This window comes from Musca vetustissima, unplaced genomic scaffold (assembly GCF_032173495.1).
Source record: "Musca vetustissima isolate MV318-11 ecotype Yass unplaced genomic scaffold, APGP_CSIRO_Mvet_v1 utg8224, whole genome shotgun sequence".
NCBI lineage: Eukaryota > Metazoa > Arthropoda > Insecta > Diptera > Muscidae > Musca > Musca vetustissima.
Genome location: NW_026880297.1, coordinates 136,350 through 280,528, shown reverse-complemented (window position 1 = coordinate 280,528; position 144,179 = coordinate 136,350). Strand labels below are relative to the sequence as shown.

The 144,179-nt window shown below is 33.7% G+C and overlaps 2 protein-coding genes across 2 annotated transcripts; one reads left to right on the top strand and one right to left on the bottom strand.

The window, feature by feature from the left end:
- Positions 1 to 37,309: 37,309 nt before the first annotated feature.
- LOC133325832 (putative odorant-binding protein A10) lies at positions 37,310 to 38,251 on the bottom strand. Its single transcript, XM_061534552.1, has 2 exons — positions 38,026 to 38,251; positions 37,310 to 37,539 (listed from the first exon to the last, which is right to left on the bottom strand). The coding sequence occupies exons 1-2, from the start codon at positions 38,249 to 38,251 to the stop codon at positions 37,310 to 37,312; spliced, it is 456 nt and encodes a 151-aa protein (XP_061390536.1).
- A 7,030-nt stretch (positions 38,252 to 45,281) lies between these two features.
- Positions 45,282 to 125,090, top strand: LOC133325833 (rhophilin-2-A-like). The gene is made up of 12 exons (XM_061534553.1): positions 45,282 to 45,353; positions 93,986 to 94,102; positions 94,195 to 94,322; positions 112,596 to 112,749; positions 114,249 to 114,390; positions 114,461 to 114,777; positions 118,378 to 118,522; positions 119,369 to 119,640; positions 123,458 to 123,581; positions 123,651 to 123,967; positions 124,032 to 124,184; positions 124,890 to 125,090. Exons 1-12 carry the CDS (start codon positions 45,285 to 45,287, stop codon positions 125,088 to 125,090), a joined length of 2,139 nt encoding a protein of 712 aa, XP_061390537.1. The 5' UTR covers positions 45,282 to 45,284.
- The last annotated feature ends 19,089 nt before the right edge of the window (positions 125,091 to 144,179 follow it).

Below are 144,179 nucleotides of genomic sequence, written 5' to 3'. Positions count from 1 at the left end.
TTTATGTAAATGGTGCACCAAAGTCCCTATATATCTTTCGATTTGCACGAAATTTGGCACAGCATTATGAAAAAGGTATAGAATGATGTGTGTTAAGTTTCCCGAAAATCGGTTCAGATTTAGATATAGCTCCCATATATATTATATGTTTCGATTTGCTCGAAATTTGGCAGAGCGTAATGAATTAGGTATATGATGATGTGTGTTAAGTTTCGTGAAAACCGGTTCAGATTTAGATATAGCTCCCATATATATCATATAGTCGGCCCCGTCCGACTTTACTACTTTCCTTACTGGTTTTTTAAATAATTTTTCAAGACACTATGAGAACCACATTCGTGGATTTTTAATGGGGCTATTAGAGCCACCTTGTTGGACTTTTTAAACAATTTTATCAATGAAGTGTCATTAGAGCCACAAGCGTGTATTTTGTTTCAAAGGACCATCAGAAGCGCTACCCAATATTTTTTAAGTATTTTTTTAAAATGACTGTTAGAAGATTGGAATTTTAAAAGATTTTTTGAAAGGATTCATTATGAGAATCACAGTCGTGGATTTTTTAAGAGTTTTTCTTTGAGGGCCCAATTTTGCTTCGGTGAGGGCCATTTTTTTCGATGAAAAAAATTTCAAAACCAAATTCTATTAAAACCCCGTTTAGGATCTTCCTTTCATTCAGCATAGACAAATTCTCAAGGACTTCAGTTCTCACTGGGTGTCCATTTTTGTGAACAGTAATTAAAAAGCAGTGAGGACCTCCATTGTATATCAAAAATTACATTTAAAAAATAAAATCTATAAATATTATAATTAACATATAATAATTAATATTGTTTCTTATTTGTTCTCTTATTTTTCAGGTAAGTTGGAAAACCTCATTGAATACACTATTGCCAAACAAATTTCAGGATTCGTAAGTAAAGGTCTTTTTTTTATTAATAAACAGAAATTTCGGACATTCTTCCTAAGCATTTAAAACTTTCCTTGCAATTAACAAAATATTAAATCAAAAAAAAAAAAAAAACAATGGAATTCCATTGCAAAGATTAATGGATTTTCTAATCTCATTTGGTGGCTGCAATGCTGTTATAATTTGATGGCATGTACACCGATTTTTTTTCTTACAGTTCAGCAAAGTAACTCAGCCATAAAAATGGCTAACAAAAACCAAAAGCAGCAACAACAAATAATTACGTGTGAAAAATGAAAACAAAGTATTCACGATTTTGAAAAACAAAAAATCTTCAGTAGCAAAAAACTTCAAATGATATCGAAAAAACGTCTACAACAAATTTGAAAAAATATATTTACCTCCACCTATCTACCATCCTCCGAAGGTCGAATTACTCATGGCTCTGGTCATTTGTTGTGAGGTTTTGTTGTTAGGTTCCATATCTGAGTTTTTTGTTCGGATTTATTCGTGTTTTTTTTTGTGGTATTAGTATTGCGTTGGTCATGGTAAAATTTCACCAAAAAAGGGAAATGTTTACTTTTTTGTTGTAGTTTTTTTTTTGGGAAACTAATAAGATAAGAAATTATTAAATTGCAACAAATTATGACAGGATGAGATTAATTAGCAAATGAAAACCTAAATTAGGTTAGGTGAAATTAAAAATAATAATAATAACAAATTGATCAATGTGGATATTTTACAAATATTTTTGAAACAGTTGCAGTTCTAAAGAATTTTTTTTAAAGGGCCATCAGAGCCAACAACCCTGTTTTTTTTCAAATGAATTTCAGAGCCACAATAATGAAATTTTCAAAAATTTCTTCAAAGGACTTTCATAGCTACAAGGGAGGATTTTTTGAAAGGGCTACGATGGACAGAAGCTTGACTTTTTTAAGGAATTTCTTAGTCAGGCAGGTGGATTTTTTTCAAAGAATTAGCAGAGCTACAGATGTTTATTTTTATTTTTCAAATGACTATCGGAGCCATACGAGATTTTTCTGGACGGTTAGATCGTGGATTTTCTTAAAAATGTATTTGTAAAAGGGCCACGAGACCCACAGGCATTAATATTTTAGGTAATTGTTTCAAAGGACTACTAGAGACACAAACTTCGATTTTTAAGGATTTTTTTCAAAGGACTATTGAAGCGCTAAGCATGGAATTACAACAAATCAGAGGACTATCTAAGCCACAAGGATTATTTTTTTAAGAATTTTTCAAAGGTTATTCTGAGTCACAAACGAAACAAGATAGACCCATGGTTCCTTTTGAGAATATGCATAGAATCACTTTCGGAGTCGATTTACGCATGTCCGTCCGTCCATGTATTTTTGTGAAAAATCGGTTCAGATTTAGATATAGCTCCCATATATATTTTCGTCCGCTTTAAGGTAATTGGTGTACCAAAGTCCCTTAATATCTTTCGATTTGCACGAAATTTGGCATAGCGTACTGAAATAAGCCTCGAATGATGTGTGCTAAGTTTCGTGAAAATCGGTTCAGATTTAGATATAGCTCCCATATATATTTTCGTCCGATTTAAGGTAAATGGTGCACCAAAGTCCCTAAATATCTTTGAACTTGCACGAAATTTGGCACAGCGTACTGAATTAAGCCTCGAATGATGTGTGTTAAGTTTCGTGAAAATCGGTTCAGATTTAGATATAGCTCCCATATATATTTTCGTCCGATTTTATGTAAATGGTGCACCAAAGTCCCTATATAGCCTTCGATTTGCACGAAAATTGGCACAGCATAATGAATTAGGTCTAGAATGATGTGTGTTAAGTTTCCAGAAAATCGGTCAAGATTTAGATATAGCTCCCATATATATTTACGTCCGATTTAATGTAAATGGTGCACCAAAGTCCCTTAATATCTTTCGACAAAATTGGGCACAGCGGAACGAATACGGTATAGAATGATGTGTGTTAAGTTTCGTGAAAATCGGTTCCGATTTAGATATAGCTCCCATATATATTTTCCTCAGATTTATGGTAAATGGTCCACCAAAGTCCCTATATATCTTTCGATTTGCACGAAATTTGGCACAGCGTAATGAATTAGGTCTAGAATGATGTGTGTTAAGTTTCATGAAAATCGGTTCCGATTTAGATATAGCTCCAATATATATTTTCGTCCGATTTAAGGTAATTGGTGTACCAAGGTCTTCTAATATTTTTCGATTTGCACGTAATTTGGCACAGCCTACTGAATTAAGCCTAGAATGATGTGTGTTAAGTTTCATGAAAATCGGTTCCGATTTAGGTATATCTCCCATATATATTTTCGTCAGATTTATGGTAAATTGTGCACCAAAGTCCCTATATATTTTTCGATTTGCACGAAATTTGGCACAACGTAATGAAGTAGGTCTAGAATGATGTGTTTTAAGTTTCCATGAAAATTGGTTCAGATTTAAATATCTAACCAAATGAAAAATTTAGTATCGGGTTTAGAATGACATGTTTATAGATCCAATTTCATTTGACTGGTCCTTTCAAAAAGGCGACGTCTGTTAGGATTCATCTGTGGAATATACCCAAAGTGGTGAAGGGTATCATATAGTCGCCCCCTTCCGATTGTACTACTATCCTTACTGGTTTGTTAAATTAATATTTTCGAGGACCACTGGGACATGGATTTGTTTAAATATATTTTTTAAAATGTTTGAGAATATATATGTTTCAATCTCGGTAAAATCGTGGATGTTTTAATAACCAAAAATGTTTTTTGTTTTTTTTTTTTTGTTTTTGCAAAATAGTCAGGCTGGATCTTAGTTTGTTGTTTTTATAAAAAACAACTATTTATTAGTGGGGAATTGTTTGTAAATGCCTTGTTAACCTCGAAGTGAGGCTCCAGCGAAATTCTCATGCAGTTTATGTCGTTGGTCAGCTAAGTAATTCGCTTTGTTACAAGAGACATTTGGGTATGAAAGGTTTTTTTGTAAAGAAGCAATAGCTTCTGGGGAGAATATCCCAACCAAAAAAAAAAAAAAAAAAAAGGAACTGATGAGGATCAGTGGCGTGATCCGAAACTATAGTCTTCCCTGCCTTGCCCCTCGGCAAACAATGCCATACATTCCCCACTAATAAATAGTTGTTTTTTATAAAAACAACAAACTATGATTCAGCCTGACTATTTTGCAAAAACAAAATACAAATGGTATCCCAAATAAACCGCCAACACTACTAAAATTAATTTTTTTTATAATTTTCTTTTGATATGTCCTCCATAAACAGGCATTGGCCTGTGTGATCCAAAAAATACATATTTACCAGCTACGAATTAAATAAAAGCGATAAAGCATTGTATGGCCTGTGGGCAACATTGGTCCGCACAGGGTTAAAACTGAGATCATATCAGTATGTGTGTACAAGCTGCCATATCGATGTATATACCCAAAAATTTGAACATCGGAACTGTGGTGATATTACAATGGAAATATCAGGTCTTTGAAACTGATAAAATCGCTTTGAAAAATTTGGCCCAACTATTTTTTTAAACAATATGCAATCAAATGAAATTATTAATTTTTTGTATTCATCATAAGCCAAAAAAACATCAATGTTTACAAATTATTTATGCATGCAAAATAAAACAACAAATTGGGGGCGATATCTTTTTAATAACAAAGCAAAAAAAAATCTCCCCGTCAATAACACCACACCACAACAAAGGCGAAAAAAGCATGTCAAACATTTTAATAAAATAAAATTAAAATCTATTAAAAGGTATCTTTTTTTGACAATTAATGGAAACACCCCTGACAACCTCTCCCTACCTCCCTCTCGACATGTCGTCACACAAAAGACCCCCAAAAATGTTGAAAACAAAACAAACGCATTGCTGCATAGACAGACATCGAAACAACAACCTTGAGAATATTAAAAGCAAGACCTAGAAATTCAAATAAAAAAACAACAAATTTTATAGATAATAAAATAAGACAAGATTGTTGCTGTTTTTTTATAAAAAAAATCTTTAAAATAAATAAAATCTTTTGGCAAATAATTAAAATCACACACACACACTCACATTAGTTTACCATTAACTTAAATTATGTTCAAAATAAAGGTTACCTTCTGATTGACAATCTACTCTTCCTCCTCTAAAGAAAAAAATCTCAAATCTCAACAGCCAATTAACGAAAAAATATTTAATTTACAACAAGTAATGCTGGCTGGCTATCAGCTATCTTTCTGCTTTGGGCCAGTGTCAGTCAGATTGCCCAAAATACCTTTTTGACGAATCAACACACACACACATCCGCACATTTACGCAGCCGCAACAGATCCAAAGTTTAAATGTCAATAAAACACATAACACACAAAAATTGTCTTGTCAAAACGTCACAAATGTTTGTTGTTGTTGTTTTTGCTGTTTGTTTGCCTTATAAATGATAAGAAAAACAACAACAATATACACAACAACACCAATAAAAATTATGGCAAGTGTATGCCGGTTTTTTGTAATAATTTTATATGTTGTTGTTTATTTTTTGGATTTATTGTAATTTTTTTTTATTTTACCGGTTATGTAATCCGCATTTAAGTCTGTTTGCCCTGATGTGTTTTTTGTAGAAGTGACTTCTTTAATGCGATTAACATATCAACAACCCGAGTCACAAGCCATTAGCATTAAGCCATGAAAACCAACAGCAGCACTTCCAGTGCGAACATGTATGTTGTGGTGATAACACAAACACACACATATACACAAACATTTAACTACAACTCCAACCGCAATTTCAATTCTAAGCTATGAAATTATAAGACAGACGACCTCACTTTTAATTATTTTAAAATTGATAGTTTTCTAAAATGCCAGAGATTTGTTACAAATGATCAGTTATGGAATCTGCAATTTAATCGGAAGGATAAGGCCGTAAAAGAAAAAAAATTCTTTAGAAAAATTTGTATGAATCTGATAACGGAGTGAGGGCAAAAAGTGAGAATTGAAGGCCTCTCTGATTTTTATAGAAATAAAAAAACCAGCAATTACAACAAATCAAAATTTAACTTCCGTTTAAAAACTGAGTTCCTTAATCATTTTTTTTTTCTATTAAAAAATTGTACCTCAGTAAGGGGTCTCCAATCGGATTTTTTTCTAAAGCAACGCATTTATCCTCATTTAGAACTGAATTTTTCTTACATTGAAATAAGTTAAACAAGGCCTAGAGGGTATACAAAATAGACCTCAGTAATAAGAGAGGTCCTTAACCAGATTTTTTACAGGAAAATTGGCCATCCGCTTAGGAACTGAACTCTTTCTAAACAAATTGGACTTCAGTAAACACGGAGGTTCCAGTTAATTAAGGAATAGACCAATGGGTCTCATCTTCTCCGACATGATCTAGCTTTGGCTGTTTGGCAGTTCATATCGGACACTTCTTAATTATTTACTTAAATGGTTTGTGACAGAACGTTTGTTCCACAACACATTAAGCACGTCTTATGGAACAAACGTTTCAAACAATTTCCATTACGTCGATCTTGTGCACCGCTCATTCAATTTGAGAGACCATGTTCCGAGATGTTGTCTTTCACTTGATATTTCCATCGGATTCGTGGGTTTCCCTTCTGTGTGTTTTTATATGCCTGGATGCCCCTCATCCATTCTCACAACATGATCTGTCAGTCGCACTTTGGTAGACTCCTTTTCAATTCGTTTAAAGGTGACTCTTACCTCTCACAATGTTCGACCTGTTATGTCGATTTTATACAATGTGCCATTTTTGTTCACATTTGCATCTCGTATGATCTTTTCCAGCAGGATATTAAACAGGTCACACGACAATCTTTCACCTTGTCTGAATCCTCGTTCGGTATTGAAGGGCTCTGAAAGGTACTTTCCGACTTGAACTGCTAACCTTGTATCAGTTAAAGTTCTCCTGCAATCCCATTATGCAGGAATGCGAAACGCATAACGGATTGGGCTATCGAATGCGGCTTTGTAGTAGATGAATATGTGGAATTTGTCGACATATTTTTCGTGAGTCTTTTCTAGGATTGGGCGCAGTGTGAAAATCTGGTCTAGGGTGGATTTACCAGGTCTGAAATTGCATTGGTATGGTACAAAATTTTCATTGTCGTTTACACAGCACACTGTATAGCACTTTATAGGCGGTAGTTGGCACATATCGTCTTGTCTCCTTTTTGTGCACGCGACACAGGATGTTGAGGTCCCAATCATTTCTCATGTATTCTTGTAGCCAAACTGTATTAATTAGTTGGTGCATGCTCCTGATCAGCGTCTGACCACCGGCCTTGAACAACCTTGGACACCCCACTCGCTTAATATTAGCATTACAAGATTTAAAAATTTTAACAAATTATGTGGGAGGGTGGACGAACGGGACTCATGTTCTGACCTTATGTAGGCTTGGTAAAAAATATTACAATATGCAATTAGATACTCCGTTTGCTGTATATGGGAATTCAATGTTGACCCTTTGTAGGAGAGGTACCAGAAAGAGTGGTCCAACAACTTTCCTCTATCGAGAGCTAAGCAGACAGTCGGAAGGACGGATATTTATAAATAGACTCCAAATTGTCGGAAACGCACTTGAATCCAAAAAAACTTGGGGTTTAAAAACAATATTTCGCTGAGCTACTTTTCTGTCGAAGCGAAATGTATGTACTCCCATTGGCCATAAGTCTGAGAAAGGTGTGGGGGCCTCACGGATATTTTTAACGAAAAAAAAATCCGAAAATTTTTTTCTACAGAAAAGATTGACCATTAATTAGCTCTCACTGAGGTCCTTAAGGGAGTTTTTATTATAGACAATAATTTGCCTTGAAAACCAAAATGTGTACCGATATCCGCAATCGAATATATTCTCAAAAGAAAAAAGTTTTGAATATGGAGAACTTATGTCCTCATGAGTGGTTTCTATAGAAATATATTTGCCTTCAAGGAGAACTAAGGTCCCTAATCAATTTTTTTCTAGCGAAAATTGTTTTATAAAAAATTGGTTCATAGTAAAGTGACCTCTACGATATCTTTCTATAGAAAAAATATCACCAGGTGATAAATTTGTCGTGAAATCAACTGAGGTCCTCATCCTTTTCTTCTGTAAAAAAACAATTGACCCTTAATAAGGAGATCCTTGGTCTTCGGGCAATTTTTTCCATAAAAAAAGAATTCCGTGAGAACTGAAATTCTCAACCGATTTTTTTAATAAAAAAAATATATATATATATGAAATATATATGAAAATGGATATTCCGATTGTTGGTCTGAAAGTTCTTTGAAAAATATATTTAAAAAATCTAAAAGTCCTTTGAAAAATATATGAAAATGGATATTCCGATTGTTGGTCTGAAAGTCCTTTGAAACATATATTTAAAAAATCCACGGAGATTCAAACTCGTTGAATAGAAACTAAATGGTGTGCAGTGCAGATATTTGAGGTTCTCATGCCAATATTTTTCGGTAGCAAGGAAGGCCGTCCATAGAGAACTGAGGTCATCACTCTAATTTTTTTCTATAGAAGAATTGATTTTTTTAGAAGTGATCTGAAGTCTTAACACGATTTTTATATAGAAAAGTGACCCTCCCTGAGATCTTCATTCGGATTTCTTTGTACAGAACAAAAAATTGACTTTCAGTAAGAACTTGATTCTCAAAGAATGTATTTCTAATGAAATTAGTAGAAACGTCGTTAAGTTCGCCGAGGCTGAAGTAAACATTAAATAGTACCTAAAATCGATCAGGACTTCATATGGGGTGACATGAGAAAACGAAATGCCAAACGACAAATACTTAGGTTGGAAATTTAAACTAGGACCATGAATATACCAAAAAATGACACCTGAACCTTTGTATGGGGCTATGTACAAAAACGTGGACTTATATTGAAAATTATTTGGAAAGAAGTTCTGTACTTCCAATATCCCGGAATGTTAAATTAAAACCACTTGGTAATGCCAGGAATATAGTCACTTCAAATACCTGGACCTTCATATAGGTAGGAAAATATCAATAGGAAGATTTGTTTGCCACACCATGAGAACACAATATACTTCAAACTTCAAGCCCCTTAATTATGGAGCATATCGTTATATGTAATCTAAGCAAGAATTTACTTTATGGGGCCTCCAATGCGATGTTGCAAACGTAATGACAAATTTCAAACCAGTGATCCCCGCTAGTTGTCCTATGTTTGTCCTATATTAAGGAATTGTAATCTAAGCAAGAATTTACTTTATGGGGCCTCCAACGCGATGTTGCAAACGGAATGACAAATTTCAAACCAGTGATCCCCGCTAGTTGTCCTATGTTCTGGTAATTTGCAAGTTTCTGATTATTCATAAACAATCTACGTCTTGTGTTCGGCTAGAGGTTTCTTGAAGAATTCCTAAATCAAATCAAATGCAGGTCTAAAGATCTACAAGTTTTCCCTGGAAAATCTATTAATAATTGTTTAAAAAACATAAAAAATCGGCGCATAATCAACTAATTCCTGAAAAAGTATTACTAAGTCCATGCATAGTGATTTGTCATTTCTCTATTGGACCTCGGGTAAGAAGGCCCTGCATTAATTTTTTATAACTTCGTAGATTACCTGAGTTTAATGTGTAATTTTTCTATATAGGTCTTGAAATAATATTCTTAAAATGTAGTTCCAGCTCGGACTGACAGCTATCAATATTCATCACTGGCCTCTGATCTTCGTTTGTCGTATTTTCCTACATTTACATTTAGCATATATAACACACCTCTATTAACCTTAAAAGTCAGAATTAGAACTATAACACCACTGTAATAATAAACGGTACCCCAAAAAATTAATTAATATTCTTGACCACAATAAACTCAAAAAAAAAACTGTTTAAAATTCTTCAACTAAAAATGGACACAAGCAAATTGATCAATAAAATGTTGTGGTTGTTTTTATTATTGTTAATGCTTGTGGCTTCTGCTACTACCAAAAAAGGTTAAATGTATTACTTAGCTGTTTATTTTTGCCACTTCTGTTCATTCTTCATGTTCTTCTTTATTTTATTTTTTTAATTCAAATAAAAAATGCCGCTAGACTAACTTCCGGTACACGAAGTGTGAATGTACAATAAACCCGGCAGCAACAACAATAACAAAAACTATTCTTAATATAAAAAAAATTACTTCTGTTAGATTTTTATATGAACGTAATTGTTGTTAAAGAAGTTGGAAGTATGAAGGAACAAACATAGGTAGGGAGGGTAACGGGGGTGGGGGACGTCATGTACGCATGCGCACCGGCATAGAATAGTCAGTCATGTTTTTTGATTATTCTTTTTTATTTGTTGTTTATTTTTTTTCTTCTTTTTTCTATTACATTGTGGTTAGTTGTTGTGTTTTGTTGTTGTTCTTGTTATTGCTTCTATTAGAATAGACCTGGTTAACATGTTGACTACCAATGATAATTGTGTACGAGTATAATGCGTCGGAAGAAATGATAGGGAGAAATGTACAGAAATAAACAAACAACTAATTGTGGCCACTGACTGACATATTCTTTCAATGATGATGGGTTAGCAAGGGGGAGAGTTCACTCACTGGCTGACTGTCCATTCAACACTATTTCCTTGCATGCATATTTGTTAGCTTATCCCGTCGTTGGGCCTACTATCAAAGTGTCTGTCTATCAATCAAATGATGGTTACATAACGCATAGGCATTTCACACACACTTAGACTAATCTACAGTGGGATGAAAACAGTATTTACAAACCGGAGAAATAATAGGTGTTCTTACAGATGATCAACAATATCCAAGAGGTCTTTTTAAGGAAGAGCAAAAAATATTCTTATAGAGAACCAATAGATTTTCTTATAAAAAACCAAGAGATCCTCTTATAAAAAGTTCTTCCCATATAAGATCAAAAGGTCTTCTTATAAAAGACCTAGAGAACTGCATATAGAATACCTAGAGGCCTTCTTATATATGACCTAGAAGTCTCTTGGTCTTCTACAAGAAGACCGCCTGGTCGGTCCTCTATAATTAAGGAAGACCTAGAAGTCATTATAGAAGACCAAGAGACTTCTAGGTCATCTATAAGAAGGCATCTAGGTCTTCTATATGAAGTTCTCTAGTTCTTCTATATGAAAGCCTCTAGGTATTCTATAAGAAGACGTCTTGGTCTTCTATAAGGACTTCTAGGTCTTCCTTAATTATAGAGGACCGACCAGGAGGTCTTATTGAAGAAGACCAAGAGACTTCTAGGTCACCTATAAGAAGACTTATATGTCTTCTATATGAAGTTCTATAGGTCTTCTATAAAAATACCTTTTCATCTTATATGGGAAGAACTTTTTATAAGAGGATCTCTTGGTTTTTTATAAGAAAATCTATTGGTTCTCTATAGGAATATTTTTTTGTTCTTCCTTAAGAAGACCTCCTGGTCTTCTATAAGAAAACCTCCTGGACGGCCTTATATAATAAGATTCGCTGCAATAAGACCTTTTGATGGGAAGAAGAAGACCGAGAGGTCTTCTTGTAGACGACAAAGAGGTCTTCTTATCGAAGACTAACCTCTTGATGTATTTTTTAGAAGACCAGGAGGTCTTCTTATAGAGGACCAGGAGAACTTCTTATAGAAGTTCAGGAGGTCTTCTTATAGAAGACCAGGAGGTCTTCTTGTCGAAGACCAGGAGGCCTTCTTGTCGAAGACCAATAGGTCTTCTTGTAGAAGACCAAGAGGTCTTCTTATAGAAGACCAGGAGGTCTTGGTCTTTGAGTAGAAGAGCAAGAGGTCTTCTTGTAGAATACCAGGAGGTCCTCTTATAGAAGATCAGGAGGTCCTCTTAAAGAAGACCAGGTGGTCTTCTCATAGAAGACCAGGTGGTCTTCTCATAGAAGACCAGGTGGTCTTCTCATAGAAGACCAGGTGGTCTTCTCATAGAAGACCAGGTGGTCTTCTCATAGAAGACCAGGTGGTCTTCTCATAGAAGACCAGGAGGTATTCTCATAGAAGACCAGGTGGTCTTCTCATAGAAGACCAGGAGGTATTCTCATAGAAGACCAGGTGGTCAACTTTTAGAAATTAAAGAAATCTTCATATAAAAGACCAAGAGGTCTTCTGTTAGAATTTAAGGAGGTTTTCTTATGGAAGACCAAGAGATCTTCTATAAAATTCACCTTGAGGACCTCAAGCTACACTGAGGATCTATTTGTTATAGAAAAATGGCTTTGAAGACCTCATTTCACACCGAGATCCATTTTTGTATAGAAAAAGAAAATAGCTTTGAGGACCTCAGTTTACACTGAGTGCCAAGTTTTTTCTGTAGAAAACAATTCGCTGATGACCTTAGATTACACTGAGGGTAGATGTTTTTCTACAGGGTCAATATTTTTCTACAAAAATCTGCTGAAGGGAAAATTTCTTTCTATAAAAAAAAATCTCTCTGATGATCTCAAATCACACTGAGGGACTTTTTTATGAAAAGACCCGATCTGAAGACTTCAGTTCACACTGACGGCCTATTTTAGTCCGTGAATAAACCTCAGTTCACATTGAGGGCAAATATTTTTTTCTTTAACAAAAATTCGCACTGAGGACCAATTTTTTTTCTATACAAAAAATTTCACTCTGGGGTCCTCAGTTTACACTGAGGGCCAAGTTTTGTTTCTGTAGAAAAAAATCGCTAAGGACCATAGATTACACTCAGTGTTCATATTTTTCTACAGACATTAATCCGCTGAAGGGACAATTCCTTTCTATAGGAAAAATCGATCTGAGGGCATCAGATCACACCAAGGGGCCTTTTTTCTATGAATAAAACCCGCTCTGATTAATTTTTTTCAACAGAAAAAATCGGTCTCAGGTCACACAGAGGTCCAATTTTTTTCTGCAGAAAAAAAGTCGATCTTAGGATCTCAGTTCACAATAATTCACTCTACGAACTTTAGTTCACACTGAGGGCCAATTTTTTCTTTAGAAAATCAGTCGCTCTGAGGACCTCATTTCTCTCCTCTGAGTGTCAAATTTTTTGCTGAGGGCCATTTTTTTCTATAGAAAAAAATTCGCTTTGAGAACCTCATTTTAGACTGAGGGCTAATTTGTGTCCACAGAAAACGTCATGGAATAACCGCAGTTCCCTCCACTAAGGATAATTTAATAATCGCTCTGAGGCCATTAATTTATATTGTGGGTCAATTTTTTTATAGAAAATAATTCGCTATGAGGATCTCAGTTCACACTCACTTTTTTCTATAGAAACAAAAATCTCTGAGGATGTTTGTGTGGAAATAAATTCCCAGATGACCTATATTTTCTATTAAAAAAATAAATTCACAGATTCAGTTCTCTCGGAGGGACTACATTTTTCAATAAAAAAAATCGCAAATGCCCATTTCGCGATAAGTTCCAATTTTTATAGAGAAAATAGATTGAGGACCCCACCAATAGCCAATTTTTATGTATAGATTCCTTATTTTATTTTTGTTTCATTATTTGTCAATTTCCAACCACTGTACCTTGACTCAACTTCTTGATAGCCTAACGAGGTTGTTGTTGGTGTTCTTTATTTTTTGTTTGTTTTTTTTTTTTATAAAATAAAAAAAAAATTGTAAACAACTTACTTCTAATTATTGCCTCAGAGGTGCATAAAATAATTGCATTGGCCTGGCCGTAAGAAAAAAAACAACAACAACCAAACCGACAACAGGAAAGGGGAAATTGTTTGGGATCAAGAAACCAATAGACCATACCTTCTATTTTCTTCTCATTTTTTGTGATGGCTTCCACCAAAAACGGAAGTTCTTAATGCAACAATACCAACAACAAAAATAAATTGTCGTTATTGTTGCTTTTCTTATCCGTGTGAAGAATAATGTTCTCATTTCATGTTCTTTTTTGTTGTTGTACTTGTATTCAGAATGATATAATTGGGTTAAAATGCTGAATTGAAATTCCATGGAATTCCGTAATGAATGGTTTGGATGTTTTTTGTATTTGTACTTGAGAAGACTTGGAAGAATTTCCGGAGAAAATCTAATTGGAAATGTTTTTCTTTTTGAAAAAGGTGTCAAGTTCAAAGGTGCGGTATGTAGGTATGTGGTGCAGTAATGAAATTAAATTGTTTATGATGACTGGGGAGACAAACACATTTGTTATGTCATAGGGAGGAGAGTTCATTGGCATTTCAGAAATTTGGGAGATTGGATTTGTAGATGTGTATGTTGATGCTTAAATAATTAAAACTTAATTGGGGCTGATGAAATGTGGAAAAATATATTCTTTTCTAAATCGGCGATTTTAGGTTTGAAAAGTATCCAAGCCTAGAGTTCCAAAAAAAATATTTTTTTAACAAACCTTCGCCTTGAGGTTGTGGTTTTATAAAAAAAAACTTTTTTTTTAAATCAAGGCCTAAAGGCTGAAAAAAATACTTAACTTACTTACTTAGCTGGCTTGTGACAGAACTTTCGTTTCATAATCTGAGCTTAGAAACGATTTTCAGGCGCGTCGGTCTTTTGCAATTTGAGTTGTTTGCTCAGACCATAGTAGCATCGGTTGGCCATCACTATAATTTTCCGAATTTCAAAACTGATGTCATTCGTTCTATTTATGGCGGTACCAAGGTATATAAAATCTTTGACTACCTCGAAGCTGTAGTACTCAAGTTCCACAGTTGCTCCGAGTCTACTGGACGTCTTGCGCGTTGATACCATCAGCTTGGTCTTCTCGCCGTTTACGGCCAGACCCATTTTGGCAGACTCCTTTTCAATTTGTTCAAAGATGGCTGTTACCGCTCTCAATGTTCGACCCATTATGTCGATGTCATCGGCGAGTGTTGTTTGGTGTACAGAGTGCCATTTCTGTTCACTTTTGCCTCTCGTATGAGCTTTTCCAGAAGAATGTTAAAAAGGTTACATGACAAACTATCACCTTGTCTGAATCCTCGTTTGGTATTAAAGGGCTCCGAAAGGTCCTTTCTGACTTTAACTGCTGATCTTGTGCCAGTTAATGTTATCCTGCATAACCGAATTAATTTTGCTGGAATGCCAAACGCAAGCATGGCTTTAAACACCTCTGAACGAATAGGGCTGTCGAATGCGGCTTTATAGTCGACAAATAGGTGGTATGTGTCGATGTGTTTTTAGTGGGTTTTTTCCAGGATTTGGCGTAGTGTGAAAAATCTGATCAGTGGTGGATTTGCCAAGTCTGAAGCCGCATTGGTATGATCCAATAATATAATTGACAATTGACTTCAGTCGTTCACACAGTACGCTCGATAGCACTTTATACAGGATGCTGAGGTTCCAATCATTGGGCATGCATTCTTCTAGCCAAATTGTACTAATCAGCTGGTGCATGCTCCCTACCAGCATCTGACCACCAGTCTTGAATAGTTTGGCTTGTAACTCATCAGCCGATTGATTTCTATTCTGACTTCATCTTGGCTAGGTCATATATTATTTGTTCTTCACCGCTACTATTTGATAGCAGAAGTTTTTCAAAATGCTCCTTCCAGATCCTCCGCAAGCTGTCTGTATTTGTCACCAGGTTTCCTTCTTCATCTCTACAGGAGGATGTGCCTGCACCAAAGCCTTCGGTTTGGTGTTTTACCTTCCGTCTATCACAACATGATCGATTTGATTTCTCGTTGTTCGATCGGGAGAAATCCAAGTGACCTTGTGTATATCGAGATGCTTGAATCTGGTGCTGCTGCCGCGAAGTCAATTAACCTCATGCCGTTGTCAGATGTTTCTTCATGGAGGCTGAATTTTCCGACGGTGGGGTCAAAGATATTTTCCCTTCCGATTTTTGCATTAAAATCTCCTAGCAGAATTTTAATGTCATGGCCAGGGCAGCGATCTTATGCTGTTTCTAGGCGCTCGTAAAATATGTCTTTAGTCTGTTCATCTTTATATTCGGTCGGAGCATGGGCGCAAATGATACTGATGTAGAAAAACTTCGCTTTTATACGGATTATAGCAATTCGCTCATCTACTGGAGTGAATCTGGAGACGAGATCTTTTAATGGCAGCTATAATACGTAAGGGCGTAATCATCTGATTTACTTACGCCAGTCCCTTTCCATCGCATTTCCTGTATGGCAATAACATCGGCTTTGTATTTCTTGAGTATATCCGCCAAAGGGAACACTGCACCTGTTCTGTACAACGTGCGCACGTTCTAAGTGCAGATTCGCAAATCGTGGTTCTTTATACGTTTGCGGGGGTCGTCAACATTAGGTGGGTTTTTTTTCACAGTAGGTTCGGTTTTCCGAATGTGGGCAACTAACCCGACGCCTCAACCCATTTTTTATACCCTCACCCATAGTATGGAAGGTATATTAATTTTGTCATTCCGTTTGTAACTCATCGAAATATTCATTTCCGACCCTATAAAGTATCAGCGTAAAATTCTAAGACGATCTAGCCATGTCCGTCCGTCTGTCCTTCCGTCTGTTGTAATCACGCTATCTTCTGAAGGAATTGAGATAGGGTGCTGAAATTTTGCACAGGTTTGTCTTTTGTCTGCAGGCAGGTCAAGTTCGAAGATGGGATATATCGGTCCACGTTTAGGCATAGCTCCCATATAACAGTACCCCCCAATTTTCGGTATTTTTGGGTTCTTGAGCGCGTTTTTCATCCGAATACGCTGAAATTTTGTGCATTGGGTTCTTATTGGGCACTTAATGTCTCCACTAAAAATTATAAATATAGGTCCACTTTTTCTGATAGCCCCCATATAACGGATCGTAATTTCCCCCGCATTGCCTGTAATTAAGTATTTTAAGTACTTAATAGGAACCAAATCTCTCCACAAAAAATTATAAATATAGGTCAATTTGTTCGGATAGCCCCCATATATGGGTACCCCCAATTGTCGGTATTTTGGGGTTCTTGAGCGCGTTTTTCGACCGAACTCACTGAAATTTGGTACATTGTGTTCCTATTGGGTACTTAATGTTCCCACTAAAAATTATAAATATGGGTCTACTTTTTCTGGTAGCCCCCATATAACGGTGGCTCCTAATTTTCTGTATTTTGGGGGTCTTGAGCGCATTTTTCAACTGAATTCGCTGCAATTTGGTATTTTGTAGTCGTATATGGTAACAAATCTCTCCACCAAAAATTATTAGTATTCGCCCCCTTTTTGGGGTAGACTAAGACTCTGTTGTAATCTTTTCACCTGCGTAGGATATCGAGATAAATAACTAGAACGTAAGGTTCGATACTGAACTATATATATGAACTATAACCCGCATTTAGACCTAGCCCCTGTGCGGGAGGTACCAGAAGGAGTGGACCGATGTTCCCAATCTTCGAAATTTAACTAAGTTTGGAAGAAATAGTAAGATGGATGAAAATCTAAATTTTCTGAAACGGATTTTGTCCAAAGAAACATGGGGTCTAAAACAAATATATTTCGATGAGACACATTTTCACCGTGTCGAAGTGTATACACCCTCATTAGCCATAAGGCTGAGGGTATAATTATCCATTAAAAATTTTTGAAATTTATATTATGGTTTACATAATCGGTTTTCAGAAATTGCGGTATAGGTCCAATTTTTGGTATTTTCCCTATATTTTCATTTCAAGTATATCTATGGTGGAGGGTATGCAAAGTTCGGCCCGGCCGAACTTAACGACTTTTCACTTGTTTATAGTTCTTATGGGTGAACGATTTTAGCACGAAATTTCAATATTTAGCTCTACTGATCTAGAACACTTACACAAATTTGTAAAATCTCACCTCGGCCGTGACCCCAAATTAACCCCACAATGGAATTTAAAAGAAAAAAAAATGTTGGCCAAACATTTTGTTTGGCCATTGTTTACAAAAAAATTAATTAATTATTTTTCTACTAATGACAAACAACTGGCCATTCAAATAAAACAATTTTATTGTTAATTTTATAGCTGTCAATAAAATCAAGTATTTTTAGCTATTTATGCATATGTATATTGCAAATTAAAAAAAAAAAACAACAACAATTTCAAGCAGATAAACGCCAAAACACAAAATCTATTGGTTAAGGTGCAGTTGAAAAAACTTCATTGATGGTGGCTGTGGGTTTGGAACAACAAATCAGGTGGGTTTTATTGGCTATACAAAAAATGAAAAACAGAAAATAGAAATAGAAAAAAAATACTAATAAACAAATTTCAAACATGTCAGGTGTGAATTTGCATTTTTTGCATACCAAAAATAAATTTGAATGGGCTTTTGAATAACAGCAACAACGACAACACCTCATTCTCCATATATCTAAGCCATGACTCGTAGCATTTCTTGATAGTTTGTTATTCTTTTTTTGTCAATAAAAAATAGTTTTTTTTTATATTTGTTATTAAATACTCCACGGCTTGTGTCAAATCATAAAAAAGTCTAACAAGAACAACAACAACGATACAAACAGAACTCATTCACATTTTGCATTTTTTTTAGCCATAGAATGCAAAAATTCTAAACGACCTGACAAGGTAGTATTTTTTGTGAAGTGCTTTTTTTCTCGTTTGGCATTATGACTGCATATTTATGTGTGTATGTTTGTATTTATTTATATATTTTCTGTTGATATATTTTATAAATATGTGAGTATATTTAAATGTTCTTTTGCTATTATTGTTTTGCTTGGTATGTGGGTCAAGTATTATAAATGAGTATGTATGTATGTTCATATTCTTAAATTTTTAGGGCTATTGACAAAAGTAATTAGCAAATGTTGTTAAATATTAGAACACATACACACACAGAGACACAAACATTGTAACCGATTGTATCTGTCGGCAGTTGTAAGAAAATCTGTCTTGAGTATTTTTTGTTTTTTTTTTTGTATTTTTTCTTTTGTGGACATTTGAGATTGGGGTTACAACAGTTGTCGTTTGTGAACATTTTGTGACCTAGGGTAATTTAAGAAATGAACAAATAAATATTAATAATTAGCACCACATTTTAACTAGATCAGTGGGTCACTTTAAAATGGGGTTATTTTCGAGACACATTACAAATAATATCAGACGAAAGGTGGATAAAGGAGGATGAGGACCTTTTAAAGGAGACCAAAGGGTTTTCTTAAAAATCAAGAGGTCTTCTAACAGAAGAGCAAAACAGGGTTTTCATATGGATGACAGAGATGTCTTTATATGTACACCAAACATTCTATTATCGCTAGACAGAAGGTCTTCATAGTGGCTCTACTGGTTTTTATACCCTCGGTCTTATGGATTTGCTGCAAAAATGTACCTCATCGAAATATTAGTTTTTTTTTTTTTTTTTTTTTTTTGCCAAATCCGTTTCAGAGAATTTAGAGTCGATTTACGAATGTTCCTTCTTCCGTCTGTCTGGCTTGTACGCACGATAACTCTCGAAGTAATTAGCCGATTTCATCCAAACTTTGCACTTCGTAATATTACTTCTCAACTTAGTTTAAGTTGGAAGATTGGGAATATCGGTTCACTCCCTCTGGCAACTCTTGCACAAAAAGCCAAAACTTTGTTGAAATTTTTTTTATAATAATATCCGATTATTACCATTACCAATCCTAAATCTAGTCCGAAGGTGGGACCCATTGATTCTATCCTTATGGTACATCCCAAACAAATTGCCAACATTTCCGACATTTTTTAATCCAGTATCAGGTGAATGGAATGACCGATTTGAAACAAGCTTTGCACAACTAATACCAAAATGAAAAACATATACCTCTCTCATAGAAGACCAAGATACCTTTCTAATAGGAGTTCTAGAGGTCTTCCTAATAGAAGACAAAAAATCGTATTATGAAGAAGACCAAGAGTTCCTCTTTAAAGAAGAACTAGAGGTATTTTTCATAGGAGAACAAGAGGTCCTCTTCATAGAAGACCAATATGCCTTCTTAATAGAATACCATCAAGTCTTCTGAATAAATACATGGAGGTCTTCTTTATAGAAGACCAATAGGTCTGATTCACAGAAGACAATGATGTCTTCTTCATAGAACACCAAGGGGTCGGATTTATAGGAGACCAAGAGGTCGGTTTCATAGAAGACCAAGAGTTCTACTTCATAGAAGACCAAAAATATCTTGTTCATAGAAAACTAAGAGGTCCTCTATAGGAAGGAAAGGAGGTCTTCTTTATAGAAGACCAAAAGGACTTCAAGAGGTCTTCTAAAGACACACCAGAAGGACTTCTTCATAGAAGACAAATAAGTGTTTATAAAGGAAGACCAAGATGTCATCTTCAGAAAAGTCCAAGAGTTCTTCTAAAGGAAGATCAGGAGGTCTTATTCAGAAAAGACCAAAAGGTCTTCTAAAGGAAGACCAAAAGGTCTTCTAAAGAAAGACCAGGAGGTCTTATTCAGAAAAGACCAAAAGGTCTTCTAAAGGAAGATCAAAAGATCTTCTAAAGGAAGACCAAAAGGTCTTCTAAAGGAAGACCAGGAGGTCTTATTCAAAGCAGACCAATAGATATGCTGAAGAGAAGATCCGGATGTCATCATAAAAAGACCAGGAGGTCTCCGTCTCGAAGACAAGACGTCTTCTTTATAGAAGTATTCTTCACAGAAGGCCTCCTTATTAATGGTCATAAGACATTCTGGGCAAAGGGGTCTTGGTCTTGGAACACGGTTTACATAGACCCAAAGGAAAAAGTCGCAAGGCCTTAAAACGCAAAACCTTTCTGGGAATCTTCTTTTTGTTAGTGACTTCTTGAAGGTCTTCTGTATATAGAATACCTTTTGAGGAACATCTTTCTATGGAAGACCTTTTGGGGCTCTTCTCTCTTCTCCGAAACCCAATAAAGTATTTAGTATGTCGATTTAGTCATGTCTGATATTTGTACACACATCATGACATGACATTTTGTACACACATTGCTAAAATATTGGCCCAAGTTTCAGGGTTAGCCCCATATAACTGTAACCCAAAAAGGTGGGTATTTTGGGGCATCTGAATTGACTTAATTTGGTATTATGGATTCTCATAGGATGACAAATCTTCCTACAAAAAATTGGCAATATAGGTCCAATTTACGGAATACAACCCTTAGTAGGGTACCTACAATTGTTCTGTATTTTAGAGACTTTGGGTATGATTCTCCCCGAATTGGCTTTTATTTAAAGTCTTTAGCAAATCTCCCCATCATAAATTATCAATGTTGGCCCATGATTTAATATAAGCCCCATATAACGGCACACCAGAATAGTCGATATTTTGGGCACGTTTTTAATCAGAATTGACTTAATTTGTTATTATGGCTTCTCTTTGGGTAGCGAATCTGTCTACCAAAAATTATCAATACTGGTGCAAGTTTCAGGGTAGGCTCCAAATAACTATACCCCCGAATAGTTGGTATTTTGTATATGTTTTCAACTGACTTAGCTCTAATTTGATATTTTTGGTTGTCATTGGGTGGCAAATCTTCATAATAAAAATGATCAAAATTGGCTCAAGTTTCGGGGCGACCCCCATATAAGGTAGGGGTGAAATACCCAATTCGAAATGACGACAATGAGTTTATTCGACACTTTAAACTAAAGCAGCAATTTCTCCAGTTGTTCTGAAGCAACGTGAATGGATTTTGTTCTTCACATCACTAACTTTTTCTAAAACCTCGAATTTGTCCACCAATTGCTATATGGGACGACACCACACCACCGTTATTATTATTTCTGAAGATGAACTTCTAGAATAATACAAAAACCTTTCCCTACCTTTGGCTGTGGATGGTGACGGCGGTACCACCAACATCAACAACATCAACGACAAGAATCGTGACACCCACATAAATAATGATGTTATTGTTGGTCGTTATTCTATTCTTTTTTTCCCTTATAACAATTTCAATTTCGAAGAGTAAGCCGCCATTCCGTCCTCTTAACCAGAACGTTGCCTTTTAAATTACAACCAAAGGTAATTTTGTGGTCGTTCATCTTTTTTTCTTTCTTAAGTTCTTTTGTTTTTGTTTTTTTTTTCTTTTTATACCCTCCACCATAGTATGGAGGGTATATTAATTGTGTCATTCCGTTTGTAACCATTATAAGACGATCTAGCCATGTCCGTCCGTCTGTTGTAATCACCCCATCTTCTGAAGGAATTGAGATAGGGTGCTGAAATTTTGCATAGGTTTGTCTTTTGTCTGCAGGCAGGTCAATTTCGGAGTTGGGATATATCGGTCCACGTTCTTTGGGGTTCTTGAGCGCGTTTTTCAACCGAAATAAATTTGGTATATTGGGTTCTTCTTCGTTATAGGTACACTTTTTGGTATGTTCCCTATATTTTTATTTCAAGTACCTGTCAGTATATCTATGGTGGAGGGTATCCAAAGTTCGGCCCGGCCGAATTTAACGCTTTTTCACTTGTTTTTCTTTAACGTTATATGATGAAGAAATTATATTTACATGTGTTGTTGTACGAACTTCTTCTTCTGCTTTTGTCTTTAAACATTGTTAGATAGAAAATAAGCCATTTGAAAATAGTACGAACTGTAGTTTTTCTCCTCTTGTCGATTTGCAAAAGAAAAGAAAAATTACAAGAACAAAATTACAACAAGAATTCTAATATGACAAAAAATTTTATGTATGTAGATTTTTTTCTATTTAAAGTTGAGAGCAAAAACCCCAACAACGACGTTTTGCGGTAAAAGGAATAGAAGTAACGTTCTAGGAATAAAATTATGACTGACAACTAGGGAAACCTTAAAAGAAATATGGATTTGTTTTCAAACTAAGTTATTCCAATGGGGGCAAAAAGCGTTTTAAAATATAATAGATGACACATTGTCGCAAGGAGGACGTATAAGGGATTATATATGTAAGCGGCTTGAATTGGTTTCCAATGAAAAAGGGTGACATAAAGCTCTTCACACAAGTGGTATTAGTAATAATATATTTTCCAACAAAGGGGAGGAATTGCAGGTTCAAAAAGTTCAAAAAATCGGGCGGGGTCGACTATATGATACCCTTCACCACTTTGGATACATACAAGAGATGCTAATATATATAATATCCTGTATATAGAACAGACATCTAATCTTTAGAGGGCCATTGAAATGCAATGGGGCGAAACTAAATGTGTGATCTACATAGAACCAAGTAAAAAACTCAATGCACATCTATGAAAAATCTATAAAAAATTTTATGTCAATCGGATTCTTTTGTGTACCACTTGTATGAAATCTATGAAAAAAATTGACCCAATTGAGCAACCATTGCATATACCTCTGGTATTCCGCAGCACAGAGCGCTGTTCACAATTTTATCTTGCGTATATCGAACAGACATAGGCTCATCGGTCCACCATTTACCAAAAATCAGAAGAAACTATAAATGGGAGCCCTATCTAAATCTGAACCGATTTTCACAAAACATTAATACGAACCTATCTCAAAACGTGGTGCAAAATTTTGTATCTATCGGACAAAACTTGGGAGTTGGGTGGACCATTTACCAAAAAAATCGGTATAGGGGAGATATATTCAAATCTGAACCGATTTTCACATAAATCCGTTTACATCAACGTGGACATATTTTAATGCGTTCTGCAAAATTTTGTCTCAATTGGAAAATTTATGAGAAGTTTGGTGCATCATTTACAAAAAAATTGGACGAAACTATATATGGGAGCTATATCTAAATCTGAACCAATTTAAACAAAACTAAATTAATATCAAACAGGACCAAGTTCAGTAGGCTGGGCAAAATTTTGCCCCAATAGGAAAAATATTGGGAGTTTGGTGCACAATCGGATAAACAATATATGGGAGAAATATATCTAAATCTGACCCGATTTCCACAAAACTTCGCACACATCAAACTGGACTTAATTCAGTACGCTGTGCAAAATAATGTCTCAATCGGACAAAAATTTTGAGTTTGGTGCATAATTTACTTAAAATCGGACGAAACTATATATTGGAGCTATATCTAAATCTGGATCGATTTTCACAAAACTTCGCATACATCAATCAGGACATATTTCAGTACACTTTGCAAAATTTTGTTTCAATCGAACAAACTTTGCGAGTTTGGTGCACAATTTACCTAAAATCGGACGAAACTATATATGGGAGCTATATCTAAATCTGAAGCGATTTCCACAAAACTTCATAAATATCCTATCCTAATTCAGTAGGGTGTGCAAAATTTTGTCCCAATCGGAAAAATATTGGGAGTTTGGTGCACAACTTACATATAATCGAATAAACTATATATGGTGGAAATATATATAAATCGGAACCGATTTCCACAAAACTTCGCACACATCAAACTGTACTTAATCTAGTAAGCTGTGCAAAATAATGTCTCAATCGGACAAAAACCAGTAAGGAAAGTAGTAAAGTCGGACGGGGCCGACTATATGATACCCTTCACCACATTGGGTATATTCGGCAGATGAATCCTAACAGACGTCGCTTTTTTGAAGGACCAGTAAAATGAAAGTGGATTCACAAACATGTCATTCTGCAACCTATATTAAATTTTTCATTTGGTCAGATATATAAGCTATATCTAAATTTGAACCGATTTCAACGATTTCAGGAAACTTAACACACATCATTCTAGACCTAATTCATTACGCTGCGCCAAATTTCGTGCAAACCGAAAGATATATAGGGACTTTGGTGCACCATTTACATGAAATCGGACGAAAATATATATGGGAGCTATATCGAAATCTGAACCGATTTTCACGAAACTTAACACACATCTTTCTAGACCTAATTCATTATGCTGTGCCAAATTTCGTGCAAATCGAAACATATATAGGGACTTTGGTGCACCATTTACCTTAAATCGGACGAAAATATATATGGGAGCTACATCTAAATCTGAACCGATTTTCAGGAAACTTAACACACATCATTCTAGACCTTATTCATTATGCTGTGCCAAATTTCGTGCAAATCGAAACATATATAGGGACTTTGGTGCACCATTTACATTAAATCGGACGAAAATATATATGGGAGCTATATCTAAATCTGAACCGATTTTCAGGAAACTTAACACACATCTTTCTAGACCTAATTCATTATGCTGTGCCAAATTTCGTGCAAATCGAAAGATATATAGGGACTTTGATGCACCATTTACATTAAATCGGACGAAAATATATATGGGAGCTATATCTAAATCTGAACCGATTTTCAGTAAACTTAACACACATCATTCTAGACCTAATTCGTTACGCTGTGCCAAATTTTCTTGAAAATCGAAAGACATTTACGGGCTTTGGTGCACCATTTACCTTAAATCGGACGAAACTATATATGGGAGCTATATCTAAATCTGAACCGATTTTCTCGATTTTTTTCGATTTTCATTTTCAATGGGGTTCGTTCTTGGGCCAAATAAGTGACTTGTGCCAAATTTCATCCAAATCGGATCATAAATGCGACCTGTACTTTGCTCATAAAAATACATGGACGGACGGACATGCATAAATCGACTCAGAAAGTGATTCTATGCATATTCTCAAAAGGAACCGTGGGTCTATCTCGATTCCTTTTGCCTGTTACAAAGGGTGAAGGGTATAAAAATCCATTGGAGCCAAGTGTAGAGTACAATAAACACCAATTGTCTAGATAACATTTTGTTATTCTGTTGTTTAGTTTTGTGTTTTTTTCAAATCAAGGTTGTAACCGAACCATGACAAGCAACGAAGTGACAAATAACGCACTATGTGTAGAACAGTCGCATGTATGACTCAAAACCAAAAGACTCCACGCATTGTGACTTCTCTACAATTTCAAATTTAAATATGTTTGTAGGTATGAGTGACTAAACTAATAATATATAGGTGGTAATATACCTCTTCCTTAGTGTGGGGTTTCATGGCGTAAAAAGAAACACCCTCCGTTTGCAAAAAAAGTGTTTTGTCTTCTTAAAAAGCCATAAAAATACAACGACAATAATACTAGCCATGTCATAGCCATATAAATTATAATTAAAATAACATTGCCAATTGATATGACAAAGAAAACGTTTGGTGTACTAAAAAAATAACAGTTTATGCTTGCGGAAATATTACCTCCAGGGAACGCGGCAATTTCCTATAATTTTAAAATGCTGAGGACCTGTGGAAGGGGAGCGAAAAAATAATTAAATTAAAAAACTTTTTCCGGATCGTAGTCATTAAAATCGATGTCATTAAAAATCGGTGTCGAACTACTTCGACTGTATGTCTTTGGTGGCCCAAAATAATATTTTGAATAATCAAAAGTCCACAATTTTTCTCACAACTTGCCTGGGTTGTTAGACAAAAAAGGTCAAACTTCGATTCTCCAAACTATTCAAATCGATGTTACAGTAATTTTAAAGAATTTACAACAATTTGATTTTGAAATGTTTATTTGTCAGCAATGTTTTTTTTCTATTTTTCAAATATTTCTCAATCTAACGAGTTGAAATTTCAAATGACTAAGTTTTTTTTACTTTTTGCAACTACTGGAATTTTCCAATTTGGTGATAAAACGTTTGGTAACACCTGACATCGCTGGTGGCTGGTCGGCTGCCTGACTGGCTAGTCAACCACAGCCAAGCAAATTCTCGTCAAAAAGCCATTTATGGTGAGATACTGATAAAATTTCTGCCATGGCAGCAAGCGGCTATTCCAACAAAAGTCGTCAACATTACGTTCGGCGTAATTTATCTTTTATTGGCCAATGCTTAGGCAATTGTCAAATCGGAATTTTTCAAAAAAAAAAAAAAAAAAAAACACACACACACAGCTTCAAATAAAGTTTTTTTTTGAGATGGAATAATGAATGGGATTGCTTCTGCTGCTGCAGTTGCTTGCCTAGATGTGTGGATGAATGAATCAACGGTGATGGGATGACAGCTCGAGAGACGGACAGACAAACGACAGAGACATTAAATAGTCAAATCAAATTGGCATACATAGAGAAAAGAAACAACGAAACAGCACTTGTTGTAATTTGGCAACTGTGGAAAATCGCACATACAGGGTGGATGGGGTAGAGGTATATGAAACAATTAAATTCTGACAAATGCTATACTTATCGGATGACGTGGACACGATCAATGCGATTTATTGATGTTCTGATTTTCAAAGATACCTTATGAGAAGTAAGATGCTTCATATGATTGAAATATTTATGAAAATAATGGTAGAGATTAAAATATCCTTCAAATTTTAATTTAGTCTGCTTTGAAAAAGGGCGGCTTCTGGAGAGTACCCAAATGTCGAACCTCGATAAATTTGAATTTATTTCGCAGAAGCAAATTCGTAATAATTGCAATATAAATACAAGTTATCAATATACGACCTTTGTAAATCCACATACCCCAGTATGACTGATCAGCTGCTGTTTAAAAAAAATTCTCTTTGAAAAAATTGTGAATATTTTATCAAATAAGTATGAAAGCTCTTCTAAAAAATTCGGATATTATATGGAAATAATCTGTTAAGGGGACTTATCTTTTATTATTATTTGTATACCCTTCACCGCACTGTGGTACAGGGTATTATGTCTTTGTGCATATGTTTATAACAGGCAAAAATAATCGAGATAGACCCATGGTTCAGATTCCCATATATATTTTCGTCCGATTTAAGGTAAATGGTGCACCAAAGTCCCTATATATCTTTCCATTTGCACGAAATTTGGCACAGCGTAATTATAAGGTGTATACAGACATCATATGCCAAGTTTCGTGAAAATCGGTTCAGATTTAGTTATAGCTCCCATATATAGCTTCGACCGATTAAAGGTAAGTAGCCCACTAAAGCCCCTGGAAATCTTTTGATTTGCACGAAATTTGGCACAGCATACTAAATTAAGTCTAGAATGATGTGTGCAAAGTTTCGTGAAAATCGGTTCAGATTTAGATATACCTCCTTTATATAGCTTCGACCGATTTTAGGTAAATAGCCCACTAAAGTCCCTGGAAATCTTTCGATTTGCACGAAATTTGGCATAGCGTACTAAATTAAGTCTAGAATGATGTGTGCAAAGTTTCGTGAAAATCGGTTCTGATTTACATTTAGCTTCTATATATAGCTTCCTCCAATTTAAGGTAAATAGCCCACTAAAGTCCCTGAAAATCTTTCGATTTGCACGAAATTTGGCATAGCGTACTAAATTAAGTATAGAATGATGTGTGCAAAGTTTCATGAAAATCGGTTCAGATTTAGATATACCTCCTTTATATAGCTTCGACCGATTTTAGGTAAATAGCCCACTAAAGTCCCTGGAAATCTTTCGATTTGCACGAAATTTGGCACAGCGTACTAAATTAAGTCTAGAATGATGTGTGCAAAGGTTCGTGAAAATCGGTTCTGATTTACATTTAGCTTCTATATATAGCTTCCTCCGATTTAAGGTAAATAGCCCACTAAAGTCCCTGAAAATCTTTCGATTTGCTCGAAATTTGGCACAGCGTACTAAATTAAGTCTAGAATGATGTTTGCAATGTTTCGTGAAAATCGGTTCAGATTTAGATATAGCTCCCATATATAGCTTCGACCGATTTTAGGTAAATAGTCCACTAAAGTCACTGGAAATCTTTTGAATTGCACGAATTTTGGCATAGCGTACTAAATTAAGTCTAGAATGATGTTTGCAAAGTTTCGTGAAAATCGGTTCTGATTTACATTTAGCTTCTATATATAGCTTCCTCCGATTTAAGGTAAATAGCCCACTAAAGTCCCTGGAAATATTTTGATTTGCACGAAATGTGGCACATCGTACTAAATTAAGTCTAGAATGATGTGTGTAAAGTTTCGTGAAAATCGGTTCAGATTTAGATATTGCTCCCATATATATCTTTGTCCGATTTTAGGTAAATAGCTCACTAAAGTCCCTGAAAATCTTTCGATTTGCTCGAAATTTGGCACAGCGTACTAAATGAAGTCTAGAATGATGTATGCTAAGTTTTGTGAAAATTGGTTCAGATTTAGATATAGCTACCATGTATAGCTTCGACCGATTTTAGGTAAATAGTCCACTAAAGTCACTGGAAATCTTTTGATTTGCACGAATTTTGGTATAACGTACTGAATTAAGTCTAGAATGATGTGTGCAAAGTTTCATGAAAATCGGTTCTGATTTACATTTAGCTTCTATATATAGCATCCTCCGATTTAAGGTAAATAGCCCACTAAAGTCCCTGGAAATCTTTTGATTTGCACGAAATTTGGCACAGCGTACTAAATTAAGTCTAGAATGATGTGTGTAAAGTTTCGTGAAAATCGGTTCAGATTTAGATATTGCTCCCATATATATCATTGTCCGATTTTAGGTAAATAGCTCACTAAAGTCCCTGAAAATCTTTCGATTTGCACGAAATTTGGCACAGCGTACTAAATTGAGTCTAGAATGATGTTTGCAATGTTTCGTGAAAATCGGTTCAGATTTATATATAGCTCCCATATATAGCTTCGACCGATTTTAGGTAAATAGTTTACTAAAGTCACTGGAAATCTTTTGATTTGCACGAAATTTTGGCGTAGCGTACTGAATTGCGTCAATAATAATGTGTGCTAAGTTTCATGAAAATCGGTTCAGATTTAGATATAGCTCCCATATATATTTTCGCCCGATTTTAGGTAATTGGTGCACCAAAGTGCCTATATATCTTTCGATTTGTATGAATTTATAGGATACTGAATTAAGTTTAGAATGATCTTGCTAAGCTTCGTGAAAAGATCCATAGCTAGTCCGATTGACACAACGTACTGATGTAATATAAATTAGTATCTGGCAAGTTTCCCTGAAATCGGTTCAGATATAGATATATAACAAAAACGCGTCGTCTCTTAGGATACATATGTAGAATATACCCAAAGTGGTGAAGGGTATCATATAGTCGGCCCAGTCCGACTTTACTACTTTCCTTACTGGTTTTTATTTCAAATTCTAATTTTTATTTCAATTTATTACCGCAAACCGGCTTTATCGTTGACATTTATTTTTAAAACAACATATTTACAAATATAATTTACGATTCTAGAAATAAATTGACAGTTTTATGAGCAACAGAAGCAATAAAGAAATCAATAAGACAAATTTTATTATTTTTAATTTTTATTTATCAATTAAATGCGTCACAGGGGGTTCAGTAGAGGTTCTATATGTTTCAGATGCTGGTAATTCTGATATATAAAAAAAGATGTCTCCCTTGTTTTAAATTACTGCCTATAATTCATGCCATACCGTCCACTAGTAAATTTTGAATTCTAAAATAAATTTAAATATTTATTATACCCTCATCTCTATGACTAATGAAGGTATACACACTTTGCTGCGACGTAAGTGGTCCTGCCATCTATCGTAGATTAAAAACAACTGCCATCTATAGGTTGGGGTCCTTGCCAAATGACATTCCTATTTTGTGTTATTCTCATCTTTTAATCCCCTGGGTGCTTGTATAAAATATTAGGGGGGTTTCGAATGTATTTCCTCTGAATGAGTGAAAATGGACCATCATCTCTGGTACCTCCCCCTTAAACTGTCATAATTTTAAAAAATTAGAAATAATACATTATGCTTTACCTCAAAACACGATAGTAATTAGATAGTTGGTTTTTATTCGAACCAAGTAGATGACTAGTCTGTCCTAGATGGTGGAGTTGCCATCTATCGTAGCCTAGAAACACTGTGTATCCTCGAATTTGTACAGTGATTATGGTCCTTACTTATTTAGTGTTGACATTTTCGTCTGTGTGGGTGGGGGTATAGATTGGTATTCCTTTTTTCTGTTACTCGATTACTCCTTGTGCTACTTAGTTTGCTTCTATTCCAACTAATCTTCTATAGCCTATGCTGGGGATGCCATCTATCGTAGCCTAGAAATAATGCCTCCTTATTTTTTTTCAGTGGTTGAGGTCCTTGCTTACATGGTTTTGACATTATCAACGGTCATTACTATTTTGTGTTATCCTCATATTTTGATGCGAGGTTGACTATCATCGATGCATTAGAACCATCATCTCTGGTATCTCCTCCATAACCTTTCAGAAACGGAATTAGGACATGCATAAACGGCATTACATTCACATATTACTCGATTACTACTTATGTTAGTTCCAAATTTGTTTTTAGTCCAACTAAATATATGACTTGCCTGCTGTAACTTGTCAACTGGCATTCCATGTTATCCTCATGTTTTTATACCGAGGTTGGTTGTTTACAAGTAAGCCACTTTTCACTAATATAGATTTCGTATAATTATCGGCTATCTAGGTACATCACCTCCTGTTCCTCCCCCATTAACTGTCACGATTTTGAAAAATTATAAATTCTTTGAAAAAGAAAATAATGCTTCACCACGAAACACGACAGTAATTCCGTTGACCTCCGGACTTTTTAAATTTCTGTTGTCGGCACAACTAAGTAGATGATTAGTCTGCTGTAGCCTATCTTTGGTGGTGGGACTGCCATCTATTTTGGCTTAGAAATAATACCTTCTTGAATTTTGTGCAGTGGTTGGGATCCTTGCTTATTTTGTGTTGACATTTATTGAACCCAGATTCGCTGTGAGGAAGTAGAAAAGAATTCCCAGGCAGTGCAACGAGAACCCAGGTACAGCAGAAAATCCAGGGCAGTAGCAGCCCAGCATGATAATGTGTATCCAGAAAATCACTGATAAGTGAATATCCTAAGTGTATTATTGACCTGGAAGGCTCTGCAAAGTGAATGACAAGTGAGACTAGTGGAGTCGGCAACCAAGACATCTTGTTACCGTGTGTCAGTAAGGAAAGTGCTAGGACCACACCGAAGGAAATCCAAGGAAGACAAGGAATTGATACCGATCTGTGTGATCGAAGTGTGCGAAATAGAAAAGGCATTGAGAGTCATTCCATGTTGTGTAACTGTGTGTCGGGTACGTTGATCGTGTGTCGACAGCATACGCAACATGGAGTTATGCATGTGTTGCATAGAGAAATTGTTAGGGGACAATTACGGCTGGTAGAATCTGCAAGAGAATCAGTGCTGGTCCACCAATGTGTTTGGGAGGTGATTCTATGGAAGAAAATGCAGATAAGAATGTTGATATTTGGAAAACTCGAAAAGGCGAGTGAATGGCAATAAAAACAACAAAAGAAGGGTGCGATTGCCGAGACGCACAAAGAAAATTCAGCAACAACAACACAGGTAGATGATTAAATAGTTCAACAACATTTGCCTCTGGGTGGCGCTATCAATTGGCATCCCTAGCCTATGTTATGTTCACGATTTAATGTTAATTTTGGTTGTTTGGAATGTCACTAGGCTTCGGATGCATTTCATCTGAAGGGCAAATGAAAGCCTCTTTTCAAAAATATTCGAAACCCATATGGAAAGAATTTCTCTGTTCCGTCCCAGGACCCATTGGTTTTATGAAATATATATTTATAAAAGAGTTTTTTTTTTAAAAAAATACATACTTTTTAAAAATTTTTCTATATAGCTTCATATATAATCAATAACTAATTTATTATCATTTCTTTTTCTTCTCTTTATAGGTAAGTTACACATCGCGATTATTATATTGTAGATTAAATCGTCAAAGGTAAATATTTGAAATTTGTAAAATTATATTTTGTTGTCTAATGATCTTGTTCATCTGTGAAAGGAACGAGATCAAAAAAAAAAGGAACGAGATCAAATAAAGGAACGAACGATTCAGAAAAAATGAACTAAGGAACTAGGTCTAGTTCATATCGTTCATTTATCGCAATAGTTCCAATGAACTAGTTCGTTCCGGAACTATCATCTATAAAGACACACTTGTCATGGTTCAAAGTATGTAAACATCCTTCTATTTTTTGAGATAAATGTATTCTTGCTGTTATAGAATAATATTCGGGAGGTGGAAAACTTCTTATGTGAATGAAAGCCCTTGTAGAGAATCCAGAAATACAAATTCGCCATATGTCTGTTTGTTTGTGAATGGTATTTAGTTTACCGACCAATTTGCTATGAATATAAGATAAATTTTATTAAGGTCTTAAGCATGACGAGAAACATGTAATGAAAATATATCAGAAAAATCCGATAATTCATTTTCAACCTACAATTTACACGAAATTTATTAGTGTTCGTAGATATAGGATTTTCTGAGCACGCGAATATCGTTTTATTGTCGTTGGTGACCCCGTATAAAATCTTATGAGTGATTGTTTTGTAGAATATTTGCATGTCAAAAAATCACATCCTATGCCACTTAGTTTACGTTTCATGAAAATAAGCCTGAAAAATAAGCAGAAGGACTTGAGATAGAAGGAGGTTTTGTTTTACAAAAATATTGCTCAGATGATTTGACTTCAGACATGCCAAATCAAAAATAATCTGCAATAGTTGCAAACAAAGATATGAGGATTTTTTTCAAGCACTTTAGAGTTACAAGAAAAATTTGTTATGCCAAAACTTGACTTATGGTGAACTTCTGGGTTTTGAGTTTTTCCTCCTGGTAATTGAAAGTCCATGAGGAATTATCTACCTGAGCTCTATTTTGTGTTATTCACACATGCCGTCTTAAGTACCACACATACCGTCTAACAATGACCCAATTTAATTGCAAATTGTTAGTGAATGTCTTTATATAATTTTTTCACATACCTGAATATTTAAATATTTCGTTCAACACGTGTGTGGTCTTAACAAATAGTTTTGTTTTGCAAAACAAAATAATTTTAAACATTAATGTTTTTTTTTTTTTTTTTGCATAAATTACTGGCACACACATCTTGCAATTCAAATCGCATAGCAATACAATATTTTTTGCACAAATGTCAAAACGGCACTTCATGCTGCAGATCACTTTAAACCAAAACCTTAATTACCCTTTCAAGCCATAGTACACTTTTGTAAAACAAAAAAATAAATACATTTTTTCGGCAATTTGTTTTTAAAAATTTAGAAAATAATGCAAGTTTAATATTCCCTAAGTATGTGGCGGTTTCATTTTAACTTCGATGATTATTATTTATGCAGATTTGCATCTACTACATCACATCACAATTTCTGTTTTCTTTGCAATTACATAACTGTCACATTGTAATAAAATATGTAGGGAAAACATAACATGTGCAGAAAAAACCCTGTCTTCCTTTCCGCCACATCAATAAAATCTTGTTTTGCAAAAATCTGCCAAAACATAAATGTTCGGCACAGCATCTCAATGTGGAAACAGGTTATACGTGTAAATGTTAAGGCAATAAAGTTGTATACAGTTGTTGTTATTTTTTCAGTTTTGGAATTTCGATTGCAACGTGTGTGTTGGTTTCATTTCCAAGTGACAGGTTGTAAAATTTCAAATTGGCAGTGGGGACACAAGAAAAGTAATGTTAAAATGCCGATTTTTTCAAGATACCTATGCAGGACTTGTATAAAGAAAAATATATTTATAGAATACTTCAGTGACTCCATTATATGACCCTTTGAAGGCTCCTTTATAAGAGTCTATAAAGAGTCCTTCATAGGAGTCTATAAAGACTCCTTTATAGGAGTCTATAAAGACTCCTTTATAGGAGTCTATAAAGACTCCTTTATAGGAGTCTATAAAGACTCCTTTATAGGAGTCTATAAAGACTCCTTTACAAGAGTCTATAAAGACTCCTTTATAGGAGACTATAAAGACTCCTTTATAGGAGACTATAAAGACTCCTTTATAGGAGTCTATAAATACTCCATTATAGGAGTCTATAAATACTCCTTTATAGGAGTCTATAAAGACTCCTTTATAGGAGTCTATAAAGATTCCTATATAGGAATCTATAAAGACTCCTTTATAGGAGTCTATAAAGACTCCTTTATAGGAGTCTATAAAGACTCCTTTATAGGAGTCTATAAAGACTCATTTATAGGAGTCTATGAAGACTCCTTTATAGGAGTCTATAAAGACTCCTTTATAGGAGTCTATGAAGACTCCTTTATAGTCGTCTATGAAGACTCCTTTATAGTCGTCTATGAAGACTCCTTTATAGTCGTCTATGAAGACTCCTTTATTGAGGTCTATAAAGACTCCTCTATAGGAGTCTATAAAGACTCCTTTATAGGAGTCTATAAAGACTCCTTTATAGGAGTCTATGAAGACTCCTTTATAGTCGTCTATGAAGACTCCTTTATAGGAGTCTATAAAGACATCTTTAAAGGAGTCTATGAAGACTCTTTTATAGGAGTCTATAAAGACACCTTTATAGGAGTCTATAAAGACTCCTTTATAGGAGTCTATAAATACTCCTTTATATGAGTCTTTAAAGACTCCTTTATAGGAGTCTATAAAGATTCCTATATAAGAGTCTATAAAGACTCCTTTATAGGAATCTATAAAGACTCCTTTATAGGAATCTAAAGACTCCTTTATAGGAATCTATAAAGACTCCTTTATAGGAGTCTATAAAGACTCCTTTATAGGAGTCTATGAAGGCTCCAGTATAGGAGTCTATAGAGACTCCTTTCTAGGAGTCTATGAAGACTCCTTTCTAGGAGTCTATGAAGACTCCTTTCTAGGAGTCTATGAAGACTCCTTTCTAGGAGTCTATGAAGACTCCTTTATAGGAGTCTATGAAGACTCCTATCTAGGAGTCTATGAAGACTCCTTTATAGGCGCATCTAAAGACTCCTTTATAGGAGTCTATAAAGACTCCTTTATAGGAGTCTATAAAAACTGCTTTATAGGAGTCTATAAAGACACCTTTATAGGAGTCTATAAAGACTCCTCTATAGGAGTCTATAAAGACTCCTTTATAGGAGTCTATAAAGGCTCCTTTATAGGAGTATATAAAGGCACCTTTACAGGAGTCTATTAAGGCTCCTTTATAGGAGTCTATAAAGACTCCTTTATAGGAGTCTATAATGACTCCTTTATAGGAGTCTGTAAAGACTCCTTTATTGGAGTCTATAAAGAATCCTTTATATGAGTCTATAAAGACTCCTTTATAGAAGTCTATAAAGACTCCTTTATAGGAGTCTATAAAGACTCCTTTATAGGAGTCTATAAAGACTCCTTTATAGGAGTCTATAAACTCCTTTATATGAGTCTATAAGGACTCCTTTAAATGTATGTCTTTTGTTGTAATCTCGGCTTATTCCGCTGATGCCTTAATTGGTAATACCTCAAACCTCGGCTCGAGTTCGATTAGTGGCATAAGCAACCCAACCTGCCAATACAATTTTGCAGAACTTGGATCACCACACGCTTGTTCATCGCCTGATCACATTTCCACCATATTTAAGATTTACAAACCGTGCCGAATAACTGCTAAAACTGAAAATGTAGAATTCAACACCAAGGCTTCAATGGCCCGTTGTGGACAGCCAGGTAGTGACCATTGGTTCATTATTGTCAATTGCCAATAAGTGACACAGCAGCAGCATGGCAGACATGGAGCCCACCTTTATGATAGTCGTCTGGCTCTTTAAGCTGGACAGATTTTTAATTTTTTTCTGTTTTTTTCTTTTTTGAGATGTTGGTAAAGACTTGTTTTTTGGTCACAGCCGCCGCCATAACTGCTGGTTGTCTATTTTTAATGGAGTTGTAGATATTACGTAGCAGCAGCATATCTACAAAACTGGCATTTACGCAATGTTTCAAGATTTTTATTTTCAATATTGTCGTTTTTTATTTCGTTGTTGGTGTTTTCATGATTACATCGAGTCTTGCATTGTGGCTTTTGTATTCCGTTCTTCGTCTTAAAGACAAGTGTATTTTGAGTTCATCATCTGTCATTAACCGGACCTGTTTTAATTGGGTCTGAGTGTTCTAGAAATGCTGTTGTTGTTATTTTTAGTATTTTTGAGTAGGAGTTGTGATATGGTTAATAACAAATTAAGATTGGATAACAGGAACAACAATTATATTGGTCACGCACTTGCAGGTGCTAATTGAGAGATGCATTTCATTTTGAAAACAGGATTACTTATATAAATGCCTTCGAACTTTTCTATAGCCAGAAAATCTTCTATATGTTTTTTAGCCAGATCGCCTTCTTCAGATTTTATAAATATTTCATATATATTAGGGTGGAATGACCTTCTTCAGATCTTCGACAGTGAGAAGTCGAAGACCTGAAGAAGGTCCTTCCACCCTTTCATGAAGTCATAGGATCTTATTTAGGTAATTTCTAAACATAAAACCTGTCTCAGATCTCTCATAAAAATACCAGCCGTTTTCAGTCCTTCTCTCCTAAAGGACTCTTTTTCTCCTAAAGGACTCTTCTCTTCTAAAGTGAGAAGTCCTTCTTCCAAGGGCAACAGCTTTCTTCAGGTCTTCTAAACAGATAATTTCCTTTTTGTATATTTTTCCAGCCCTCCTTCCCATTAGATCCAAGTTTTTTTTTAAATGCTCTCTTAAATATATTTTCATGTTCTTATATCTAAAAAATATTAACTTAATTCTAATAATGTATATAAATCATTATATACTTAAAGTAAATATATACTCATAATCATTGGAACATTGCCAAAAGTCACAGCCATTGGAAGCCAATATCATTTATTGCTACCTCCATCATCATCGTTTTTAGTATTCGTAGTTGTAGAAGTCTCCTTTTCCGCCAGATATGCCTTGCGATAGGTACCCTCGGGATCGTAAATTTTCTCCAAACGTTCCCAATCCTCGCGACGATTGTCGATAAGAAAATGTGTCACCTTGTCCGAACCCTCCTTCTGTTTGGGCGTACATTTGACGCAATTGGTCGCTATAGCGTCGGGTAGAGTCTCTGAAATTGGAAAAGTCTATAGAAGTCTGTAGAAATTAACCAGATAGGGGTAAAGGTAAAAATATAAAGGACAGGTGTCAAGGTGATTATAATTAATTCAATAAAATAATATGTGATTAAAAATTAAATAATAAAAACAACTTAAAAAATTTGATTAAGTTAAGTCCGGCCCTATGTTTATTTAAACCTTGTGATTGATTAAAAAACAAATATTTGGGGAAATTTTTCAGAAAAGTCAGGTTCTTCCAAAGTCATTCAAATTGAATGTTGTTGAATTCGGCTATACATTTCAAAGGATTCTTAAATAAATTCCATTGGAGTAAAGACAACATCCTGTAGGTGGATGGACATCATTTAAGCCCTGGCTTCTATGTACATGATCGTGTTTTTATTATATTTTTATTAGTAATAAGTTTGTTTTATTTTATTTATTTTATCGAAGTCAATACTTATTAAAATCAGCTCTTCTTCCTTCCTTCTACCCACCTTTCAAGGCCTTGCCATCGGGAGTGCAAGGACCCGTTCCCTCCAAACACTTGACATAATTCTTCAATAGACGTTCCTGTTGTAGTATCTCATCCACATCGATATTATCGAAACGACTGTCATATGTACCTTTGATGGGTGCTGCAGTCGTTGCCGGAGGATGAGGTACAGCCATACAGAAGCTCAAATAACTTAGCACACACGCAAATATGATTAGGAATTTCATTTTTGGGCACTTTTTCCTTAATACTTTTTTTTGGGAAGTGAAACTGATCTGATGTTAGGTGTTTTAATATTCTAACTTTAATAATTTTGAAAATGAAAACTTTGTAATATTTATAGTAATTTTTTTCGGAATATTTTAGTGCGTGTTCTGAAATTATTTTGTTTTCCAGATTTTGTAAGCATTTAGGCTTAATTGTGCCAATTTAGTTAAGCGACGACTATTTCGTTTCAATTGTTTTAATCGGCTAATTGACAAAAGTTGGCAATATCATAATTTTTTTTTTTTTGCAATAAATTTTACAGCGATTTTGAATTACAATGTTTCAAAATTTTTGTGTAAATTTTCGAATAGTGTTGAATTCAGAGGAGTATTTCCTATGTTGCAGGTGAAATGTTGAGAAAATAAATTTAAAAAATAAACAAAAGACTCAAGACACAAACTTCTTTGTAATAATGCCAATCATGTGTCTTAAGTCTTTTGATTTTTTTTTCAACCCGATGGGATATAAAAAGAAAAATTCATTTACATTCATTCGTAAAAGCGCTCCGATATAATATGTAACAAGTTGAAATGTGGTTAAATTCGACCGGGTCATGAAGACCATTGAGTGGAAATTCCTAATATATATAGTCGATCCTCATAGTAAATTTGACACCAGATGAACACATAAATATCAATTTATGGCCAATTCACTTATGACCAATTCACCCAAACTACCGAATTAGGGGGCTACAATGAAAATTTAACCAAAGTTGAGATTTTGTTTAAAAAAACTTCCCAATATGCCGAAATTGGGGGTGCTATTATGTAGGAGCTACCCTAAAAAGTCGACCAATATTGTAATTTTTTGTAGGAACATTTATTACCATATGAGAACCTATAGTACCCAATTTCAGTCAATACAGTTGAAAAATCCCGTGATATGAGGTCTACCATAAAACCCAACTACCAAATAACATCCAATTCGCTTGAAAACGCAGCCAAACCCCTCAATATACCGGCATATTGAGGCTAACTTAAGGGGACCCCCCCCCCATTCTCGGGGTCAAACATTTTGTTGATATAATTCGAATCTACACTAATTAAAGAATGTCCCTACAAAATTTAAAATGAAAATCTCAAGAAGTCTTGAAGATATATATCTGAATGGGTGGGGTTCCCTTAAATAGTGGACCAACATTCATGAACATTTGCTACCCTATAAGGTGGTGAGGTGAATCAAAAAGATATTCTGCAGATGAGTTCTCATAGAAATTCTGGACCTATAAATCGTATTCTTTATCAAATAAATAAAAGGTAAAATATAGGTCTTCTGAGCTTCTATAAGAAATTCTTCTGATAAAAAAATTGTTGGAGGGTTTGAGAATTGTAAATGGTCATCTGTTTTTAGAAGTCCCATAGAAAAGATAACATTTATAGGAGAACTATTACAAAAATTCTTAAAGCTATTATAAATATTCACTGTTTATCTGAACCAATTATTTTTCAGACAATTTGAAGTCAATTTACAAATTTCCGTCTGTCTAATGCGCATCATAAGTCTCAAAACTAGTATACATACTTTGCACATCGAACTATTCATTCAAATATTAATCAGGAACTATTCGAACTATTCATTCAAATATAAATCAGGAAGAAACAGGAAATATCGATCTACTCGTTCTTGTACATCCCAAACAAAGTCCCAAATAGATTTATTGCAAACCGTTACATTTTTGAAAAATTAAAATTTTAGATACTTTAAACATTTTTTTATAAAATACACAACTTCCCGCCTTTAGATACTTGAAAAATGTATTTAAAAGTTCCAGGCCTACCCTGCCTATAGATACTTGATTTTTTTTTTAAATCCATGCCTGCCTGCCACTTGTGGATGCTTAAAATTTTTCTTTAAATCCATGCCTGTTTGCCTTTAGATACCCCACTTGTGGATGCTTCAAATTTTTCTTTAAATCCATGCCTGTTTGCCTTCAGATACCCCACTTGTGGATACTTCACATTTTTCTTTAAATCCATGCCTGTCTGCCTTTAGATACCCCACTTGTGGATGCTTCAAATTTTTCTTTAAGTCAATGCCTGTCTGCCTTTAGATACCCCACTTATGGATGCTTCAATTTTTTTTTAATCCACGCCTCCACCAGTTTTAGATGCTTCAAAAATTTTTTCAAAAAATCCACGCCTCCCGCACTTTTTGATACTTCATTTTTTTTAAATCCACGCCTACACCTCTTTTAGATGCTACATTTTTTTAAATCCACGCCTACACCTCTTTTAGATGCTTCAATTTTTTAAATCCACGCCTACACCTCTTTTAGATGCTTCAATTTTTTTTTAAATCCACGCCTACACCTCTTTTAGATGGTTCAATTTTTTTTAAATCCACGCCTCCACCACTTTTAGATGCTTCAAAAAAATCCACGCATCCATCACTTTTAGATGCCTCAAAAATTATTTAAAAAATCCACGCCTCCGTCACTTTTGGATGCTTCAAAAAATTATTTAAAAAATCCACGCCTCAACCACTTTTAGATACTTGAAATAATTATTTAAAAAATCCACGCCTCCACCACTTTTGGATGCTTCAAAAAATTATTTAAAAAATCCACGCCTCAACCACTTTTAGATACTTGAAATAATTATTTAAAAAATCCACGCCTCCACCACTTTTGGATGCTTCAAAAAATTATTTAAAAAATCCACGCCTCCATCACTTTTGGATGCTTCAAAATTTTTTTTAAAAAATCCACGTCTCCACCACTTTAGATGCTTCAAATTTTTTTTTAAAAAATCCACGCCTCCACCACTTTTAGATGCTTCAAAAATTTTTTTTAAAAAATCCGCGCCCCCATCACTTTTAGATACTTCAAAAAAATTATTTTAAAAATCGACGCCTCCAGCACTTTTAGGTACTTCAAAAAAATTATTTAAAAAATCCACGCCTCCATCACTTTTGAATGATTTAAAAAATTATTTAAAAAATCTACGCCTCCAGTACTTTTGGATGCTTCAAAAAATTATTTAAAAAATCCACGCCTCCAGTACTTTTGAATGCTTCAAAAAATTATTTAAAAAATTCACGCCTCCAGTACATTTGGATGCTTCAAAAAATTATTTAAAAAATCCACGCCTCCACCACTTTGCTTTAAAAATTGAAAAAAAAAAGTTTGAGGGATGCTTTAAAAAATTATTTTTAAAATCCACCCTACCTCTGATCTTCAAAGATCCCAAAGGCCTTTAGAAGGTTCTCTGTCTACAGAAGCTCTATAGTGGATCTTCTGTGTATAGAAGGTCTATGAAATGTCTTCCTTTCATTCCGAATGGCGTTTGTTTCCAACAGATCTATAGATCTGTTACCGTGATGCATTTAAACTCCTTTTGTCCATAATTTTTTGTTTTTATTTTTTTATTTTTAGATACCAATACTATACCAATTCCACATATCACCTGATTTTTTCCCAAATTACTCCCTTATCTCGCTGCTGTAAACTCCGAATATAAATGTGAAAATTATGCGAAAATGAAACACATTTCCCAATCATTAAAAAATATATATTCTTCTTTCACTGAGCCACTAAAAGATATACCATATCATATCAAAAAAATTCCCCATTTATGACACACACACACACTCGCTATCATTTTTTAACGATGAGAAGTACAAGAAAAGATTTTATGCTCTAATTAAAATTATCATCGAATTTGTCGGTGTTGTTGTTCCCTTTTTTTATTATTACAAAAAATTATGTTAAATTTGAACATTTAAGGGGGACCAATAAAAAAACGGCGGAGCTCTGTAACAAGTCAAACTTGAACGAGGGGGGGAAAACAAAAAACATCCGACACCTTAAATGATATAAAGAAGAAAAAGAAAAAATAACTGCTTCATAAACTTTGATTGTGAGAAGAGAGTGTAAGATAGTAAGCAATAAAAAAAACAACAACACTTTTATGTTTATTACATAATTCATTTATGCCATGAAATGGCTTGGTAAGCCAAACGAACAAAAAGAAATGCAAGGCAATTTCCGTTAAAATGCTTTTTTTACGATATGCAAAAATAATAACAGGTTAGGGGAAAGGGGGCTTTCAAGCTTTATAAATCCTATTTCAAATTAGTCCATATTTCCCACTTTTTTAGAAATAGACCCAAAGGCCTAAAAATGTAATAAGTCAAATTTAGAGAACTAGATAAACTTTAAATGTGTGTATCCATCTCCAACGCTGTAGGGCGCCATGTCATTATGAAAATTTGCTGTAAACGCCCTGTTTTTGAATACTGAACATATTTTAATTCATTCATTCATTAAATTTATTCAACTGACTTTTCGATTTTTTTGTGTTTCAAGTCTTTAGTGTGCAATTTCAACTTCCTGAGCTGCACTCTTTGTTGTTTCTTTTTATTATTCTTTTATTTTTCTATTTCCTAAGAAATCTTAACAAACGATTACAAAGAAAAAAAGCCAACCCATTTTTCTAACGTTGACGCTGTTTGGAGTGCCTTTGTCCGTTAAGAAATGCACTGTTCCTTTAATAACTTCATTCATTCCATTTTGGGATTTCAGCCATGGAAAAAAAGAGGTGGGGCCCAACTTGCCTTGTCATTGTTGGCCAGCAGCACAAATAATCTTAAAGAGTTCATCGCTAACCACAAAAGAGATTAGAAATAAAAAAGGAGAGAAAAATTTAGTTGCTGAGATGTGGAAAATGATTTCACAATAAAAAAGAGCTCTTCTATGCCGTTATGTAACACCGCAGAATACTTAGAATTTTTGAGTTGTATTTCTTTTTTTTACTTTTTTCCTTTTGGGAATTTATGTCATTTATTTTGAAAAAAGGGGATTTCCTAAAACATTATGTTTTTATAAATTATGACATCCAAGGTGTTTTTTCTATTATGGAGATAGACTCTTCCTAAGGCAAGTATTTAAACAAAAGACTTAACACACAAACTTTATGGGTACAGAGAGTGAGAGAGAATTTTGATGAGATGAAACCAAAAAATAAGGCACGATTTTGTTCTAAAAAAAAACAATTTATATAAGTGCATTGTTAAAACATATTTTTGAAAGACAATATACAAACGTAGATTAAAAAAAATATTTAAAAATATTTTAAGCTTCAAAAAATTATTTAAAAAATCCACGCCTCCATCACTTTTGGATGCTTCAAAAAATTATTTAAAAAATCCACGCCTCCATCACTTTTGGATGCTTCAAAAAATTATTTAAAAAATCCACGCCTCCATCACTTTTGGATGCTTCAAAAAATTATTTAAAAAATCCACGCCTCCATCACTTTTGGATGCTTCAAAAAATTATTTAAAAAATCCACGCCTCCATCACTTTTGGATGCTTCAAAAAATTATTTAAAAATCCACGCCTCCATCACTTTTGGATGCTTCAAAAAATTATTTAAAAAATCCACGCCTCCATCACTTTTGGATGCTTCAAAAAATGATTTAAAAAATCCACGCCTCCATCACTTTTGGATGCTTCAAAAAATGATTTAAAAAATCCACGCCTCCATCACTTTTGGATGCTTCAAAAAATGATTTAAAAAATCCACGCCTACTTTTGGATGCTTGAAAAAATGATTTAAAAAATCCACGCCTTCTTCACTTTTGGATGCTTCAAAAAATCCACGCCTCTGCCACTTTTGGATGCTTCAAAAAATTATTTAAAAATCCACGCCTATACCCCACTTTTGGATGCTTCAAAAAATTATTTAAAAAATCCACGCCTCCATCACTTTTGGATGCTTCAAAAAATTATTTAAAAAATCCACGACTCTTCATTATATGACAATCTAAAAGTAATTTAATGACTCCCACTTCCTTCCTTGTCAATAAATCACCAAATTACTTTGTTATGTCCGCCTAGAACTCTCTTTCAAACAATCTGTCATTTTTTTTTTTTGTTATAACGTCACTTTTAGCCGCTAGATCGATCAATTGGTTGGTTGCTTGTTCGATCGATCGCTTGGTCCGGCCAACACTATTAGTGTGACTAGATTTTTTTCCACATGATTTGATTGCCAACGTAGGAAAGAAAGTCTAAAATATCTCAAAGCATATCAACAGCATTCTAGTTGGCTCAGCGAACGGCTAGCAGCCAACCTAGCAGGCATTCATTTGGAACAGAACATCGAGAGCCCACTTTGATAATCACCGAGCCACATAATGATGTTGTTAGCAAATCAAGAGAATGCCAAAGAACTAGAAAATCCAACAACAACAAACATCAACGCTCACCAAAAGAAGACGACTAAACTTAGTTACTTACTTTACTCGCCACGAGTCTTTCAGATTTTCAGTTACTCTCCTTCTGGAGGTAGAGGAGATTTTTTCCATAATCACCGTTTGAGGAGAAAAAATTCTGGCACTTGGTGGTGCGGTGCGGCTGATGTCCAACCATCCAGCCAGCCAGTCATCCAACCTGGATGTTATGTTTTATACGGGATGCCTTGATTTGGCATAATTCCATCTAAGAAGAGATGAGCCAAAACAGCTCAGCTCAACTCAGCTGAGTTCTGCTCACCTGAACTAATTCGTTTGTTGGCATTTTTGTAACGTTTTGTGTTTTTTGGTCCATTGATTGCTTACTTTCTAAACGGAGATTCTAATGTGAGAATGTTTTCGACTTTCGAACGTAACGCAACGTGGAAGCGGGATTTCGGTGGTTTATTTCGACAAAAAAAAATCAGAGTGTTTTGCAAAAAAATTCTAACAAAGAAATTCCTGTTATTTTTATTCTAAATAAATAAAAGTGTCAAAAATAAATAAAAAATTCTAAACAACGGAAGCCACACACAACAAAAAAAGTTCATCTATTGTGTGTGCTCACGTTTGTGTCTTAAGTCTTTTGTTTGCCATGGCCATCATGCATAACAACAAGTGAAATGATCAGCCAAACAATAAATTTCATAATACAACAATAACAAATGAAATTCTAAAAATTGTTGTAGTGTTTTTTTTTATAAATTTAATTTGGGTATAAGTGTTTGTGTGTTTATGTGCGTGTGAGTTTTATTGGCCATGGAGACATCTTTAAAACAATTGGCTGACAATCATGCCATGTCTTATTTAATGAAATTAGAACAAATGGTAAGGAAATGAAAGCAAAATCAAACACTAGATTATCGCTTTACAGTTTAGAAAAAAATAGAGACAAGACAACAACAAAAAGAAAATCAGAAAATATAACGTTAATTTTTATGATGTGAAGAAAAATGAAGAATGAATGGAAAACAAACTGAAGACAAGAATTTATAAATTGAAAAAGCGTGATCGAAACGTTTTCTAAAGAAGTTCCATAGGCGTGGATTTTTTAAACATTTTTTAAAGAAGTTTTATAGGCGTGGATTTTTTTTAACAATTTTTTTAGACTCTTGGTAGGCTCTTAGGCGTGGATTTTTTTTAACAATTTTTTAAAGAAGTTTCATAGGCGTGGATTTTTTTAAAACATTTTTTAAAGATGTTTCATAGGCGTGGATTTTTTTTCTTAAAACCCATACCTACATTTTTTTAAACATTTTTTTTAAGAAAATAGATTTTTTTAAACCAAAGCACGCTAATTTTTTTACGAAGTTTCATAGGCGTGGATTTTTTTTTTTTAAGGACATTTTTTTGAAAATTTGAAGTTTCATAGGCGTGGATTTTTTGTGCGCACGTTTTTTTAAAGAAGTTTCATAGGCGTGGATTTTTTTAAACTTTTTTTCTTAAAGAAGTTTCATAGGCGTGGATTTTTTTAAAATTTTTTTTAAGAAGTTTCATAGGCGTGGATTTTTTAAAACTTTTTTTAAAGAAGTTTTATAGGCGTGGATTTTTTAAACGTTTCATAGGCGTGGATTTTTTTAATTAAAATTCTGCTTTTTTTAAACGCAAAAATCGGAAGGCGGGGAAAACATTTTTTAGGCTCCATTTTTTAAAAACTTTTTTTAAAAAGACATGAGGTTGATTTTTTACTTTCGGCGTGGATTTTTTAAAACATTTTTCTATAGAAGTTTCATAGGCGTGGATTTTTTTAAAACATTTTTCTATAGAAGTTTCATAGGCGTGGATTTTTTTAAAACTTTTTTTAAAGAAGTTTTATAGGCGTGGATTTTTTAAAAAGTTTCATAGGCGTGGATTTTTTAAAACATTTTTCTATAGAAGTTTCATAGGCGTGGATTTTTTAAAACGAAGTTTTATTTTTTTAAAAAGTTTTTTTTAAAAAGTTTTATAGGCAAAGGTGGATTTTTTAAACATTTTTTTTAAAGAAGTTTCATAGGCGTGGATTTTTTAAAATTTTTTTTAAAGAAGTTTCATAGGCGTGGATTTTTTTAACCATTTTTTTTAATAAAGTTTCATAGGCGTGGATTTTTTTAAACATTTTTTTAAAGAAGTTTCATAGGCGTGGATTTTTTTAAACATTTTTTTAAAGAAGTTTCATAGGCGTGGATTTTTTTAAACATTTTTTTAAAGAAGTTTCATAGGCGTGGATTTTTTTAAACATTTTTTTTAATAAAGTTTCATAGGCGTGGATTTTTTTAAACATTTTTTTTAAAAAGTTTCAGGCGTATAGGAAATCCTGTAGGCAGTAGCAAACAATGTAATGGAGAATTATCGGGAGAAAAGGAGAGAGGCCGAAACGTGTTTTCAGAAAAAACATGAAAAACGTGAAGGTTATAGAATCTTTTACAGGACCATTGAATGAAGTTGGGCGAAATTTTACCAACGGGTAAAACACCAAACCGAAGGCTTTGGTGCAGGCACATCCTCCTGCTGAGGATCTGGAAGGAGCATTTTGAAAAACTTCTGGTATCAAATAATAGCAGTGAAGTGGATACCCCAGAACCAATAAGAGATGATGGTATAGAGTGCATACCACTTAGCCATGATGAGGTCATAAAAGCAATTAATCGACTCAAGAACAATAAAGCAGCAGGAGCCGATGGGTTACCAGCCGAATTATTCAAGACTGGTGGTCAGATGCTGGTAAGGAGCATGCACCAGCTGATTAGTACAATTTGGCTAGAGGAATGCATGTCCAATGATTGGAACCTCAGCATCCTGTGTCCCGTGCACAAAAACTGAGACAAGACGATATGTGCCAACTATAGAGGAATAAGCCTCATTCCCATCGCATATAAAGTGATATCCAGTGTGATGTGTGAACGACTGAAGCCAATGGTCAATTACATTATTGGACCATACCAATGTCGCTTCAGACCTGGCAAATCCACCATTTACCAGATTTTCACTCTGCGCCAAATCCTGGAAAAAATCCACGAAAAACACATCGACACATTCCACCAGCTTTACAATTTATACGCGGACATCGACATAGTCTGTCGCATTGAGCTGCAGCGACTACGGTAGCGAGGCCATGTTGTACCACAGTGTGTTGAAGGATATACAAAAATCACCATATATGAGCGTAATTGTACACAAAAAACTGAATTGTTCATGAAGCTAAGAAATTCCTTAACCCAATTGCCACCTGAAATTAGCATTTGAAAATGACAAAAGACATAAAAACAAATAAACAAAACCAAAAAAAAATATATATGCGACATTCAAAGAAGTTCATAATTTTCACACTAATCTACAGTGGGACCTGTTAACTTTTAAGAAATATTTTTTAAGAAGGATTATGGATTAAGGTCTGGAATTTGTACCCACTTTGAAATATAAATAAATTTAGAATTATTACTGTCTTCAATTTCTTTAAGCCAACGTTTTTTTTTTTTTTGTTCCACTGTCTGAAATATTTCATATACTTGTTAAATGTCATGTCTTCATGCTATATGTAAATAACACCACGAGTCAACAAGTTTGTTTCATTCATTCATTTGTTTTCTTAAGCAATTTTTTTTTTTTTGGTTTATGAAATAATAAAATAATTATTCTTTCAACAAGAATTGTTCTTAAGAAAACACTCACACACACACAAACAACAAAGTTATAAACAAAAGAATTAAAATGTTAGTCATTTCAACTTACTCTGTTCTATGCTATTTAAAATTGCTGAGAGTGTATTCTTAAAAGTACACGCTTCGCAAAAGATAATTACTTTGCTTAGAAGTTAAATTGCTGGAGGAAATAATAAAGAAAACAATAATTACACAAAGTTTAATATTTATTGGGCACACAACTTATTGTCTCTAGCTTAAAAGTCTAATTGGCATGCGAACAAAATATTTTTGGGAGCAGGAATATTAAAGGAAATTATGATGACGAAGAAATTGGGTTTACACCCTAAGATTTAAAAAAAAATCAGGCTTTTCAACAAGCAAAAAATGTGGCAGTCGGAAATGTTTTTTAAAAAGTATTTTTTTTTTTTTGAAAAATCTACGCCTAAAAAATTTGTTTCAACAAATCTTTTTAAATAACTCATATTCATAAATTTATTACTATAGCCTCTGATGATTCTTTAAAAAACCACGCCTATAGCCTCTGATGATTCTTTAAAAAACCACGCCTATAGCCTCTGATGATTCTTTAAAAACCACGCCTATAGCCTCTGATGATTCTGATGATTCTTTAAAAAACCACGCCTATAGCCTCTGATGATTCTTTAAAAAACCACGCCTATAGCCTCTGATGATTCTTTAAAAAACCACGCCTATAGCCTCTGATGATTCTTTAAAAAACCACGCCTATAGCCTCTGATGATTCTTTAAAAAACCACGCCTATAGCCTCTGATGATTCTTTAAAAAACCACGCCTATAGCCTCTGATGATTCTTTAAAAAACCACGCCTATAGCCTCTGATGATTCTTTAAAAAACCACGCCTATAGCCTCTGATGATTCTTTAAAAAACCACGCCTATAGCCTCTGATGATTCTTTAAAAAACCAAAAAACCACGCCTATAGCCTCTGATGATTCTTTAAAAAACCACGCCTATAGCCTCTGATGATTCTTTAAAAAACCACGCCTATAGCCTCTGATGATTCTTTAAAAAAACCACGCCTATAGCCTCTGATGATTCTTTAAAAAACCACGCCTATAGCCTCTGATGATTCTTTAAAAAACCACGCCTATAGCCTCTGATGATTCTTTAAAAAACCACGCCTATAGCCTCTGATGATTCTTTAAAAAACCACGCCTATAGCCTCTGATGATTCTTTAAAAAACCACGCCTATAGCCTCTGATGATTCTTTAAAAAACCACGCCTATAGCCTCTGATGATTCTTTAAAAAAACACGCCTATAGCCTCTGATGATTCTTTAAAAAACCACGCCTATAGCCTCTGATGATTCTTTAAAAAACCACGCCTATAGCCTCTGATGATTCTTTAAAAAACCACGCCTATAGCCTCTGATGATTCTTTAAAAAACCACGCCTATAGCCTCTGATGATTCTTTAAAAAACCACGCCTATAGCCTCTGATGATTCTTTAAAAAACCACGCCTATAGCCTCTGATGATTCTTTAAAAAACCACGCCTATAGCCTCTGATGATTCTTTAAAAAACCACGCCTATAGCCTCTGATGATTCTTTAAAAAACCACGCCTATAGCCTCTGATGATTCTTTAAAAAACCACGCCTATAGCCTCTGATGATTCTTTAAAAAACCACGCCTATAGCCTCTGATGATTCTTTAAAAAACCACGCCTATAGCCTCTGATGATTCTTTAAAAAACCACGCCTATAGCCTCTGATGATTCTTTAAAAAACCACGCCTATAGCCTCTGATGATTCTTTAAAAAACCACGCCTATAACCTCTGATGATTCTTTAAAAAACCACGCCTATAGCCTCTGATGATTCTTTAAAAAACCACGCCTATAGCCTCTGATGATTCTTTAAAAAACCACGCCTATAGCCTCTGATGATTCTTTAAAAAACCACGCCTATAGCCTCTGATGATTCTTTAAAAAACCACGCCTATAGCCTCTGATGATTCTTTAAAAAACCACGCCTATAGCCTCTGATGATTCTTTAAAAAACCACGCCTTTTTAATTTGCTAGAGAATTTAAAAAAAAAACAGTAATAACCTGTTTTTTCCAATAAGAAAATGGCATTGAGAATGTTGTTCCCTATAGGAAAAAGTCATTCTCAGTTACTGAAAATGTTTTCTTATTGGAAAATTTGGTTCTTAGCGACAATTTTTTTTTATAGAACAAGGATTTCTCATTCACTAAGATTTTTTTTCCTATTGAAAATAATCATTTCCAGTCATTGAGAGATTTTTTTCCAACAGGAAAAAGTCATTCCCACCCAGTGAGATTTTTTCATTTCGGAAAAAGTCATTCCTATAGGAAAAAGTCCTTCTCAGTTAATGATTTTTCCTATAGGAGAAAGTCCTTCTCATTTGCTGAGAATTTATTTCCTATAGGAAGAAGTCATTCTCAGTCACTGAGATTTTTTTCCTATAGGAAAAGTCATTCTCAGTCACTGAGAATTTTTTTCCTATAGGAAAAAATCATTCTCAGTCACTACGATTTTTTTCATATTGGAAAAGAAAGAAAAAGTCATTCGTAGTCAATGGGAATTGTTTTCCTATGGGAAAAAATCTTTCTCAATTACTGAGATTTGTTTCCTATTGGAAAATGTCATTCTCAGTCATTGAGAATTTTTTTCCTATAGGAAAAAGTCATTCTTAGTCATTGAGAATTTTTTTCGAATAAGAAAAAGTCAGCCTCAGTCACTATAAGAAATAGTACTTCTCAGTCACTGAGAATTTTTTTCCTATTGGAAAAAGTCATTTTCAGTTACAGAGAATTTTCTTCTATTTGGAAAAAACCATTCTTAGGTATTGAGAATTGTTTTCCTATTGGAAAATATCATTTTCAATCACAGAGATTTTTTCTTATAGGAAAAAGTCATTCTCAGTGACTGAGATTTTTTTTGTCCTATAGGAAAAAGTTATTCTCAGTCACAGAAAATTTTTCTCCCATAGGAAAAAGTCATTATCAGTCACTGAGAATATTTTTCCTATAGGAAAAAGTCATTGTCTGAGAATTTGTTTTGTTATAAAAAAGTCATTCTCATTTACTGAGAATTTTTTTCCTATGGGAAAAAGTCATTATAAGACACTGAGAATTGTTTTCCTATAAGAAAAAGTCATTCTCAGTCATTAAGAATTTTTTCCTATAGGAAAAAGTCATTCTCATTTCCTAAGAATTTTTTTCCTATAGGAAAACGTCATTCTCATTTTCTGAGTTTTTTTCTATAGGAAAAAGTCCTTCTCAGTCACTGAGAATGTCTTTCCTATAGGAAAAAGTCATTCTCAACGACTGATACTTTTTCTTATAATAGATTGCCATTCTCTAAAACTGAGAATTTTTTTCCTATTGGAAAAAAGTCATTCTTAGTCACTGATATTTTTCCTATAGGAAAAAATCATTCTCAGTCACAGATAATTTTTTTCTATAGGAAAAGTCATTCTCAGTCACAGAGAATGTTATTCCTATAGGAAAAAGTCATTCTCAGCCGCTGAGAATTTTTTCCCTATAGGAAAAAGTCATTCTCAGCCGCTGAGAATTTTTTTCCTATAGGAAAAAGTCATTCTCAGCCGCTGAGAATTTTTTTCCTATAGGAAAAAGTCATTCTCAGCCGCTGAGAATTTTTTTCCTATAGGAAAAAGTCATTCTCAGCCGCTGAGAATTTTTTTCCTATAGGAAAAAGTCATTCTCAGCCGCTGAGAATTTTTTTCCTATAGGAAAAAGTCATTCTCAGCCGCTGAGAATTTTTTTCCTATAGGAAAAAGTCATTCTCAGCCGCTGAGAATTTTTTCCTATAGGAAAAAGTCATTCTCTCAGTCTCAGAGAACATTTCTCCTATATGAATTTTTTTTCTATAGAAAAAATTCATTCTCAGTCACTGAGATTTTTTCCTATAGAAAAAGGCATTCTCAATTACTGTGTTTTGTTTCCTATTGGAAAAAGAATATTTTTCCTATTGGAAAACGTAATTTTCAGTTACTGAGAATTTTTTTAAATCAAGAGATATCGAGGGGGTCTTCTGGGTATTGAATATCTCATGGTATCTTCTGTCTTTAGGGATCTTCAGCCTAAAGAAGATCTCGTGGGATTCTCCTGGGATCAATGGAAGTCCTTATGGCGCCTACTATCTATAGAAAACTTTATGATAAAGTATTTTGACTTCAGAAAATCTCGTGAAGGATCCTCTGTATATAAAGAATCTTATGGGAATTTTTGTATATAGAAGACTTCATAGTGTTTTTTCATAGTGTATATAGAAGACCTCATGGAATCTACTTCTTTAAGAAGTCTATGCGGTTATTTTATCCAGACAGACTGAACACCCTATCAAGTCTTCTCATAGGGTGTTCTGTCCATAGAATAACTATAGGTCTCAAGGTCTTCGATCAACTGAATAACTTCTATCCATAAAATATCCCAAGGTGATAAACTTTTTTCGAAAAATGTGTAATTATTAAAAAAAAAGCTTGTTGCTTAAGTCTTTCGTTTTCGACTTTGATGAATGATTTAAACAACACCTCTGCCAATAAAACATAACTAAACAACACGTTATTTCCCACCTTCGATTAATGTGCCGTTCATTTGATTCGATTTCTGGTTATCCGTTAGAACAAGTTCCCATGTGTTAGTGTGTGTGTGATTGTGCGAACACATTTTAAAACACCTGAATTTCCTAGGAAATCACCTCAACACTATAACAAGACTGGGAGCAAAAAAAAAAACACGGTGTTAGGTTGCTTAGAATGTTGGCCAGGAGTAAGAGAAGAAATCTGGTGGGGAGGAGGATGTATGGTGTTTGAGGAAACCCAGTTAGGATGCCTTATTGAATGAATATATGTTGTTGCTGTTATTGTCAGTATGTAATCAATTTCAAATGTGTGTGCTTTGAAATTTGGGTCATTCAGTTAGTGTGTTAGGCAAAGAAAATTACAGTTGTTCTCGATGTTGATGATGATGATGATGGTGGTGGTGGCGGCGGCAAAGTTCAATGTTGAATGACAGCTCGAATTTGCTCGCTTGCCACAGACCTGTTATTCTAATTAATGGGGCCAGAACAAAAAAGAGTTAACTACATATTTTTTCATCAAAGCTTGTGGAGTAGAAGTGACTTCACAAAGTGTGTTATCAGAATTTCCACAGAATTCCAATTCAATTTGTTTGCCAACAAGTTTTTCCAAGGAGTTTGATGGGGTTTTTCTTGAAAAGCCCCCATATGGAAATTTAAGAAAAACAAGGCAACGAGTTGTTCAGAGGAGTTCTCATTTTCTGCCGGCATTCAAAAAAGTGTGTTACATTCTATGCGCTGGTTTCAAGTGTCATCCGCTATTTTCAAGTGCTGGGGGGCTGGTGCTGATCCGCTTGTCATTTTTCCAGAATTATTGGACTGTATAAATTGAACCGCTGTACCAAAATGATTATTATTACAATTGATGCCATAAAGAAGTAAACAAATTTGACATTTTATGATTGCGGCAATTTTTAAATCACCGTATCTACAGTTACAATGTTGGAGGATGATGATGGTGGTCGTGGAGATGATGATGATGGCGGTGGTATTGCAGCTAGAGGCAATCATTGTTGTTGGCTGTTGCTTCAATCAATGATGATGTTGTTGGTTTTTTTATTTATAGTCATGTTTTGCTCAATGACTCCACAAGAATTTGGTAAAGTTTTCCAGTTAGATTCGAAGTTGATGTTTTTAATTGAAAATTCTGGAAATGAAGTTGCTTCTGAGTGAGAATTTCTTTGCAAATTGAAAAACCAAAGAATAAAAAAATATTTAAAAAAGGCCACAAGACACCTGGAGGAAAATTCCCCATTAGGTATTATATAGCTTCTGTCTATATAATACCTAATGGATTTTTTCCTAAGTTCACGAAGTTTACCTTCTATAGATTATAGTCCTTGAGGGTCTTGTATAGATAGGATAACTCTTAGGGCTTTCTAAGTATAAAAACCAATTGAGGTCTTCTAAACAGATAATATTTATTGAAGAAATTCTAAGGATAGAATGGTATAAAACCCCTTGAGGTCTTCTGTGGTGGATCTCATGGGTCTTCTTTGAACAGAACATCCCTTGCAGTCGTGATCTGTGATTGTCTATAGGTAAAATAACTTTGAGGTATTTTACTAATAGAAGACACTTTGAGGTTTTATATATATAGAAGAACCCTTGATGAATTCTTTGTATAGAAGACCCCTTAAGGTATTCTATGTATAGAAGACCCCTTAAGGTATTCTATGTATAGAAGACCCCTTAAGGTCTTCTATGTATAGAAGACCCCTTAAGGTCTTCTATGTATAGAAGACCCCTTAAGGTCTTCTATGTATAGATGACCCCTTGAGGTGTTCTATGTATAGAAGACCCCTTGAGGTCTACTATCTATAGAAGACCCCTCTTGAGGTCTTCTATCTATAGAAGACCCCTCTTGAGGTATTCTATCTATAGAAGACCTCTTGAGGTCTTCTATTTACAGAAGACCCTTTGAGGTCTTCTATGTATAGAAGACCCCTTGAGGTCTTCTATATATAAAAGACCCCTTGAGGTCTTCTATGTATAGAATACCCCTTGAGGTCTTCTAAGTACAGAAACGCCCTTGCGGTCTTCTATGTATAGAACACCCCTTGAGGTCTTCTATGTATATAGGTTTTCTATGTATAGAATACCCTTGTGGGCCGCTGAGAAAAGGACTTCTGTAGAGAGAAAACTTCCTTGCGGTCTTCTATGTATAGAACACCCCTTGAGGTCTTCTATTTAAATAAACAAGGGTCTTTTATATATAGAAGACCCTTGTGGGCCGCTGAGGAGATGACTTCTGTAGAGAGAAAACTTCCGTGAAGATCCCATATGAGGATCTCTTAAATGTCATCCGTATGTAAAGAGCCTCTGGATGCTATTCTATATTGTGACTTTTCGAGGCACTTCTGGGCATGAACAACTTCTGTTGGATTTGGTTCGACGTCGAAGACCCTCACAGCTGGTGTATGTTTTCTTTTCCAGTACTTAAGCATAGATCCATGATTCGCCCCCTATGCCAATCTTATAAAGCACGACGATCGTTTCTTTTTTTAATTTCGTTGCCCCAATCGGTTCAAGCCAATTTGTGAGCGATTGTCATGTTGGGCAGGGTATAAAGAGAACAGCATTTTTTTTCTCCATCTCGAATGTATACTGAGGTTAGAAATGCCCAATTATGTATTTATGTCACGGCCTAGTATGCCTATAGAAGACCACGTGGGTCGTCCAAAAAACAATTAAAAGAAAAGTGTGAGTGTCTTGGATAGATATTTGTTATGTAAAAATTCCTCTGGAGGCCGTTTATATAAAAAAAATCTTTAAAATTTTAAAAGTTGAAGATCTTCTTGACCTTTTGTAAATATAGGAGTTATTCGAGGTTCTGTATAGCTAGAAAATCAGCTTAGAACTTTCTATTAATAGTAGGTGTCCTCGAGGTTTTTAATATAACACCTTATAGAGAGCAAACAATATTTTGTCACTAGAAGAGGTCTTATATGGAAGCAAACTCCTTCCTTCAAACCTCCTTTGATGAACCTCTAAATGTTCCATTAAAATTCCCTACAATCACCTCAAGTACCCCTCGATTATGTCTAAAGTAAAATAATGAAAATAAAAGTTTTTGTGTCCTAAGTCTTTTTTTTTCGTGTGGTCTTGTGTAGACAGATGAGGTCTTCCATAAGGAAAAGGGCCCCTAGAGACCTCCTACATAAAAAAAATCATATGAGCTTTCTATAAAATAAGTTCCTCTTGAGATTCTAAATATCGATAAAGGACCCCTTAGAGACATTGAGACTTTAGAATATATTTTTGGGGCTTTCTATAAATGGTAGGCCATTTAGAGACCTCCTATATAGATCAGATCTTCTAAAATATCTTTAGAAAATAAATTTGAGGGTCCTCTAAACATAGACAAATATTTGAAGAGATTCAATTCGTTTACCTTTAAAATGCCCCTACAGTACTTTCAAGCTTCCTCCATTATATCAAAAGTAAAATAACGAAAAGAAAAGTGTTTGTGTCTTAAGTCTTTTGTTTTCATTGGAATGTACTGCCGGCACCAAAACAAGAAAAAACGAAACACGCAACTGATTAGTAGACTAAAAACAAAAAATATCTTACAGCCACATATTAATGCTAATCTCTATAATTTCCGATAGTCTACAACATAGTTTTCAAAATCAATTCTAAACAGGCGGAAATTGATACCTTCAAGTCAGATTTTTTTTCTTTGTTAAGCTAAAAGATAAATAAAATAGAAAAAATACTTTTAAACAAGGTCAATGGAAGCTAATAACTATAATTTTTTTTCTTCAGAAAAACAAAACTATTTCAAAAGCGCTGTTACTGGCACTCTCATACTTGACCCGGATTTTGGCAGCAGGTTGTTACAATGCTTAGACACACGCATGCGCAAACTCATACACACACACGGGTCAAATAATATATGGGAGTGGGGAATGACCTCTTGCATAGTTTCGGTTTTTAATGACAATGACAACTCAGCATAGAACTGACCAGAACTAAACCCAAAAGACGACACACTGTAGTGTTTATCACTTTCTTTTTAATGTGTGTGTGTGTGTGTGTTTGGTGGGAACCCACATACACTCAGGTATCCACCAGGGTACATATGCACCTTGGTGGGTATCTCATTATCATTGGAGTTGTAAATTTTGTTTTTTTTCTTTGTTTTCATTTTTTTTAATTTAATTCAGAATTTTTTCTCCAATTTCTGTCTTTATTCCCAAACATGAAACAATAATAAAAATTAACAAGTTTTCTTTTCATTTTGTCTTTATGGGTGCGTGTGTAACCCCACTTAATTTCAAATTGGATATTCTAAAAAGAAATACATAACCAACATCTGCAGTCAAATATTGGATTCGAAACCCAAACAAAAAATAATTTACATATTTTGGAATTTGTAGCAACACATCATTTCTCTTCTCTCAGTTTTTCTCCATCTCCCCATATTGGAAATGTATTCCAAAAATCATCAAATCTACCTTGTCTTGTCTCCTCTGTCGCTGCTGTATGTCATTTGAATACTGAATATACTTTCACCTAATTTTCAATGTTGTCGTCTGCGGTTAAATCTCTTTGACATCAATTCCAATAGATAGCTATTTGTTGTTGTTGGGTTTGTTTTGGCTTTTATGAGTTTCAAAGTTTCTTAGTGGGGTTATCTCTTGTTTTTTGTGTTTAATTTAGTGTTTTAAGAATAATTTTGAGGTTATTGGGTTTTGATTTAATTTTAATTAATTATTTTAACGGCTTTATTGAAAACTAAATACATAAATACATTTTTTTGTTAAGAATTTTATTGATAAAATTGTATTTCTTTTGTTATTCTAATGTTGTAAATTTTTAAACAAATAGCGGGGTTTTGTAAAAATTCCTATCGTCTCTAAATTGTCAGAAAAACTGCCTTTTTTAATTTCTTTTTTAAGAGACAAATATCTTTTTTATTAAAATAAATAATTGTATTATTATAAAAATGTATTTTTTTTTAATTTATAAAAATAGAAAATAAATATTTAGGTCGACGGAATATTTAAAAATATTAATTTTTCTTTTTTTTCTTTCTAGGTAAGTGTTACAACGCCGAACGAAATATTGGCTCCAAAATCGATGTAAGTTTCCCAATATTTAAAATGTTGGCAACCGAAACAAATGCTTTGAATTTTATCTGTATTTAGGAAATATCCACACAATCAACCTCTATCTAGGAAAGACCTCATAAACATCTTGAGGCTGTTGGAGAATTATTGAATGCCTTCCATGTCTGATTAAAACATATTGAAATGTCTCTATCTCTAGGTATTAAACCGACCCCTAATTGAACATTAAAATCTCCTAAAGTTCTACTATAAAATCTCTTGAAGACTCCCAAAAAATATATAAAAGACTTTTATGCCTTCTTTAAAAATAATACCTCCATATGACCTTTTAAGGATAGAGGATCTCATCTCATTCAGTTGATTGAGAACTAATAAATACAATTTAGAGACCTTCTATATTTGGAGGTCTAATTCTGCATGACTTCATGGAGGTCTTCTATAGACAAAAGATTGTTGCGAGGTTTTGCTAAAGTTCATTCATGAGGCCTTCCGAAGATTTAATACCTGCCTGAGGTCTTTTGTAAATATTATTATTTTTATTTATTTATTTTTTTTTGAGATTTTCAACAGATATATGACTCTGAAGAGGTCTTATATTGACACTACATCATTTAAGGGACATCTGAGATTAGAACAGTATCTGAAGGGATTTAATTCGCCATTATATTCTATAAAATCTCTTTGAAATCATCTCCAGTTCATTTCGTAAGCATAAGAAAATCATTCCTAAGAATAGGGGACCTCATTGAGACCTTCTGTAGATTGCCGATTTCTTATTGTAAGCTTAAGAAAATCATTCCTAAGAATATGGGACCTCATTGAGACCTTCTGTAGATTACTGATTTCTTAGCACCAATTTAAAGCTTTCACTAGATAGTAGATAATTCTGAAAATAGAAAGTTCGACGGCCTCCTTGAGGCCTTCAATAGAATGAATATATCCTGAAGAGGTCAGAATAAATTTTGAACTATTTAATGGACTAATTCCCCCGGAAACATTTCCAGCTCATTGTGTAGACATAAGAAAGACCTTCCAAAAAATAGGGAGCCTTATTGGGACATGTGAATTGAGAATTGCTCAACACCAATTTGAAGTCTTCTCTAGATAGAAGAAAAGAAGCCTAATTCTGCGGGTAGAAGAGTCACATGAAGCCTTGCTTTAGGCCTTCTGTAGATGAAATATATCCTTATCAACTCCAGAAGACCTTCTGATGATAGAAGACCTCCTTGTAACTATTTTTTGAGATTTTACAGAGGTCTTTTATTGAGACAACACAATTTGAGAAACCTCTGGGAATATTAGAGTACCTTAAGTGATTAAATTCACCATTATTATCTATGAAATATCTACAATCAGGTCCAAGATTAATTCCCTGTAAAGCTTCCATCTATAAACGATCTTCAGACATACTCTTGTCTATACTGTTCTTCTATCTTCTATTTATAAAATATATCCTAAATAACATCTTAATGGAATAAGTCCGGAATGGAGTTCCCATTTGTAGAAGACCATCTGAGGGAAGAACTTCTGAATGTTATGTATCTTTGGAACATCCACTGAACTTTTTCTTCTAAAAGCCCTCAAGATTTTCAATATTTAAATGACTATTGTCATATTTCTATGTAGTATCTGGTGAAGAATATCTCAAAAAATGCAACTTATCATGAAAAAATTATATTTATAAAGGTCCCCTAAAGGAATCCTTTATGGAAAATTCCATATTTCTGAAATGTCATTTGACCTCTTAAAAGGTCATTTCCAAAAGCCTTTTTAAATATATTAAATATCTAATAAAGACCTCTCGATATTGTCATATTTCCATTGAATATCTCTTGAAAAGCACCAACACTAGAATAACTACTCCAGATCAACTCCCAGTACAGCTCCAATCTATAGAAAATCTTTATGGAAGAAGTCCAGAATATCCGTATTCTAGTATAGACCTCCGATCAATAAAGAACCATCTGGGAATTATGTAGCTTTGGAAGACAAACTACGAACCCCTATTTCTGTAAAAGATTTCCTAAAGAGCTACTATTCTAATGGGCTTACATAGATAAAAGACCTACTGAAGTCCTTCTATTGCGAAGCTTTATAGTTATCCTTTCAGTTAGTGAAGATTGACTAGCTTTATTGGCCTCTTTTAGAATTGATTATTTTTGAAGAAAGTGGAAAACACTCAGAGGATTCACTGCTTGACATCTGCAAATTCGGGGAGGAAATTAAGCTTCTAAAATCTAAAAATGTCAAACCTGGAGCCAAATGTCTACTCGTACAGAGATCGGTTTACTTCTAATTCATAGCCTACTCTGAAACTCTATAAATATTGGAATCAATGTTTAAATCCAAATAATTTTTCATCCGAAAAATCGACATTAAAAATCGAAAGCTACCTTGACACGCCATCCTACAATCAAACTACCCAACCACCCATCACTATTCTGGTAATTACCGAAACCACGAAAATAATCAGTAACCTGCCCAAAGGTATTGAAATTACTCACCAATAACTTTTATTTTCATCAATAACTTTTGTTTGAATAAAAACAAAAAAACTAACAGAAAAGAAATGCACATTCTTGGCGTAGAGAGGCCAATGGCCATCGGTAACGAAAATTAAAAAAAAAACCTGACATAAAAAACGAAAGTGAAATTGAAAAATTTGAACAAATTTTCGTGAGATGAAATTTAAAATTTCAAAAAAAGCATATTGGGCCTCCTCCAACATTTCTCTCTCAAAGACAAACACACACTCGCACATTTTGTGACATGACCAAAAACGAAAATTATTTATATTTGGCCAAGACGCGACAAATCGAAGTAAGAAAATACCCGTAAACCAAGTTGCTTGTAAACGAGCAAATTGTCATTAATGTTGTTGTCGTGTAACGAGTCCCCTTTCTCCCTGCTCATTTGAGAGTGGAGACCAATTTTATGTAAATTGTTTCTGGCCAAGGAAAAATTCCAATGGCTGGCCAGGCCAGACAAACTGCCAAACCAGCGACGACAACACAGTCAAACGCATACGACGTCAAAACATTTCACATGCCAAACACATCACAAATAATAAAATCAGTCAAACAACAACAGCAATAACAAAAACAATCAATCCAATGAACCATAGCACAAAACAACATACCAGAAATGCAAACTTATTTACCTATCTATCCATGCATCCATTCAGCAATCCATCCATCCACCTATCATTGCCATGAAATTTCCAAATATTTTAAAATTCAATACGAATTCATTTGCTGTGATGGGGCCCAAAGAGCCAGCGCATCGAAAAAAACGCACACAAATACAGGCAAACACAAAAGCGCACAACAAGTGCATATGCTTATTTGATGGAGTTCGAGCAAAATCAGGGAGGGGAGTTCGAAGCTTAAAATTGTCTTATTGGCGTTGAATACCCTACAACACTCAGTTGTGATGGGGTATTCCAACCTAAGTATTGCCTTATCAAAGCGACCCTGCTTAAACACCCTACGCCACTCAAATATGACTCATGAAGTGCCTATTTTTCATTAGGGCATTCCATGTTTCGGCCTACCGATTAAAAATCAGATTTTTTCATTTGTTGGCTTTTAGTTGCTCATTTGGAAGAACCAACCTCTTACGGCCACCCATTTCATGTAAAAACTTAGAAAAACAAAACACTTTATGGCCAACGCTTCACTGCGCACAACAAATGCACTGGACCATGGCTGGCTAACAAGTGCAAAAAAACCGTCTACAACAACAACTCAAAATACAAATCATTTAAAATGAAATGAAAAATAACAACAATAGACAGTTGACTGTGACAATCTAGGTGTGTCTGTCGGTGTGTTTGTCTGCCTCACTGATGCCTAGAAAAACATACAAAACGGCTAAATGAAAAATAACAACAACAACATGGAGTAACAAAAGCTAAGTAGGGGTGTAAACAGGCAATTAAAAATTTACAACAACAAAACTAAATGTTAAGCGAACTTTGATTTCCAGACTAAGTTTATTGACTCATTTTGGGGCGGAAGGGAGGTGCTACTTTTGTTAATTTTGGGAGTATTTTTCATAATTGGGTCCAAGACTGCCGAAATATTTTAGAAGCAAAGAAAACTCTTCAAGTTCGTTGCTTAAGTCTTTTGTTTTATAGGAAATTAAAAAAGTCATCTTAAAGGTCTGATAACCCTTTAAAAAAGCATTAAAAATTCCCGATTAGAGGGCTCTAAGGCCTTCGACGAAGAAAGTCTTAAAATGTATTCTTAAAAGTCGGATAGTTCTTTTGAAACGTGACCTTCATAAATTCCCATTTAGAGGTCTGACATTCCTTCGAAAATCAGCCTTTGAAAATTCTTAGAGGTCTGATACTTACTTAGTTGGCATGTTACAGAACGGTTGTTCCATAAGCCGAGCTTAAAAAAGATTTCCAAGCGCGTCGGTCTTGTGCGCAAATCCACCAATTTGGAAGATCACGTTCCAAGATGTTGTTTTCTACTTGGTCTTTCCATCTAATTCGTGGCCTTCCCCTTCTACGGGAACCATTAGAAGGCTCGCTTTTATATGCCTTAGAGGTCTGATAGTCCATCGAAAAACAGACTTCAAAATCGTGTTCAGCAATTTAGCAATCTCTTGAAACCATCCTTCAAAAACCCACTCTTAGTGATCTGATAATTTTTTTTTAAGCAGTTTTTAATAATCCCCGCTTAGATGTCTGATTGTGCTTCAAAAATCAAAATTTAAAAATCTCCGCCTAACGATCTAATAGTCTATCGAAAAGCAACATTTCACAAATTCACACTTTGAGGTCAAGGATCCTTTGAAAAAATTGAAAAATCTTTTATTGACCCAAACTTTGAGTTCTGGTGATCTTTAAAGAGCCCCTTTAATTAATCAAGTTTAGAGGTCCGATAGTCTTCGGAAATCCGTCTTTCAAAATCCTAGCTTAGAGGTCTGATTATCCTTTAATAATTCTTGTTCAGAGCTGAGATATTTCTTTGGGAAGATGCCTTTAAATTTTATGCTTAAAAAATCCCCAATTAGAGGGCTGAAAGTCCTTTGAAGAGAAGCGTTAAATAATTAACTCTTTAAGGTCTGATAGTCTTTTGAAAAACGACCTTTATAAATCCCCATTCAGCGCTGACAATCCTTCGAAAATCAGCCTTTGAAAATTCTCGCTTAGAGGTCTGATAGTCGAAAAAACATCGAAAAACAGGCTTCAAAATCGCGTGCAGCGATTGAAAACAATTCTTCAAAAACCCAAATTTTTTAAAAGCAGCCTTTAATAAATCGCATTTAGAGGTCTGATTGTCCTTCGAAAAGCAAAATTTAAAAATCCTCGCCTAACGATCTTATAGCCTTTCGAAAAGCAACATTTCACAAACTCACACTTAGAGGTCAAGGATGCTTTGAAAAAATTGGAAAATCTTTTTTTAACCTAAACTTTGAGTTCTGGTGATCCTTAAATAGCCCCTCTTCGAAGCCCACGCTTTGAAAAGTGGTCTTTAATTAATCAAGTTTGGAAGTTCGATAGTCTTCGGAAATCAGTCTTTAAAAATCTTAGTTTAGAGGTCTGGTTATCCTTTAAAAAAAATTCTTGTTTAAAAGTGTGATAGTCCTTCGAGAAGATACCTTTAAATTGTATGCTTAATGTCATCTGAAAAGAGACCCTTTAGAGTCCATGCTTAGAGAAGTGATAGAACCAAAAAAAAACATTCTACAGGAGGTGTGGATTTTTTGAGTCCAAAAATAAATAATCTTTATCAAAGAAACTCAAATTTTTTTGAATTCCACCTATAAATATTTTTCCTCAGAAAAATATTTGTTGAAACATTTCAAAAAAATATTTTTTTTTTAAAAATCCATGCCTTTTGAAGAATTCCAGAAAAATAATTTTGTAAAAAAATCCACTAACGCCTGTCAATGAGCGTCAAAAAATATTTTAATATTAAAAATATTTTTAAAAAATCTATGCCTCTTAAAGGACCCAAGAAAAAATTTTTAAAAAATCCACGCCTCTTAAAGGACCCAAGAAAAAATTTTTAAAAAATCCACGCCTCTTAAAGGACCCAAGAAAAAATTTTTAAAAAATCCACGCCTCTTAAAGGACCCAAGAAACAATTTTTAAAAAATCCACGCCTCATAAAGGACCCAAGAAAATTTTTTTTTAAAAAATCCACGCCTCATAAAGGACCCAAGAAACAATTTTTAAAAAATCCACGCCTCATAAAGGACCCAAGAAACAATTTTTTAAAAATCTACGCCTTATAAAGGACCCAAGAAACAATTTTTAAAAAATCCACGCCTCATAAAGGACCCAAGAAACACTTTTTAAAAAATCCACGCCTAATAAAGGACCCAAGAAACAATTTTTAAAAAAATCCACGCCTCATAAAGGACCCAAGAAACAATTTTAAAAAAATCCACGCCTCATAAAGGACCCAAGAAAAAATTTTTAAAAAATCCACGCCTCATAAAGGACCCAAGAAAAAATTTTTAAAAAATCCACGCCTCTTAAAGGACCCAAGAAACAATTTTTAAAAAATCCACGCCTCTTAAAGGACCCAAGAAACAATTTTTAAAAAATCCACGCCTCATAAAGGACCCAAGAAAAATTTTTAAAAAATCCACGCCTCATAAAGGACCCAAGAAAATTTTTTTTTAAAAAATCCACGCCTCATAAAGGACCCAAGAAACAATTTTTAAAAAATCCACGCCTCATAAAGGACCCAAGAAACAATTTTTTAAAAATCTACGCCTCATAAAGGACCCAAGAAACAATTTTTAAAAAATCCACGCCTCATAAAGGACCCAAGAAACAATTTTTAAAAAATCCATGCCTCTTAAAAGACCCAGGAAAAATTTTTTAAAAAATCCACGCCTCTTAAAGGACCCAAGAAAAAATTTTTAAAAAATCCACGTTTCTTAAAGGACCCAAGAAAAAATTTTTAAAAAATCCACGCCTCTTAAAGGACCCAAGAAACAATTTTTAAAAAATCCACGCCTCATAAAGGACCCAAGAAAATTTTTTTTTAAAAAATCCACGCCTCATAAAGGACCCAAGAAACAATTTTTAAAAAATCCACGCCTCATAAAGGACCAAAGAAACAATTTTTTTAAAAATCTACGCCTCATAAAGGACCCAAGAAACAATTTTTAAAAAATCCACGCCTAATAAAGGACCCAAGAAACACTTTTTAAAAAATCCACGCCTAATAAAGGACCCAAGAAACAATTTTTAAAAAATCCACGCCTCATAAAGGACCCAAGAAACAATTTTTAAAAAATCGACGCCTTATAAAGGACCCAAGAAACAATTTTTAGAAAATGTTTAAAAAATCCACGCCTCTTAAAGGACCCAAGAAAAAAATTTTAAAAAATCCACGCCTCTTAAAGGACTCAAGAAAAAATGTTTAAAAAATCCACGCCTCTTAAAGGACCCAAGAAAAAATGTTTAAAAAATCCACGCCTCTTAAAGGACCCAAGAAAAAATGTTTAAAAAATCCACGCCTCTTAAAGGACCCAAGAAAAAATGTTTAAAAAATCCACAATTTTTTAAAAATCTACGCCTCATAAAGGACCCAAGAAACAATTTTTAAAAAATCCACGCCTCATAAAGGACCCAAGAAACAATTTTTTAATAATCTACGCCTCATAAAGGACCCAAGAAACAATTTTTAAAAAATCCACGCCTCATAAAGGACCCAAGAAACAATTTTTAAAAAATCCACGCCTCATAAAGGACCCAAGAAACAATTTTTAAAAAATCCACGCCTCATAAAGGACCCAAGAAACAATTTTTAAAAAATCCACGCCTCATAAAGGACCCAAGAAACAATTTTTTAAAAATCTACGCCTCATAAAGGACCCAAGAAACAATTTTTAAAAAATCCACGCCTCTTAAAAGACCCAAGAAAAAATGTTTAAGAAATCCACGCCTCTTAAAGGACCCAAGAAAAATGTTTAAAAAATCCACGCCTCTTAAAGGACCCAAGAAAAATGTTTAAAAAATCCACGCCTCTTAAAGGACTCAAGAGAAAATGTTTAAAAAATCCACGCCTCTTAAAGGACCCAAGAAAAAAATTTTAAAAAATCCACGCCTCTTAAAGGACCCAAGAAAAAATGTTTAAAAAATCCACGCCTCTTAAAGGACCCAAGAAAAAATGTTTAAAAAATCCACGCCCAAAAAATATTTAAAAATATTTAATTTTTTCCGATTCCATCTCAATGGTCCTCCAAAGATTCTATGTCTGTTCTATCTACAGTATATTACAGATATTAGCATCTCTTTATGTACCCAATGTGGTGAAGGGGATCATATAATCGGCCCAGTCCGACTATACTACTTTCCTTACTGGTTTTATTTGTTTTTTTTTTTAAATTTTTTTTCGACGCCTACAGGATTTTCAAAAATATTTTTCACACTCTTACTATAGCCGTGGATAATGCTCTTCCTTTCAAATTTAATTTTAAAAAATCTATTCCCTATAATCCTCCACAAAACGTATTCAAATAAAATATTCTTTTCAAATTCTCTAAAGGAGGTTATTTGAAGTTTGTTGCTTAAGTCTCTTGGTTTATAAAATAAACCAGAGTAATTAAATTTTGCTGCTTAAGTCTTTTGTTTTATTTCGAAATACAAATTTGTTATCCTTCAGGAAAAATCCACATTTCATAATTTTTCATCCTGAGAATGACTTTCCCGAAGGGAAAATTTCACAAAAAATTTCCCTTTTGAAAAAAAAATTAACAACATGCCAAATATATGAAATTTAACTTTCCATAGCGATAATGACTTAAACAAATCTTAATCTTTTCTTAATAATGCAACACATTTGCCCACCCTCCCCCTTCAACATAACATCTCCGTCACTTTGAAGTTTAAATCGTGCATTGCCTCAAAATGTTGCAAAAATTGCAGCAATGTTTTTTTTTTTTTTTTTGTTTTTTCTCAACGCTGGTCGTTGACTTGTGTGTTGACTTATCCCGACACTATTTGTCAGCTATGGCAAACATTGTTGTCTAACAATGCGACAATTTGTTATGACCGCAGGGTTAAACATGCAATTCCGTTGAAATGCAACCTGTGATTAGTTTTTCTTCCTTTTTTTTTTTTGGCACAGACATCATAATGACTGTAATATTTTGTAGTTTTTTTTGTTTTTAAATAAATGAAAACGAAATGTACGTGTTTGGCAGATTTTTTTAGAGAGAGAAAAATACATTTGAATACGAAAATTATAAGTAAATGATAAATTTGAAAATTTCACCGAATAAAAATATGTTGAAATAATAATTTTTCTCTAAATTTTTAGTCTGAAAAACGTAGATTTTCAAAGGTTCAGTCTTTAGTTTAGTCTGAAGGACTAAAGAACTTTTCAAAGGACTACTCTCAGGAGAAATATTTATTTCCAATTACTATCATCAAGCGTAGATTATTAAAAAATATAGTTTCAAGGGCTGTCTTCAACCGCAAAGCAATTTCAGGGCAACTTGCCAGAGACTAATTTATATTACTTCAGTACGTTGTGTCAATCGGTCTAGCTATGGATCTTTTCACGAAGCTTAGCAACATCATTCTAGACTTAATTCAGTACCCTATACAAAAATTCGTGCAAATCGAAAGACTTGCACTTTGGTGCACCAATTACATAAAATCGGATGAAAATATATATGGAAGCTATATCTAAATCTGAACCGATTTTCACGAAACTTAGCGCACGTCATTCTAGACTTAATTCAGTACACTATGCCAAATTTCGTGCAAATCAAAGATCCCTGGAAATCTTTTGGTGCACCTTTTACATTAAATTGGACGAAAATATATATGGGAACTGTATCTAAATCGGAACCGATTTTCACGAAACTTTGCACTTATCATTCTAGGCTTAATTCAGTACGCTATGCCAAATTTCGTGCAAAATCGATTTCGATGAAAATATATATATGGGAGCTATATCTAAATATGAACACATCATTCTTATCTTTATTTAGTACGCTATACCAAATTTCGTGCAAATCGAAAGATATATAGGGACTTTGGTATAACAGTTACCTTAAATCGGACGAAAATATATATGCGAGCTATATCTAAATCTGAATCGATTTTTATCAATTTCAATAGGGTTCGTCCTTGGGCCAAATAAGTGACCTATGCCAATTTTCATCCAATTCGGATCATAAAATTTTATATTTTTATTTAAATTTCAATATTTCTCAAAGAAAACCATTCATAGACCACATTGTAAGACTCCCACCCCAAAAAATGCAAGACCCATCATAGTAATAAGTTCATTATTTGCTGCGGCTATTTGTTGCATGTCTTCGATTTTTTATTCTTAACAGATTCGTTTTGCTGTTGTGCGTATTTTTTCCTTTGCCCATCACTTTTTGTTCGGTTTAATTCTGGAATATTGATTGTCTGATTAGCCATTACGACGTTTGCTTCGCATTTCATTGTCTTCGGCCGGGCGGCTACTATCATTTTTGCAGTTGTTTGTGTAATTCTTACACGAATCGGACAATACTACTTTGTTGAGTTTTTCAATTTATTGTAGTTGGACATTATTTTTAGACTACTGACTGGCGAAGACGGAGCTTGGTCAGTTGATTACTTGCGGGTTCTGGAGGATTGATTTATCTCTCTCCTCTCTTTAGCTTTGTGAAGAAAAATCAGAGTGTTTTCCAATGGCTACTTTGGAAGTCGTAAGTTTTTCATTATTTCCATCGTCGTGTTCGCCGTCTTTTGCGATTCTGCAAGTGTTCGTGTTGTTGCTGTTGTGGTTCTTTTTTAAATATCAATTGGCATTTGGCAATCAAACAGAAAATTATCAAGAATAAAAATTTTGCAACAATGTTGCATAAAGCCCTATTATAAATGACGGCAGCGGCACACTCGGCATGCCATCATCAAATCGCTTAAGGGGCGTTGCTGGTTTGTTCTGTGCCAAAGAATACCATATTTAACAACAGCAACAACAACAAATAAAAAATGTAATAATTCTTATAAGGAAAAGTTAAGAAGAAGAAGAACTAGAAGTAAAGAACTTATACAACAATATCCAGAGTCTACCACAGGCCACAGGAATTTTTCATAGTTTGTTTTGATGAAACCACAAACAAATCAAGGTTTGGTGCCGAAACCTTAAAGCTTCGCCTAGCTTATCATAATAACTACTTACCGCCAATGGATGTGGCCAACAATTGCCGGTTATGCATTTTTGTGGGTAAATAGAACTTCTGCCTGAAAAATGTGTTGCCTTATTTTTAGGTCAGTATGCATTTTCAGAACATGGATGCGAAGGATATGCAGACATCCATCCATAATGGGATTTGTTTTTTGTTTCTTCTTCTTAAAATCCTTATAATTATCACCTCTCATGGAAACCACTAACCCTGTGGGTATTGATGACTTGCTTCGAAGCTATTTTGCTTGGAAAACTGCAACAATGTTGCAGTGTTCTATGTGTTATGCTACTAATGTGACACTAAGCCTTGTCAAATGATGATATGTCTTTGAGCATATGTTTGTAAGAGACAAAAATAATCGATATAGACCGATGGTTCCTTTTGAGAATACGCATAGAATCACAAAGTACAGGTCGCATTTATGATCCAAATTGGATGCAATTTGGCACAGCTCATTTGTTTGGCTCATTTGAAATTGGGAAAAATCGGTTCAGATTTAGATATTTAGATTTAGAATTTTCAATACCTCAAAAGAAATTCAGAAATGTTCAGAATATAAAATTAAAAAATATCCCGCTTTGGGTCGGATAGTCGTCCTTGAATAACAATATAATATTTTTTCTACTATTATCCGTCGAATAATATTCTTAAAAAGTTTACTATTGTAGCTTCCATTGTGTGCCATCGTTACTTAAATTCAAGTTCGTCCATGCACTTTATGTATGTATATGTCATTTGTCTTCCATATGCGGAAGGTATGCTACCGAACAATTTATTTTGTTCAATTGTCTATTCAGTCTTGCATTCATTGAACTTTTATTACAACAATTATCACAATTGTCATAAATGGCGAAAAAAATATTCAATACAGTAACGCATGGAATGAGGAGGGGAGGGTGCAGAGGTAACAGACGGTGTTCAAACTATTTACATAATATTTAATGCAACAATCAAGCAAACAACAACAAATCAAATGTGCATATTACAACAATTAGTGACTACTTTTTTACAAAATTAAGTGAATGAATGCAAAGCGTCAGCCAATGTTCCAAAGGTGGTTAGTCATGACAATTGTAAAAAAAAAAAAAAAAATTTGGGGTTTTCAATGTCATTGGTGTGTAATAATTTATTGTTGTTATGGTTGTTGTTTTTTTGTATTCCAACTAAGGCCTTAACTTTAAGAATTTGTCATTATTTTGTTCGGCATTTGGCAAGGTTTTGTCAATACTTTAGCTGCCTAGAAACGTGAACGTGACTTGTTTGGGAAATGCTTCGTTTTTTTTCAATGAACTTCTGGCATTATTTAATTTTATTGACAAAAATAACTGATAAATTGTATTGGTTTGTGAGGGTGAATTTTAATATATAGTTAAAATAGAACAAAATCGAATTATGGAGAGCCATGAACATTGAAATAAATTTTGAAGTATATTCAAAAATTTATAGAATAATAAAATTCAGATTTAGATTTAGCTCCCATATATATTTTCTTCCGATTTAATGTAAATGGTGCACCAAAATCCTTTAAAATTGTTCGATTTGCACGAAATTTGGCACATCGTAATGAATTAGGCATAGAATGATGTGTGTTAAGTTTCCTGAAAATCGGTTCAGATTTAGATATAGCTCACATATATATTTTTGTCCGATTTAAGGTAAATGTTGTACCAAATTCCCTATATATCTTTCGATTTGTACAAAATTTGGCACAGCGTAATGAATTAGGCCTAGAATGATGTGTGTAAGGTTCCTGAAAATCGGTTCAGATTTAGATATAGCTCCCATATATATTTTCGTCCGATTTAATGTAAATGGTGCACCAAAGTCCCTTAATATTTTTCGATTTGCACGAAATTTGGCACAGCGTAATGAATTAGGTCTACCATGATGTGTGGTAAGTTTCCTAAAAAATCGGTTCAGATTTAGATGTAGTTTCCATATATATTTTTGTCCGATTTAATGTAAATGGTCCACCAAAGTCCCTATATGTCTTTCGATTTGCACGAAATTTGGCACAGCGTAATGAATTAGGTCGAGAATGACGTGTGTTAAGTTTCCTGAAAATCGGTTCAGATTTAGATATAGCTCCCATATATATTTTCGTCCGATTTAATGTAAATGTTCTACCAAAGTCCCTATATACCATTCGATTTGCACAAAATTTGGCACAGCGTAATGAATTAGGCCTAGAATGTTGTGTGTTAAATTTCCCGAAAATCGGTTTAGATTTAGATATATTTTCGTCCGATTTAAGGTAAATGGTGCACAGCGTAATGAATTAGGTATAGAATGATGTGTGTTAAGTTTCCTGAAAATCGGTTCAGATTTAGATATAGCTCACATATATACTTTCGTTCGATTTAAACCAAAAATGGAATATACCAAAAGTGGTGAAGGGTATCATATAGTCGGCTCCATCCGACTACTTTCCTTGCTGATTTTAAATAGTTTTCAAAGTTCTATCTGAAATATGGATCTTCTTTTAGATAAGCTATGTATCATCTATATAAATATACTGTTCTCATCGATGATATATGTAAACGACCCCTAACCTAGGCTCTTTGCCTTATATTTGTCCTCATATGACCACTACTGGCATGATACGCAAATTATTGGTCATTCAACTGCAATAATGCAAAATTAATGCTCATCATCATCGTGATGATTCGCTAGACCTTTATCTATGAACTTTGTGGGGTGTGGTGACCACCACCAATCTCCATAATTATGGCCACAAAAAAATTAAATAAATAAATATTGCTAAAAATTGCTTATAATAGCTGCAAAAACATTATCATGTGCAGTTTATATACAGCAGCAACAACAACTCCATATGCCACAGCTAGTAGCCGGTGAAGTGCAACGTACTATGAAGTGGAGGATACCCACCACTCAATAAGTAATTATAAAAGTGTGTGTGTTTTTGTGGTTATTGCTGTTTATTAAATTGCTTTGAATTACCAATATAATTATTGTACTCCAAAATTATTTATAAAAAAACGACTGCAATTAATAAAAATCGTTTTTGAGTTTAATTTTTCAAAGGCTTGGAAATTGAAGTTCAAGTTGAAGGTTTTTAACTTTCCTTAATGATTTAAACGGACAAAATTGAGAAAGACTTTATTCTGTCACAACTTCTTCAACTGAGCTGAATCCAAGTTTAAAGCTCTAGTAATTCGACAGCTAAAAAAATGTAGAAATCCTCTTTAAAATTTTTAAATATTGATTCAGAAAATTTACTTTACAAATTCACGCTTAATCTTCCACAAAAACATAATGAAAAAAATCCACGCTTTGTGGCGTAGGAGACCTCTACCAAAATGCTATAAAAATCCGAGAATACTGGCCCCAGAGTCATCTACAATAAATTCTCTATAAAAATCAGCGAATAATGTCCTACAAGTTTTCTAGAAACTTTATTTCAAAATCTATGCTTAGAGGTCTAATAGTCCTCTTTAAAAAAAATCGTTCTTTAAATTCGATTGGTAGTCCTCTATAATAAATACTGGTTAAAAATCAGACTTAGTGGCCCAACGGTCCTCCACTCAGAGTCCTCTACAAAAAATGTTATAAAATTAAAAATCGTTCTATCTAGGCTAAGTGTCCTAAATGTCATCTACAAAAAATCTTTAAAAATCCACGCTTAAAGGTCGGGTGGTTCTCTACAAGAATTCTTTAAAAAATCCCCCACAAAATGAAATTTTTAAACATTTTGTGGTTCGCAACAAAAATTCGTTAAAAATCCAAAAAATCTTAAAAAATCAGATGGTCCTCTACTAAAAAAATGTCTACACACAATAACGGAGAACTCCTAACAAAAATGTCTTTAAAAATCGAGCATTAGTTGCCCTTTTAAAAGTCAGTCTTAGTGACCTCATAGTCTTCTACAAAAACTGCTGTCAAAATCCACATTAGAGGCCTGGTGGTCCTTTACAAACATTTTTTTTAATTCCTTATATATCTACGTGGTATTTTACAAAAAAATCATTAAATATCCAGGCTTAGAGTTCTGATGGTCCTCTCCAAACAAACAACAAATTCTATAAAAATACACGCTTAAAGTCTGGTGGTCCTCTACAAAAAATCTTTAAACATTTCTTAAATATGCACCCTTAGTAATCTCAGAGTTCTCTTTAAAAATCACTCGTAGTGGCCTAAGAGTTCTCTACAACAAATTTAAAAAATACGTGCTTAGAGATCGTTTGGTCCTCTACAAAAATTATTAAAAAATGTCTTTAATATCCACGCTTAGAGTCCTAAGGTCCTCTACAAAAATGTTCTTAAGTATCCACACTTAGAGTTCTGGGGGTCCTCTACAAAACAATTCTTAAATATCCACTCTTAGTGGTCTCAGAGTCCTTTACAAAAAATTTTTAAAAATCTCTCGTAGTGGTCGCAGAGTACACTTCCAAAACTTCGTAAAAATGTCTATGCGGGGTCCTCTTTATTTAATTTTTTAATCCACACTTTCAAATACATTTCTGGTTGGTCCCAACAGACCAATAGGCTTGGATTCGACAAACTTGACAGACATTTTTAGTTTCAGGAGGGGTCTCTGAGGCCAATAAGTGTGAATTATTTAAGAATTTTTTAGAGGAGTCTAAAGACACTAAGCGTGGATTTTTAAAGAATTTCATGTAGAGGAATCAGCGTCAGCCACTAGGCACATGGGGTTTTTAGGACATTTTTGTTGAGGACTGCCAGACTTTTACGCGTGAAGTTTTTAAAGATTTTTAGAGGCCCAGAAGCTCTGAGGCACATAAGCATAGATTTTCAAAGAATGTGTGTACAAGACTCCGCGGACACTAAGCGTGGATTTTTTAAGAATTATTTGGACGGAACCTTTCTTTTAAGCGTGGATTTTTAAAGACAATTTTTTGCTGAGCCCCACCTGTTCATTAAGCGTGGACCTGTTTATTAAGCGTGGATTTTTAAAGAATTTTTTGTAGAGTACTCTGAGGACACTAAGCGCGGATTTTTAAAGAATTTTTGTAGAGGAATCTGAGGACACTAAGCGCGGATTTTAAAGCATTTTTGTAGAGGACCTCCAGACCTTTAAGCGTGGATTTACGAATGCATTTTTGTAGAGGACCCTGAAGACACTAAGCGCAGATTTTTAAAGAATTTTTGTAGAGGACCTCCAGTCCTTTAAGCGTGGATTTATGAAGGCATTTTTGTAGAGGACTCTGGAGACACTAAGCGCGGATTTTTAAAGAATTTTTGTAGAGGACCTCCAGACCTTTAAGCGTGGATTTATGAAGGCATTTTTGTAGAGGACTCTGGAGACACTAAGCGCGGATTTTTAAAGAATTTTTGTAGAGGACCTCCAGACCTTTAAGCGTGGATTTATGAAGGCATTTTTGTAGAGGACTCTCATGACACTAAGCGTGGATTTTTAAATAATTTTTTGTACAAAAGTGTGGATTTTAACGAATATTTTACTGAGGACCATAAAACCTTTAAGCGGGTAATTTTAAAGGAATTTTTGCTGAGGACCGCCAGAACTTTAAGCGAAGAGTTTAAAAGAAATACGAGTAATTAGGATTTTAACCATACCTTTAGTGTGGATTTTCAAAGCAAATTCTCATGAGGACCACCAGACCTTTAGGCAAGCAATTTTAAAGGATTTTTGGTTGAAGACCATTTTTAAAGAAATTTCTGCAGAGAGCCACTGGACATATAAGCCTAGATTTTTAAAAGAAAATTTTCTAGAGGACGCTGAGGCCATTAAGCGCGGTTTTTTAAAAATGTTTATGAAGGGACTATCACCTTCCTAATAGTGAACTTGTTTTAAGAATCTAACCCAGTTCGCTTTTTAATTTCCTGAACAGTCCTTATTTGTAAAATTCTACAATTCTACGGTCTTACAAAACGAAATTGTTTGCACACCTTGGCTTCTGTATGTTCTCGGTGTTCTTGGTCGTAAGTAGTGTTATGTGGACTTTGTGTAAATGGTTTGGTTGTTTGTTGTTGCTGTTGTTCTTTTTGGATTTTTGCCAACTTTTACACAATGTCAACAACCTCCGGTTTGATTCGCTTTGGTTCGTAAGGTAAGAACCTACTCAAATTGAAAACAAAAGAGACGACATGGACTCTTTTATGTTTGGTTATGTAGTTGGCACGGTTGGTATGTCTTGTACCCAGGTTGGCCATATAAGAAGTGCCCAACAACAACAACCACAATAATACTAATGTGGTTTTGTGGTGGCTTTGTTTACCTTTGAGTTGTTCCACTGAATGAATGGACACTTTTTTTGCTTTTTTGTTGTTATTTAGAGAATAAGTATTTGCATATGGCCTGTTGCCTATATGGTAATCTTAACGGCCATATTTATTTTTGTCCCAACCATCCAAACCAATCGGCCAACCATCCAATTGTCCAACCGTCCATCCGCATTTCAATGTTCTGCGTTTTTGTGCTTAGAATGTCTGTCAGTTATGGAATCTAGTTGTGTCGTTCCATCACTTTTTTGGTGGGTTTTTTGTTCGTTTGTTTTCTTAGCTGTGCCAATCCATGAATGGAGGTGAAGGAGGCTAAACAACAATGAATTTTGTGGATATGGGTCATTAGTTTATAAGTGTCATTATATCGAAAATTGACCATAACAGTTTGGGTTTGAGTGGCTGTGAGAATTCTAGAATTTTGTTGTCGTAGGAATAGGGTTATGTCTCTTAAAAATTGAAAGAAAGAAGGTCTGGTTTGACAAACATGTCAGTTTTTTTGTGTTGACAATTGGGCGCCAATATTTTGATGGGGGGTTTTTGTTGTTGTTGACCGGCTCACGCAGATTTCAATGGAATTGATTTGCATCGCCAGTCACCGGGAATGCTGTTGCCGTCATACACAAATGTCTTCATTCATTAGTTGGGATAGAAAAGAGGACTTGTTTGCAGGGATTCGAAATGGTCGTCAAAATATTACTTTAAAAATGTTTAATTTTAAATTATTTGAATTTATATATATATATATATATATATATATAGAAGAAGATTTTTTTATAAAGGACCACCAGATCTCTAAGCGTGGGGTTTTAAGGAATTCTTGTATATATTAAAGATTTAAACAATTGCTATAGTGGTCTTTTAAACTACCTCCCGTTTTAAACATTAATAAAAGTTTTATTTAAACCTTCAACTTGAACTTAAATGTTCAAGCCATTGAAAGATGGTAAACTCTAAAACATAAATTTTTAATAATTCCAGTATTTTTTGCAATATTTATTTATTTAATTTTTTTGTGGCCATAATTATGGTGATTGGTGGTGGTCACCACACCCCACAAAGTTCATTGATAAAGGTCTTCCGAATCATCACGATGATGATGCTCAGCATTCATTTTTCATTTTTGCAGTTGAATGGCCAATAAATTTCATATCATCATTATAATCGACAATGCTCATATGAGGACAAATAGTAGGGGACATGCTACTGAACCCTCCTCCAGGTGGTTCAGTAGCATGTCCCCAAGATATCTTGCTTTGAACATGATGGGCCACGCCAGATGACCTAAAAAATTAGGTCTACAAAAAACTTTAAATATCTGCGCTTAGAGATCTGGGGTCCTCTACAAAATCTTTAAAAATCCAACGAAAAACATAAAAATACATCAAAATAAATGACCTAAATCTCCCAAGACAGATTCTTTAAAACCCCAAGCTTAAGAATCGCAAGAAAAATTTTAGGTATTAGATGGATTCTTAAGCTTTTTTTAATCCCTTGTTAGGAATCGTATAGACTCTTAATATACAATGTTTAGGTATCTGATAGTCCCTCAATATTTATTTTAAATCCACTCTTAGGAATCTGATATTTTAGAAGAAAGTTTCTCAAAAAATAGGAATCTGATGGTTCAGAAGAACTTTTCCTTAAAAGTCAGGCTTAGGAATCTCATGACTTCTAAAGAAAAAAATTCTTTAAAAATTCGCACATAAGAAACCTATTACCTTTTCAAAAACAATTCTTGAAATATCCTTGCCTCAAAAACATTCTTACAAATCCAGACCTAGACCTCAAAAAAAAATTTTTAAACAAATCTAGCAGAGTTACGTCATGCTCTCTAAAATATTTTTACGAAAATTCAAGCATAGTGATCCGCTAATTGTTCAATATTCCTCAGATATTTATAGATTTGTTTGTAGAAGACCACCAGATATCTAAGCATAAATTTATAAAGATTTTTTGTAGAGGACTCTGACAATAAGCGCGGATTTTTAAATATTTTTTGCAGAAAACTCTCACACTTCTAAGCATGGATTTTTTATAGAGAGCTCTGACACCTCTGAACGAGGATTTTTCAAGAATTTTATGTTGAGGACTACGATTCCTCCAAGCGTGGCTATATAAAAAATTGTAGAGGAATCCGACACTTTTAAGCCTGGATTTTTAAATATTTTTGTAGATGTCTCATGTTCTCTTTAAAAATATTCTTAACAAATCAAGGTAAAGTGGTTATCCAGTCTCTTAAAAAAATCAGGTCTAGGTGTCTCAAAGTCTCTTTAAAAATAATTTTAAAATCCATGTTTAAGTTTAAAAATCCGTGTTTTTTAAGAATAGTACTCAAGAGACTAGAATACTATTCTTAAAAAACACGCCTTGGTATCTGATAGTCCCTCAAAAAAATCTGAAAAATCCAGGCCTAATTATTATCCATTCTGTCAAATAGTTCACGATTAGTGACCTGAAATACTTCAAAAAATAAAAATTTAAAAAAATATATATATTTTAAAAAATCAAGCGCTCAAAAATATTTTTAAAAAAATCCATATCTAGTGGTCCGGTAAATGTTTAATATTCCTCAGAAAATCCAGACCTAATAGTCTTTCGATTCTTTGAAAATTATTCTTGCCTTTAATGAGGTCTCGGAAAAGTTCTTATTTCCTCAAAGTCTTCAGTAAAAACTCCCACTGGCGTCATTTATTAAAAACAGCAACAACAAAAACTTCTTCCATGCTAACAGAACATTAAAACCAAAATTCTCAAATTCTTTTTTTACATACAGTATTTTAAACATGTGGCATTTATGGCTAGATATTATTACCAAAGAAGTAGCAACGGAAATCCCAAAGAAGTTGCTATCTAATTGCCACTGTTGTTAGTATTTCAGCTGATGTTCTTGTTATTGCGTGGCTTTTGGCGTTAAGGAACTACCAAACTTAACTTTTTGCCTCCTTCAGCAAATTGTCGCCACCGCACATTTGACAATTTCGTATTCGTATCGTAGGCGCACTAATGTTTTGTTTGTTCGTTCTTTTATCCAATTTGATTTTAATAGTCCTCTGGGTAGGCTAAAGGCTAGAGCCAACAACCGCATCTACATACATATGAATGAAAGACGAGATGATGGTTACGCCATAAGAAGTGAGAATATTGCACTTTGGGTATCGAGTTGCAGTTGCTGTTTTTTTGTTTTTCTAAATCGATTTAAGTATGTGTTTTAAAATCGTTGTCACGTCTTTTCTGCACTCACATATGCATCTATGTACGAGTACTTACTTCTCTGCAGATGGTCATGACTATTAGAAGTTAAGGTAAATGTGAAAATTATACCTTGATTTCCTAGAAAAATAATATTGAAGATATCAGTGACTAAAATAATGAGTTCGGGGTGTGAACACTTAGGTTTTGAGGAGGAAATATTATATAAATATATTGGGTTCCATATTCAAAGACACCAACGACCGGACAGGATTTAGTAATTTCCAATAAAATATTTTTTATTTTATTATATTTATATAGATATGAAAAATATTTCGTGATATCATGCCTCTACGTGATACGTGGGTAGTTCCGCAACGAACTAGTTCATTGGACCTATTCCGATTAAGGTGCAATAGGAACTATGTTCACTTCTTTAGTTCATTTTTGTGATCTCGTTTCATTCACTAATATGATCACTTCAACAAAACGTTGGCTATGTTGGATGTCTGCGAAACGACCTGGTTTCCGCAATTTGTAGCGATTCATAAGTAAAAGCAAGATTTTGGGATGTTTTGAAGTAAACTCTTTATTACGACTCTGCGCAATCTTATCAGATGAATACTATGTATCGTGTTTAATGGAAAATGTGGAATGAGCCGCTATAGGTAATTTATTCTTACTCTGCGAAATCTTATGAGATGAATACTATGTCTCGTGTTTGAATGGAGATTGCGGAATGGGCGACTTCTTTTACAAAATGTGTTTATTCTTGTCGATAATATTCTTAAAAAAATCGATAAGAGTCTACGATTTTTTACAGGGTTGTAGTTACATTTTAAATTCAAACAAGGGTTGCATTAAATCTAATTGCATCAATCAAATAAATGAGGCTTACATCAATTCGGTATTAGAAGTAATGAGAAATAAAAGTATTTAGAAATACTTTTTCCATCCATCCAACGAATCAAACCGGGACTGTGTGAGCAAAAAAATATATATGCAAGAGAGAGAGAGAGAGAGAGATATTAATTGAACTATTTAGGAATCGGAAATATATGGAGCAAAAAACGCAATTTTAAGGAACAAGTTCCTTTTTAAATTCGGTATTATCTGCATTTTAGTCATACGGACTTCGCTACTGGGCTATTTTGTATGGTCTTTCGAATCTTCCCTTTGCCTATATCTGGATTCTCCATCCACCCATAATAATTTCTCCTTGACGATCTCTTATCTTCATTGGACGCATGATTCTTCCAGCGATGGAGCAGATTGAGTATAATTGCGTTTTACTCATACACACTTTGCCATTGGGACTATCCTTTTCTATACTCTTCCAAAGTTGTGATAGTTGTTTAGAGAATTTTTTATTATTATTTTCAATCTGGTTCAGTTAACTGATCGGTCTTTTTAGTTCAGCTCGTTTGAGTGAACTAGGACGGTCTTCTAGTTTGAAAGGAATTATTCCCCAAAATGAACCATCGGAACTAGGTTCGGTTCTATAATTCATATAATATTTAATAAGTTAATTAGGACAGGATGTATGTTACGAGTGGTGATTACTAGACCTCCTTGACCTCCTATTCGGTCAGCCGCTTAGGATCTATCCCGTTTTATATCCGAGCTTTTTCTGGGGTTGGATCGTTCCACAATGAACTGTTTCAAAGGAACTGTTCCGCTAAATGAACCATCGGAACTAGGTTCGGTTCTATAATTAATCAAATAAAAAAGCTAATTAAGACAGGATGTATGTTACGAGTGGTAATTACTGGACCTCCTTGACTTTTCTAGTCAAGAACCACTACTTCGTTCCTGACTTCTTCTCTGGCTTCCCCATAAATGGAGTAGATATTAACATGTTTTTCTGAGTAATAGACGTGTAAGATCAGCCCCGATTAGCTTCCGAAGATTTTCTTTTGTAATTCACTCAACACCCAGTCGATCGCCTTAGACGTCTTATTTCTGGCTGCTGCTTTTCATAGTAATATGGTTCTAGCTCACGTCTTCAAGTGGTTTTCTACCTTTGCACATTTCTCGACCAGAACCAGTTCAATAGAAGAAGTTTTCGTTTTGTTCATTTACTTCAGTACCTCATCGCAAATTTGCGCAATGTGATTTAATTTGAATAACATATCTTCAGAAAACTCAATACCGGCTTCCTTTGGAATTAACTGCTTGGGCTCTATATATTATTATATTCCTGGTATGTTTGTCACGTAGGCGGATTCTCTAATTACATAATAGGATTCATAGTAAATTTGTCTTAAAAATTCTTCCAAAAATTAGAATTCCTATTCCACTCCTAAAATTTTTTCAGAAATCTTGACGCTAAAATCTCATTTTCATAATCATTCTCTCAATTCATAATCATTCTCTGTTTATAAGTGTTAGAGTTAAACTTCGGTCTAATAACGAATCAGACAGTGTTGAATAGTTCAAAAACGAACTAGTTCAAATGAACTATTCCACACAAGAAACGCACGGTACTAGGTCCATTTCATTCGTTCATTTAGTTATTTTTGCTCCAGTCGTTCCGTTGTGCTATTGTCCCCCCACTTCCTTATGATCCAATCGTGCTTCTAGATCTTGCCTCTTATTGACCGAAATAAATTACGTGTAGCCATGAACGAGGGACCTAATGGAACTTGTGAACTAAATATATGACCTAGTTTCATTTTGCAGATCGAACCATTTCAGAAACGCGATTGCCCAACAACTATCGTATCAATTAGGGATATGTAAGTCGACTATCAATTGTATCGATTTTTTTTTTTGCAAAAGTCGAAGCCGGTCTTCGATCTGATCCATGACTGATTGACCTATTAAATTTTATTTCCTTATTTATATTCTAGGTTGGTTATTCCACTGTGGAATATCTCAATTTACTCATCACTAAAGCGTCCTATTAATTCAATTGTTGTCATTTGACAAACACTATTGCGGATTTGAATTGCGGAAATGTTGTGTTGTGGCCCCAAGTGCGCCACTATGCCATTTTATTTATTCTACACGTTCTTTAGTTTTCAATGAAGGTGTATATCTGTCCGACTGTCTATCTCTGCCAAATAGCAAAGGCATGCTGTTGATTTTTAATTTGTAAATTAACCTTTAAGTTCGTTTTGATTTTGCATTCAAATCTAAAATGAAATCGTAAATTTACGGATGCGATATCAAGTGCAGAAATTGCTAAGTCAAACGATTCGCCTATTTATTCTCGACTCAGAGCAATTTGACATTTTCAATAAGTTTTAAATTGATTAGCAAATAGTTTCGAGCTACCGATTGTTTTATCATAGATTGGAATTTTAATTTTAAAATGCGAATGAAGAAATCGATTTTCAATTAATTGTTAAAATAGCAAAAAAAAAAACTTGATTATATGGGAAGGCCTAAAGTTTAACTATATTTTGCCTCAATTTTTTTCCAAAATGAAGAAGTAGGAAAAAATATTTGTTGTTGTGTTTTCCCCACCATACATAATTACCTTTAAATTGTGTTGAACGTAGTGCCGGAGATTTGTTTATATTTTTATGGCATATTTACAAGTCGTTCACTTTTAAGTAATTCGAATAACTGTTCGACTGGACCATGGCGGCAACAGGTTAATAATCTTATGTTTGTTTGGTTTTTACATGATTGTTTTATAAACTTAATTGAATCCAATTTGATTAATTGTTTTCTCGTTGTGCGGCTATTATCTGTAGGCAGAGGTACGTGTATTTCACTGTAAATATGGGGTGGAACGAAAACTAATTCGAGGAAGATTTAATTAAAAATCTACGATATTTTTTTAAATTTTTTTGGCTTTAGAAAGTACAGAAATTATTATTAAATGTTCGATTCCCCATCTATAGACATGTTCGATGGTCTACAGCATACTATATGCCTCGATTTGTTTCCTTCTCGTCTGCTGGGAAAGTCTTTCTCATACTTTTTTGTCTGATCTGAGTTATTTCCTAAGGTTTCTAAAATAAAATAAGTTATTATGATACATTTGGACCGTCCTGAAGTATCTACTTAAACTAGTCTTCATTAAACACTTTGTTCTAATGATAGAATTTGTCAAATTTGTCCTTCACACGGCCCTGTAATACAGTAGTTTTGATGTACCTGTCTTGTACATAGTTGATTTCACTTAGGTGCACATTGAGCAGTTAAAATATTTAAGATATCTGCACTTTTTACTTTCCTGCACAGAAATAATTGTAAGTGTTGTTGTGCAGTTAAGTCAGAACTACTGTAGTTGATTTAATTGTTCATTTGCTCATTGACAACTTGTTTCATCGATCATTGACAAAATATTTCATCAATGTTGATAAGTGACAACATTATTATGTGAACTTGTAAAATGGAGGCAATAATAAAGGATACCCTATAATTTCTTTGTCAGTTCAGCACTTCAGTGGAATAATATTTTCCATATAATCAAAAGTGATTTAACATCTCACTATGACAGTGTACATCTTACTTAAACGGCAGGATTTTGTGTCTTATTCCCTATAGTGATTATCAGCAAAAATAATTCCAAATATTTGTAGAAATTTCTGATCAACTTTTCGTCAAATTTGCCCTTCAAACAGTCCTGCAAAGCTGTATCAATGTCGATTTTAACGTTACTTTCATTTTTTCATTGACAATTTGTTTCATCAATCATTGACAACCTGTTTCATTAATGTTGACAAGTAATGACATAATTTTGTGACCTGGTCATAAAGTCAATGTGCAATTGATAATGCACTCAGCAAGGAAACATGTAATTCTCATGATAAATTCATAAAATAATACAAAAGATACCCTTAATGACCTGCAAAGCTGTGTAATAATCAACATAGACGTAACTTTCATTTTTTCATTGACAAAATGTTTCTTCGATCATTGACAAACTGTTTCGTTAATATTGATGTGGAAGATCGATTTATTATTATTTATCACACTAGTGCAGTGACTGATCTCAAGTAACGTCTGCGGATTAAGAATAAATCATTATTTCGATATACCATCTAAATATGAATTAATATATTCGCTTCTCGCTGAAGTCTAATGGCCCTTCGCTTGGAACTTCAATCCGTAGGTCGATTTGCATATAATCTTCAAATCGATTGTTCAATCTGTTCGGATCACCTAGGACTTTATTCATCTGGAACGTTTGAATTTTTCAATATTTTTTGCAAAGTTTTGTGTTCCACGGAACCATTACATTTTGAGTAGTGTTGGGCAATCTCGTTTTTGAAACGGTTCCGAAAGGAACTAGTTCATTTACGCAGTTCAGCCGTTTAAATAATTCGAACGATGAACGGGAAGATTTAGATGAACGATTGGATCAAAAGGACGAGAGAAAAAAGGAACGAAGTGAACTTGATGAACGGAAGAACCGAGCCTAGTGCCGATATTTCTGTTACTTTTGAGTTCAGTTGTGCAAGGGCCTTCCTGAAGCAATTCCAAACGAAACTAGGTGAACGTGAAGGTCTAGATGAAAGATTGGATCAAAAGGAAATAGTTGAACGATGGGAAAAATGAAAAAGATTACAGAGAGCAAAAAGGAACGACTGGGGCAATATGAACTAGAAGAACGAAAGAACCGGGCCTAGTACCCTCGTTCCTGAAGCGGTTCCCAAAAGATCTAGATAATTCACTTAGTTCAATCGTTAATTGGTTCACGTCAGATAATTCGGATGAACGGGAAGATGAAAGTTGGATCAAAAGGAAATGGATGAACAAGTACAAAAAGGAACAACTGGAACAAAATGAAATACACGAACGAAAGAACTGGGCCTAGTACCAATATTTCTATTACATTTGAGTAGAGTTGGGCAATCTCGTTTCTGAAGCGTTTCCCAAGGAACTAGGCCATTCAGAGTGAAGGGGAAATTCTAGATGAACAATTCTATCAAAATGAAGTAGATGAACGAGAGTAAGAAGGAACGACTGCAAATGAACTAGATGAACGAAAGAACCGGACCTATTATCGATATTTCCTTTCGTGGAATAGTTCCTTTGAACTAATTCGTTCCGGAATGACCCAACTATACATTTCATAAGAGCAATGTTGTAAATACATGGTAGTTTTTAATGTTTTCTCTCTCTATATATATCTCTCCGCATGTGTGACTACTTTCTTAATTCGGTCAATGAAACAATTGCATCAAAATGAACAATGCGAATAAGAATGAACAGCGGGAGCAAAAGGAACTAGTTGAACGAATAAACCGAACCTAGTACCGATCGCAGTCTTTCATTTTTGCTCTAGTTCCCTTTGATCCTTTTGATCCAATTGTTCATCTAGATCTTCCCATTCTACGACCTAATTAGCTGACTTATACCAAGTAACGATTGAACTAGAAAGAACTGAATGGAACTATATGAATAACATAATTTATTTTGCGGAGCAACCCAAAAATATCGAATCGTTTTAGAAACCGTATTGTCAAAATATACAAGCTATGTTTCAATAATTTTAGCTAAACTTCAAATTCGAACTAATTAAATGGTCATAGCCTAAAAAGTTAAATTTTTCAAAAAAAAAATTGTTAGTATTTGTCTTTGTGAAACAAATATCCTCTGAAGATCCCAAGTTTAATTTTTGAAATTCATATTTTTTTTATTTCATCTTCAAAGGCTTGAAATTGAGAAATGTGATCGACACTGTCATAACATTTAATTACCCGACAATTTTCTAAAGCTGTCCACAGTTAATAATCACAATAATAAACAACAATAGCAGCAGCAGCTGTATCATCCAATAGCTCGTGACAATGTTGCTGTTTTTGTTTCGCAGATACTCTGATGTTGATATTGAAACAAATGTCTGGAACTAATTCAATTTTCTATGCCATGCATTTCAAAATTTGCAGCTAAGAGAGAGAAGGAAACCATTCTTCCCCCCTAGAGAATCAGCGTCTTGAGACCACTTTAACTGGTTTCACAATTGTGTGGAAGGGGGAAGAGTATTTGCAGAGTTGTATGACCACCATCCAGGGCATAACTTGTAACTACGAACAAATGCCTTGCCTACCTACTGCTTGATGACTCCGTTTGAAAATGAAAATCTGTTGCGCACCACTTAGAAAACAAATAAGAACGAGAAAAAAACAAATACTACTGCAGAAACGCATCAAAGCTACATTTAAGGTTATCTCTTCCATTACACCTCCCATTATCGGCTGCCTCCTATAGTCGATGCCATAATTATGACAAATGCCATACTTGGTAGAAAGGAAAAACGCAAATAAATTGAAAAACAATTGAGAAGGAAGATCACAGGCTTGTGGTGGCTTCGAATTTGACATTTGCGACGTTTTATACAATGTGTCATAAAACATGACAGAATGGAAATAGATTGAACTAGAATTATATTACACAGTCAAATTACATTTCTGAAGATTTTTGATATAATCGGTTTGATCTGAATTTTGTTCCATGGTTGTTTTTAGTTCAATTTTTGGCATAGGTAAGGTAATTTGGGCCCTAAACGGTAAGATCTAAATGGACCAAAAGGAACCAGTTGAACGAAAGAATTAATTAACGACTGTAGAAAAGGGAACTAGATGAACAAATGAACCGAAACTTGTTCCTTTTGCGGATCAGTTCCTTTAAAGACTTTCGATATTTTTAGATCTGATACACAAAAATAAGCTAGGCCATTAATTTAGTTCCATAATTCTTTTTAGTTCAATTTTTCGTTGACACACCTCTGTTAATTCGGCCAATGAATCTGAGGATTTTGAACGAATGACGCAAAGGAAACTAGATGAACAATGAACATGACCTTGTACCGATCGTTTTTTTTTGTAGAATAATTCCTTTGAACTAGTTCGTTATGGGACTAATGAACGATTATATCAAAAAGAACCAGGTGAACGAGGGCAAAACTGAACATTTGGAGCAAAATGAACTAGATGGACGAAAACCAGTAAGGAAAATAGTAAAGTCGGACTGGGCCGACTATATGATACCCTTCACCACTTTGGGAATATTCTACATATGTATCCTAACAGACGACGCGTTTTTGTTATATATCTATATCTGAACCGATTTCAGGGAAACTTGCCAGAGACTAATTTATATTACTTCAGTACGTTGTGTCAATCGGTCTAGCTATGGATCTTTTCACGAAACTTAGCAACATCATTCTGCACTTAACTCAGGGTACTGATTTACGTTCAGAATAAAGATGACCAAAATTCGTGCAAATCGAAAGATATATAGGGACTTTGGTGCACCAATTACATAAAATCGGACGAAAATGTATATGGGAGCTATATCTAAATCTGAACAGATTTTCACGAAACTTTGCAAACATCATTCTAGACTTAATTCAGTACGCTATGTCAAAATTCGTGCAAATGAAAAAATTTCCAGGGACTTTAGTGGACTATTTACCTAAAATCGGGCGATGCTATATATGGGAGCTATATCTAAATCTGAACTGATTTTCACGAAACTTAACACACATCATTCTAGACTTAGTTCATTACGCTATGTCAAATTTCGTGCAAATCGAAAGATATATAGGGACTTTGGTGCACCAATTACATAAAATCGGACGAAAATATATATGGGAGCTATATCTAAATCTGAACCGATTTTCACGAAACTTTGCACACATCGTTCTAGATTTATTCAGTACGATATGCCAAATTTCGTGCAAATGAAAAGATTTCCAGGGACTTTGGTGCACCAATTACCTAAAATCGGGCGAAACTATATATAGGAGCTATATCTATATATGAACCGATTTTCATGAAACTTAGCGCACATTATTATAGACGCAATTCAGTACGCTATGCCAAATTTCATGCAAATCGAAAGATATATAGGGACATTGGTGCATCAATTACCTTAAATCGGATGAAAATATATATGGGAGCTATATCTAAATCTGAACCGATTTTCACGAAACTTTGCACATATCATTCTAAACCTTATTCATTACGCTGTGCCAAATATCGTGCAAATCGAAAGATATATAGGGACTTTGGTACACAATTTACCTTAAATCGGACGATGATATATATGGGAGCTATATCTAAATCTGAACCGATTTTCACGAAACTTAACGCACATCATTCTAGACATTATTCATTACGCTGTGCCAAATTTCGTGCAAATCCGAAGATATATAGGGACTTTAGTGCACCATTTACATTAAATCGGACGAAAATATATATGGGAGCTATATCTAAATCTTAACCGATTTTTACGAAACTTAACACACATCATTCTAGACCTTATTAATTACTTTGGTACACCATTTACCTTAAATCGGACGAAAATATATATGGGAGCTATATCCAAATCTGAACCGATTTTTCCCAATTTCAATAGGGTTCGTCATTGGGCAAAACAAATGAGCTGTGCCAAATTTCATTTTTTTAAATCCATATTTAAGTGTAGATTTTTTAAAAATATGTTCATAGGTCCATATATAGGCGTGGATTTTATAAAAATATTTTTATATGTCTATATATAGGCGTGGAGTTTTTTAAATTGTCCTTATTGTGAGCCGTCCGACCAGTTCGTATAATCTAAAATTTCTTATACACCTTTATGACATTTACGATATTTTGTCGCAAACCTCCCAAATCGATCCCGATTAAACGAAAAAATCCAAAAACAAACAACAAGTGGCAAACTTGTTGATGATAACCTGAAAGGAAAAACTAGTCATTTGCCATCCATGCCAAGACATCTTTGGAAATGTGCAACAACACCATCGCTGAGGAGCAACATTAAATAAATAATATTTTAATAGCATTTGCCAAAGAAAGTGTAAAACTTTCATCATTTCCTTTCTAGCCATGCAGAAGAAGAAGAAAAAAATATTCGCAGCAACAACAACAAAACTAAATTGAAAAGTTAGGAAGACATGGGGAGAAAAATAAAATAAATATAGAAACTTGCCAACCAGCCAGCTAGTCAGCCAACCAAACCGTTTAGCCAGATAAACCGTCGAACGTGCAGTGATTAAGAAGTAACTGCTGCTGCTGATGCCGCTACCATTATTGCAATCACTTGCCGGTGTTTGTTTGGTTAAAACTCTTTCCTTGTCACATCGAGATAAAACGCGACATATCACTTTTTTTGTGCAAGTAAAACGTTTTTAATCGTCATGCTGCAGAAAACAAATACTGTTGCTGCAACCACTTAGAAGGAGATATGCATGGCTGGCGGGACAAGTTTCGAGAAGAAAATTTTAATAACTTTGTTGGTTGTTGTTTTTTTGTAATTTTCTAAATGAAAGTAAATTTTGAGGAAAACTAACTGTTTTATTGAAGAGTGAACAACATTGACACATACTATGAAGACTTTGCAACCTTTGAGAGTACAATAGACGAAAAAATTTTAGGTGTGCGTACTCGTGTCAACACCTAATCGCTTTTCAATCCAATCCAAGAGTCAATCTCCCAAGACAAAGGTATAGCCATATCAAATAAAGTTACATATCTGAGAGTCAACCTTAACAGATCTTTCTATAGGTGGGTCGATACCGGACACAAAAATATAGTACAGGTTACAATCGAGTCCTCTGCCCTCTGGTAATTGTTGCTACAGTGATTGATGAACCGGGGACTGAAAATGACCTTCGTCGGGCAGATTACAATACGATCATGCAGGAACAAACCTTGGCAAACCTTCGAACCTATTTTTTTTGGAAATTGTACTATTCTCGACCTAAATAACCAGAGAAGACCTAAATAACCTCCTCCCCCCCCCCATCCTCGGTGTCAAACATTTTTTTTTATTTAATTCGAATCTTCTCTGATTCTAGAATGTCCCTACAACATTTCATGTGAAAATCTCAAGAACTCTTGAAGATATGGCCGATTTATTGGGTCAGCATCAAGGGACGGCAAGAGTGATTCTTAAACTTTAAACGCATTTTTCTCGGGCACGATAACTCAAAAACTTATCATCCAATCGGTCCCAAATTTTGACACGTTTCTCTGGGAGTGTATAGCTCTCGTATGAACTAGGATAAAGCCAATCGGTGAAGATCTTCCTTATTTTTTAACTTAGTTTGTGGTAAAAAATAGGCGGTTTTCCAAAAAAAAAAATCAAAGTTCCGCCATTTTGTTAATTGTTGTGCGAAGTCAATAATCTTAGTTCATACCTGAGCCAGACAAGTACTCTTTCTAACATCGTTTGAATTTTTGGATTCCGATGTTCCAGTGAGGAGTTATCATGCCCGCCATCAAAAATAAGGACTTTTCTTTGAGAATGGGGGGTGGGGGTCCCTTAAAGGCGTGTATTCTTAAAAAAAAATAATTTTGAAGGTGTGGGTTTAAAAAATCTTTTTGAAAGTCTATCACAGGCGTGGATTTTTGAAGAAGCATTTTTGAAGGCCTGTCACAGGCGTGGATTTTTGTAATCATCTGTCACAACTGTGAATTTTTAAATAATAATTTTTGAATGCGTGGATTTTTAAAGAATTGTTTTTGAAGATCTGTAACAGGCGGGGATTTTTTATAAAAATCACTATTGAAGATCTGTCACAGGCGTGAATTTTTAAAAAAAAAATCGCTTTTGAAGATCTGTCACAGGCGTGAGTTTGTAAAAAATAATTTTTGAAAATCTGTCGCAGGCGCGGTTTAAAAAAACTCAGTTTTGAAAATCTGTCGCAGGCATGGATTTAAAACAAAATCACTTTTGAAGATCTGTTACAGGCGTGGGTTTGTAAAAAATCATTTTTGAAAATCGGTTTAAAAAAACTCAGTTTTGAAGATCAGTCGCAGGCGCGGTTTAAAAAAAACTCATTTTTAAAGATCTGTCGCTGACGCAGATTAGAAAAAACTCATTTTTGAAGATCTGTTGGAGACGCGGATTAAAAAAATCATTTTTGAAGATCTGTCGCAGGCGCGAAAAAAATGTTTTTAAGTCACAGTCGTGGGTTTTTAGAAATTCATTTTTGAAAAACTACCACAGTAATTTTTGAAGGTCTAAATTATAAGCGCTAAAAAATGTTTAGAAACAAATATAAGCTTATATTATTTAAATATATAAAAAGTAGAGGACAGTATTTATCATTTAAAAATATTAAAAAAAACTACGCCTTTATTTGCTTTATCTAAAATATTTAAAAAACATATAGGAATATTTGCCTAATAAAAAATATTTTAAAAAATATTCGCCTATATTTGCCCTATTAAAAATATTTAAAAAAATATATTAGAAAACATATTTAAATCCCCAGAATCGTTTTTTCACAAATTCCCATAATTACAAGCATAAAGCCACCTTCTTCTTCCATAACTAATAATTTTCCAAGAAATAAGAATCTCCACCCTTCATTAAGACAATCACATGACAATGAAACCGAATCTTGTTTTCACTTTTTAAAAAATCTTTGCTCCCTACTGAGCCGGATAGACCGACAGACATGGCGGCATTTTTCTTAAAATCTACTTCCATTGGCTTTATTACATTTTGCAAGAAAATTATAATGTTTGGGATGTCTGTCTGAGTGTGTGTGTGTGTGTTTGGAGTGCATGCGGTTTAAAAAGGAAAACATCCAAGGGCTATGGCCAACGAAAAAAATGCATAATTTATCTCTGGCCAACTATCAGGTTATTAAAGAAGAGCAAAAGTGGTTAACGCTTGTCATTTTCACATGTAAACACAGCGTAAATTGATGGCAAATATGAAGCAATCTCATCATCATCCAGGAGGGGGGAGCCATCAGTGAAAAAATCAAAAACAAAAAATATCGGAATAAAAAGGAGCCACAATAGCTTTTCGATAAATGGAATTTCCATGATTAGAAAATATTCCGAGATTGTAAGGTACTCCTTGAGTTATTCACATTCCATTTATGTGGAATGTACTGTATTTGTAAATATTCAAGAGATGTTGTTGTTGCTGGCGATTCTTTCATGCCAGGGTACCTACTGGCCATTATAAGCCACAGCGAACTAAGGATACAACAATAACAACAAAATAGAGAAAAACAAGTTAAATTTTAAAGCCAATTATAACTACCAAAGGGCTCCTCTTTTGCTTTAACTTGGCTTATTTAGGTTCGAACCAAAAATGAATAACAACAAGCCGGGGCATTAAGTTAGGCAACCAGCCGGCCATCCACCTACCAGCCTCCTTTACACTCACAACCTCCTATGAATGGTAATACTAACAAAGAACCAAAACAAGAACTCAATAAACCATGGATGGGGTTCTTCATCCATAGCTAAACTTTAGCATTTGGTGCTGGTCTTATTCAAACCGCCTGCTGCCACACAAGGCGAGAGGTCCACAAGGAATAGAAAAAAAAACGACCACAACTAGACCACCAACAAATATTATATTACCATCATCATCGGCGTCATCATCTTCATTGCCATAGTTATCATATATAGTTTTTTCTATTCCTATTCTTATTTTCATCTCGATTTTGTTGTTATTGCTGTTGCTTTTGGAATAACTGATGAAGGAATAATAGTGCCAACAACAACAACAACCACAACTGTGGAGTATGACTGGCATCAAAACGCCTTTCAGCTGATGCTGTTATGCGCCATGGCTGCTGCTGACAATGATGATGCTTTTGATGCATGTCAAAAAGTGGTTATTTGTTGTTGTTGTTGTTGGTTTATTTTTTTTTCTGATTCTCTCTATTTAATATTCAATGACATGTTTAATATGGTTATGGCTTGTATGCATCAGCAACAGCAGAAACCTTTTGCTGCTGCTGCCCACCACGAAGTGCCTACACGTCGATTCCTACGTAAAGATTAAAATTGCGGAACATCATCTTAACGAATGCTAATTGTTTTTAAATGCGGAATATTTTCTGAACTGATATATTATCGTGGTGTAGATGCATAGCTTAATTGCAAATGGAGGGTATATTTAAATGAAAACAAAACTACTTGGAGAAGATCAAAAAATAGTCTATTAAAAAATCACCAGGTATTTAGAAAAATACTTAGAAAAAATCTACATTTTGATTTGTCCTTTAAACGAATGTTTTAAAAAAAATCTACGCCTACATTTGTCTCTTAAAAATATGTTTAAAGATCTGCGCCTATATTTGCCCCTTAAAAAATATTCTAAAAAATCTACGCCAATATTTGTCCCTTTAAAAAAATATTTTTTAAATCTACGCCTATATTTGTCCATTAAAAAAATGATTTTTTAAAATCAACGCCTATATTTGTTCCTTAACCATATTTTAGAAATTCTACGCTTATATTTGCTACCTAAAAAATGTAAAAAAAATCTACGTCCCCATTTGTCCCTAAAAAATTTAAAAAAAATCTACGTCACCTAAAAATTTCGTGAAAAAACGCGAGCTAGTAGTCGATCACAAAGGTATCAAACTATTTTTTAGTACAGGTAATCGTCGTCAGATGGCGCGTGGTGTTTTGTAGCGTAGACATGATCCGAGTGTGGTGAATTATAGAAGCCACATTGTAAGCGATATCACAAATGCGCGGTTTTAGTTCCGTCAATTGATGTCATTGACTGAACTAAAAAATGTCATATAACACACAGTTTTAATCGAATTCCCATATTCTCCCTACTCTATCTTTGGTACTTTAAAAGCATTTTTTTAATTTAGATTCTGATGGTTCACGGAAAAAAAATACCTCAAAAAATTAATATATCTTCTGTAATAAGAAGAATATATATATATATATACAGTGGCTCCATCGAATAATCGGACAAGTGGTTGTCAGATATAATAATGCTATACATTTCAAATTCTGGCATACCTCCGGTTCCAGTAAAACCTCCTTAAGCTGTACTAAGGAGTTAAATTTTTTTTCATACACTCTCCTAGCTAATTTTTCCCAAAGATGCTCAATTACGTTAAGGTCTGGGCTCTGTGTAGGTGTTTGCAGTTATGGATCAACCAAAGCTTTGCAACACCTGATGTGTGCTTGGGATCGTTGTCTTGATAAAAGGCAAAGTTGTTCGCGACACCCAATTTGTCTGCACTTTGCTTTACATTTTGTTTTAAAATGTTGAGGTAGACAAATTTGTCCATTTTACCATCAGTAAAATGCAAATTGCCTACTCCCGCACTCGACATGCAGCCCTAACCCTAACAGAACCTCCTCCGTGCTTAACAGTGGCCTTTGTATTCTTATGATTAAATTCAGCATTTGGCTTACGCCACACGTACATCTTTCCATCTGATCCGTGCAAATTAAATTTGCTTTCGTCAGTAAACAGAACCTTAATAAACAGAACCTTAATAAAACTATCAATAGAAATGTATTTTAAGATGATCTATCATCAAATTACCTGATTCCAAAAATCTTCTGGTTTTAGTAAATACTCCTTTTGTCCGATTATGCGATGGAGCCACTGTATATATATATATATATATATATATATCGCTTCTGTTGATAGAACATACTCTTTATATTCTTCTGTTATAGGAAATTATTATTTAAAAGCCTTGGGAAATATTACATCTTATTGTCGGTATTTTCCCTTTTTTGGAAATTCCCATTCATCTAGAATGAACTTTTCATGTCTTCCAAGAATATCTGATCATATTTTTAATTGGAATTAAATTAAACATTTTAATTTTGTATCAACATTAATTGGTATTTTATATTTTCTTTCTCCTTACAGGGTTCAGATCCCCGTGCCGCCACATGCCGTGGTAAATTACAGACACGTCGTTGCAAATTAAATCAGGAAATCAATAAAGAGTTACGATTGAGAGCCGGTGCTGAAAACCTCTATAAGGTAAGGCATCATATTATTCAATGAATCATTTAATCTTATTTTTATATAAAAATGAATCTCTGCTTCACCCTCTACCCTTTTCCCCCACACAGGCAACCACAAATCGTAAATTACGTGATACCGTTGCACTGGAGCTAAGTTTTGTCAATTCCAATTTACAATTATTAAAAGAACAATTGGCTGAATTGAATTCATCGGTGGAGGTATATCAGAACAATAGGTGAGTCTCCAAACATACACGCATATACATATATATTTTAAATTAATTTAAGTTGCATCTGAGTTGATTTGAATTTTATTTATAAGAAAATTAAATTTGAATACTGCGATGTTTGATTCGTTTATCGGTTTTGGGAGGGAGAGCTATAGTCATGTGGTATTTTGAATGAAATTAAAATTTTTTCTGAGAAAAGGTCATTGCTCGAAAAAAGATAGGCAAGGGGCTAATCAAGATCATAAGGAAGGGAAAAAGAAATGAAAATCTTTATTTGAACCCTGGTTCCCATGGCATCTGTTGATTGCTGTCCGGCGCCTTAGCGTTCATAGCCACCTCCTTATCTTCCTTAGGTTGCACAATATGCAGTTGCATACCATTGAAGAAAAATATTGTAGTCTGTATGGAAAAAAAGTCCGTCACTACAAGAAGAATCTGCTCTGAAAAGAAATGTCCGAAGCTTGACACGGTTGAATTTAATTCGTAGATGCAATTTCGCAACAATAGTCGACATAAATACAACTTATCAAGTAAAGACATTGGAAGCCACATTGCCCAATATGCCTGATGAGCCGCTTAACCAACGGGAAACGCGTCGCATAATGGTGGGAATGTAGTATCTCTCTGGTTTTCCTTTTCATTGCAACTCCGATCATGTAGATCATCTCGAAAGATAAATTAAGAAAGAAAATCTTTATGATATCTAGACATGTTCTGTAGAATACCAAATTCTTTTTATGTTTATAGATGACCTCTTAAAGGACTTTCATCTATGGAACTAGAGGACCTATACAAAATCTTTCACATATAACAAAAGACCTATAAAGTTCTTTTAATTATAGGAAACATATTGCTCTTTTCTTTAATAATATTTTTCTATAGACTATCAGTGTCTAGATTTTACAAATAAAATAACGAAGCGAGTAGAGAGAATATGGGATTTCGATCAAAGTGGTATTTAGCTGGTCGAATGACATTTACAGTCGAATAGCGATCATGTCTTTGCTATCGATCACAGGGTGCCAACTACAATTCACCACACTTGGAGTGTACGTGGCTATACTAAACATACACGTGACGCCATCTGATGGTAACTGTCTGAACTAAAAATGTAATATTACACCATTTTCATCGAAGTCCCATAATCTCCCTACTAGTGCGTGTTTTTTGCGAATAAAAACCCAGAGGATTTTTAAACTTATCTTTTTAATTCAAACTACCATCAATGCTTGATTTTTTAAAATAATATTCCATAAGCAATGCGTGGAATATTATGGCGATCGTGTCTTTGCTATCGGTCACAGGGTGCCAACTATAATTCACCACACTTAGAGTGGTGCGCGTCTATACTATACATACACGTAACGCCATCTGATGGTAACTGTCTGAACTAAAAATGTACTATTACACCATTTTCATCGAAGTCTCTTAATCCCCCTACTAGTGCGTGTTTTTTGCGAATAAAAATCCAGAGGATTTTTAAACTTATCTTTTTAATTCAAATTCAAATAAGCAATGCGCGGATTTGTATAATAACATCGGTATAGGCTGCAATATCTAGTGTATCATAAAGTCCCCATCAACTTTGGTCATTACTTGATCATTTTTCTCTGTATTATATCAAAGTTTATACGATAGCCATCCAGAAACTAATATTTCTTTTTTTTTTGCGAATATGTCGGGATATGTGTAGGGGGGTTCTTTGGCGAAAAATAAGACTGACGACGTAATGAATTTTTATGCTCCATATCTGTTGTTCTCTTCATATGTTTGCATATATATCTTGAGGGATTTTTGTAGTGGTTGTTGATGGTATTTAGAAGAACAGAACGTTACTCCAAACATCCATTTGATTTCGTGTGTTTCGGCAGTGTTTGTTTCCCTTGCCAGGTTTGTGGCCATTCTCATGGCCGCCGACTAACGATATGTGGTGACTTAACTTCTTCCTGTTAGCCATTAAGATTTAAGTTAGCGATTGATTTAAGTCAATGTCGTCATGGTGGTGCTGGTGTTTGCAGTCTGTTCTTTACCATTTTTTTTTTTTTTTTGAAGGAATCTAATAGGAGGATTTGATTCCAGCACTTTGTGTTAAAAGGTAGAGGTTGGATACATGCAACTGACTACGACTTTGGCCTTATGTGTTTTTGGTTGGCTATGAGTGTGTTTCGTAGTTTTTTGTGCTAAGAAGGAAGCATTGCCTTGGAAAAGAAAATGTTAGTTTGCCAGTTCGGTTCTCAGATGCTGTATTTGATTTTTGTTAGAATTGTGCAAAGACATGCAACCCTATTTCCCCGAAGCTATAAATTTATGTCCCAATGTAATTGTTTTAAATAGTTTTTTGTTGTATTTTTTTTCTTTTGTTGTTTCTCATTGTAGAAAAACAAAACATTTAATTAAGGCTAAATAATGAAGCCTAGTGTCGGAATATATTTATGTTTATTTTGCATATGCCGTTAAAAGAAGAAAGTAGTTCTGAAGAAAACAAAAAATTGTACATTCTTAGAAAGGAAACATTAATTCTATAGAATGAAGTGCTGCCTGGAAGTGATCAGCAGCTGAAATTTTATGTAAAAGTCCTGTAGAACATTTCCTATATAAGAATGCGATCTAAAAAAATTTCTGTTTTTAAAAAACATTAAGAAAATCTTATACAAAATTAGTTCCTCCAGCGATCTTCTTACCATGACTTAATTTCTCGTGGATCAGTTGCGATCTTCTAAAAAGCTAACGAAATATCCGATTGTGCTTGAGAGTATCTAATATGGAAAGAGACATATCTTGAGTTCTTCTTCTAAAATCGAAGAGGGTTTGGAAAGAATTTGAACTTAATATATACCAACTCTCCCCTGGGACCTTTTTTCAATGTGGAAGAGAATGCCTTCAGGTCTTCGTTGGTATACGAAGGGTCCTTGAGAACCTTGTATATACTCTAGACATCCTATATTAAGCAAGTCAGTGTGTTTTGAATATAATGCTTTATGACTTTCTTTTATGAACGAATATCCATTATAATATGCCCTATTAAAATTATATAATGAGACAATCCATTGAAGAAGTTATAATTATAAAAACTCAAAACATTGTGTATAGTTTTCCATTTCAAAAACACCTTTAGAATGCCTTCCCACAATTGAAGTCTTCTAATTAAAATCAGATCTCTAGAAAATCATCTTTCAGAAAAATCCTACAGATGATCTAGAGAATACCTATAGGAGGTCATTCATATATGGGATACCCAAAGAAAGTTTTATATTACAAAAGTTCAAGTATTTTGGAAGACTTGTATGTTTTATATTTAAAAACTAATGATAGGACTTTTTTCTCTTCTAGAAGGTCTTATATACATACACAGAAAAATAATTCGTATATTATATGTACAGTGTTCATTAAGTGTTGTTAATGTCCGGATTTCTGCATTTTATGAAAGCAATTCCTATAATTTTAAATACTGGTTCTTGTCAGCGAGAGAGAGCGGCAAAAAAACTTTAGAGTTGTGTTTGGTGGTGGTGGCGGGATTTCTATGGCACAGAAGCGTCGTTATAGCAATCCTATAGAATGTAAAAAGCCACCTCCTTATCTTCCTAAGGTTGCACAATATGCAGTTGCATACCATTGAAGAAAAATATTGTAGTCTGTATGGAAAAAAAGTCCGTCACTACAAGAAAAATCTGCTCTGAAAAAGGAATGTTCTGGTGTGATGCCAAATGTCCGAACCTTGACACGGTTGAATTTAATTCGTAGATGCAATTTCGCAACAATAGTCGACATAAATACAACTTATCATGTAAAGACATTTGTAAGCCACATTGCCCAATATGCCTGATGAGCCGCTTAACCAACGGCGAAACGCGTCGCATAGTGGTGGGAATTTTGTATCTCTCTGGCTTTCCTTTTCATTGCAACTCCGATCATGTAGCTCATCTCGAAAGAGAAATTAATAAGTAAAAAATTTTCGTTTGAGCATTTTCCTTGTATCAACACTTATTTACTATATTGTATTTGGTATTTATATCGAAATTATTCGGAAAACATATATGCGAATTTTATAACACCAATGAAGAGATCAATAGTAGTGTCTAAAATACAGAAAAAAATTGAATACAAACAAGAGGAAAACAAAACTAACAACCACCAAGTGAGGGCAGAGACGGAGAACGAAACCAAAACAAAATACAGCCGAACAATGAATGGTGGTTGCTATTTTTCATGGCAGAAATACATTTGTTTTTGCCAAGGGAGAGAGAGAGGAAAAAATCAGATCAAATAGTAGTAAAGTATGAAAACAGTTTTCATATTTATGAAATGTTTACATTTTTTGGATAAAAATAGTGGTATTCTCATGATTATAGGAAGTTTTACTTGTATTCTAAACGAAGTACATGTACAGAATGGAAAAAATAAACAATGAATGCAAATATTCAAAGTATTTTTCTATATATGACAAATCTAAACCTGTCAAAGATCTTTTATTTATCGAAGGCCAATAGAAGAAGTTCATAGAAAACCAGTAAGAAAAGTAGTAAAGTCGGACTGGCCGACTATATGATTGTGTGCGGGTCGGGCAATCTTTGGGTCTTTAGTGCACAATTTAAATTAAATCGGAGGAAAGTATATATTGGTGCCATATCTAAATCTGAACCGATTTTCACTTAGCACACATCTTTCTGGACCCAATTCAGCACCCTATGCCAAATTTCGTGCAACTCGAATGATATATAAAGACTATGGAGACCCATTTATCTTAAATCGGACGCATATATATATGGGAGCTATATATAAATCTGACCCGATTTTCTCGAAACTTGGCACACGTCATTCTTGACCTAATTCAGTACTTTATGCCATATTTCGTGCAAATCGAAAGTTATATAGGATCTTTAGTGCACCATTTACCTTAAATCGGACGAAACTATATATGGGATCTATATCTAAATTTGAACCGATTTTCACGAAACTTGGCATATATCATTCTGGACTTAATTCAGTACTCTGTGCCAAATTTCGTGTAAATCGAATGATATATAGGGACATTGGGCACCATTTTACTATATCTAAATCTGAACCGATTTTTCCCAATTCCAATAGGGTTCTTCCTTGGGCCAAATAAGTGACTTCCGATATTCCAATTCTTCAACCTGAGAGTATATAGTTTGATATTTTGTTTTCCTCTGTATAGCAATTTACCATGACATTTTCCTCAAATAAATGGCCCGATCGATCGATTGGAATTGAATATCTACTACTTCAGTGGACAAAAATGTTTAATATAGATCCAAGCATTGTCATAATATGTTGAAGGATCCATATTTTGACATCGTCCGCTATATGAAGGAGCCCAATTTTCCAACCTGAGTACTTGACATTTGAAATTTCGTTTAATGTCCACCTCATTGTGAAGGGAATAAAAAGTTCGACCCAGCCGAACTTCGCAACGTTATTTTCTATTATTATTGTCGAAAGTTTTGTATGTTTACTCTTATTCTATTTTTGTATGTCACTGAAAGTCACGGGGCCAAGCCTTTTCCCATTTTCCCTCCCAAACAGTTTCCCTTTTGTTTCCAAATCAAATGCTTTTATTTTCATTCTGATTTTTGTAATTACATCAAAATACATTTGTAATTGTTTTGAATTTAGCAAAAAATAACAACAATTTATTTAAATTTGTTTTGATTTTTTTTTCTATTTTTCGACGTTCTGGTCAGGTGATTTTCAGTTTGCAAATAAGCGTAACATTTTACCAAGTTGAGTTTTCGATTTTCGGCGTTGGGGAAATTCAAAACAAATTAAAATTATAAAAATACAGTGGATGGGTATAATCAATCTTGATCGCCTATATAATATTCTATATTTCGAATGATACCAAGTCGTGGACCACACATAAAATAAAAACTATTTGTCATGGGTCCCATCGGATTTGACCATAGATATTATTCGGATCTGTAAGAATGCAATATTATACGGAAATTCTTCTTGAGTTGTATTAGGAATTTTCTAATTATTTCACTGTAATGAACTCGTTATAAGTATCCCATCTCAACGTCATGCCCCTGTCCCCAAAATCTCCTTAACCACTCAATTGTCGAATTCAAAAATTAAAACGCATTTTCTTCACAATATATACCTACATACATACATACATACATATTTTATATTCCAAATGTAAACAGTAGCCAACCAATTTCCAATGCCACATTTGACACATTTGTCACGTCTAGACCATTGACAACAAATTGTTTATAAATTAAACAAATTATTTGTTTATATAGAACAATATCAGATTGGAAAAAATTTTACGTGTTTATATTTTTTGGCTATTGAGGCATGACAAATAATATTTACCTTCCTCTCTTGCCTCATCGACAAAATACACATTTTATTTGCATTAACACAAATATTTTACCTACTCTTCCTTCCTTCCTTCCATCCCGATCGCACACAAAACACGCCTTAGATTTGTCGTTTTTGATAAACACAGAAATAAGTACAGAAATGTGAGCCAATTTTCGTTTTTTGGCTAATGACAAATAAATTATGGGTCATAATGGATTCATGAATCGTGAGGTCATGAAGTGTATATGTTTTTGTTGTATGTGAGACCAATTTAAGGTTTTGTTTTTTTGCTATTCTAATTGTTGCCTAATCACATGAAATAATTGTTCGATTTTATTTGGGGAAAAACATTTATGGCAGGATGGCGTAAACAAAGGAAAATGGATTAGTAAAAATATTTTCTAATAGATGGGATAAATGGGTGTAATTTCTAAAAATATAGACCTCGTTTATTTATTTCACACATTTCTTTATAAGAAAATAGTAATCCTTATACAACGAGGAAAACTTAATGGATTATCGACTAAATTGTGGACCTTCAGCTATATTTTTCTATACCATGTTTGTGACCCAGTTTTACTTTGATTTCAAGAGTTGCTTTACAATACAATGGTATTGGCCCATTATTGGCGTTTTAAAGTGTTTTATCCGAATTTTCCAACCGAAGTGAATGAAATTCTGGAAGCCCAAATTACTTGCCGAGGACAATTTTCAGTAAAGGTCCATATTTTGACGTAAACTCCATATACATAAGTCCCGTTCAATTTTAAAGTTCGTAACCTCATCATTTAGGATTTTAAAGGTCATGGCCCCATTTTTTCAACTGAAGAGTCTCTAATGTGGACTTTCGGGTCCTCATAGGGTAATATACCTCTTTAGAGAATATTTTATTTAATTTTTTGTATACCGTCCATCATAGGGTGGAGTTTATATTGAATTTGTCATTTCGTTTGCAACATATGGAAATATTCACCTAAGACCCTATAATGTTACATATATTTGATCAAAATAAAATTCTATGTCGATTTAGCCATGTCCGTTTGTATAACTATACGTCCGTCTATTAAAATCACGATATAGCTCGGAATATTTAAGATAAAGTTTTGCACTTACATGTCTACTACCCCTAGGATGTTTGGTATTGAAAATGGGATATATCGATCCAAGTTTTAGTATAGCCCCTATATAACGGTACCTCCCATTATTCGGTATTTTTGTGACATTTTTGGACACGTTTTTTAATCGAATTGGCTGTAATTTGGTACTTTGGCATATCGCGCCTCTGATAAAGGTCCTAAACAATTACAGGTATCGTAAAAAGTTCCTCCCGACGAAACTTAAAGACATTTTTATTAAGGATACGTAAATCGACTTTCGATTAATCGACGTTTGGTATTGAAGAGTCTAAAAGTTTTGATCTGTGAGGAAATCGCAAAGTCGACTTTCGATCTTCTTCATAAATACTCGATATATTATCTCAAAGTCTAGAACTTTATTTTATCTGTTGGCAACAATTAGTCGGTAAAAGTCGAAAATAGACTTTGACTTTTTGCTGTGCACAACTCCATAGCCTCAGAGCGTATTCCTACGGATAATTCCATTGTTGAATTTGTTTGTGTCAAAATAAATTATTTAAATAATATAATAGTTCTAACATGTTCATATATTGCTCCAAATTCTGAAGTAGACATTTACCTAATGCATTCTCAATTAATAAAACAAGTTTCAGACTTACAAACCTCTAAATTTGATTTGATTTGGCTTGGTGACTTCAATTTGCCTCATATAAAATGGATTCCAGGTGAGAATAACATTGACTATTTGCCAGTTTTGTCAACAACCTCGGCACCAGGTATGGATACCTTTTGGGACACCCTATATGATCGATGTTTGCTTCAAATAAATAATGTAAGAAACACCAAAAACAGAATTCTCGATCTTGTTTTTTCTTCCTTCCCAAACATATCATTATGTAGATGTTCACCCTTTGTAGAACCTGAAGATAAACATCATGCAACATTATGTGAAAGATCATGCAACATTATGCGAAAGATCGAAAAGTCGACTTTTTAGACAAAGGCAAAAATCGACTTTTTGGTCAACGGCAAAAATTCTAAAAGTCGAATTTTGCGCTCGACTACGTATTCCTAGTTTTTAATTGCTTCATTTTAAGTACAATCGAAGTGGTTTCAATGCATCATCGGCAGAAATTATGTATATATGACCTCCCAAAAATACCTTTGGATTGCTTTTTGTTACTTCGAACCAGAAAATAATAAAGTTTTATTTTCGGAAATAGATTCAAATATGAATCAGTCCAACTTATATAGCTTCCATGCATAACATTTTTATTTGCAATTCTGAATCACTTCTGAAAATTCAGTGAACCCATATTCCCACGAACTCCCCTGGAGGTACAAAACTTGTATAATAGCAAATAATAATGATTAGAACTTTATAAGAACTCAATTTCATTTCTACTTAATTTTAAGCAATGATATTGCAAAATATGAGCAAAAATTAAGAACTTCTTCTATTGCCTGAGCTTGCCCTCAAGTCGTTCTCAAACCTATATTTGAAATTGTGACAACTCATTGTCAAAGATTAAGACAATTTCATTAAGTATAAAATATAGAAAATTAAGAACCATTTCCAAAATAAATACAATTATCTAAACATTGATGCCCCCACTGATGATAAGCCTAGCTAGAGGTTCCATTACCCTGATTGCCTATTTTCTTTGATTATGGAGTAATTTTAAAGTTATCTTCGTCTAACTATTTTCTTTAGTAGTGTAGAGAGAGAGGAGGCAATCAAATTGTTTGATTAAATTTAAAACCTCTTCAGTTGTTAAAGAATTACAGGTAAGCCTCATTGTAATCGATTTTTGTTTGCTACGAATTTCAATTTATAGAAGCTACGAAATTTAATTTGTAGCTCTCATATAAGGCATTTACATCACATTTTCCATAATAGCCATAATGCGGCCTTCTTATGTATATACAAAAAAACCTTCTTCGCAGAAAAAATTATGGTCTAGGTTCATTGTCTTTGTAGTTGTGTAAAAATCTCTGCAGAAAATATTCAATATAGATCCATGTTTTTACATAGCAGCCTTTAGTTTAAAATGAGGTCTCATTTTCCAACCGAATATGTAGTTATGATGTGACACTTCTTTGCAGACAATTTTTTGGTCCTAGGTTTATTTGCAGGAAATATTCAATATAGATCCAGGTTTTAACATAGCCTTCTTCAATTGTCCGCCTTTTTGGTGCATAATAATATTCAGTACAAATCGATTCGCAAACAATTTTCTTTATAGGTGTAAGTTTTGATTTAGTCTCCGATATTAAGGCGACTGCCTGTTCCTGTTTTGATAGAGACCTCATATTAACGCCCTGCTACATTTCAGGCATTTTGATGGTGCTAGGAGCGATATGTATTAGCAGAAATTGGAATTGTTATCTTATTAAGGTCCATTTCTTCTTAGGTACTTTTATGGTCCAATGTGCAACCTAATAATAATGATTAGTGTTCAGACAGTGTTGCCAATATTCGGATTTGCATTTTATGAATGCAATTCATACAACTTTAAATACTAGCTTCTTATCAGAGAGAGAGAGAGAGCAAAAAATACTTTTGAGTTGTGTTTGGTAGTGTTGGCGGGGTTTGGCGCAAAGTAGAACGAAATATGAAAATAGTTTTTATATTATTGAAATGTTTACATTTTTTGAAAAAAAATTATGACTTGTTCGTGATTATAAGAATTCGTGATGGGATAATGTTTTGACATAGACCAACCAAACCATTTTCATGGCCCTCGAAGAATAACTGGTTTCTTGTCAGAGAAGGGCGAAAATAACAACTTTGGAGTTGTGTTCGATGGTGATGGCGGATTATCTATGGCACAGTTTTGTAGTTTCGATATCATATCAACACTTATTTGTTATATTGTATTTGGCATTTATATCAAAATAATTTGGAAAGTATATATGCGAATTTTATAACACTGACACTGTTACCGGCCTCTGCATTAGATAACAGTGTCCGAAATAAAGAAACAATGGAATTTAGTGGACAAACAAACGGTTACCAAACTAACAACCGGTACCAAAAGAAAACAGAGCCGAACAATCATTTATTTTTGTCAAAAGAGAGAGAGTGAGAGAGAGATAATGAGTGCAAGTAGTGGTAAAGTAGAGCGAAGTGTGAACATAGATTTTAAATAGTGGTTTTTTAAATAGTGGTTTTTCATGATTAGAAGAAACTTTATTCGTATTCGAAGCGAGGTACAATATAGAAAAATTAAACAATGAATAAAATTATGAAAATATTCATTAAATTTATTTTCTGTGTATTCGATAATTTCAATATGGGCTAAAGGTTTGACACAGACCCCACATAAAACAACCAACCAATTTCCATGGCTCTCGGAGCTTTTCCCACCCATTTGATCATAGCCATCCATTTGAAGATCCCATCCCTTTTAATATACAATTTGTAATATACGTATATATGTCTTAGACATATTCTCCTACCAAAGTGCCTGTAATTTGTCATTGCCTCTTCTTGGTGGGAGAAAAATTTCTTAGCAGAAACTTCTTAAAATCGGTCCATGTTTTGACATGCTACTACATAAAGGTCCCACCCCTATAATTTATAAGTGGCTGTAATTTGGCATTTTGCTGCGTGAAAACTTCTTCAAAGAAAATTTTCATGTTTGGACAAAGTTTCGGCATATCGAAGGACTTCCCGGATTTTTCAACCTTTTTCTGTTATTTTGATGGTGTTAGTTCTACATAAATCTATGTGGCTGTTATTTGACATTCCAAGTTCTTGGTTCGTGAAAAACTTCTTCCCAGAAATAGGGATAAGTAAATCGATTTTAGACTATTCGATTCGAGGATATCGCAAACTCGACTTTCGTTTTTCCTCATTAATACTTAGTTTACTGTCACAAAGCCTAAATTTTCCAAAAATTACATATGCCAGAACTTTATTTTGTCTGTTGCAAACAATTCATGTAAAGAGTCGAAAATCGATTTTGATCAGGTCGACGTCGAAAGATCAAAAAGTCAACCTTTAAGTCAGAGAAAAAAAAAAATCTAAAAGTCTAAATAAAGGTTCCAGTATATTAAAATTCATAAATTTCCGAATTGAGGTTCAGAATGTCAGAAATTTACAATGGTATAGCCTTCATAGAAAGATCCCGACCAATTTTAGGTATTTCCATTGCCCCCCGTATAACTTAGAACTATTTAGGTCAAATGTAATATTAAGAAAAAAATCCGTAAAATTGAGGCCCAACTGTATTACTACCAACCAAAAGAGAGCTCAAATAAAAATCCCACGTAAATCCGTTGTGTGTAAAAGAAAAAGACGAGCAACAGACAAACAAAAACACCAAAAAATATTACTGCAAAAAATCCCGCCTATGGCTACATTCTTCTTCGACTTCTCTCTCGTCATGAATGATAACTCAATGACTGGGATGTTTTGTTTGTGTGTGAGCCGCCAGACAATGAGCGGCTCCATAGAGATTTTCCATAAAAAAACACATGGGTGACATTTCTTTCTTTATTTTCTACATCGATCATCAACAACATTCTTTGCGATAACGTGGGGGAAGGGTGCCCCTGTGATGTGACAGAAACCGTTCATTGATGCCCTCAAACCTATAAACACAACTATTGTTCATAATTCTGTAGTATTCTTCTTCTTCTTCTTGCTGTTCGTCTTCGGTTTATTGTTATTGCCGTTGTTGTTGTTGGATTATTATAACGCATTTAATGATTTGCGTGAAATTGTTGCTTCCCAAATTTGGGTTAGGAGGTTAAAGTTGATGACAAACAAAAAAACGACTTTGGAGAAGAAGAAAAAAACACAACGGTAAGAATTATTGTTATTATTTGTCGTCGTTGTTTTTTTCGTTTCATTACATGGTAAATTGCATTATGACGTTATTATTTTTTCTGAGTTTTTTCCGATTTTTGCTAATAATAAATATGAAACCATAAGGTCGGAACGACAAGAACGACAACAGTAACCAGAAAATATTAAACAAATGATATGTTCAAACACACGACAAGAGCTAAAATAAAGACCGTCTGTCAGTCAGCCAGCCAGCCTACTGTTCTTAATTTGCTATTAAACACTGCTATTTCTCGACATACTTTCCATGCCATTATCGAAGTGCAGAGGCGGTCTTATAGCAATTCATATGAATTTTTCGTTAAACATGCCTACATTAAGTTTTTGTGTAAATAATAATTTTATATATTGAAATATTTATGTAGTAATGAAATTTGTAAGTTTTTACTGTGAGTCACACAAATTTTGAAAATATTTAGATCTGAAGAAGAAATAGTTAATACATCACTCCTAATATGCAGTACAAAATATATCTCTTAGCCTCGGAATATGTTTTCTTTTGAACAAATTATTTTATTAGGATTATTTTCTCGAAGCCTACATACATATACCAATCTATTTATTTATTTTTATACCCTACACAACTATGTTATCAGGGTATTATAGCTTTGTGCAGCCCTAAAAGTTTGTAACGCCGCGAAATATTGGTCCTAGACCCATCTTTAAGTATACCGATCGTCATATCTCGACTAGCTGAGTCGATTTAGACATGTGTGTCCGTCCGTCCGTCTGTCCATTATAATTTATAAACACGATACAGACCACAGTTATGGACCAATCTTCACGAAATTTTGCATGTAGAATGGGTTCTGGCCAATGAAGACCCCTATTGTTTTTGGAAAAGATCGGTTAATATTTAGGGGATGAAATGGACCAAAAATTTTATTTTTGTCTGATTTTCTGGTCGCTCCAGAGGCCGCAATTATGGCCCTAACTTCGCGAATTTTTACAGGGAGAAGGGGATCGGGCCAAAGAATAAGCATGACTGTTTTGATAAAGATTGGTCAATATTTAGCGGTTCAAATGGATCTCGACTTTTTTGTGAAAAATGACAAAATTTGTATTCTATGGCGTATATATTTGCCCCTGAAGGACCTAGACCCAAAAGTTGATAGTAAGTTCAAGAGGAGTGGTTGACCTTTAAATTGATACCAATGATATGGTCGTATGTACACAGATGTGGGAGCTACACTTAAATATTTACAGGTGCTTACGTATTCAGACATTATTTAGTAATCCAAAACCACCTAGAGGGCGGAAATATAGCGTTGATCGCTTTGAAAATTTCCATGAGATTCCAGTTATGCTCAAGGACAACGCCTATAAATTTCTGCGATGATCACATAATAATTTTGGGATGAAGTGGACCGAAAACTTAAGATTTTGTGTTTTTTTTAGTCGATCTATAGGCCACAATTGAAAGCCCAACATCACAACATAACCCACGGCAAAAAGAATCTGGACAAGTATAGCCCTCTTCTACTGAATATTAGTATTATTTGTTGACCTTTAGTCAGGTTTCAAGAGGGTGCAAATAACGCTAAGTTAGATTTTCGTGGAAGTTGTGTAGGGTATTATATTATCGGCCCCGTCCGACTATACTGCTCCGCTCACTGGTTTATTTATTTATTTTTTGAAGATGAGACACAGACCAACTCGCTGAAGGCAGGGTGCGAAAAATGATTAAAATACGCTCTTTCTCACGAATGCTCAGGGGCGAGAATTTGGATGTTTTCAATTTATCGCGAATGATAAAGTTACGAAGAATGACCAAGCATTTGCAATCTTTCGCGAATGTTCGCATTGTACGAAAAATTCGCGAACAATAAAATTTCGCTGCAAGCGTCGTCGATTCATTCTTTCGCGAGCATTCTTTGCAGAAGAACATTCTTTTGAAAAACTCAAAAAACAAATGTTCGCGAATGCTCGCGAGCACTGTTAAAAACAACAACAAACAAAAAATATCATACAAAAGTAAGCAGAAAGTGTGTGGAATAACAAAACACATGTCCAACAACTATTGAGTTCACGAACGTTTATTGTTATTGTTGTTGCCGTTTTGAGCATTCGCGAGAATTCGGGAATGTTGGTTTTCATTCGAGAGAGAATGTCAGAAAGAATTTCAACCACCAAACGAAACGAACGAACGTTGTTGTGTGCTCTCACTCGTTTGGGTGTGCGAACATTCTTTGGCGAATGCTCGTTTGGTAAAGAATTTATCGCCATAAATTCATTCGTAAAATGAACACATAACGAAAAGAATGTATTTTGAATCATTCGCGAGCGAATTTTTGCGCACCCTGGATCATTGGCTCATTTTAAAGTCACTATAATTTGGCATTCGGGGCTGTGGGTATGTAAGCAACTTCTTTGCAGAAAATTTTCCATATTAATTCACGTTTTGGTATAGCCCAAACCCCCCAACTAACGATCCTGCCATTTTTTCGATATCCAGATACATTTTTCAATTGAATTGGATTGTGGAAAGCATATTTACTGAAAGTTGTCGACATCTGTTCATGTTTTCACCTAGTCTCCATATGAAGGTCAGACACCACTTTAAGATATTTTTATGATTCCAGGCCCATTTTCCCAAGGACATTCTAAACATTCTAAATTCTTGATAGATAATGTTTAATATGGATCCAGTTTTTTGTATAGTCCCCCCATATAAGGATATTTATATATTTTCCGCATTTTGATTTTTTGCCGCATTTTACAATCAAAGTAACGGAATATCGAGTAAACATCCTCTTTGGGGAGCATTTTCAATATAAATCCCAAAATTAAGGTACCACCCCATTTTCGGTATTTTAAAGATTTATAGTTGCATTTTTTGAACCATAGTGTCTATAATTTGACATTTCGTTTTCTCGAAGGGCTAAAAACTACTGGCAATTTACTATTTACGTTTATGTATTGACGTAGTCCTCGATCTTATTATTATATAATATTTTGTCTTATTCCCTTAAAACAATGGAGGTCAAATTAAAGTATCTTGATGATTCCGGACACTTTTTTAATCGAAGAAGCTGTACATTGGCATTTAATTTTCTCAGAGGTTCTTTGTTGATAACAAAAACTCATTGTCAAAGTAAGTTCTAGGTATTTTAATGGTCCTTTAAACATTTCCCAACCTATGTAGCTCTAATTTGGCTAACTGGAGTTTTGGAACACAAAAAAGACCTTTTCAAAAAAATATTCAATATAGGTTCATATTTTGACACGAAAATTCCGCAACTTATTAGTTATTTTTTCCAGTCAAAGTATTTCGTTTTCTCTGTGAATAAAGAACTTCCTGGCAGATAATTTACAATATAGGTGCCGATCAATTTTTATACCATCAGCCTTATGTCTAAAGAGTTTATATATACTTCGATACGGCAAAAATGTGCCTCATCGAAAGATTAGTTTTACCCCCAATGTTTCTTTGGACTAAATCCGTTTCAGACAACTTGGAGTCAATTTACAAATGTCCCGCTGTCTGTCTGTTCGGCTGTACGCATGATAACTCTGGAAGAGAGTAACCGAATTCATTCAAAATTTGCATATCGTAAAATGCTTAAATACTTAGATCAAGTTCGAAGATAGGGAATATAGGTCCCATACTTCTGGTACTTCCCTTACAACATTTTCAAAATTTACAGAAAAATATCTCTTGACGATTTGAACAAAACGTTGCACAACTTAATATTTTAACCATGACTGCATAATGTCGAAAGAACGAACGGAATATCCAATTTCATCGACAAATTGTATATCATAATATGTTTATCTTATCTAGATTATGTCCGAAGATATTACTCGCTTGTCCACTTCTTCTTATCCTCCCCCACAAAGAGTCAACATTTTAAAACTTTTGCTTCCCACATGAAGAAAACGGAATATCCAATTTCATTGAAACTTTGCTCATCGTAATACCTAGATTATAACCAAAAATGGGAACCACCGCCATTCGTTTTCATGCTAATGGTGGAGCAGGGACCCTACGTCTGCCCGATCGACACTAAATTTAACAGTCGTTACCGAATTGAGGCTAGAATGTAGTCTGTCAAGTGTTTATTTAATTGTGTGAACAAAGTACAGGTCGCATTTATTACCTGATTTGGATGAAATTTGGCATAGGTCACTTATTTGGCCCAAGGACAAACCCTATTGAAATTGGGAAAAATCGGTTCAGATTTAGATATACCTCCCATATATATTTTCGTCCGATTTAAGGTAAATGGTGCACCAAAGTCCCTATATATCTCTTGATTTGCACGAAATTTTGCACAGCGTAATGAACTAGGTCTAGAATGATATGTGTTAAGTTTCCTGAAAATCGGTTCAGGTTTAGATATAGCTCCAATATATATTATAGTCCGATTTAAAGTAAATGGTGCACCAAAGTCCCTATATATCTTTCGATTTGCACGAAATTTGGCACAGTGTAATGTATTAGGTCTAGAATGAAGTGTGTTAAGTTTCCTGAAAATCGGTTCAGATTTACATATAGCTCCCATATATAGTTTCGTACGATTTTATGTAAATGGAGCATTAAAGATTCAAATTTAGGCCAAAGGGAGAAAACATTTTGCACAGCGTACTGAAGTATGTCCAAATTTATGTATGCGAAGTTTTGTTGAAATCTGTTCAGATTTAGATATAGCTCCCATATATAGTTTCCTCCAATTGTATGTAAATGTTGCACCATACTATAGATGTTTGTCCGATTGAGACAACATTTTGCACAGAGTTCTGAATCAGGTCTAGATTGATGCATGTCGAGTGTCGAGATAAATTTTGTGTGTTCATTTATATATAGATCTTTTACATATTTTGCTCGATGATTGACACACAATTTTTCATAAATATCAGATTGGTACCCAAAGTGGTGAAGGGTATCATATAGTCGGTCCCTCCGACTTTTGAGCTTTTCTTAATGGTTTTTCTTTTGGAACCGCATTTTATTTATTTTCTATCGCCATGACATTATTCCCTTCTTTTCGGCTTAAATAAATGTTCCGATTATTTGACAATGACTTGCCACTTCAGCTACTGAGGCTGGGAATGATTTTAGGGCAAATACAATTAACAGAAAAAGTTCTTAATATTATTTTTCTTATGGCACTAATTTTGCAATATCATTGATTGAAATTGAGAGGTAATGAAATAATTACGATTTTTGGAAAAAAATATATATTTTCAATTTTGTGCAATTGTTTTTATTAGCGAACAAAACTTATAAATAAATATGAAATTTTGAAGAAGCTCTTCTAAGGGAATTGAGTACATATGTAAATAGACTAAGGGACCATAGTCGATTTTTTTTAATAAAAATTTATTTTGTATAGAATTTAGTTCTCCATTTTTTTAATATTATTCCAAAAAGGTGCCCAACATGCGAACATCTCTGCTAACTACAAATATTATTTTTAATATCCTCCTTCTTAATAATTTCTTCTAAAAAAAAATCTATTCGAAAAATTCCTCAACTGTCTAACAGCACACATTCTTAGTAAACTGAAAATGTATGGCTGTCACTACTTAGCTAACATCTTTATAAATCAGCAATGAAATTTATTTCATGCTAATTCAAATGTGAACAAACAAAAAAAAAAACGACAAGAACAACATCTACTACTATTCCGACTTCTGAAAACAATGATACAACAACGATACGATAACAAATTCCCAGTAATTAGTCGCAATTTTATGCTTCAAGAACAAATTATGACAGCTATAAATTTTTAGTTGTTTTTTTTTTTTTCTTCAAACTTTACGCTCATCAGTCATAGAAAAAGTATTTTATTTATATAGATAGATATGCAATTTAATTAGTAACTATATTATATTCCGTTATATTATGGAATTTTATATAAATATTAATTAAATTACACATTCTTCTCTTCTCTCTCGTAACAAGTAGCATTACATTTTTATTTGTTTTATTTTATATATAAATATATATTTATATGTATTTTTGTTTATTAATAATTTTCTTCTTTTATTCCCCTTTTTTATTCTCCATTCCAGTCAAGATGGTGTTATGCCCATGATCCCCCTAGGTTTAAAAGAAACAAAAGAAATTGATTTTATGGAACCGTTTTCCGATTTTATACTTGAACACTATAGCGAGGAACCATCACAGTATGCGGATGCTATTGCCGATATTACCGATACTAGACAGGTAAGTTATAATAATAAATTTTAATTTTATATAGGCCGACTATATGATGCCCTTCACCACTTTGGGTATATTCTACATATGTATCCTAATAGATGTCGATCTTTATCTATAATTTAACTGACTAACTCCAACACACGCTACTGGGTATGCTTCACTGTTTAAAATGTAATATCAATCGGCACCCATTGATTATTTGGTGTACAATCAACATGAATAGGTCGAAATTATATATGGAAGCAATGCTATATCTAAATCTGAACCGATTTCAAGAAAACTTGCCCGAGATTAATTTATATTAATTTCAGTACGTTCTGTCAATCGGCCTAGCTATAGGTCGTTAGTGCACCATTTACTTAAAATCTGACGAAAGTATATATAAGAGCTATATGTAAATCTGAACCAAGTACAAGAAAACTTGACACACAAAAGGTTATAGTAACTTCTATAGAATAGAATAGATTGTACAAAATTGTGTGCCGGTCGGAAAAACTTTTGGTCTTTAGTGCACAATTTACATTAAATCGGACGAAAATATATATTGGAACTATATCTAAATCTAAACCGATTTTCACGAAACTTAACCCACATATCATTCTAGATTTTATTCAGTAAACTATGCAAAATTTCGTTCAAATCGAAAGATGTATAGGGACTTTGGTACACTATTTACCTTAAATCGGACCAAAATATATATAGGAGCTATATCTAAATCTGAACCGATTTTCACGAAACTTTACACACATCACTCCAGACGCATTTCAGTACACAATGCCAAATTTCGTGCAAATCGAAAGATATATAGGGATTTTGGTACACCATTTACCTTAAATCGGACGAAAATACATATGGGAGCTATATCTAAATCTGAACCGATTTTCACGAAACTTAACACATATCATTCTAGACTTTATTCAGTACACTATGCCAAATTTCGCGCAAATCGAAAGATTTATAGGGACATTGGTGCACCATTTTCATTAAATCGGGCGAAAATATATATGGAAGCTATATCTAAATCTGAAGCGATTTTTCCCAATAAGGTTCGTCCTTGGGCCAAACAAATGAGCTGTGCCAAATTTCATTCAATTCGGATCATAAATGCGACGTGTACTTTGTTTAACATGGACAACCGGACGGACGGACGTGCATAAATCGACTCAGAAAGAGGTTCTTTGCATATTCTCAAAAGGAACCATGGGTCTATCTCGATTATTTTTGCCTGTTACAAACATATGCACAAAAAAATAATACCCTGTACCATAGCCTGGCGAAGGGTATATTCTTCAGAACAAAAATCTTTTTTCGATTCTGCTTCCTTAAACAATCCACTATAATGATACTGAAGTCCTTCACGCCTCTTTTGGTCCTTATTTAAAAAAACCCACCCCTCTTTTGGTCCTTAGAAAAATATTCTTTAAAAAATCCACGCCTTTTTTGGTCCTTAGAAAAAAATTTAAAACTTGTCCTTTACTGATTTTCTTTTCATATTTTCTTTCCAGGCATCCAAAACCCCCTCACGCGACAGCCAGGGTGTCGCTCTACTCTTTCGCTACTACAATCTATTGTATTACGTTGAAAGACGTTTCTTTCCACCAGATCGTAATCTGGGTGTATATTTCGAGTGGTATGATTCCTTGACAGGTAAGTGTACCCTAATATCGCCACTCCTTTCCTTCGATTTTCATTAATTTTTAATTTCACTTTCTTTTAGGTGTACCATCTTGCCAACGCACCATTGCCTTCGAAAAGGCCTGTACATTATTTAATTTGGGTGCTATTTACACACAAATCGGTGCTCGCCACGATCGTACAACTGAAAAGGGTCTGGATGCCGCTGTGGATAGTTTTCTCCGGGCCGCCGGTATTTTCCGTCATATTTACGACACCTTTACCAATGCGCCGTCAATGGATCTGAAACCGCAGGTGTTGGATGTTTTAGTTTCGTTAATGTTGTCACAAGCACGCGAATGTCTGTTCGAGAAGCTGCAATTGCAGATCGAGTCATTGGGTATTAAGGATTCAAGTCATGTAAGTAAAAAAAGGAAAAAAATGAAATTTTGAAATTTTATTTCCAAGTAAAAATATCCAAAAAAAGACTTAAGAAACGAACATGGCAACAATATTTTCAAAGAGGAGATATTATAAGAAGGTCTTTAGAGGTTTATTCCAGAATCGACCTCTTTAAATATTAGATCCTTATTATAAGACCGTGGTACCTTTCGCATTCCTTAGCTCTTAATTTTAAATCTTCTTTTCACATCTAACCACATGAAACAAAAGACTTAAGCAACAAACTTGATGTAATAGATAACAATCTCTATAAACAAAAGACTTAAGAAACGAACATTCTGTCGCACTCAAACTAAAAACTACTGTAGATCATGATAACTTCTCATCGCTTCCTTTCTTCTTTTTAGAAGAGGTGATAGAAATCTGTCAACTTTTCTTTCCAAGGCTCCACAAAAAAATCGTTAATTAAAAACCATATTTCAAATCTCTTACATGCCACCTCTTGAACACACACCTACCATTACACATCATATTTAGACACATATATCTTCCTTCTATTCATTTTTGTTTTCTTTTGCAAAAATAATGAACTTCAAAATCCCTTCAAAGCGAAATTGTTTGTAACTTCACAAAAAATCTGCAATTATTTCCCTCCCCCCTCCGTCCCAAGTTTCTAGAGTATCAAACAAAAGAGGCCAACACATTTTTCAATACTTTTGTTTTGTGCCGCCTGTCAATCATCTGCCTTTGGGTGAAAGCAAACAGGCAGCTTTAATATACGGCTATTGCATAATTCTTCCGTGGCGCTGACTTTCTTGCATATGGCCACAATGCGAATACGACGAAGACAATGCGAATTGGTGAACGCCTTTAAAAAAGTAGCCATCCAAACAACATTGAATTGCATAAAACTTGGCAATGTAATTTAATATCTTTTTCTATATTGGCAGGGGCCACAGTAAATCGAGGGAAAATTGGAAAATAATAAACATTACAATCTTGCGAAATAATATTTCAGATGAAAATTCACGATTTGAGCCAACATCATGTGATAGTCCTTGAAAAAATATTCTTTAAAAAATCCACGCCTTGTGATAGTCCTTGAAAAATATTCTTTAAAAAATCCACGCCTTATGATAGTCCTTGAAAAAATGTTCTTTAAAAAATCCACGCCTTGTGATAGTCCTTGAAAAAATATTCTTTAAAAAATCCACGCCTTGTGATAGTCCTTGAAAAAATATTCTTTAAAAAATCCACGCCTTGTGATAGTCCTTGAAAAAATATTCTTTAAAAAATCCACGCCTTGTGATAGTCCTTGAAAAAATATTCTTTAAAAAATCCACGCCTTGTGATAGTCCTTGAAAAAATATTCTTTAAAAAATCCACGCCTTGTGATAGTCCTTGAAAAAATATTCTTTAAAAAATCCACGCTTGTGATAGTCCTTGAAAAAATATTCTTTAAAAAATCCACGCCTTGTGATAGTCCTTGAAAAAATATTCTTTAAAAAATCCACGCCTTGTGATAGTCCTTGAAAAAATATTCTTTAAAAAATCCACGCCTTGTGATAGTCCTTGAAAAAATATTCTTTAATAAATCCACGCCTTGTGATAGTCCTTGAAAAAATATTCTTTAATAAATCCACGCCTTGTGATAGTCCTTGAAAAAATATTCTTTAATAAATCCACGCCTTGTGATAGTCCTTGAAAAAATATTCTTTAAAAAATCCACGCCTTGTGATAGTCCTTGAAAAAATATTCTTTAAAAAATCCACGCCTTGTGATAGTCCTTGAAAAAATATTCTTTAAAAAATCCACGCCTTGTGATAGTCCTTGAAAAAATATTCTTTAATGAATCCACGCCTTGTGATAGTCCTAGAAAAAATATTCTTTAATAAATCCACGCCTTGTGATAGTCCTTGAAAATATATTCTTTAATAAATCCACGCCTTGTGATAGTCCTTGAAAAAATATTCTTTAATAAATCCACGCCTTGTGATAGTCCTTGAAAAAATATTCTTTAATAAATCCACGCCTTGTGATAGTCCTTGAAAAAATATTCTTTAATAAATCCACGCCTTGTGATAGTCCTTGAAAAAATATTCTTTAAAAAATCCACGCCTTGTGATAGTCCTTGAAAAAATATTCTTTAAAAAATCCACGCCTTGTGATAGTCCTTGAAAAAATATTCTTTAAAAAATCCACGCCTTGTGATAGTCCTTGAAAAAATATTCTTTAAAAAATCCACGCCTTGTGATAGTCCTTGAAAAAATATTCTTTAAAAAATCCACGCCTTGTGATAGTCCTTGAAAAAATATTCTTTAAAAAATCCACGCCTTGTGATAGTCCTTGAAAAAGTATTCTTTAAAAAATCCACGCCTTGTGATAGTCCTTGAAAAAATATTCTTTAAACAATCCACGCCTTGTGGTAGTCCTTATAAAAACAATTTTCCTTGAAATTCCTCCTTTATAAAGTTCGTTTCTTAAGTCTTTTGATTTAAACCATCTTTTTATGCCCTTCGCCACACTGTAGTACAGGGTATTATTTCTTTGTGCATATGTTTGTAACAGGCAAAAGGAAACGAGATAGACGCATGGTTCCTTTTGAGAATATGCATAGAATCACTAAGTCCGTCCGTCCGTCTGTCCATGTTAAATTGTAAACAAAGTACAGGTCGCATTTATGATCCGAATTGGATGGAAGTTGGCATAGGTCACTTATTTGGCCTAAGGACGAACCCTATTGAAATTGGGAAAATCGTTTCAGATTTAGATAAAGCTCCCATATATAGTTTCGTCCGATTTTCAGTAAATGGTGTACCAATGTCCCTATATATCATTCGATTTGCATGAAATTTGGCACAGCGTACTGAATTAAGTCTAGAATGATGTATGCTAAGTTTCGTGAAAATCGGTCCAGATTTATATATAGCTCCCATATATATTTTCATCCGATTTAAGGTAATTGGTGCATCAAAGCCCCTTCGATTTGCACGAAATTTGGCATAGCGTACTGAATTGCGTCTATAATAATGTACGCTAAGTTTCATGAAAATCGGTTCAGATTTTGATATAGCTCCCATATATAGTTTCGTCCGATTTTAGGTAATTGGTGCACCAAAGTCCCTGGAAATCTTTTCATTTGCACGAATTTTGGCATATCGTACTGAATTAAGTCTAGAACGATTTGCGCAAAGTTTCGTGAAAATCGGTTCAGTTTTAGATATAGCATCCATATATATTTTCGTCCGATTTTATGTAATTGGTGCATCAAAGCCCCTTGCACAAATTTTGATATAGGGTACAGAATTAAGTCTAGAATGACGTTGCTAAGCTTCGTGAAAAGATCCATAGCTAGGCCGATTGACACTACGTACTGAAGTAATATAATTTAGTCTCTGGAAAGTTTCCCTGAAATCGGTACAGATATAGATATATATATATATATATATATAACGCGTCGTCTGTTAGGATACATATGTAGCACATTCCCAAAGTGGTGAAGGGTATCATATAGTCGGCCCAGTCCGTCTTTACTACTTTCCTTAGTGGTTGTATTTTCAGTTACTTTTTATTTTTTTCTATTTATTTATTATTATTTATTTATTTTTTTTTTTGCAGCTCTTCAAAGATTTAGCTGGCGAAGCAGCACAATTAACCCATGAGTACAATGAAATGCACAAAAACATACAATTGAATGATACCCATACATATTTACCCGAATGTTGGGCTGGTCTAGTGCCACTCAAAGCCGAATACTATAAAGGTGAGTAGTCGTCAGCATTATTTTCATTATGATTAATTGAAAGGTGAAAAATATGGCAAACCGGCATGATCATGTTTTTTTTTCTAATAATTATAAAATGAGCAAAAAAAATTATTGAAGAAGAATATCCGAAGTGGAAAATCAAGTTTCGAAGAACAATTTTGTTTATAAGTTACAAAATAGCAATTGTTGTAGTTCCACTCAATACGGACTGTAATGGATGAATGAATCGATAAGTGTGTGGAGTATCTTCTGTATTTTGTGTTTTGGCCTTTTAAATATCATCCTCATGGTGGCGCATCATGACGTCTTCTCATTTATTGTTTGTGTGGTGCCATTTTTTTTTTATTTTTTTATTCTTCTCTTGTTTTCCTACTCTGCTTGTGAACAATCAATAATATATGCCACCAACCCAATACCATGCACAAACAATTTTTTTTTGTTATTTCTCGCCTAGCTTCTTTGAAACAAAAGAAATCTTCTTCGTCTTCTTCGTGCGTTAAAGCTTCTATTGTATACAGCTCCAATGAAACTGAAATGTTTCGAACATAGCTTCCTCTAGCCAAACAACAGCCATTCTATACACAACACAACAAATCTGAGAATATGAATTATTAGTAAAATTATTTTTTATAGACCATTCATTGAACGACAAACTTCTTCTTCTTCTGCTTCCTTATTTCATATTTCACACACAGCTCGAACAACACTCAACTCCGCTACTCAGGCCTTAGCTATTATTTCTCATAGTATTCTTCAATTGTTTTTTTTTTATTTTTCATTCATTCTCATTGTGTTACCTTTGTTGCTCATCTTCTTTTTCCCTCTTCTTTCTTTTATTTACAGCCGTCTCCCATCATTATGAGGCCCGCAGCATAGATGCCAGCGCTGACAAAGCTTCCCTGAGTACCAAAAAAAGTCAAGCCACCTCGAACGAATCGTTTATTGGTAATGCGCGGGAGGCATTGCGCATGGCTGCGGCAGCCGCGGCCGCCGCCGCAGATGACAACGATGAGGAGTGCACCAGTTTGGCAGCATTAAAACGTGCCCATTTAAATGAAGCCTTGGCTAGTCATGAAGAAACCCAACGTCTGCAGCGTATGTGTCGTTATTTAAAGGTGAGTCAGTCAGTCGATCAGATGGCATACTAAATGGCAGCAGAGTACAAAGTCGAATAGGATGGAAAAACCTCAAAATATTTAACTAAAATAGTAAAATAGGCAATATTTCATATTTTGGAGTAATAACAGGAATGTGATTCATTTAATAATTTGGGATGGCAGGATATTTGAAAGAATATTTTTAAAAGTCTTCAGGGCAATAATCGTATATTTTTATACCCTACACAACTATGTTGTCAGGATATTATAGCTTTGTGCAGCCCCAAGAGTTTGTAACGCCGCGAAATATTGGTCCTAGACCCACAATTAAGTATACCGATCGTCTTATCTCGACTAGCTCGATCGAGTCGATCTGGACACGTGTGTCCGTCCATCCGTATGTCCATTATAATTTGTAAACACGATACAGACCACAGTTATGGACCAATCTTCACAAAATTTTGCATGTAGGGTGGGTTCTGGCCAATGAAAACCCTTATAGCTTATGGTAAAGATCGTTTTATATTTAGGGGATGAAAAGGACCAAATACTTAATTTTTGTCGTTTCTTCTGGTCGCTCCATAGACCGCAATTATGGCTCAATCATGGACAAGGGGATTGGATAAGCATGCCTGTTTTGATAAAGAATTGTCATTATTTGGCGGGTCAAATTGACCCTGACTTTTGTGTGAAAAGTTACAAAATTTGTATTCTATGGAGTATATATTTACTCCTGAAGGACATAGACCCAAGAAGTTGACAGTATATCCAAGAGTGGTGGTTGACCTTTAAATTGATACCAATTATATTGTCTTATGTACTCGGATGTGAGAGTTGCACTCAAATATATACAGGTGCATACTTCAGATATTATTTAGTAGCCCATTACCAAACTAGAGGGAGGAAATATAGCGCTGTTCGCTTTGAAATTTTCCATGAGGTTCCAGTTATGGTCGGAAAATATGCCATTGTAAGCAAAAGGTGCTGTTGAACTCTAATCGGGCAAGAGAGTGCAAATATCAAGAAATATTGCCCATACTCGGAAGAAAATGTGCAGAAAGTAAAGGTTACGTTGTACTTGTGTAGGATATCGTATGGTCGGCACGCCCGACTATACTGCTCTGCTCACTGGTTTTTTTATATTCCCAGATAATTAGGACCAGGTTTGGTTTCAGATAATTTGGACCCGATTTACAAATGTCTGTCTGTCCGGCATATGCACACGATAACTCTCGAAGGAGGTAACCGATTTCATCCCAACTTTTCCACATGGTAATATTTCTTCCAAACTTAATTGAAGTTCGATGATAATAATTTAGATATAATAATTATTATAATATCATCCGATTTGAGCCAAACTTAATATATATGGGTGCTATATACAAAAATATATAAAATCCGATTTTCTCGAAATTTGGCACACGTCATTCTAGACTCAATTGAGAACACCATGCAAAATTTCGCTCATATCTAGAGATATATAGGGTCTTTGGAGCCCCATTTACCTTAAATCGGACAAAACGATATATGGGAACTATATCTAAATCTGAACCGATTTTCACGAAACTTAACCCACATCATTCTAGACCTAATTCATTACGATGTGCCAAATTTCGTGCAAATCGAGAGATATATAGGGACTTTGGTGCACCATTTACATTAAATCGGACGAAAATATATATGGGAGCTATATATATATATCTGAACCGATTTTCACGAAACTTAACACACATTATTCTAGACGTTATTCATTACGCTGTGCCAAATTTCGTGCAAATCGAAAGATATATAGAGACTTTGGTGCACCATTTACATTAAATCGGACGAAACTATATATGGGAGCTATATCTTAATCTGAACCGATTTTCAGGAAACTTAACACACATCATTCTAGACCTAATTCATTACGTTGTGCCAAATTTCGTGAAAATCGAAGGATATATAGGGACTTTGGTGCACCATTTACATAAAATCGAACGAAAATATATATGGGAGCTATATCTAAATCTGAACCGATTTTCACGAAACTTAGAATACATCATTCTGATTCTAATTCAGAACTTTATGCCAACTTTCATGCAAATCGAAAGATATATAGGGACTTTGGTGTCCTATTTACCTTATATCGGACGAAACTATACACGGAAGCTATATCTAAATTCGAACCGATTTTCTCGAAATTTGGCACACGTCATTCTAGGCTCAATTGAGAACACCATGCAAATTTTCGCGCATATCTAGAGATATATAGGGTCTTTGGAGGCCCATTTACCTTAAATCGGACAGAACGATATATGGGAGCTATATCTAAATCTGAACCGATTTTCTCGAAACTTGGCATACATCATTCTATCCTCAATTCAGTACCCTATGCCACATTTCGTGCATATTGAAAGATATGTAGGCACTTTGGTGTCCCATTTACTATAAATTGAACGAAAATTTATATGGGTGCTACATATAAATCTGACCCGATTTTCTCGAAATTTGACACACGTCATTCTAGGCTCAATTGAGAACACCATGCGCATATCTAGAGATATATAGGGTCTTTGGAGGCCCATTTACCTTAAATCGGACAAAACGATATATGGGAGCTATAACTAAATTTGAACCGATTTTCTCGAAACTTGACATACATCATTCTATCCTCAATTCAGAATAAATTTAAAAAAAATGTATTTAATAATCCTCGATTGTAGCTCTGCTTTACCTTGCTTAAATATTCACGCTTCAAATTATAAATTATACGTCGACGAAAAAATATTGCCCAAAAAACCCACGCTTGCGCCTCTGCAATGCCTTTAAAAATTATTCCTTAAAAAATCCACACTTGTAGCTCTGGAAGCAATCAAAAATTTTTTTCTTAAAACGTCCACGTTTGTAGCCCTGATGCACTTCAATAAATATTTCTAAACATCCACGCATGTACCTCTGGAAGGCCTTTTAAAATTATTCCTAAAAATGGCCTTAAAAGGAGAACCTAGAGGCTCTGCAGAACTTCTGTGGCTATATATATTTTTTAATTTACATACTAGTAGCTCTGGAGGACCTTTAAAGCAGGCTTGTAGTTATGGAAGCTCTGGCAGAAATTAAAAAAAAAATGTCTTAAAAAATCCTCGCTTGTAGCTCTAAAAGACCCTGCTTATAGCTGTGGAAGACCTTCAGTGTTACAAAAACCTTCGCTTTAATTCTCTAGACGTTCAAAACGTATTCTTTAATTGAAAATTGTGGCTCGGAAAGACCTTACCTTAAAATAGCTCGGGATAATTCTCAAAAAAATCTATAAAATCCATAGGAAATCTTTCTTTAAAAATTCCACGCATGGAGTTCGGAAACATATCTTATGAATTGTTTGTACAAAAAATAATATGTTGGTGATGGCAATGGGTGTATTATTGTTGTTGTTATGTCTGAGAGGCCATTTATGGAATCAGCATCATGACCATATTTATCATTAGCTGCTAAACGTTTTACCTCGCTTGCTACCACATTACAAATTTCCAAGTGTTGCAACAGCCATGCACAAGAGCACACATATGTGCGACAACAATGTTGTCATACCTTTTCGTTACAACGACTTTGCGTGGTCCACAAATTGCAAATTTTTTTGCGCAGACACATCTAAGCAAAAACCAGCACAAAGAAGCAGCTGCCACAAATGTATCATCATTTGCGAAGTGCATTTGGGTGTTTTCTCCTAGGTTGTTTGATCTGCCATAAATGGTGTTAAGTCTTCATTGGCACTATTTTAAAGTTATGGAGGAGTAGTTTTATACCTAATAACAATTCATTTACATTAAATATATTTTTTTTCTATTATTTTTATTTTCAGAATAAAACATCTTTAACACAAGTCATTAAGGAAGCCCAATACAAAACCCAAGATGAATTGGAAAAATTCAGCGTAGAAATGCCAGAAAATGAAATCGATGATTTAATCGAAGTTCAAATTGAAGGTGAGTATAGAAATAAAATTAAAATTTTAAAAATAAAAATTAATTTTTCTTTTTTGTTTTCATTTCCAGCCTGCTCCAAATTCACCCTCTCCCTAACCGGTCCCGACTTTACATCGTACAAAGTTGAAGATCCCTTCAAGCGATTGGGTCCAATTGCCATTTTTTCTGCCCGACGTCATTGGACCGCACCGCGTTGTGTACGTCTACAAAAGGGTTCGGCCATCTATCATGATGGTACCCATTACCATTGTCATTGTCCATCGCCGGCTGATGGCCATGAAGTGGGTTGTAGTTTGTACAAGGAAGAAATTGAAAGTTTCGGTTTTCATGTGCAGGGTGATGCTCCCGTGATGATTGCCCATGTGGAAATTAATTCATTGGCAGATGTGAGTTTTGGGTAATTCTAAAAATGTTTTTATTTGAAATTAATTTGTATTATTTTGATTCCAGTTGGGTGGCATTAAGGAGGGTGATTTTATTGTAGAAATTGCCGGCATCGATGTCAAATGGTATCTACATCAACAGGTGGTGCGCCTGATACAATCGTGTGGTTCTACATTGGAGCTGAAAGTTATAACGCCAATGGATAGAAATTATTTGAAGGTAAATACAGTAGTCCTTAAAAATATTTTTTTACAATCCAGGCCTTGTGGTAGTCCTTAAAAAATATTTTTTTTTTAATCCAGGCCTTGTAAAAATATTCTTTAAAAATATTTTTGTTTTAAATCTAGGCCTTGAAAAACATTCTTTAAAAAATATTTTTTAAATCCAGGCCTTGAAAAAATATTCTTAAAAAAATCCACGCCTTGTGGTAGTCCTTGAAAAAATATTCTTTAAAAAATCCACGCCTTGTGTTAGTCCTTGAAAAAATATTCTTTAAAAAATCCACGACTTGTGTTAGTCCTTGAAAAAATATTCTTTAAAAAATCCACGCCTTGTGTTAGTCCTTGAAAAAATATTCTTTAAAAAATCCACGCCTTGTGTTAGTCCTTGAAAAAATATTCTTTAAAAAATCCACGCCTTGTGTTATTCCTTGAAAAAATATTCTTTAAAAAATCCACGCCTTGTGGTAGTCCTTGAAAAAATATTCTTTAAAAAATCCACGCCTTGTGGTAGTCCTTGAAAAAATATTCTTTAAAAAATCCACGCCTTGTGGTAGTTCTTGAAAAAATATTCTTTAAAAAATCCACGCCTTGTGGTAGTCCTTGAAGAAATATTCTTTACAAAATCCACGCCTTGTGGTAGTCCTTGAAAAAATATTCTTTAAAAAATCCGATTACTAATTCTGTTTCCTTTCTTTTCTTCTAGCCATTATCATCAAAGGGTTCCATTTCAACATTATCTGCGGCTAGCTCCTCTGGTGTCTCATCGGGATCGTCCAGTCCCACAGGAACAACAACCAAACCCAAAATACGTTGCAAGTCTACATCTAAACCCTTGCTGGGTAGTATTTCATCGAGTTCATGGAATCCATTTCGGCGTACTCCCAGTTTAGCAAAAATATTTTAATTAAAAAAAATTAATTCAAATAACAATAACAAAAAATTCAAGACATCAGTGGCCATTATTTTTTTTATAAAACAAGACAAAACAAAAACAGAAATGAAAAACAATATTATTAATTAAATTAATAATAATTATTATTTATATAGAACAAAAACCATATATATAACTTTAGTATTAAGCTTAAAGGCACACAGTTTTTTAACGAAAAACAATTTTTTTTCAAAATACAAAATTTTTCTTTTAATTGGGCTATAAGGAAAAATATTAATATTTTGAATTAAAATATTGTAAATGATGAAAATGAAAAAATTTAAATTTATTTTTTAAAATAAAATTAACTAACATTGGAATTTTATATAAGGACTATATTTATTTTTTTAAATTTTACTTGAAGTTTTTAAAAAACATAACCTACAACTTTGAATGCCTGTTTGAAAAACGAACCTTAAAAATTATTTTTATCTTGATTTTTTTGTCTTCTGTAGTAATAATTGTTTTTATGTTTTAATTATAAGCCATAACAATATTTATATATATATGTATATGATGTCAGTTGAAGATAATGAAGTAACAACACAAATGTATATTTTTTATTATTATTATTGAATATATATATATATATATATATATATTATAAATAATTATATAGTTATATGTTAAAATGCTGAATTATATAGATATGATTAAGAAGAAACAAAACAATTTTCAAATAAACAGTGTATATATTTTTTCAAAAAAATAAATAAAATTAATGTTTTTCTTAACATAATAAATTGAGATAGTAATAAAAAAATATGGGACTGGAATTAAGAAAAATAATTTAAAAAAAATACTTCAAAATCTTTGCCAACACCCAGACATAACCCCTTTTACAAACAATTCGTTTGAAAAACTTCCACAAAATCCACAAAAAATCCGAATATTTAGGGGAACCTTTATAGGCCGGCCTAACCAGAAACTTTGGCCAATATCAATAATTTTTGGTAGAGAATGTTACTGCCGCCCTTCGTTGATTTTTTTTCAATTTAAAACAAATTACCGAAATTCCGTAATTTTATAAGTAAATGTTTCTAAAATGCCAATTTTTTATACACATAGAAACTACAAAATCTCCCTTAAACAATAGTGAAAGTTGCATGCACATATCTCCATTCATTACTGAGTTATAGCCATTTGAAGTTGACCTTGTGTCAAAATTTTTGCCTCACTAAGAATACGGTTTTGTATACTTTGTGTAGTCTCTGGTGAATATTTCGAACTGATGACCAATTTTCAACACACTCCACCTTATAGTGGAGGAGATAAAAATCAAATTTCCCTTAAAACCCCTAATTTCAGCAAATTAAACCCAATATAACAATGTTACATATTAACATGATTTTCTCAAAAATTGTGCGAGCTTGCCAATTGCATACACACATAATCTACAAAGCCTCCCCTAACCAGTAGTGAAATTTGCATACCGATATCTCCATTCATTACCGAGTGATAGCCATTTAAAGTTGACCGTGTGTCAAAATATAGCGGCTACACGATTCTGTTCGCCTATTACCGCAAATGGGAAAATTGCAAAATTGACAAAGCACCAAAAACCGAAAAGTAGCCGCGTTGCCAATCGTTTGTTTTGGTTTGTTCGGTGTGAGTCTGCAAATAATGAGCATACTTTCACGCATCAATTCAATGGGTGTAATGGAAATGTTGCCAACCATAAGCTTTTGCATGTAACAACTTTCACTAACATCACACACACTCACGCACGTCAAACGATTGTCAACGAGATTTTTTTTATTTTTGGTAGATTTTTCCCATGTGTGTATGCACAGCAATTGGCAAGCTCGTACAATTGTTGAGAAAATCATGTTAATATGAAAACTTGTTGTTATGGAGTTAAATTGCTGAAATTAGGGGTTTTAAGGGAAATTTGATTTTTTTAACGTCTACCATAAGGTGGAGTGTGTTGAAAATTGATCATCAGCTCGAAATATTCACCAGAGACTTCACAAAGTATACAAAACCAGAATTCTTAATTAGACAAAAATTTTGACACAAGGTCAACTTCAAATGGCTATAACTCAGTAATGAATGGAGATATTTGCATGCAACTTTCACTGTTGTTTAAAGGAAATTTTTTAGTTTGTATGTGTATCAAAAAATTAGATGTTATAGAAACATTTACTTATGAAATTACGGAATTTCGGTAAATTGCTTAAAATTGGAAAAAATCAACGAAGGCCAGCAGTAATATTTCGCGAAAAAGGTAATGATGATTGCTCTGAGTATGAAGGACATTGTTTTGCTACTAGTTCGTCGTAAAAAGTGCCAGTTTTGAATTTCAAAGTAAAATCAATTTTGTATGTGTCTAAATGAAAAATATCCACAAAAGTCAAATCATCTATCAATGCTTATGCTTTTTATAGCATTAGTGCTCGAAAAAAGTATTTTTGAATAAGTCTAGGCATGAGGCCCTGACAGACTTCAAAAGAAGAATTTTTTTAATTAATATGTTTTGAAATTCTATTTAGTCTCGTACAATTGTGGAAAAAATCATGTTAATATGAAAACTTGTTGTTATGGGTTTAAATTGCTCTAATTGGTGGTTTTAAGGAACATTTGACTTTTTAAACCTCTACCATAAGGTGGAGTGTATTGAAAATTGGTCAACACCTCGAAAATTCACTGGAAACCTCACACACAAAGTATAAAATATTATTTATTCGAAAAAATTCATGCCATTTAGCCAACATTCGAATTCACGATAGGAATAAATAGAAAGATTTTAATGCATTGAAAATTTGCACATAAATTGCTACCACACCAGTAGGTCGATTCAGTAACTTATAACGATCCGACAATCGACAATTTTGTCTACACATAAAATCGTTTGCAGTAACGAAAATGTTATTCTGTAAAAATGTAGACAAATTGTCGAAAATCTTTCAAAAAGCTTTTATTTTTGAACATTTTGACAACAAATTCAGAACAAAACAAGGCATGTTCAATATTGAAAAATATTTGTCGATAAGTTAACTAGGAATATTTTGGTGTTGTTTATTAACAACATTTTTAACAATTGTTGTTAAACGCTGTTATAAAATTGAAATATTGTTTATTTTGTCGTTATAATATTTTATCGATTTGAGAATTGTTTAAATTTGATAGTGAATCGACCCACAGGATGATATTGAAAATGGAATATATCGGACCATGTTTTAGTAGAGCCCCCAATAATGATACCCTCCAGTATTACGTATTTTGAGAGCGTCTCCTAAACGTAATTCGCAGCATTTGGTTGGTATTTTGAATTATCATTCTAACTACCAAAAGTGATGTATATATTGGTCCACATTTTAGGATAGTCCGCATTAAACGGTTTCCGGTATTTTGGGGGGTTTTATGTACGCTTTTCAAGCGAATTGGTTGTAGTTTGGTATTTTTGGTTCTCATTGGGTAGCAATTAAGGTAGTCCTCATCTAAGGTATTCCCATAACAAGTGAATCCCTGTTATCTGATTACTTTTTTCAAGCGAATTGACTGTAATTTCATATTTTTCGTCCTCATTGGGTGGTAGCAGAAAATATAGCTACCAAAAATTAACAATATTTAACCACTTTTCGATATCCTCTTTTAAAATTGCAGCACCGTTTCGGATGCAAAATTTAATCTGATTAAAAAAAACCGAAATCTGTATTCTCTAATCTCCATTTTGGCCTTCAAAAAATATTTTTATAAAATTCGGCTGCCCTTCAAAAATATACATATTTTAAATTCACACAAAATTAATCGTGTTTTATTCATCGTGTCATTCCCTCGACATTTATTGTCTTAAAAATATCCTTCAAGAAACCAATCACACCACCAATCTTTCGCATGTTGAGGATGGATGTCCAGATGCAACCATTTTGCTTGTTGGGGTAGCCGACGAAGTAGAGATGAGCCTCATAATTTTTTTTCGATTTTTCGATATTTCGTAGGAGATTGTACTTGAATGAATTTTGGTCCGAGTCCACTGGACGTCTTGCGCGTTGACACCATCAGCTTGGTCTTCTTGCCGTTTACTGCCAGACCCACTTTGGCAGACTCCTTCTCAATTTGTTCAAAGGTGGCTGTTGCCGCTCTCAATGTTCGACCCATTATGTCGATGTCATCGGCGTAGGCGAGTAACATGTGTTGTTTGGTGTACAGAGTGCCATTTTTGTTCACTTTTGCTTCTCGTATGACCTTTTCCAGCAGGATGCTAAAAAGGTCACACGGCAAACTATCACCTTGTCTAAATCCTAGTTCAGTATAAAAGTGCTCAGAGAGGTCCTTTCCGACTTTAACTGCTGATTTTGAGCCGGTTAAAGTTATCCTGCATAGCCGAATTAATTTTTGCAGGAATCCCAAACGCAGACATGGCTTTATACACCTCTGAAAGGATAGGGCTGTCGAATGCGGCTTTATAGTCGACGAATAGGTGGAATGTGTTGATGTTTTTCGTGGGTTTTTTCCAGGATTTGGCGCAGAGTGAAAATCTGGTCAATGGTGGATTTGCCAGGTCTGAAGCCACATTGGTATGCTCCAATAAAGTCATTGACCATTGGCTTCAGACGTTCACACAGTACACTGGATAGCACTTTATATGCGATGGGAAGGAGACATATTCCTCTATAGTTGGCACATATCGCCTTGTCTCCTTTTTTGTGCACGGGACACAGGATGCTGAGGTTCCAATCATCTAGCCAAATTGTACTAATCAGCTGGTGTATGCTCCTTACCAGCATCTGACCACCAGTCTTGAAAAGTTCGGCTTGTAACCCATCGGCACCTGTTGCGTTATTATTCTTCAGCCGATTGATTGCTATTCTGACTTCATCTTGGCTAGGTGGTATACACTCTATGCCGTCATCTATTATTGGTTCTGGGGTATCCACTTCACTGCTACTATTTGATACCAGAAGTTTCTCAAGATGCTCCTTCCACATCCTCAGCACGCTATCTGTATCTGTCACCAGGTTTCCTTCTTTATCTCTACAGGAGGATGTGCCTGCACCAAAGCCTTCGGTTTGGTGTTTTACCCGTTGGTAGAATTTGCAGACTTCATTCTGACTCCTGTACATCTCGATTTGCTCAGGCTCACGTTTTTCTTGCTCTTTCTTCTTTTTTCTGAAAATTACGTTTCTTCTCTCTCCTTTTATCCCGATAGTTCTCCATCGCATTACGCGTTGCTACTGTCCGCAGGGTTGCCCTATACGCTGCGTTTTTCATATCAGTAGCATTACGACACTCCTGATCGTACCACGGATTTCTTGATGGTGGTCTTTGGTACCCAAGTGTTGCTTTTGCTGCAGTTTGTAGGGAGTGGGCAATTCTCTGCCATTGTGCTTCTATATTATTATCGGGACAAGGGGTGCTTTCGTCAAGCAGGTGGGTATGTTGAGCGAAGTAGGCTTCTGCTATGTGTTGTGTTTGCAGCTTTTCGACGTGAAATTTCCGTGTTACATTAGATCGTTCCTTTGCTGCCACAAGGTAATGGTCTGAATTGCTGCCGCGAAGTCAATCAACCTCATGCCGTTGTCTGATGTTTCTTCATGGAGGCTGAATTTTCCGACGGTGGGACCAAAGATATTTTCTCTTCCAATTTTTGCATTAAAATCTGCTAGCAGAATTTTAATGTTATGGCCAGGGCAACTATCATATTCTGTTTCTAGGCGCTCGTAAAATATGTCTTTGTCTGTTCATCTTTATCTTCGGTCGGAGCACGGGCGCAAATGAGACTGATGTAGAAGAACTTCGCTTTTATACGGATTATAGCAATTCGCTCATCTACTGGAGTGAATCTGGAGACGTGGTCTTTTATTCTCCTGTTAACCATAAATCCGCAGCCAAATTCATGTCTCGTTTCATGGCAGCTATAATACAGGGCGTAATCATCTGATTTACTTACGCCATTTCCTTTCCATCGCATTTTCTGTTCGGCTTTGTACTTCTTGAGTACATCCGCCAAAGCGAACACTGCGCCTGTTCTGTACAACGTGCGCACATATTAGCTCACTATTTCATCGGGTGATGAAAATAGCTCCCCAGGTGGCACCGCGGGTTGGTCGGTGTCCACAATTGAGATGAAAGAGGGACCAAGAGCCGTTGCTTAGTATCTATCATCCCCTACGCCATCCCCTTAGTATCCATTATGGATACTAAATATTGCATTTGGGTTTTATTAGTATTTTACCTAGAAAATACAAAGAAATATTTTTATATTTGTTATTAAAGTTTCTAGAACTCCATAAATACTCACATTTTTGAAACTGCCGTAAATATCCATAGATCCATATTCTAAGCAACTTTGTATTTCTGTCTTTTTATATATAAAAGCAAGCAAGCACTCCTCCCAATAAATGTAAAAAAAAAACAATTTCCAAATATTTTTTTTAATAATTTTTAAATGATTTTTATTAAAGACTTTTTCATTTAATTTTTGTTGTTGTTGTAGTTTTACACATTTATAAGTTTGTTTATGCATACATACACATTAAGGATATAATATAGCTATATTTTTGTTGTTGTTGGTTGGTTGTTGTTTTTTTATTTTTTTCATTTTTTTATTGTAAACTTATGGGCTAAAAAACAGACATTTATACGTTTCTTTTTTTATATATATTTTTTTTTTTTTTTTTTTTTTTTTTTTTTTTTTGTTTAAGATTTATTTATGTTTTTTGTTTTGTTTTCTTCTTTTTCTTTTGTTTACCATTTTTTTAAGATTTTCTGTTTCACATTGTTTTTTGTTTTCTTCTTGTAAACATTTATATGAAAAACAAAAATTATTATTTTTTGCAATTTTTTTATTTAGTTTTTCTTTTTTGTTTGTTGTTTTAGTTAAAAAATGTTTCTAAAAAGTTTCATTTTGGTTGGTTTTGTTTTTTGTGGGGGGAGTGGGATATATTTATTGTTTGTTTGTTAATTGTTATTTTTTTATTTATTTTTAAAGTTGTTTTATTTTTTATTAATTTTTTTTATTATTATTATTTTATAAAGTTTAAAGGAGCCTGTATCATATAATATTATTGAGTAGTTGTTTTTATTATTGTGGAGTGTGTTTTTTTTATATTTATTTTTTGTTAGTTAAATTTATTATTTAATAATACTGAAAATACGACTAGACATTTATATAAATATATACGTTATTTATTTTGTTTTGTTTTTTTTTTTTTTGTTATTTGTTGTCAAGTGGTTATTTATTTTGTTAGATTATTTTGTCTCAAAATTTTCTTTAAGTTTGCCGTTGGGGTTAAATTTCAAATTATTTTTATAATTTGTTAATTATTTGTTTTTAGATATTTTTTGTTTTGTTTATTTATTTATTAATTTTTTATTAAAAATTGTTTAAAACAAATTTTATTTATTGCAATTAGTTTAATGTATTTTATTGTTAAAACATTGGTTATTATAAAATTATAATTTTACAAAATATTAGAAAATGTTTTTAAAAATATAAACAGTTTCTTAAATAACATAAATTAAAAAATTATTTTTGATTAACATAAATTATACATAAAAAAACTACAAACTAAAATTGGAATTACAAGAGGGCTGCATTATATAAAGAAGCTAAATATTTAAAATATACATTAATATTTAATGGAAATTATCTATATATAATTTATAAACATTATTTAAAGTAAATAATATATATGTTTTAAAAAAAAACTTTATTTTAATATTTATATTCAAGTTAAGTTAAATGCAAATTGTTCGTAGCATAACACAGAAAATATTTCATAAAAAGATTCTTCAAAATTTCTAAATCATCTTCCAAATACATATATCGCCGAATAACTCGAACGATTGGCTATACAATTGAAATCTTGATTTTGAGTTATAAAATTAAATAATAATAATAATATTCTCTACAATAATGAATGTTTATTTGTTGTATAGATCAATTTTTAATTTTTAAAATGGGTTCAAAAAATGAAGTACAATCTAAAATGTGCTAAATTACAATACCGTTCTACAGTGGGTAACATTAGGTCGTCAAAGCACGTATAACGAGGAAAAGGATTGGGTGGTCTCATCGCTATTAACCATAAACGAGAAATATTGCATAAACATCATGACCATTCGAAATAACTTTAGCTGACTTTTACACATCTTCAATGAACTTCGACTCCAGTTTCCAATAAAAAAAATCAAATTTGAGCTATGGATTTTCCTTGATGGTATACCAAAACTGAGTTATAATAACAGTGAGGGTATTTTCTCATGTCGTAAATCTGGCTGACCTCTGCAAGGTATTTACAAATTATCACATCCTGATTTGTAAAGAAAAAAGAATGGAATTCGACACCCGGCAGAATTGTCAACGGAGGTAGGTATTCGCCAAACGAATACCTTCATCAGTCTAAGTCCCAATTTATATTAGGCAAGTTTAATTGCCGCAAGTCTTTGTTTGTAGGAGAGAGGGGCAAGGGGAATAGAAATTCGTTTTGTGAATTTTGTTTGTAATGTCAGTAATTTGAAATACCAATCCAGAACATGAAAAAAAATTGCCTTGTATAGACAAATGAAGCAAGTTCAAAAGAGAACGATAAAAATTGCCGCAAGTAAACTCGCCTAATATAAATCAGGACTAAATGTGAAAAAAATCTGTAAAATGTCAATGCAAAGACCAATGCCGCAATCAGAGAAATGACGAGGAGAAAATGGTTTCTAATTCTAATCCATCCTGGCATACAGAAATCAGTCGTTAAGAACTTCTTACGTTTCTGAAAATATACGAATGGATATAATGACACAAAAAATATATAATTTACTCAATTATATCAAAATTATATGTACAAAAATCAAAATAATATTTAAAAAAAATATAACCAGAATTATATTAATAAAAATAAAAAATATAATTATATTTCGAGAAAAATAATCATGTAAATGTAGTAAAGTCAATTTGAAAATAACTAATTTTAAATAATTTTAAAAAATAAATTCTAAAACAAATGTATTTTATACAAATATTTTTTTAATAATGAGTTTTCCCACTGAATTATTGGATTTATCTGAAAATGATTTTCTCCCCTTTCACGTAAAAAAAATCTACGAGCGCCTAGAAACAGCATATGATCGCTGCCCTGGCCATGACATTAAAATTCTGCTAGGAGATTTTAATGCAAAAATCGGAAGGGAAAATATCTTTGGCCCCACCGTCGGAAAATTCAGCCTCCATGAAGAAACATCAGACAATGGCATGAGGTTGATTGACTTCGCGGCAGCAAAAAACATGATAGTTAGCAGCACCAGATTCAAGCATCTCGATATACACAAGGTCACTTGGATTTCTCCCGATCGAACAACGAAAAATCAAATCGATCATGTTGTGATAGACGGAAGACACTGATCCAGTGTTTTAGACGTCCGATCGATCCGCGGAGGGAATATCGATTCAGACCATTACCTTGTGGCAGCCAAGGTAGGCATGCGTCTTAATGTAACTCCGCTCAACTTACTTACTCAACTGCTTGACGAAAGCACCCCTTGTCCCGATAATAATATAGAAGCACAGTGGCAGAGAATTGCCCACTCCCTACAAACTGCAGCAAAAGCAACACTTGGGTACCAAAGACCACCATCAAGAAATCCGTGGTACGATCAGGAGTGTCGTAATGCTACTGATATGAAAAACGCAGCGTATAATGCGATAGAGAACTATCGGGAGAATAGAAGAGAGTAAAAACGTATTTTCACAAAAAGAAGAAAGAGCAAGAAAAACGTGATCGAGATGTACAGGAGTCAAAATGATGTCCGAAAATTCTACCAACGGGTAAAACACCAAATCGAAGGCATTGGTGCAGGCACATCCTCCTGTAGAGATAAAGAAGGAAACCTGGTGACAGATACAGACAGCGTGCTGAGGATCTGGAAGGATCATTTCGAAAAACTTCTGAAGTGGATACCCCAGAACCAATAATAGATGACGATATAGAGTGTATACCACCTAGCCAAGATGAAGCAATGTCACCTCCCGCCAGACCAAACTCACACTTTACAAGCGCTGATACTACCCGTGCTGTTATATGGATCTGAAGCATGAGTACTTACGCAAGCAGATGAGGTAGCTCTTGGAGTGTTTGGGAGAAAAAATCTCCGGTGAATATCGCCGTCGAATGAACCATGAGTTGTACCAGCTATTCTCGGACATCGACATTGTTAGACGTATTGAGCTGCAGCGACTGGGTTGGCTAGGTCATGTTGTGAGAATGGATGAAGATGCCCCAGCCCAGATGGCATATAAAAGCGAACCAGCTGATGATTCACGCAGAAGGGAAGGCCAAGAATACGATGGATCGATGACAGACGTTGGCCGAGTGAGACTCGAGTCAATTGGGTCTACGATCCTAAATACTAGCAATACTACAACAACAAAAAACAATATTAATCCAGGTCTATCGCAACAAAGATGAAAATTCTCCAAAAATTAACATGTCTTGCAAAATATTTAAGAAAACCTAACTTCTGCAGGTTGTTGGGTTGCAGAACCTACCAATCTTTGGATAAACGTAAACACTGACGATACCTTCGCCCTACTCGTCTTCATAAATGCAAACGGACGTAACTACAGACAATTTCGAAATTGTTTTTTTTTTTTTTTTTTGCTTTATTATTGTTCGTCAAATCAAACTACAGTTCACACAAAAATTTAGACATCTAACGCCAAAATTCGGTATTTTAAGGCTTTTCTTCATTTTTTAACTAATCAGCTCTAATTAGGTATTTTTTCCCATTGGGTAGAAAAGTACCCTGTGCAACGTTCTGTCGCTATCGGAGAAATTTTATTTAATGTCTTTAGTGCAACATCTGCATAAATTCGGTCGAAAATGTATATGGGAGCTATATCGAAATCTGAACAGATTTTCACGAAACTTTACACACATCACTCTAGACTCAGTCCAATACGCTATTCAAAATATCGTGGAAATCGAAAGAAATATAGGGGATATAATGCACCATTTACACAAAATCGTAATATGTGCGGGAGCCATGTCTAAACCTGAACCGATTTTCACGAAACTTAACACACTCAATCAATAGAAAACTTGTTATCGATAACTTTTCTCTTTAGAAAACTTGTTTTCGATAATTTTTCTCTTTAAAAAAGTTGTTATCGATATATTTTCTCTTTAGAAAACATGTTATCGACAGGTTTTCTTTATAGAAAATTTATTATCGATCACTTTTTTTCCTCAAAAATTTTGTTATCGATTAAATTCCTCTTTAGAAAACTTGTTATCGATCACTTTTCTCTATAGAAAACTTGTTATCGATTAAATTTCTCTTTAGAAAACTTGTTATCGATAACTTTTTCTATAGAAAATTTGCTATCGATTATATTTCTCTTTAAAAAAAAACTTGTTATCGAGACCTTTTTCTTTAAAAAAATTGTTAACGATGAAATTTCTCTTTAGAAAAATTGAAAACCGCAACCAGCTTGAGTTCTAAAAAAAACAAATTATGGAAATAGGAAAACAAATATCAACTAAACATGCTCGAACTCTATTTGGGATATGAGACTATACCCCATTCATGTTATGTTGAGCTGTATCCTTAACATGACATCTATAAAAGTATTTTAAGACCACAGTTTCTAAACTAAATGGGGATAAGGTGTATTATTTCTCACCCTATTTGGAATAAGAAGTATTGATTATAGGCCACGGCCACTTTGCCAAACTGATCAAAGTTTATTTTTTTACTGGGTTTTTTATTGAAAACATATTGAAAGTCTTGTATTAATCTATAGATTTCCTATAGAAGAATTCTCATAAAAAATGTTCTACATACCTATGGATGGTATTCTATGGATGAACTTCTACTGACGTACTATACATTTTTGTATACAAATCAAGGAATCGAATCGAAGTCCAGTCCCATCAATGACAAAGAGAAAAGTGATACTAAAATTATGCTGAATATATCATTGGAATTCAATTTGGAAATACAAAGTCTATTTCGATTTTTAACAATACAACAACATGTTCTAGAAATTCCCGATCTACAGAAATAATTTCAAAATCTCGTTTAGGAAACATTGAAACGGATAAAAGGAAATTTATATTCAGGACCACTTGTTTACAAAAAAGGTGTCGAACTTGTTGTATTTGTACATTTACAATTGGAATTTCATAAAAAAGGTACATACATTAAAAAACATGATAATGTATTAACAAATCAAATTAATTACAATAAATGAGCAAAAAAAAAAAACATAAAATTAAATAAATAAAAAAATAATAATTGTTTAACCATTTGTTGTTTGTTTTGAAAAATACGTTTATTGTGTTTTTGTTTTTTTATGTATTTTTTTTATTATTTTTTTGTTTGTTTTTTGTCATTATAATTACACATACATTTATAGAAATATAATTTTAAATACAATATGTTTTTGTTGTTGTTTATTATATATAAATTAAAATTATATTATTGATTTTTGTTTGTATAGAGATTTTTTTTAGCAATGATATTTTGTTTTGCTTTGTTGGATTTTTTTGTTTCTTTATATATATTTTTGTATATATATGGTTTGTATTAAAAAAGTTTTAGTATAAAATAAATAAAAAAAGTCGTTATAAATATAGTAGAAAAATTATTTTTTTAAAATTAAAGTAAACATATATGTTGTGTATATATAAACAGTAGAACTATAAGGTAAAAAAAATTAGTAATAAATGTTTTATTTATATATAGTATAATTATATTATGTATAAGAAAAAAATTAAATTTTGATATTTATATAGAGATTGTTGGGTTTTGTTTTTTACATGAGGAAAATGAAAATTTTTGGGAGGAGAGGATTTTTGAACTTGTTTGTATTTTATATGTAATTTTTTTATTTTCATTTTATGTATATATAAATAGAAGATTATTGTGCAATTCGAGTTTAAAAAAATGTGTGTAAATTAAATTAATTGGTTTTTGTTGTTGTTGTTTATAATTATAAGTTGGTTCTTAAATTTGTTCATATATCATGTGCGCAGTCGTCTCATATTTTCTTCTTCTTATTTGTTTCTTGTTTTTGCATGATTATTTTTGTTGTTATTTGTAATAGAAAAATATAGTGTAAGAATCACAATTGTTTTACAAAAAAAATCTTTAATACAATAAGTTTATATATAAAAAATAAAATAAAAAAAATTAGAAATTTGAAAATTAAAACAAAAAATAATAATTCCAAAAAAAATCTTAAACTAACAAAAAAAATTGTAATTAAAAGCAAAAAAAGTCTTAAAATTAATTATTGTATAAAAAAATGTATATAAAAAATTAAATTTTGATTTTGTGTGTGTTCGATTTTTGTAAAACTAAACTTAAAAACAAATATAAATGAAAATAAAAATAAAAACTAATAAATAAAACAGTTCTTTTTATATATTAATTGTTTATTAAATAAATTTGTTGTTTTTACTGTTTTTGTTTACTTAAATAATAATGTTTTTTTTTACTACGAATATAATTCGTATCTTTGGTATAAAATATATGTATATGTATGGAGAAAATAGAGTAAAATAAAATTTTCTGTAGAAAAAAAAATAAAGAAAAAATAAAAAATGTTTAAATTGTATAAAACTGAGAAGAAAAAAAGAATAAAAAATCAAAAAATTAAAAAAAAATAGAGAAGAATTTTTGTTTTCACAGTTGTTTTGTTACAGTTTTGTTTTTTTTTAGTATACAAAAAATATATATAAAAATACAAGATATGAAGAGATTTTTTTTCTTATAGTATTTAAAAAAAAAATAATAAAAATAAAATAAAAAAAAATATTACTTTTTAGCAGCCCATGTTATTTATTGTATAATAAAAAATATTTCAATTATTTTTCATTTAACTGTGCGTATGTTTTTTTTCTTTTTTTTAATATATTTCCTTTCTTCACTCTTTGTTGTTGTCATTCTTTTAAAATATTTATAATAAATTAGTTGGGTGAAGGGAAATCAACAAGGAGTATCATAACCTTTTTTGGTCTCCAGAAAAAAATAATGGGGAATATTTGAATAAAAGTTATTGTAGTTGTTGTTATATTGTTGCCAGATGAATGATGGACGATGTTCGAGAAGAGAATAAAAATAAATTTTTACAAAATATACAAAAAACCATAATTATATTAAAATTAATATACTATTGTATATCCAAAATATAAAACAAATTAAATAAATACAAAATAAAATAGATTAAGAAAGTGTAAACAAAATTTATACCAAAAACGTTTGGGAATTCTTTTTCGTTTTTACGACGGTGTCGTAGTCGTTGTTGATGTTCGCAATTGCAGCACAATGTATATGAACCACCACAACAACGACTAAGAGACTGTCGACAAAAGTGTCAATCCTAATGCGGCTGAATGTATCCCTGGTAAGCGAAAGCAATTTGATAATACAATGAGAGGGTCCTCTTTATATGGTATGCTACTTCTGATCTATAAACGGTATTCTTTTTATAGAAAACCTATAGGAGGGCATTCATAATGCATTTTTTTAATATAGGAATATATGCAAGATGTTGGAGAGCTATAGAACGTCTTCAGACGATTTATATATTTTCTATAATTAATTATATTCCCTTTCATCCCTATAGGTATCTTCATTTATAATTCTTCTTTAGACCTATAAGTTGCCTATCACCAATTATTTTCTACTTCTCAAGGAATCGAATATTCAACCACAACAATGACTTAGAGACTGTCGAAAAAGGGTCATCATGTGGTCCACATTGTGATTGTGTTCTTCACTCGGATAGGGCAATTTTTAGAAGCGTCCTCCGCCTTAAATCGGTATTCTAAATATATGCAGGTTCATATTAAAAGACTTCTTATAGAGTTATTGAAAATTGACAGTGATTGTGAATTCTATGACTAAAAATAATTCGATAAAAACGAAGAGACCGGAATGGAAAGGGGCGGGACGATATTCCCTGTTTGGAAATTCGAATGTCACATAGTGTGGAAACTGCTGGAAAAAGTAGTTCCGATTAACGACTCTACCCAAGTCGATTCTTCTTAGGACTTTTGACTCTAAAACCAGCCATGACCTGACAAATTCATAATGAGGACTTTTGCTCTTGTCGTGATCGAAGTACCAGGAATATAAGACCATCATAAACTATTACTAATTCGAAGAACAAGAAACAACAAAGAAATCCTATCCTAGGCGATTTGACTGCAAGTACAATTTATTGAAAACTAGTAGTCGGTACAAATTCCAATCAAATGGTACCGATATCGGCAGTAGAGTAGAATAAAAGGGCATTATTATTCGTTCGACGAAAAGTTCCATGAAACCTGACAGGACGGAAGTAATACGAGGGAACTAAATCCTCCACTCTTCGTTAACGAACAAACGTCAACTGGAATAAAATTGTACCCAGTAATTAATCAAATCGACCACCACCACAAAAATGTTTATCTACAAATGGACTGTTCCAAGCCTCATTTCTTATATCAAAATCCAAATTTACACATGGAGAAGGAGATCACCAGGCATCTAAGAGTAAAATTCAACTGCAGTGGATACTTTTACTGGTGATAATCGTTAGATAATGAATTAAAAAAAAAAAATTAAAAAATTCAAAAATTTTGACACTGCGGGAGAGGTACCAGAAGGAGTGGAGGACCGATGGGCCCCGAACACCTTCGAACATGATCTAGGTATGGAAAAATATTATGATTTGCAGTGTTTGGATGAAATCGGTCATACCATCTTTTTGATATTGAATTAAAATTTTTTTAAATATTTGGCTCTTTGCAAAGATTAAATCATATCGGACATTTATTAATTCGCTTGGTATTGAATTAACAACAATTCTCAAAATTTTGTGGGGGTGGTGCCCGAAGTATTGGACCGATGGGTCCCATTTTCGGATATCTGTTTGAATAAAGTATGTATTACGATTTGCAAAGCTTGAGTCAAATTGGACATTTCATTCGATTGATATTGAATTAAGAAATTTTCAAAATTTTGACACTTTGTGGGGGAGCTGCTACCAGAAGGATTGGACCGATGAGTCCCATCTTCAGACATGATCAAGGTTAGGTAAAAGTATTACGATTTGTAAAGGTTGGATTCGTTTGATATTTAATTAATAAATTTTCAAAATATTGACACTTTGTAGAGGAGGTTCCAGAAAGGAGTGGACCGATGGGTCCCACCTTCACAATTGATCTAGCCAAGGCAAAAATATTATGGTGCGTAAAGGTTGTGGGTCAAATCGAACCTTCCATTCGCTTCATTCGAAATTCCATTCGTTTTATATTGGATTTATAAAAATTTAAAATGTTGACCCTTTGTGGGGGAGGTACTAGAGAAGGAGTAGACCAATGGGTCCCATTTTGGGACAGGATTTGGGCTTGGTAAAAATATTAGGCGGTGTAAAGTTTGGTTCAAATCGGATAGTCCGCCGTTCGCATGATATTACAAAATTAATTTTCTGCAAAATGTTTGATCATATGTGGGGAAGGTACCAAAAGAAGTGCATCGATATTCCCCATCTTCGATTTAAGTTTGGAAGAAATATGTACGATGTGCAAAATTTGGATGAAATTGGTTACTCCCTTTTAGAGTTATCGTGTGCTCCAGCCAAACAGATGGGCATTTGTATATAGTTTAAAACGGATTTGGTAAAAAAATGGATCTAAATACAATATTTATATAAGCTCAAAGCCATATGGCTGAGGTATAATGAGTTTAAAATTTAAATCCTTACTAAATTAAGTAGTAGTAATTTTGTATGAATAAATGTATTCACAATGATACAAAGCAATTTCAAAAATCAAAATTTTTAAAAACAAAAATAAAATAAAATAAAATAAAAAACTGTCTATGTAATGCAATTGTTTGTTAAAAAAAAAAAAAAAATTATGAAACCATCTAAGCGCACAATGTCCATAAAAATATTACATGATATTAAGGACAATTCAAAATAATTATGAAGCTATACAAAAACAAAACTGAATAAATTTAAATATATTATTAATTATGCTTGAGCTAAAAATCTAAATATTTCTTTTTTACGATTTTTTCCTTGTTTCATACTATATGTAAGATAATGCTTAAGAGCTAAACGCTTTTGTCTACTAATTAAATGGATTAATATAATTGTTATTTTTTATTATAGAATTTAATTTTTGTTTTATAATTGTTATGTAAGTGTTTTTCATTTTTTACTAAATATTCTCAATGTATTTATGTATGCATGTAATGTAATGTGTGTGACTGTAATTTTGCATTTTTTTCTTTTTGTTGCCACATTTTTTGTTTTAAATTTTGCTAAGTGGGATTTTTTTTTTGCTTGTTCTTCTTTCTCTTTTTCTATAATAATATATAATATTTTGTATTTATTTAATTTGTTTATTTGTATTTATTTTATTTTTTTTTTTTCAATAAAAAAAATCAACAATAGTTGTTATTGTTGGTTTTTTGTTTTCGTTTTCAATAATTTTTGTTAAACTACTAATCAAATTGTACTACTTTCTTTTTTTATAAATGGAAAAACTTAAAACAAAAAAATAATAATAATTAAAAGTAATATATATTTAATAATTATGTTTTGCCTAATTGGGTTTTGTAATGGGATTTTTTTGTTTTTGTGTGTTAAGAGGAATGAGATAGAGGCATAGTTATTATATAATACATAATAATTTATTATTTTGTCAATGATTAAAATGATTACTACTACCATGCTAAATATATAATATAAACATTTAATAAATCTATATAACTATTTTTTATTTTTGTTAATTATTTAACATGAGTTTTATTATTAATTTTATTTATTTATTATAATTTAAATGCAATGATTATTATTTCGGGTTTGTATTCGGAGGGGTCACCTTTTTGTGAGAGAAAAAAAATTGTAAAGGATGTTAAAGAAATTTAAAATAAAAATTAAATTAAATTTAAAAAAACGAATTTCGAGCTTCGGCTAATGCAAATAATATCAAAATGCAAAATTGTAAATATATAAAAATTATGAAAAAAAATCCGGAAGCTATGAAATCCTTGACTATCTTGTAAAGCCGTTAAGGCACACCACTACATGTAAAGGGGGTGTTTATTCTTATAGAATATTAGTCCGCAAAATATTGAAACGAAACAGGGTCGTATAGTGAAAACAAAATCTGTGCTGTGATTTTTTCATAAGGTTCATACTTATGGTCAAGGACCCTAAACTCTACATTAGATTAATAAATCAATAAATGGAAAAAGGGGCAGACAAGGGACAATTTTAACAAATGATAGACTATATTTAAACAAGTAAAAAAGTGTCAGCCGATGTTGCCGTCAGATATATACCCTCAGGATGTTTAACTTTTTGTGGTAGATACCAGAAGGAGTGGTCCAATGGGTCCCATCTTCGGACTTGATCTAGACTTGGTAAAGATAATAGATTGTGAAAATCGAACATTTCAATCGCCTTATATTCATTTTATATATAAAGATATTAGGTTGTACAAAGTTTCTTTAAAATGGGATAGTCCAATTTGGGTGTTATTATAAAAATAATTTTAGCACAATTTTGACCATTTTCTGGGGGAGGTACCAGAAGGCGTGAACCGATATTGCCCATCTTTGAACTTAAACTAATTTAAGTTAGTTGGTAAAGATAATAAGTTGTGCAAAGTTTGATTCAAATCGGACATTCCATTCGCCTGTTATTGGATTTATAAATATTGAAAATGTTGATCATTTGTGGGCGAGGTACCAGAAGGAGTGAACCAATGGGTCCCATCTTCCTACTTGGTAAAGATATTAGGTTGTACAAAGTTTCTTTAAAATGGGATAGTCCAATTTGCGTGTTATTATAAAATTAATTTTTAGCACAATTTTGACCATTTTCTGGGGGAGTAACCAGAAGGCGTGGACCGATATTGTCCATCTTTGAACTTAAACAAAGTTTGGAAGCAATATTAAGATGTGCAAAGTTTGGATGAAATCGATTATTCTCTTTGAGAGTTATCGTGCGCACCAGCCAGCCAGACAGACGGACAACGCACGAACGAACATGGGTAAATCGACTCCACATTTTCTGAAAAGGATTTGGTGCACAGAAACATAGGTTCTAAAATCAATATT

Excerpts from the sequence above, each read along its gene's own strand:
- LOC133325832 (XM_061534552.1), bottom strand. The coding sequence starts at position 38,251 with ATGAAATTCCTAATCATATTTGCGTGTGTGCTAAGTTATTTGAGCTTC. Across the intron at positions 37,540-38,025 it reads CGATGGCAAGGCCTTGAAAG|AGACTCTACCCGACGCTATA; the intron begins GTGGGTAGAAGG and ends TTCCAATTTCAG.
- LOC133325833 (XM_061534553.1), top strand. The coding sequence starts at position 45,285 with ATGGAGACATCTTTAAAACAATTGGCTGACAATCATGCCATGTCTTAT. Across the intron at positions 114,778-118,377 it reads GTATTAAGGATTCAAGTCAT|CTCTTCAAAGATTTAGCTGG; the intron begins GTAAGTAAAAAA and ends TTTTTTTTGCAG. Across the intron at positions 119,641-123,457 it reads GTATGTGTCGTTATTTAAAG|AATAAAACATCTTTAACACA; the intron begins GTGAGTCAGTCA and ends TTTTATTTTCAG.